Source organism: Ammodytes marinus (genome assembly GCF_949987685.1).
Source record: "Ammodytes marinus genome assembly, chromosome: 1".
Classification (NCBI taxonomy): domain Eukaryota; kingdom Metazoa; phylum Chordata; class Actinopteri; order Uranoscopiformes; family Ammodytidae; genus Ammodytes; species Ammodytes marinus.
The window spans coordinates 12,848,969-12,964,296 of NC_137230.1; the positions used below are offsets into that span (position 1 = coordinate 12,848,969).

At 40.2% G+C, this 115,328-nt stretch overlaps 9 protein-coding genes across 10 annotated transcripts; 7 read left to right on the top strand and 2 right to left on the bottom strand.

Annotated features, from left to right (window-relative positions):
* Positions 1–210: 210 nt before the first annotated feature.
* Positions 211–7,906, bottom strand: ddx21 (DEAD (Asp-Glu-Ala-Asp) box helicase 21). The gene is made up of 16 exons (XM_080030217.1): positions 7,773–7,906; positions 6,604–6,834; positions 6,273–6,425; positions 5,923–5,995; positions 5,556–5,734; positions 5,313–5,430; positions 4,889–5,074; positions 4,557–4,702; positions 4,207–4,356; positions 3,829–3,990; positions 3,429–3,548; positions 2,982–3,055; positions 2,548–2,707; positions 2,260–2,394; positions 1,425–1,469; positions 211–1,281 (listed from the first exon to the last, which is right to left on the bottom strand). The coding sequence occupies exons 1-16, from the start codon at positions 7,845–7,847 to the stop codon at positions 1,033–1,035; spliced, it is 2,256 nt and encodes a 751-aa protein (XP_079886343.1). The 5' UTR covers positions 7,848–7,906; the 3' UTR covers positions 211–1,032.
* Positions 7,907–9,482: 1,576 nt separating this feature from the next.
* Positions 9,483–14,258, top strand: mpc1 (mitochondrial pyruvate carrier 1). The gene is made up of 4 exons (XM_080024889.1): positions 9,483–9,653; positions 10,717–10,813; positions 13,127–13,259; positions 13,540–14,258. The coding sequence occupies exons 1-4, from the start codon at positions 9,579–9,581 to the stop codon at positions 13,562–13,564; spliced, it is 330 nt and encodes a 109-aa protein (XP_079881015.1). The 5' UTR covers positions 9,483–9,578; the 3' UTR covers positions 13,565–14,258.
* A 4,195-nt stretch (positions 14,259–18,453) lies between these two features.
* Positions 18,454–24,485, top strand: kifbp (kinesin family binding protein). The gene is made up of 13 exons (XM_080031024.1): positions 18,454–18,912; positions 19,373–19,471; positions 19,865–19,944; positions 20,112–20,170; positions 20,372–20,496; positions 21,152–21,245; positions 21,360–21,472; positions 21,717–21,866; positions 22,059–22,133; positions 22,436–22,598; positions 22,802–22,976; positions 23,077–23,262; positions 23,549–24,485. The coding sequence occupies exons 1-13, from the start codon at positions 18,457–18,459 to the stop codon at positions 23,685–23,687; spliced, it is 1,914 nt and encodes a 637-aa protein (XP_079887150.1). The 5' UTR covers positions 18,454–18,456; the 3' UTR covers positions 23,688–24,485.
* An 8,143-nt stretch (positions 24,486–32,628) lies between these two features.
* srgn (serglycin) lies at positions 32,629–38,180 on the top strand. The gene is made up of 4 exons (XM_080053577.1): positions 32,629–32,873; positions 34,530–34,671; positions 37,085–37,260; positions 37,375–38,180. The coding sequence occupies exons 1-4, from the start codon at positions 32,816–32,818 to the stop codon at positions 37,476–37,478; spliced, it is 480 nt and encodes a 159-aa protein (XP_079909703.1). The 5' UTR covers positions 32,629–32,815; the 3' UTR covers positions 37,479–38,180.
* A 2,085-nt stretch (positions 38,181–40,265) lies between these two features.
* vps26a (VPS26, retromer complex component A) lies at positions 40,266–47,997 on the top strand. The gene is made up of 9 exons (XM_080026300.1): positions 40,266–40,334; positions 41,729–41,878; positions 42,162–42,237; positions 42,931–43,087; positions 44,248–44,412; positions 44,533–44,639; positions 44,928–45,029; positions 45,219–45,328; positions 45,873–47,997. The coding sequence occupies exons 1-9, from the start codon at positions 40,332–40,334 to the stop codon at positions 45,987–45,989; spliced, it is 987 nt and encodes a 328-aa protein (XP_079882426.1). The 5' UTR covers positions 40,266–40,331; the 3' UTR covers positions 45,990–47,997.
* A 736-nt stretch (positions 47,998–48,733) lies between these two features.
* supv3l1 (SUV3-like helicase) lies at positions 48,734–56,664 on the top strand. 2 transcript variants are annotated; one of them, XM_080032297.1, is made up of 16 exons: positions 48,734–49,154; positions 49,284–49,361; positions 49,759–49,866; positions 49,980–50,094; positions 50,293–50,461; positions 50,773–50,884; positions 51,021–51,098; positions 51,256–51,347; positions 51,492–51,672; positions 51,823–51,916; positions 52,281–52,400; positions 52,517–52,616; positions 52,955–53,035; positions 53,231–53,407; positions 54,834–54,982; positions 55,473–56,664. In XM_080032297.1, the coding sequence occupies exons 1-16, from the start codon at positions 48,875–48,877 to the stop codon at positions 55,870–55,872; spliced, it is 2,334 nt and encodes a 777-aa protein (XP_079888423.1). In that variant the 5' UTR covers positions 48,734–48,874; the 3' UTR covers positions 55,873–56,664. The 2 variants fall into 2 exon arrangements, with proteins under 2 accessions (XP_079888423.1, XP_079888424.1); XM_080032298.1 differs by having other exon boundaries at positions 49,104–49,158; positions 49,289–49,361.
* A 602-nt stretch (positions 56,665–57,266) lies between these two features.
* LOC307250141 (hexokinase HKDC1-like) lies at positions 57,267–68,439 on the top strand (the record flags this gene model as incomplete). Its single annotated transcript, XM_080027113.1, has 21 exons — positions 57,267–57,386; positions 59,017–59,179; positions 59,611–59,768; positions 59,994–60,116; positions 60,229–60,324; positions 60,779–60,878; positions 61,547–61,730; positions 61,834–61,989; positions 62,234–62,467; positions 62,763–62,904; positions 63,028–63,184; positions 63,303–63,442; positions 63,737–63,856; positions 64,094–64,189; positions 64,464–64,563; positions 64,909–65,030; positions 65,484–65,644; positions 66,167–66,322; positions 66,821–66,908; positions 67,903–68,048; positions 68,310–68,439. Exons 1-21 carry the CDS (start codon positions 57,324–57,326, stop codon positions 68,437–68,439), a joined length of 2,835 nt encoding a protein of 944 aa, XP_079883239.1. The 5' UTR covers positions 57,267–57,323.
* A 5,506-nt stretch (positions 68,440–73,945) lies between these two features.
* LOC307250133 (hexokinase-1) lies at positions 73,946–93,882 on the top strand. The gene is made up of 21 exons (XM_080027103.1): positions 73,946–74,267; positions 81,331–81,493; positions 83,601–83,749; positions 83,910–84,029; positions 84,296–84,391; positions 84,564–84,663; positions 85,195–85,378; positions 85,945–86,100; positions 86,234–86,321; positions 86,652–86,797; positions 87,054–87,246; positions 87,389–87,500; positions 87,940–88,088; positions 88,725–88,844; positions 88,981–89,076; positions 89,178–89,277; positions 89,376–89,559; positions 89,768–89,923; positions 90,147–90,234; positions 91,295–91,440; positions 91,982–93,882. The coding sequence occupies exons 1-21, from the start codon at positions 74,205–74,207 to the stop codon at positions 92,127–92,129; spliced, it is 2,757 nt and encodes a 918-aa protein (XP_079883229.1). The 5' UTR covers positions 73,946–74,204; the 3' UTR covers positions 92,130–93,882.
* A 10,564-nt stretch (positions 93,883–104,446) lies between these two features.
* Positions 104,447–111,123, bottom strand: tacr2 (tachykinin receptor 2; the record flags this gene model as incomplete). The annotated part of the gene is made up of 7 exons (XM_080028240.1): positions 104,447–104,783; positions 104,872–104,948; positions 105,054–105,173; positions 105,328–105,478; positions 106,137–106,331; positions 110,504–110,799; positions 110,989–111,123. The coding sequence occupies 7 exons, from the start codon at positions 111,121–111,123 to the stop codon at positions 104,447–104,449; spliced, it is 1,311 nt and encodes a 436-aa protein (XP_079884366.1).
* Between the last annotated feature and the right edge of the window lie 4,205 nt (positions 111,124–115,328).

Sequence of the window (115,328 nt, forward strand, 5' to 3'; positions counted from 1 at the left end):
AGACATTTGACTGATGTGCCCAACAGTCCTGCACCCCTCCACCCTTCATTGATGGTGCTCCATCCATACATATATTACTGCATCTATTTAACAGCCAGAGGATATTAAAAGTTATATTTTAGTTTAACAAAGGCAGATTACAACTTAAACATTTTTACTTGCATATATGCTTATTTCACCCCCATTGGAGGTAGAAAAAAAAAACACAACCTTAGTTGACCTTTTTTTAATGAAGCAATTTCATTCAAATGAATGGAAGTAGACACAGTTAAATACAGGCAATTGCAAAGCAATCATCCAATATATTTTTGGGAGAGGTTTCAGCTGAGGGTAAGGCAGCAATCCGACACAGAGCATAACAGTAAAGGTTAACACCCGTTTCATCAATGCTCTCTGAGGGTGCAGAGCAGAAACAGAGCCTTGCACATGACAGTGTCTGCAGCACAGTGCACCTTACGGGTACTACTGACTCAAGGTATTTAGCTTAGTCAGGTAACAAGTATCATGTTAACACTTTGTCGGGTCACAATGATGTGCCTTTTATTCTGAATAATAGCTCGAGTCCGATTACTGCCAACATTCCCCAAACACAGTATGACAAGTGATACTTCACCAAAAACTCACTCAATGACACATTCCAATGTCATCACATTATGCTAAACTTTTACTGAATGTTGATTAGCCAATGTTTTAGATTCTGGCTGAATGATGTTATTCTTGAATTTCAATTAATGTGACACCAAAAAGGTGTGGTCAGGCAAAACGAAGTGGCTGCCAGTGCTTTTGTGTGAATATACTTGCACTGAAAATCTGATATCATACCATAGGAAATGGCCAGATGGAAATAAATCAAAGATCATGTGACCTGAGATATCATGTGATGTTCACTTTATTTTAAGAGGGCGGAAATCAGTCTTTTAATATACTGTTTATAAAACTTTCCCTCGATCCCTCTCACTGACAGCCAATAAGAAAATCAGAGCCCAGCCCAGATGGGTGACAGTCAGTCTCATCAGTCCACAGGTTGGCACTTCAATAATCAAAAGTTTGGTGGAAGTTGCGCTTTTGTCCTCTGTCGCCGCCGCCAAAGCCACCGCCGCCTCCGCTGCTTCTAAAGCCACGGCCGCCACCACCGCCCCCGAAACCACGCCCCCTTCCACCTCTGAAGCCTCCACCTCTGGAGTTGCCAAAGCCACCACGGTTATTGTTCGGCTTCTCCTCCAGCTCTGGGAGCTCTGTGGCTTGAGTCAGTTGCCAACGTCGGCCATCCTTCCAGTTGTCCTGTTGAAGGATCAAGTGGGATGAAGAGGATGTTAGCAGGACAACTTCAAAAAGAAACAATGTTATATTTGTATTTCACTTTGGATAACTAATTTCCTTTAATTCAATATTGTAGATAGAGGGGAGTTTGCTGTTGTTCTCACCTGCATCTCCTTGATTTTGTCTGCTGGCGCATCAAAACAAACTCCCTGTTAGAAACACAATAAGGGAGAGAGGGTGAGTCTTTCTGTGCCACTCGGTTTAGTCATTCTATGTTACCTGATGTGCTATCAGAATAAGAGGGCATGATGGCACCTACAGAAAAGGGTTAACATGTACTTTTTGTAAACAGATGTTCTGCTCTCCACTTGCTGTGGATACTTGGTTGTGTACTAGGTGTATTGTGGCTGAATCCACTTATAAACCTAACAATACTAAACCATAATTTCTTAATTGTTTTAATTCATTTATTTCAATCTGCCCTGTGGTTGACCACAAGTTATCCCAAAGTTTTCAGTGGAATTATACACTACTAATCCAAGTTGGACACCAAGAGCATTCACTTGCTATTATCGGAAAATAATTAATTTGAGCATACATCTACACTCAAATATAGAACTGTATAAACAAATTCAAAAATACTTTTGATATACAAAAATTAGTCAAAACTGTGTTCTTAAATTTAAAGTGACATTTAGTTTTGGTTGATTCTAGAGGAATCTTTGGACAAAAGCGGTAGTGTTTTTACGACAACAGCAACTGTCCTGAAGATCTTAACTTGCACATGCTGGCAGCATACATACACCCACATCCCACCTTTCTAGTCTCCTTAAGTAGGCTGACAAGCTGAACCGCAAAGGTAAATCCACAGTGGAGTACCATACTAAAATACAATGCCATGTGAAATTGATAAAACAGGGAATGCCACAAATATAATTTATTTGGAGGGATATATAAACACCAGAATCATGCCGCATATGTACGTGTGTGTGTACATACCGCTTTGCCTTTGAGGAAGCACATTCCTCGGATGTGGCTCTCAAACTCTTCTCCAAGCTGTTCTTTGATGGCTCTCCAGGCGTAACCCAGATTATTAACCTCCTGAGAACACACCAACGTCATAGTGGCATAACCCTGCAAAAACAAACAGCAACAATAAGTTAGGGGTCAAATAGGGCGACAACAAATTTATGACAGGATCTAAACGTTGCTTCTATGTCTTGTGGACAGATTTGTATTTTATGTGTGTGTAGGTTGTTAAGGAGAATAGAACAAAACCAAACTCACAGAATCAGAGTTGAGCAGTGACCTCTGCTCTAGATTTGTGGCTCCAGAAATATGGGCCAAGGCGGCAGCGAGTGCATCGACTGCACCCCTTTCCTCGATCAGCTTCTGAGCGGAATCTCTGAAGTATGCGATAGCTGTGGCTGGAACAGAGTCCAGATACCTGAAAACAACAAGGAAGTCAAATCAGAACAATCTGACACTTGTTTGCGTTCTCTCTGGAAATATGTTTCCCAATGAGCGGAATGGTCACTAATGTTTGCGCAACTGCTGTTTAACATTTATGTAAGCTCTGCTGTCCAAGTAACAAGTAAAAATATTGATTGCATGAACAGTCCAATGATTCTCATAATAATAAAGTAGAGTAGTTTCATACTATAAAAAAGTTAAAAAGAATAAATGGTGCCACTTGGTTCTCACTCTCCAGATTTACCCACCTAACAGCATCCTTGCTTGATGATTTGATGATGTCGTTAGCAGAGGGAACGCCCACTCGTCTGAATGTGATGCCCTGGAATAATTCAAAATAAAATTGAATTGGTTGGATACTTATATGGAAACATCTGAAATAGAGTTGCATATTGAATAGGATGTCCAAAGCCATTTCCTCCATGTTGAATTTTACAAACTATTTCAGATTACAGGGAGTTAATGACTTCCAGGCAGCACTAATGAAACAGTCTCATTTCTGTACTTTTCTGTCTTCACTACTATTCCTTTTTCCTTCTGTACCTTCATGTCCCTCCTCATCCCATGTGTAGCATAGATGTGATTTTAAGCATTTTTATTATTGTCATATGGCTGCTCAAGCAACCTAACGTGTTGCTCTTCTTGGCCCCTCTGTTTTCTTCTATTTTTGACTGAATTTAAAAAAGGACACGTACTGCTTTCTGTTCTACGTAGCGCAGCTGATCCTCTTCTTTCCTCTGGTAGAAACAGATGCAGACTCCGGTCCTGCCTGCTCGGCCCGTACGTCCTGAACGATGGATGTATGACTCCACGTCCTGACACAAAACAGACAGAAGTGTTCAGTAAATGTTCATCCACTAACAGTTATCTCTCCTTTTTCGGTGCACAAAAGTGTACTGTAGACAGTATTCCCCTCAGTCGGAAGAAACATTTTGAAAGGTATAGTCTTCAAGCTAATTTAATTTGCACCTTAAGATCAGACTATATTAATGAATATACTATTTACATAGCAAAAACATGACACCTTAGATAAATGAAGAGGTATTTTTTTGTATTGCATTACAATTCCTATTGATCTCTGGCAAAATATCACACCTTGGGTGGAGAACACTGCACCACCAGGTCGACTTCAGGGATGTCTAATCCTCGCGATGCAACGTTGGTGGCAACCAGAACCTCAAAAGTCCCATTCCTGAAACCCTTCAGCGTGATCTCTCTCTGTTTCTGAGGAATATCCCCATGGAGAGACTGGGCACTCTGAAAATATGCACACAAAAGAAAATGAGAGATAATCTTTCCACTTCTTATGGTGTTGTTCAGAGGGAAACAGACACATGAAACGTGTACAGAAAACCTACATTTTAAGAGGTTAAGTCAAAATCCTTGTTATTAATTAACATGATGAGTGATATAAGAAATGTTGGTTGATCATTTTACAAAGTGCTAAGTGGGCCTGCATTCCTGTATGTCTACCTGTTTGATGGATTCATTCATGGACAGTTCGTTGGCATCCTTCTTTGTCTCACAGAACACAATGGTTTTGCCATGGCTGCCGCTGTAAACCTGGACCACATCACCTATCACGGCTGCTCGCTGCGACCAGTGGCATGCTATGGCCAGATGCTAGAGAGGAAAGGATGGACAGAGAGAGCGAGAGAGAAAAACCCAGGGAGTGAGAATACAGACAGACTTAAACTTGCAGTTAGAGAGAAGTGCAAGGAAATTGTAATCCTTCTTTATAATTGCACAGGTGTTTAAAGATGATAATTTACAGTATTTGATTGCTGTTGCACTTGTTTAAACACACAGCCAAACACACTTACTTCGACGGTTGTTGCCGCCCTCTGTGTTCTCTTGCCAATCAGGTCAACATGTTTGCAGTCCGTTCTCATGTACTTCTTTGCCACCTCGTAGACCCAGGGCGGGCATGTGGCCGAAAACAGAAGAGTCTGCGGGTTGGAGGGGCAGTCTGTAGGGGAGCACACACACACATTTCAGATTTTCCCTACATGACTTCACTGCACCGATCACTCACGCCTGCCTTACATACATGATACACAAACCAAAATCACGTCACCCCAACTTATACACAAACACAGAAGATACACACACACGTGTACACACTATGCAAAAACATTGTCAGGGAACACTTTACCTTTCTGGTATGATGTAGACAAAATCTCTTCAACCTGTTCTGAAAATCCCATGTCCAACATTTGGTCTACTTCGTCCAGAACAACATGCTTGAGTTGAGAGAGGTCCAGTTTATTGTTCTGGAGGTGGTCTTTGATTCTACCAGGGGTTCCAACCAAAATATCGATTCCATTACGGATAGCATCGACTAGACAGGGGGAGAGGATTTTTATTAATATTAATTTTGTTGAAACAGCAGACAGAAACCAAATCATAAACCAAAGAAAAACCAAGAGTATGCTGGTATTTACAAAGCCCCCCTTATGCTTGAACTAGTACACTTCACGTGTGCATACAACATCATTAAACAAGGAAGCCACCAATCTTTTAACTATTTCAGGATGACTTCTATTCACAAGATATGTATGTTTTTGCATTGGACTTACGCTGTGGGTGGTATGAGCTGCCGCCATAGAAACAAGCGAGAGCCAGTTTCTTAGTGATGTCTTTGAAGTCCTTAGCGACCTGGATGGCTAGCTCTCTGGTTGGAGTCAACACCAGGACCTACAATCAAACAAGAAAAACAAATAGCCCTGGTCATACACTAACATACTCAACTACAACTGACACAAGGACCCTGACTGATTCTGGTTTTTCAAAGAAGGCAAAGACAGTGTACGGGTATGCACCTTGGGAGCCCGGCCTCTGACAAACGGCACTTGATCTTTCTGGAGCTTCTCCACCAGAGGGATGGCGAAGGAGAACGTTTTTCCCGTTCCTGTCCGAGCTTGGGCAATAACATCCTCTCCGTCATATACTGGATGGAATGTCTTCACCTGGATGTCAAACAGGTAAGAGACTCCGCGAGCTGAGAAAATGATGGGGAGAGTGACAGGAGGGGGGAGAAAAGGACAGGGAGAGACACAGAGGATTGTAATAATTTGTTATTTAGCACGCCTTAAACCACCTCAGCAGGTCCAAAGCCCAGTGCATTCCCTCCAAACTACAGTTACAGCTGCTACTACGGTGTGGGAAAAAAGCATATATTAGGTCTACCTTTTAGTTTATCAACGGTGACTTGGGAGATCCCGAAGTTGGAAAACGCTCCTTCCTTCTGCTCTGGTGTCTCCTGCTGAAAAAATAAACAGCGTCAGTCTGTATATCCCAGGTGACGGTTTTATAACCAAAATGAAAAAAATAAAAAGGTAAAAAAAAGGAAACTTTGATAACAGTGGTCACCTTGAACCACCCAACAGAACTTTTAAGTTTAAAAATAAATGCCAGTACCAATTTTGGAAGAGAACTGGAATAGAAACTGTGAAAAGGGGCACCAGCACAAAGTATCAACACAAACATTAAAGCTTCTCTGAGCAAACACAGTACACAATTGGTCTGCCAAGTCGTACCGTGTCTTTCTCGCTGTCGCTGGCAGATTCTTCACTGGACTGGGCCGGTGTCGGGATGGGCGTCTGAATGGGGGTCTGAGCGGGGGTGTCTGGGGTGGAATGTCCATTGGTTGCTTCCTCTGCAATTGCTTTCTTTTGCTTCTTCTTTTTTTTCTAAAGCCCGGGATAAAAATGAGGAGACAGTGTATCATGACCTTGCCTACCAGGGCATCGGAAGAGAATACGCATTTACATGTCACCCCTATGGCCTTTTCAATGTATGCCGGGACACATCATCCAATAACCCACAAAACAGCTCGATGGAAAAGCCCATGCACAGCCCAGCACTGACCTCTGTGTCTCCATCAGCTTTCTTCTTTATCTTCTGCTTTGGTGTTTCAACTCCATTGGTGTTGCCATTCATGTCCATGGTCTCATCTGCGTCGTCGTCTCTCACTTGGTCCACTGTCAGCTTGTCTTTTTTCTTTTTCTTCTTTGGAGGTTCACTGTCTGGCTCCGCCTGCTCTTCCGTGTCCTCTGCCTGCTTCTTCTTCTTCAGTTTCTTGCCCTCTTTGGTCTTCATCTATATTTGTTTTTTTTTATTAAAAGGAAACAATAAAAGGCAAAAAGGTTTCAGATTTACCAATAGCTGAGCAGCGACTCCCATGTTTTTAAACTAGGGATTGCATTTTTTTTACATTACTTTGATCAAGTTAAATTATGTATATGCAAGATGTTTAATGATGCTTATGATGTCTGTCTCATGATGCTTATGATGTCTGTCTCATGTTCTATTTTTAAATGTTTCGAATCTACTTTAAACATTTCATACTTTAACTTATTTAAACGTTTCAGATACTATTTTAAAAGTTTCTTTTTTGTTTTTAACGTTTCACATTCTGTTTCAGGCATGCAGTGTGAGCACTCCAGTCATGGTTATCAGATGTTTTGGACCGTACAGTATGAGCACATAAATCGTGAGCTTTGGCTTATTCGTCGCAAACGATTTACTCGTCTGATGGTATTAACACAATACACATAACAAAAAAAAATTAGGATTTGTGCGCAGAACATCAAGTTGTTTTGAATTTACAGCTGACGACCCCAGCTGCGTAACACGTCATCGGGTAACATTCCAGACACGCACAGATGTAGGCAGTATTCCAAAGGGCTCCACGTGACGACCCGTCGTCGAATCCGTGTGCTGTACGGAGCAGCTAACTTGCACGTGGCCAGGCCATATGATCTTCTCGCTAGGCTAAGTTGCTATATTAACAGTGAAACACTTCCTTAGCAGCAAATACCATTCCCAATAAATTCCACTGTACACAGTTTTAATAATATGTATACTAGAGTCCCGACAGAAACCGTACGCCTGTTTCCTAGTAGTTACTCGAGGTTTTGGGGTTAGCATGTTTCGCCACATGTTGTCAAACAGGGAGCAGCCGGTGAGGAGGACTTTTCGCGAGCTACAAGGGGGATTTAAATCTGTTTAACAACGACATCACGTAATCTACTCACCTTTAGGGTCTGAGACTCCTCGACGGTGTCCATTATGTCCACAATTTCACTCTCAAAGATGATTTTTGAAGGCATTTCTCTGCCCTGTTGGAACCCCTCAACGTAGACACAAGCTACAGGACACGGGCACGCGGATGGAAAGGAACGTGGAAGGGTGCGCGCAGAGTGCTGTTCACGAGCGACACATAGAAATAGAAGGGACAGATAGTGTAGACGAGACATGGCAGAGCAGACAGTAATTTCAATGGCTCAAAACGATACTTTTGAGATAGTTTTACTGCAAATGAATTGCAGATAGATTACTGCAAATTGTAAGGTCTATAGATGGTTATTTAAAGCCTATTGATGATCGATTGCATAAAGTGCAATAACTCTACTGTCTCCATCTGTGGTCAAGGTGTCTGCAAGAATATTGCATGAGAGGGTCTCACAAAGACAATGCGGCATACATGCAGGGCTATCTGTAAGGGGTATAAACATAGATAGTATATAAAAGTGTATAAAGTGGGAAAGCTTTCTAGGGCCCAGTCACTTGGGGGCCCCTGGTCTTTGGAGTCCAAGAACCTTAATAAGCTAAACTTTATGTTGAACCAAACTATTAACTAGGCTATCAGTTATAACATACCGTTATAAAAAAACACACATTTTATTCATTATTGCTTGAGTAATATATATCCTATTTCATCTTGTGAACCTAGAAATAGTATGAGTATTGTTTTCCATTCACATGCAGCCTTTGGGTGCAACATGAAAACGCTTCAACCAATGAAGCGCTTTATCACTGTGTATGGGGCCACACATACTGTATAAGTTAAGTTAGTGAGAAAGTGCAATTTGACATTGAATGTATGCTGGAAAGGATGTGATAGGCTAGATTTGTTATTCATTATTATTTTTCTCTGCTTACACTTGGGAATTTTGGGTAGATATTGGAAAGAATTTGATCAATAGAAAGACAGGTTGTAATGTAGCCTAAAGATTGGTGTATTTATGTTATTTTATTTTATTTGATGTTGTTTCCTGTGGTATGTGGGTTGCAGGTTAATGCTTCAGTACTTGCCCATAATCCAGTTTCTCATAGTGTTTACACTTGCATAGATCTCCTTCCTTTTTCTATATAGGCCTATTTATATTCTACATTGGAGCAACGTAAATGAAAGTAGGCTATTTCTGGTTTTGATTCTGACTTTGGATAAAATTCCTAATCCACAAATCTGACTTCACAGTTTGCATACACCATGTCAGTGTCCATTCAAACATGTATGTTGTTTGCTATGACTTTTGGACCATGAGTTTCTTCAATAAAGCTAATATGATATAGCCTAGACCTTGTATGTTTTATTTTAGCGCCTCCATTGCAGATGTAAAGAAAGAACAAAGGAGCTGATTGTATCATGTTAAATATACATTTGATTTTACATAAAGTCCATTTAAAGTATTTCAATGGACCTCATGGTCTTGTTTGGCCTGTACAAACTGTGTGTTCTGTTGTATTTCTATGTGCCTAAAGTTGAATTGCTTCAGGAAGGAATAAGGTTTTTCTATTAGCAACAAGGTAACTTGCCTCTTATTCTTATTCATTATGTTTTACAGAGGCAATAAGCTCCATACAACAATGGACCTATTATAAAATAACCTGACCCATGTGATCTGTTTATGATTGAGCTGCGTTTTCGCGACAGTGTCGTAAAGTGCCAATGTTGTCGGAAATGTGAGCAGTCGTCCTCTGAGCTAAGCTTTCAGTCGCCCTTCAACACAGAGTGCTCTCCTCATTAACTTATACAGACACCGTCCCAGCGTTTAACCATGGCAGGGACAATTGTACGAAAAGCTGTCGACCACCTGAAGAGCAAGGACTTCAGGGACTATTTAATGAGGTACGTAACGGGAGCTGCTATTTGTATATATTTCTAATAGCGTGCATGCTAACGTAGCTAGCTGCCGGTTGATCAGGTTGAAAGCCAGTAACTCAGTCTAGCTGATGTTTAACAACTGCCCCGATCTGTACAATTAGCGTTTTAGTCAATACATTCCCACGATCATTTTTTTCAACAGTTTGGCGTTGTTTTTCCATACCAGTTGTTAAGGTTCACTCCCTGCAATGTTTCTGTTTAGTTAGCGCTCACTTGACTTGTTTATCCAGTTCGACGTTTGCTACCATATGTCTATGTTTGCTACGACTAACTTACATCTACTGCAGACCCTTCAAAGGTTAGTTCTTTGTAGCCCGTGTCAAATCTGACTTTAGGGACAAAGGCAAGCAGAGAGAACTACTGTTTTGTGTTTGTTTACTTACTTTACACGCTGGTTAGCACAGATGAAGAGGGGCCATGTCTGTATTATTCATTGGCAAGCTGTGTCTGTATACTCTTGCTAATCCAGCAGAGTAAAACAAAAACTATGTGGATGCTTTGGCCCCGTCTCAGGTGTTACTTTGGTTGTTTTGTGTTGTCATTGTGTAATAAAAAATGCAATAAGTGAAAGGTTGATCTGCTTAAGTAATGTGGGAAAAAAGTTGAAGAGTTTTCTCCCTGCAAGACATAAGTCTTTCAAGATTGTATTAGCTCTTTTGTCGTATGTGAACTGCCTGAAATAGACCCATGACTTATTTTGGGTGGCAGTAGTAGCTCTAATGTGACCTCGCTCATATCAGTACAATTTATCTGTGTTTGCATTCTTTTCTCTTCTATGTCGCCTTGGAAATAAATATACAAAAAAACTCAACAGCACGGTAAGAACTCATTCTTTCTGTTTTTCCGTCAGTGCATCTTCTTATTCTGTATGTGTCTTTTCTCATTTGTGGGACTGCCCGCTGGTTTATCCATCTACCTTGGTCATAATGCTGTTTACCGTACCATATAGCCATACCTTTTAAATCGTCCCCAAAGTGTTGTGTGTCCCCTTTTTCTAAACTTTACTTTCATGTTTTTCATCTACTTCACAGCATTTCTGGGGACCTGTAGCAAACTGGGGTCTTCCAATTGCTGCCCTCTCAGATATGAAGAAGAGCCCTGAGATTATCAGTGGCAGGATGACCTTCGGTAAGGCCCTGTTTCCACCTGGGATTATTGATGTGGTTTTAGTGATCTGATCAGAGGTGGACAGCTCAGTCTGTGTGTTCCCTCCTAGCAGTAACACGTGCGACTTCTTTGTCCAGCTGTGATCCAATTCCATTTACCCGCTCTGTATGTAAATCAACACCTACATCATTTCCGTTTGCATTGCTGTTTTTAACCGGTGGGGTTCAAATATGGAAATATGAAGAAAGGTTCAAACAAGTAAACATACAGGGCTGTACAGTGCCACAGTTTTAATCGCATTTGCTAATAAAATGTATTACGTGCGAAGATAATTACAATGCTAGGTTAACGAGATAGGCTACTGTCTCATTTAGACAAGGAGGAGCGATGCACAACACTGCTTAGAGGGCTCCACATTAACACTCGCCAAATGCGGGTAAATAGTCTAGACGAGTAAGTTATCAAGCCACTTTGGCCTTTCTTTATATGTCCATGACTATGGCTGGTGAAAGATGTGTGCTCGCCGTGCGGCTATTCTAACGTCTGCCTCTGACAAACTCTTGTCACTGACAGCGACTCTTGTCAGCCATTGACTGGCTTTCTATATTAATGCAGTTAAGTTATTCCTTGTGCAAACAGAACATTTCCTGTACACCTTCACATTAAAAGCCTGTTACTAGCCAAGCGCGAGTTGACCTTTATTTAGAAGCAGATAAGAACAGGAAGTTAGCGCTTCACATGCCTGCAGCTTGCAGGGCACCAGAAAAAAATCAGCGACTTCTGTGTAATCACCAGTTTTACTCAGTGAAATGAAAACAGAGGACAGATAGCTTGTCATTTGCAATACTTTTAACTGGGCTCACACTAAAACCTTTAGTTGCAGCCGCCAGTCATGCATTTTCTACGTATTTCCGCTCAGGCAGTTGAGTAGGAGGTCCCTAATGTGGACAAGAGTCACATTGCTGTTTCCACCATTATTTGAATGCGGACACATCGGACACAAGCGACGTAAACCACCTCCGAATGTTGTTTTTGTGATCCGATCTCAAAACGTCTTCAATGCGTCTTGAGAGTGTTTCCACCTGCAGTTTGAGCTATCCACATGTGATCCGATGACAAAAATCAGATGTTAATCCCAGGTGGAAACAGGGTCTAAGACGCACTAACACGCATACTGATAAATCCAGAATAAAGCCTGTCCTTTGTTTTGTTACTAAATCTTGTTAGGGTAAGGGTTGTAATTTGTGCCTTATCTCGATGTTATTGTAGCTCTAGTCACAACACAAAGACACTGGTTGAGTCGTTTGAACGGGCGTTCTTCGATGGGCACGTCAATACGCTTTGTAGCATCCACACAATGATCATGCCGTCAGTCTGTGTAAACCATCACATCTCACTTTTACGCCATGAGAACTATTTGTAAATAAACAAAATAAGAAATGGCACATCAGCAAATGATACCGTATTTACATTAACACCAAATTAAACACAAACATGACACTGTAGCACATTAAATTAGATACATTATAAGAAATAAAGTGCATTATAAGGGATAAATAAAATACCTCACTAGCTGGTTGTTGTGAAAAGAAGTCTGCTGTGTTCTTGTTTCTTGGTCGTCTGCTTTGGCTTCAGACGCAAACTTAATGCAATATCACTGAACTGTGTGAGCGACCTGCATCCACGCTTGATCATACTTAACACACCTACTGAATCGACAATACTGTCGTAGTGAAACCAGGGACAAAACATTAGTTCCGGACGCTTGCAGCACATTAACACATTCTAGTACATTACAAATCAGTTTGATTATGTTACATTCACATTTTAATTTTAAATTGATTATTTTCGTATTTATTCATTACGTGAAATTAAAAGATCAATTATGAAGTATGCATCATGAAATACAGTTCATTTATGCAACGTCGCTTACAGTTATTCAGAAATAAGACATTCTTAAAAAGTAAACTACACCTGCAATTCTTGTTAGCCTCTTCTAATATTTCCTTTTTGTGTTATATTCTATTTGAGAGAGCTTTCACTTTGGCTTCAAAAGGGTCTGGTAGGAGATGAAGAGTTTTTACCACCAGACCATTAGGGTCTGTACTGTAGTATCAGGTGTGTGCAGCTTTGGAGAGGTGGGTTCATGTCTCTAAAGATCTCATCTGTTGACTTCCCCATGTTTTGATGCTCAATATCCATGAAATCTGTGATGTAAATGACTATAATTTTTTTTTGTGGGCTGTAAAGATGGGTGACACACTTGTGTTGTATGTTTGCGCTGTAGTATGAAGTGTGTACTCCGGCAGTAAGTGTTTTTCTCTCTCCTCTCAGCTCTGTCCTGCTATTCACTGCTCTTCATGAGGTTCGCCTACAAGGTGCAGCCACGCAACTGGCTGCTGTTTGCTTGCCATTTGACCAATGAGGGGGCTCAGCTAGTCCAGGGCAGTCGTCTCATCAAATACAAGTAAGCAATATTCTATACTGTGTCATACGGTTTTCTATGTGAACAGATCATGTATCAAATAAACTCTGTTGGACATCATTTTCTGAATTTCTGAATGATCTGTGAAGTAACTGGAGATTTATGATAAAGGATAATGTTCAAAAAGTGAAAGGTATAGTGACATGCAGTTAGTGCTTGCTATGACTGTGAGATATAGGATGATAAGATATAGGTTAAAAGTAGCTGAAATTATATATTTTTTAAACTAAGTCCATGGAGTAAAGTTGTTTTATGTTTTCAGCTTGGAGAAGAAGAAGTCATCTTAGTGACTGAAGCAGAGGCATAGCGTTCACTGCAGAGTGGCACCACACTGCTTCATCAGCCCCTCAAAGCCTGGCCATCAAAATCCATTCATCTAAACATCTCCTCTAATCGTCGAAACCACTGCACTTTTAAACCCTATGTTACCATCATTAATCACCCTCGTGAAGTTTTGGTCACTGTAAGGTCAAATGCTGTGATATATTTTTGAGTAAGTGAAACACAAAAATAAAAATACTGATGAATGTTAACCAGCCTGACAGTTTAGACGCCTTGCACACTGGATCCACTTGCTGTTACAGACTTTGAAACCAGGCTAAAGCAATACTTTTTTGTTTGTTAGGCCCTGCAGCAAGATGTTATTCTGTACAATAAAAACAAATTGTGTAAGAACAGGGTAATAACTAATAATGTTTAAACATGTTTAAACCCTAATAAATACATATATGTATTTTATGCTGTAAAGCTGCCCAGACTGTAAAGCTGTATAGTTAGAAAGAGACTGTCTATATTAATTCTCCATGACTGGGCAAGATGAGCTGCTTCGTCAAGTGCCGACCAAACATGTACCGTGTGTTGTTGTCATATGTAATTCACATTAATTTATTCTAATTGTGTTTCTCAAAAAAAAAGTCCCTGATTTATGATTTGATTCTCTGGGTCTTTACAATAAACTGGCAATAACCAACTTAAACACAATTCAGCGATTGAGTGATTTTTGTTTTGTAAAGATTGTTTTTCATGAAGTTTGGCGTTGCAATTTTAATTTTGTCTTTGTTTTATATCCAAGTCCTGTTCCATGGTCATTGATAAGAGTTCAGGAAACCTTTTACAATGTCAGATATTTCTATTTCATTGAGGTCACTGCTCCTTATTTACACATAACACTTGCGTTGAAACACCAAACATATCGTTTCAACAATGTAATATAAAGTTAGTCCTGCAATAACACTTTTTTTTGTAAATGGACAGAATTTTATATTATATTATTGATTCACTATACTGAAAATGTTTTTTTAATGTGTTGAATGGGGGCTCATTTTGACCATTGACTTATTAGATATACTGCTGGGGTTAGTATAGGGGTCATTCTACGAAAACGTGCCATTTTGTGTCCCTGACACAAAATCTACCCCAATAAACTGTATTAACAACACAATTTAAAAAAAAATCATTGGTATGATATGGTAAACAAACAATCTTCATTTTAAATCTTCATTAAATACTCATACATTGATATTTTTTTGCATTTTAAAGATTTTAACATTGTATATCTGTTAAATATGGTAAAAATGGCTTGTCCCTCGGTAAAAAATGTTCTATTACAAGCAGCTTTTAGAGAGGATAAAATCAAATTATCTGAAAACAACTTTGATTTCTGAAAAGCCTTAATTGTTAGTTAACAGATAATGCTTTTATTTTATTCTTGACCTTTTTGGAATATTGAAAAAAATTACATTTAAGTAGTGTCCCTATGTGTTACGTCAAATGCGTTACTTTGGATAAACACGCCCCCAGGGACAATGCACTATCCCATAAGTGACATCATTTTCAGGAAGTGTCATCATCTGCCTTTTATCAGGATGCTGCCAAAGAGACAAGAAAGTGCTCCTCTATTTTAATGAATTTTCATTGAGTTGTTTTTAATTTGACTGAAGGGGACGGTCATAGTGTGTCAAACTGCGTTACCATTATATCATGTATTAAAAAGTTAAAAATTTTAAATTAAAATGTACATATAAAAACACATTTTAGCATCTTTAGAATGCACACCATGTGGTGTCATGGTGTCAACCACATGGCTAGTAATGGCTGCCAAAAGGATATTTTGTCAAACCTGTTACTGTCAAACCTGTTACTATTAACCCTTTCCCCGCCATGACCCCAATTTATTGTGTGTCCAAACCAGAATAATTTATACAATACATGATTATAAATGTTATTTATATTAAGAATAGCATGTTTTGTCCCTAAATATAGTGTCACTTCATTACTTATTTAATACAAGTTGGTGTTGGTAACGCGATTGACCAAGCACATGTCCATGTTGATTATTTTAGGGAAATAAAAAATAAATGAAAATAGCCTGAGATGGCACCACATATTTTTCTTACAGGTAAGGGTCTACTTAAACAAAATGAGTCCTTAAACACAATAAAAACTAGAACTGCAAGCAGTTTTTACCGGGGGCCAAGCCTCCGACGCAACTCGTCGTCAACCGCCGCGCCGGCCGCTCACTCCGCAGAATCTGCGGATGTAAAGTTTTTGACCGTGGGATGTTCGGTGCGGGAGTTGTATAGGTATCGCTGTTTACGGATGAATTTCGCGAAAGTGCCACGGTGGAACGATGCAGCTCAATTCACAGAACAAGTGGATGTCAAGTTTTTTAATGTGCGATGTGTGGTTGGCGAGTTATGAGCAAAAGCAGATTGTCAGCCTTGACAAAATGGCCGCCGGAGCTAATTGCACAATGTAATGTCAATGGACATGCTAACATTCCCGCCTTTTTTCTTTGACGGAAAAAAAAAAATCTAATTTTATTAAAAAGTCCCTTAAACATTAATATTTCTTGGCCATATTTTTTCTATAGACTCGTGTATGCCCCTTGATGGTTTACCGTGAGTTTTAAGAAAATTCCTCTGGCCAATTAGGAGATATAAAATTTCCTAATTTATGGCGCCCCCTTGTGGCGAAATTCTCCAAATATTTTATTGAACGCAATTAAGGGTAGCCCCAACATATGTCTAAAGTTTGGACTTGATCCGACTTATGATTTTGGATTTATGAATATTAACGTAAAACGTAGCTAATCAACAAATATTCAAAGCGCTACCGTTTCGTTATCGATGGTCGTATCCAAATTCTTTCGAAAAATTTGTTTCCGTATGGGTCGGTAGATGTTCTGTGCAAACTTTGGTGTCAATTGTCCAAAAATTGTGGGAGGAGTAGCGAAAAATATGTTTTTCAGTTTTCGCGATTTTGCGAAAAATCTATAATATCGCAAATGGGCGTGGCCTATGCCAAATGATGCAACTGACTCCAGTGCATCTGTGGGTATAAAGTTTTTGACTGTGGGACGTTCGGTTTGGGAGTTATGACCCCAAACGCGTTTTCCTTCGTTGTAGCGCCACCTAGTGGCCGGCATGTCTGAATTTTTTTGTAGGCCGAGAGGCCGGGGGTCTGAACTAGTCATACAAGTGGCATGTCCCAACCCTTTACGGTTTGGGCTGCAGCACCACTTTTACTCGGAGAAAAATAAAAATAATAATAATAATAATAATCGCCACAAAAACAATAGGGTTCCCTGCCCCGCAGGGCTTGGGAACCGCGTTGCTGTGCAAAACGCGGTCCCAGCTCCTGCTCGGGCTTGGCCCCCTAATAATAATAATCGCCACAAAAACAATAGGGTTCCCTGCCCCGCAGGGCTTGGGAACCGCGTTGCTGTGCAAAACGCGGTCCCAGCTCCTGCTCGGGCTTGGCCCCCTAACTAGAACTGCAAGCAGTTTTTACCGGGGGCCAAGCCTACGACGCAACTCGTCGTCAACCGCCGCGCCGGCCGCTCACTTCACAGAATCTGTGGATGTAAAGTTTTTGACTGTGGGATGTTCGGTTGGCGAGTTATGAGCAAAAGCAGATTAAAATGGCGACCCGAGCTAATTGCACAATGTAATGTCAATGGACATGCTATCTGAGATTAGCAATTGCGCCAAATCTCTTTGACGGAAAAAAAAAATCTAATTTTATTAAAAAGTCCCTTAAACATTACTATTTCTTGGCCATATTTTTTATATCGACTCGGGTATGCCCCTTGATGGTTTCCCTGGAGTTTTAAAAAAATTCCTTGGGCCAATTAGGAGATATCAAATTTCCTCATTTTATGGCGCCCCCTTATGGCGAAATTCTCCAATTTTTTTATTGAACGCAATTAAGGGTAGCACCAACATATGTCTAAAATTTTGACTTGATCCGACTTATACTTTTGGATTTATGAATATTTACGTACAAGGAAGTAACTGTGAGCTAATTTTCAAATATTCAAAGCGCTACCGTTTCGTCATCGAAGGTCGTATCAAAATTCTTTCGGATAACTTTTTTCCGTGTGGGTCGGTAGATGTTCTGTGCAAAGTCTGGTGTCAATTGTGCAAAAATTGTGGGAGGAGTAGCAAAAAATAAGTTTTGCAGTTTCCGCGATTTTGCGAAAAATCTATAATATCGCAAATGGGCGTGGCCTATGCCAAATGATGCAGATGACTCCAGTGCATATGTGGATATAAAGTTTTTGACGGTGGGACGTTCGGTGTGGGAGTTATAGCCCCAAACGCGTTTTCTTTGGTGTAGCGCCACCTAGTGGCCGGCATGTCTGAATTTTTTTGTAGGCCGAGAGGCCGGGGGTCTGAACTAGTCATGCAAGTGGCATGTCCCAACCCTTTACGGTTTGGGCTGTGGACACAGTTTTATGCGGCGAAGTATAATAATAATAATCCTTACAAAAACAATAGGGTTCCCTGCCCCGCAGGGCTTGGGAACCGCGTTGCTTTGCATACAGCGGTCCCAGCCTGCTCGGGCTTGGCCCCCTAATAATACTTTGAAAATCTGATTTTCAGAGAGGGAAATGGCACGTTTTCGTAGAATGACCCATAGTCTAGGCTACAACAATGCAAACATATTTTCATGTGTTATATTATACAAAGTAACAACTGAATATCACTGTAGCTGTCAGATGACAATGGAATGCAGTGGACAAGGGGTATAAAGTACGAAAAAATGGAAATACTAAAGTTGTAGACTAAATTAGTTCAATAATGGGATAAACAAACTCAATCCGGCAGGGGGCAGTAGTACAATAACAACGAACCCGTTGCAGAGAGTCGAGCGACGGAGAAGAAGCAGACTGAACATGGCGTCCCTCAGCATCAGCAATGATGAGTGGAAAGCTATCTGCGACAAATTCACCAACGCCCAGAACCTCACTGATGTGGAATCACGAACTGACCCAGAGAATGACCCCTTCCGCTCTAAATACAAGGCCAGGGAGCTTCTCCGAGAGATATACTGCTCGCTGAAGAGTTTCGAGGCTGGTGAAGAGGAGAGCGGCGGAGAGGGCGGCGACCAGCGGCCCGCAGAGCCGCCGGTGGACGGGCAGAGGGTGGACTTCTTCGAGCAGGGCTTGAGCGGCGACTCGCCAGCCGGGCTGCGGGCCGCTAAACTCGGGGCGGTGGAGTATTACCTGGGCGTCAACCACGTCGACACAGAGGAGCTGTCAGCCGGGCAGGAGCATCTGATGAACTGCATGAAACTGTTGGACAGATGCAGAGTGTCCTCCGAGAACGTGTCGTTGTTTATCCATGCCAGGGTGACGTTGACTTTAGCTTTCCTTCAATTAAAAACAGCCGAATGATTGACAAGACATGCATGCAAACGTGCCAGGACTAACAGCTAACTTTAAGCTCAATCACCATTTCTAAATAGGCCTATAATATGACATAATGTTGAAAGCTATGGTATACTGCAAAAAGGATGCTGCTGCAAATCATCGGTAACTTAATTCCCACAGTAGACCTATATCAGGCTAAATGAACCCTAATACATTGGCATAGCCTTATCAATAACGCTATTCTTTTAGTTGAGGGCGCGTGGTAGGCCTGTGGCAAAGAAGTTTTGTAACACCATCAACATAACACACATCATCACTGATTTTTTAAAGGCGCCATTATCAACAAAATTCAAAACAGAACCACCAACATCCTACTGATGTGGGAGATTAGATGATTCTGATCGTGTGCTCATCTGTTGGTTGTTTGTGTTATAATCAGAACCAGTTGGGAATCCTTTGGGCAGGCCGGGATGAGACTGAGACGGCTCAGGGATTCCTCGAAACATCAGAATCCATCTACCAACGTTATATGAAGGAGGTAAGGTCTAAGAACGCTCTCCTGTCTGTGTGACCGTTATCTTTGAGCTGCTTGTACAATGACTGATCAATGACAGGAGAGACTAGCATAGGAACACCTATCACTACTTCAGGAATAGGGATACAGATACGGTTTGCACATGGTGATGTGTGGTACATTAGAGATTGTTCACACTTGTGAATCGCCATCATGTATGTATCATGTCCACTCGCCATCATGTATTTATATATAACTGTAATTAACCTTCAGTCAAGCCAAGGCAGATCATTGCATTGTTGTATTTTACCTATACAGTGTGTCACTTGCTGTAACGGTGTGTTACATGTTGACAAACATGGCAGTGATTTAAAATTATGGATTACTGTTTGTGTTTTTGTTTGTTTTTGCAATCAGGATGGAAGTCCTCCCACTGATATGACAGATTACTTTGCTACTGAGGAGAACCTGCTGACACATCAGGAAAGGACCAAAAGGTACACGTGAACTTGTGCTCAAATCAACACACATGCACTTTTACAGACGTTCTACTTGTTTGTATGAGTGTTATTGTCCCAAAGTCTGCGTGGTAGTGGTCGTTCATGCAGCAAAACATGTGTTTAGTTTTATCATCCTAACATTATCTCCAACTGTCCCTTCTCAGGTTTGAGTTGGCCTACACCCATTCCATGTACTACCTTGCTCAAGTCTATAAAAACCTTGGTGAGTCTGAACTTTTATCTAATTATTAAGCCTTTTAAAGTTGTCATATTTTTGAAGCATTTAATAAGTCTTCTTCTGAAATGAATACATATTTATCTATGGGAATATAACACAATCTGTGCCTTGTTGTTGTGCAAATATATTTTGCTTTATGTTATTATAGTTATACTTTCTATAATAATGTATTGTTGCTTTTCTAAGGTGAAACTGAGCGTGCGGCCACCTACTGCCACAGCACCCTGCAGAGACAGTTAAAGTTAAATCAGTTCAGTCCAATGGAGTGGGCTCTGAATGCTGCAACACTATCACAGTATTACATCACTAAGGTAGAAGGGCATTGTTTGATTTCATTGGTTGAAAACAACGCATCTGAAAGGATTTTGCTTGTTACCATTGTGGAAGAAGTGTTTGTGTTGAAGAAAACTTCACTATAGTCCAATATGAAAACAAATCTTTACTTAGTTTCAAAATACAATACAGATGATTATGGTCAGCATTCATGCATGGAGAGAAGAGCAGAGCATCCTACAACGAGTAATGCCAGGTTCTTGTCTGAGTTGTACACACAAAATCAGCTGCTTTATACAGAATGGTTGACATGGTCAGATAGGTAGAATAACAATGGAACAATCAAGTTTGGTTCTTGATGACATCAATGCTAATCTGAATCTGGGAGCTTCCAGGATGGCCACCACATAGGGTGTCAGCCCAATCAGACTGATTTAATCACAATAGAAACTACAGACAAGATACATCAGTAGTTAAGATGAGAGGAAATAATGACTGTAGAGACAAGAGTAGGATTAAACTAATCAATATAAAATTGGCTTCCACACGATCCAATATTGTTTCATCAAGGGGGGAAAAGGTTTTACCTTCTTTACACACCAATCTTTAAATTATTCCTTGTAGTAAACTATTTTTGATTACATTGCAAGAATTTTGTTTGAAATAATGTGTGCGTATGTGTGTGATGTGTAGGGCCGGTACATGGAGGGCAGACATTGCCTCTCAGCTGCTACTGTCATATCAGGCTTGGCAGGAGAGGTTCCTTCTGAGGCAGCAGCACAGGAGAGTACGTATCTGTCTAAATCTCTTAAAAGAAAATACAAATACAGTGAGTTAAACAGGAGAGAGCACAACTGTGTAGGCACGGCTTATCATCTCTTTCTCCCTCTGCTTGATCCAGGTGAGACGGAGAGTGAGCGCAGGGAGCAGCTCAGACAGAAGAGAGCAGAGATTGCCAGATGTTGGATCAAATACTGTCTGAATCTCTTGCAGGACTCTAAGAAGCTGCTTGAGGTACTGTGTGTGTGTGTGGGTGGGTGGCTGGACACCTATGTGTGGCTGCGGCTCTTTCTTTATAATGTCTTTATACGCCTTCAAGTATAAGACTGAAACTGAAATTCACACCCCATATGAACAGTGATTGCTACCATTGCTTTTTAGCTGCCTACGTTTATGTTTTTACATGAATATCTGAGTTTTAGATCTACGTCCATTTTTTGTTGTTGCTGTCTTGAACATTTTTCTTGTTTGTGTGCAGGATAACATTGGGGAGCTGGATACTGATCGTCAAGAGGAGTTGAAGAGGGCGAGAAGACGTGAGGAGGAGGAAGAAGAGAAGGGCAGGAAGAGTGCAATGCTGTTTGGCTCCGAGGACACCTTCGACTCCATTGCTAGCCTGGAAGAGAAGGTCTGTGTACTGGGTCTAATATACTGCCGCTGGTGCAACTAGAACGCTACTGTAATGTCATGTTTTAGTAATACAAGATTTTGTGGTGGTGGTATCACTCCCATTTATAAAAAAAACACATCACCAATGGAGGACACATCTGACGATACAGATTAGTAGGTGAGCTCCAACTGTCTGATGTCTGTTTTCCAGGTACGCTGTTTGTTCCTACTGGACTTTACTGAGGCCAGAGCTGTATTTCTGGTGGGCCAGGATTATGTCACACAGGTATGCATAACACAGACACACAATCACTCACATTGACTCTTAAATATTCAACTCAAGAAGCAAATGTACACAGGGATGTCAATAATATAATGTCATTGCGCTACATGATGCTAAGCAGGTATTAACGGAACAGTTGCTCTGAAGAATTTTGTGTTGAAGGCTAATGAGTTTTTGGAGCATGTGCAATCATCATTCAGACAGTTTTACATTTGAAAAATCTCCCCAAGCAGTTAACCCTACTATATACAGTATATATTTAAACTGCTCAACATGGTGAGCTAAGCTTTCCCCATCTGCTGCAGGCCAAGGACTACTTTGAGATGGACGGCTATGTGACAGACCACATAGAGATCTTGCAGGATCACAGTGCTCTGTTCCGGGGCCTGGCTTTCTTTGAGGAGGATCTGGAGCGGCGCTGCAAGATGCACAAACGACGAGTGGACATGCTAGAGCCAATCTGCAGCGGTACTGCGCTAAATGTCTTCTCATGTTGCACTTTTTGTTTAGTTTCTTTCTTCTGTTCAAAAAAAGAAGTCCATTTGAGTATGTGATAGAAAATATCTGAGTAGAAAGTATATGAAACTAATCAATTCATACATTTTCAACCTAAACGTCCATGGAAGGTGACCATGGTTTCATTAAATCGGACTCTCTCTGTTTCCCTACAGACTTGAACTCCCAGTATTACCTAATGATCCGCAGGCAGTTGATGTTTGAGTTGGCTGAGACCTACAATGAAATGATGGACCTGAAACTGGCGCTGGCCAACCGACAAGAAGATACACCCTCTCTAGATAACCACACTGTTAAGAAATTCAACCATCTCTGCTCTGCCTCTGCCAAGTGAGTGTGTGTGTATGTGAGGAAGCCACATATGTGCCCCCTTGAGTCTATATAGCTATTCAGTCTTAACCCATTTGAAATGCTCTGCTCTCTTCTCCAGGTACTTCCAGATGTTCCTGGACTCTCTATGTTCTCCAGAGGGGAAGGTTCCGGAGCACCTGGAGGAGGAGGTGCTCAGACCGGCTCTGGTGGCCCGCTTCAGAGTGGCCCGACTCTACAGCCGGCTCATCTGCTCTGCACAGTCCGATCAGCTGGAGAACCTCAACAAGTCTGTGGAACACTACAAGTATGGAGATCTATGTGTTCATTTATGTTGATCGAAGCCATCCATCAGAACATTGTCCTTAGGTCCATAGCGACGGTGAATTATCCTTAACGTTATCAGGAAATAATGGACCGTAGAATGCCTTGATTGAACCAATCAGAACACAGTATTTATCAGTGCTGTGTACTTATATAATATATAAGAAATGTTGAATGCAGTTGAAATATTCTAACCCTGCTTCCAGCTGCCATGTGGTTTATCTGGATAATGTGTTGACCATGGATTTCTTCCTCCACCTGTTGTCTAGATACGTGGTCCAGTATTGTGAAGCCCACCCTGAGGCAGCGAGCGCTGTGGAGTCTGAGCTTGAGTTGAGTAAGGAGATGGCCGGCCTGCTCCCTCTCAAAATCAACCGCCTCAAAGCAAGGATGGTTGTGAACAACTGAAGACTGAGCCACTGTCCACTGACTTATTGGTTGACTAATTATGTTAAACCCACCCAAATTGGCCTTTCAATCTAAAATGTAGATGTGGAACATTCACATTCTAAATGTTCCACATGGCCTTCAATGGACACTCCCAACAATTGGATAAACCCAAATGCTTATTTGTGCAGTGGGCATGCTGCTTTTCCGGGACAATATTATACGCTGTACATATGTGCACTCTTCTGTGTGTAGTCTAATGTTTGGTAAATTTAACTTTAATTCAGATAGCAAAGAAAATGTATACACTCTTTACAATTAATATAAAAACTGTCTTGTGCGATTCATGCTTGTTTACTATTGTTAATAACATTGTTTTTTTGTTTATCGCGGCCTTATCTTCTGTAAAGGATTTAGCAAGCTAAACTTCTGTAACTTCAGCTACTTTTATGTTTCTGATGGTAAAACAAGTGTGAAAGCTTAGCCTACTGTAACCAGGGATAGTGTGTAACCATGGTATAAACAATGGGCAGCCAGAGGTACAGATAGTAGAGCTGATCCAGTTTGCACTACTGACAGGATGCTACTGCTCCTTAAAACTGAAATGCTTTTCCTGCAAATCATCAGAATCAAACATCCCAGTAACAGCCATTAAGTGGACTTGTTGTTTGTATAATCTTCATCATCATCATCATCTGCACAATGCAAGCTTTATCTAATTGAATCTGTGAATCTTCTATGTGTCTCTAATGAATCACAATAGCATCCAGTTGTATGTACTGTAGATACTGTATGTAATAATAAACCGATGAAGTAATACACACTTCTTTCGCAATACCAGTATGTATGTATTGTATGTAGGTATTCCTTCTTTCCTTTTTATCAATAGGCTTAAAGCTAGTGTGTAACGTCTGTCGCCCCCTTGAGGAATTCTGAATAGTTACAACAACACTGGCGGCACATCTACCCCCTTGCTATGCCGTTTTTCTGGGAACTGTGAATGAACAATACATCATGGACTCTTCAGAAGAGGTAATATCTTTTAATTTTAACGCAGTAACGCAGTCATCATTTCCAAAGTGGAGAGTGTGCTGTTGTTTTGTTTTTGTTTTCTGCTGTTGTCCTTAATCATTAGTGAGGTAAAGTGCATCACTTCCTGTGCCCCCGAGCTCCTGCGAACCAATGTTGTCATATCACAAAATGTGTGGAGCTGATTCAACTTTTTGTCAGCTCACTTGGCAATGCCATAAATGTAATGGACATCTAATGATATGAAAATATCAAAAAAGTACCAAATTGATTTAATGACTGTGGCTCCCTCAGTAAAATGCTGAAATAGGCTGAGGTTGTGTGGCCCTGATCAGTTTAAGAACGCCCCTCCCCCCTGACTACTGAAATAGCTGAATGCAGAGAAATGCTTAAAAAAATTGGTCTCTGAAACTGACTGTGACGATGTAATGATGTTCTACATCAGTTACATCTCATCTTACATCTTTTTGTCAATGATAAGTCTTTATAGTGTTTGTTTACCACAGTTTTATCCTACATATTTCCCATATTGCCACTGTGTTGAGTAGATAAAACGTTTATTTTTATTTTTAATGGCATACACGTGTTACAGATGGTGGAGCTATGGGGAAACTTGAGAATAATAGCTTACAAATTGAATAGATAACTGGGGTATTCTTCCTTGCCCTACACTATGCTGCTTCATTTTTGAAAGCATTGTGCAATCCTAATCCATGTTTTCTGACTGAGCTTTATAGAACAATCTTTCGCCTTCGGGTTACTTCAGTATGGATATAAAGAAAAACATCAATGCACATTGAAAACTGTAACAAATGGAAACTAGCTAATGCCTAGCTTTCATACACTTATTACAGTCAAACACACATTAATCGTTTTCCTTTCTTTTTTTCAACCATCTTGTATAGGCTTTTTAAAGGTTTTAACCTTTATTGAACAGTTTGAAGTAGATAGTGACACGGGTCGAACACGCGACCACTGCGACAAGGACTGAGCCTATATGATACGTGCTCTTCCCACTACGCCATCGGTGCGCCAACTATGGGCTTTTTAATCCAATATATAAAACAGGTCACATTATTCCCTTGGCCTGTTAAGTCTTAAATTACAATAACGTAATTAGTAATGTGCAACAAAAGTTCAAGAGAACTAACATCAGTTTTATAAATTAATTTTACACACACACACACTTCAATATGATAACGTTTGTCATAACACATTACTCCATACTATAGAAACAAATACAAAGTATCAAATCTGCAATTCTGACTTTCATTTATGCTCCCTCTAATATGTTCAATGCTTGTCATAACACGTAGGCCTATTGATGTACTTCAGTTAATTGTGACTGAATCTGGACCAAGAGAACTTACTGGAAACCCCACCTCTCTACAGAATACACATACAAATTTACAGTAAAGACTGCTCTACTAACTTTCTCAGTTGTTGGAGATAGTTTCTCATGCTTGCCTAGTGTGCTTGTTCGTTTGTTGTGCGTAAGATTTTCCTACTAGAGAGATAATGGTCTCAGTGTGTCTACCTTATTAGATAAAGGTAATAATAATTATATATACAGGTGATACTCATATTATTAGAATATCATGGAAAATGAATTGGAGTTGAGGCAAGAATTCATGCAAAAGGGGCCCAATACAAATACTGAGTACATATCGATGATTATACTTTATATAGGGCCGACATTTCTGTATTTAAAATCCCTTTTTTATTGATTTTTATGTAATATTAAAATGTTCAGAGATTTTGAATGTGGGGTTTTCATAAGCTGTAAGCCATAATAAATGCAATTATAACAAATGAAGGCTTGAAATATCTCACTTTGCATGTAATGAGTCTATATAATATTTTAGTTTCACCTTTTAAGTTGAATTACTGAAATAAATGAACTTTTGCACGATATTCTAATTTTTCGAGTTTCACCTGTAGATGAAAAAGGCTGACCCACAATCCAGTCTTTTATATATAGTCTATGATTCTTGTTCAAGATTCCCAACAGAAACAAAAGAGGCATAGCATTAGGGTTGCTACCATTAGCAGAATTGTCTTGTCTTTTCCTACGCACCTGTAATGCTTTACTCGGCCCTCAATTTCTTCACCCTAGTGCTGCCATACAGCCATGTACATATGACCAAATACATCTTGTCTTATGTTTGCTGTGTTTTTTGAAAGAAGGAATGATTACTTTAACTTTTGGTTATCAGTCACTGCTCCACTGCCCTCACACAACCGTCTCTGTAGTATCTAGTCATTGTCACTTTGGCCTGCTGTGGTTTGGTCAATGATCCTGTTGAGTTTGCATTTACTTTAAAGATTGTTTGTGTGTTAGCAGTTTTTTTTTGTATGTGTGACAAAAAATAGCTGCGTCCGCTTCCATAAACCCCCGTCACTCACAATAGACTGTGTGATGAGGGAGGGGATGGAAAACAAGCTGACTATAAAGGCTGACTTCATGGACCCAGTAGTCTACCATGGCGACTGCAGGGAAGCATATCAAACATAAGCTATATCAGGTATCACTATGGTACAGAAACATTGTGTGTGTGTGTGTGTGTGTGTGTGTGTGTGTGTGTGTGTGTGTGTGTGTGTGTGTGTGTGTGTGTGTGTGTGTGTGTGTGTGTGTGTGTGTGTGTGTGTGTGTGTGTGTGTGTGTGTGTGTGTGTGTGTGTGTGTGTGTGTGTGTGTGTGTGTGTGTGTGTGTGTGTGTGTGTGTGTGTGTGTGTGTGTGTGTGTGTGTGTGTGTGTGTGTGTGTGTGTGTGTGTGTGTGTGTGTGTGTGTGTGTGTGTGTGTGTGTGTGTGTGTGTGTGTGTGTGGGGCGGGGCTGGGCTGGGCTGGGCTGGGCTGGGCAGGCAAGTGTGTCATTTCTGAGGGAAAATGATAGCAACTGATGTTACCGCTTCCTGCAGCATCATACGCATGTGTCAGCTGAAGCATGAAGTCAGAGAGACACAGAAGGAGAAGCACAACAACAGTCAAAGAGAGGTTATTCAGCCCACACACGCACTTCTGTCTTTGTTGTACAAGAAGTGCAAACAAGCATTTAGACAGGAGATTTGATCATGAGAATCTGTTTCGACAGACTCCCATTTGAATGCTTTTTTCTAGAACATAGTGTTTTCTGAGTGTTAGTTTGTTTAAGCTATAGGCTGTGCAGCATAGGGGTGAGATGATGAGACGTGAGATAAGACTGCTGATTTTCACAAAATGTGACGATCACAAAACCACAGAAGTTATCAGCCTCATTCCCCCCATCATTAGAGTCCAGAGCACCTCTTGTACCAGATCAACAACAAAAGCACCAACAGTCTCAAGTGTTGATGGACCCTTCAGACCTCTCAGCAGGGGTTGGTACAATACAAAAGGCATGTTGTGCAGGAAAAACTGCTGAAACAACAGAACTGTTCAATGTTTTACTGTATTATTTAAATCTATTAGACAAAATGTTTCATTAACGATGAGTGACAGTGTTAATCCAATTACACTATTTAAAAATATAGACTACCGGTATCTAATTCAATATAAATGTGATTTTCAATTAAGAATGATAGATATATAACTGAATTGTTGTTGTTGATTGCCAGTCCCTTATCTGTTTTGTTGTTCATCCTTTTTTCATAGTGATCTCGCCACCTAAAAACACAACTCAGCCCATTGTTTATGCAATAAACTAAACAAGCCACAAGCTATTGGGGATATTGTTTACTCTACAGAAAAACAGTTTTACTTGACACATTTTTTTTTAAATGGTTTTTCAGTGCTCCCTGTTAAATCTTATTGGATAGAATAAAGGGAGAAGATTGTTTAAATTAAATGTGTTCTATAGATGCCCGTGTTTATACACTATATTATGCATTTCCAACATGCTTTACGTCACCATTCCATTTCTCTCATGTCTTTCCCTCTCTGCTCCTGACGGCCAAGGATCCTCCTCCTGAGTTACATCTGAGTCATCATCATTAACGGAGGAAATGTCATAAATACACTATCTGCCAGAGGCAATGGGACATACTGGCTGTTGGACTGTCTTATTAACTTGTTTACCAGCATGGTCTTACATCACAGAAAGAAAGACAAACACACACACCAACACACAAGTAGTGGAGGAATGTCCTGTTGAAGTGCCTAACAAGTAAGTCCTGCACTGATTGATTGATTGATTGATTAATTTACATTTATTTCGTCCATGGATGTCTTCCAACAAAACTCATTTCAACATTCTCACATGTACAATCCATAAAACCATGACGAAAAGGAGGCAGGGTGAAGAATATCTTATATTTCCTGCCCCCTCAGAACAAAACAAACAAAAAAAAAACACTCTACATGTCAACTCATGTCAGTGCATGACGATAATAAATGAAACAAAATAGAAACCAAAACATCAATCTGAAACTGATTCCAAAACAAAGCAAACCATGATCACAACCATCAATATAGAAATCATAAATTTTTTTTTTCTATATTATATATAATAATATATAATATTTTAATTTCTATAAGTGCTCATACAAATTCATTGTTTTCTCTTTAAATCGTTTTTTAAACTGAAATATATTTGTACATTGCTGTAGTTCACGCTGCAGAGAATTCCATACTTTCACTCCTACCACTGAAGTACACATTTGTTTTGCTGTTGTCCTTGCAACTTGATGCTTAAAGTGTCCTTTTCTTCTTCCTTCATTTTCTATAAGGATAAACAGATTTTGAAGATTTGCTGGCAGTACTTAATTTTTTGCTTAAACATAACAATAAGTGTCTGTAATTCGACCAATTCTTTAAATTTTAAAAGTTTATAGTGAAAAAATAAGATAGTTGTGTGCTCTCTATAACCAGTTTTAAATATAATTCTTATTATTCTCTTTTATAGCAGATAGAGTGACTTTGTGTTGCTTTGGTATGTGTTTCCCCACACCTCCACACAGTAGCTGATGATTGTTCCTGCTATAGATAGTACAGTACTTTCATCTTTTTTTCTATTACCGAAAAGCATGAACTTCGTTTTCTTTAAATTTAAAGATAGTCTATTAATATCAAACCATTCCTTCAGTTTGACCATTTCTTGTTCCATACTTTTTACTAATTCATTTAAATCATTTCCAGAAAGGTAAAAGTTTGTATCATCTGCGAATAGAACAAAATTCAGTAACTTAGATACATCACAGATGTCATTAAAGCGGCAACGAGTAACATTTAAATATCGTTTAAACAGCCTCATGTTTCCTCTCATAATCATAAATTACCTTTAACAGCTAACGAGACCATCAGTGCAAAGAAAGACGTTTTTATATAGTTTTTATTACTGCATTTGATCTGGTCGTACACCCAGTCCGATTTTCGGTTCACGCTTGCATGCTCTATGGTCACATATCCGTATTGGTCGCAGATTTCAGTGTGGCGCAGGAACGTGATTTGAGAAGCCTATCACTCCAGGTGAGGGAAGGGGATAGGGAGACCAGATCCCAATTCACCAGATGTGGGACAAAGACTACGTTTGTGCGGGACAATGCGGGACAAAGTGCCGTTTTTTTAGCAAAAAAACTCGTGTCACCACTGGTAATGCCAGAGACACGGCTTTCTATATTAAAAAAACACTATCTTTAGATCAGCGCGCAGCAGTTAAGTTAGCTACTGTTAAACAAATAGAGCATTAAGGCTTCGGCTTCACATTAAAAACATTTCACTGGCTTCACATTAGCATTTCACTTGACAAACGTGAGTTGGCTTTTATTTTGAAGTAACAGGAAGACAAACGTTGAAGCACTGCAGGCAGCACCTTCACAGAGCCACTGAGCCCAGCAGCCCGATACACACACACACACACACAGACCAATACACACACAGACAAACGGAGACTGCTGTCTCCTCACAGCTATCGGATAAATGCCAGATTATAAAACACGCATTTAAAAAGGGGGGCTCACTTTCAATAACAATGCTTCTAACTTCTAGGGTGACCAGATCGCATTTCCATTACTTTTCACACGTCCCGCAAATTGAGACGTTGTCCCGCGGGAGCCTTGTTTGAGACAGTTATTTGTCGTCATAATGACTAACGGGGCTGAACCATCAAAGAAAAAAAAGAAAATGCAATGTAGAAAAGCTAAAAGGGAGAGTGATAGGCGGGCGGGAGGGCGTTGCCAAGCAACCTATACACAATTTCACGGAGTGAACCTAGACTGCAGTGTTTACTCCTAAATGAATGAGCGGTAGCCTACTAAAACAAAGTTTACTTTGCCTCACCAGCATCATCAGATGACCATTATTCATCTGAAATAGTCATTATTTACAACAACATAAACACATTACCTCATCGTGATCCATAACTAACTGCCGTCTCTCGTTCATTCGCTTTGTGTGGGGACACATACTCGTTCAGCTCCGTGAGAGGTGACAATGGATCAACTCATTGCAATCAGGTGTAGTTGATGCTGTGTCACTAACCACTCTCACCGAGCCGAAAAGAGTCCGGTGCCCTCACACTTTCAACACACGGACACGGCACGCACTATATTGCTTCCTGATTATTTGAATCTTGCACCCCCTGCACGAGCTTCACGACAGCTGGCGTCGTAAAAATACTACCGCTTTTGTTCAAAGGTGTCGCCAACGTGCCGACTTACTCGTTGTAGCTTTAATGTAAAGTATAAATAATATCGGTCCTAAAACTGAACCTTGCGGTATCCCAATTTGCATATTATTGGATTTGTTATCGTTATACTGAACATACTGTTGTCTTTTGTTTAAATAACTACTTAACCAATCCAATAATATTCCTCTCACGCCATATGATTGTAGTTTTGATAGCAACATTGAATGATCTATTGTATCGAATGCTTTCTTTAAGTCGATAAATATGATCTGAACATGTTACTACAGTAGCAACATGGTACCAAAAGTCAATTAGTCAATTATTGGCATACAATACTTTTTGAAGAGGAAGCAGAATTGAAATAAGGTCAAGGGATTGGCTCATCTTAACGTCTTTATCAACTTTTTGGGTAGCTTAAATGCAGTTTAGCAGAGTAATGTATTGTACAGTATTGCTCTCTCCAAATGTAATGTAGTATAATCTAAGGTGTAGCAGAAATAGGTAGCCTATCTAAAGAGATATGTAGTGAGTTTAACGCTGTTGAATGATTGTATTCTCTGTCTATACCTCCTTTGATTCTTTTTAGCCTTTTAAGAAGATAACAAAAGTTATGAAACCACAAACGATACGCAACTGAATCTAATAAGTGCGCACACCCCATCCTTGTACTTCTTTGTGAGGTGTTGTTTCCTCAAAAAAAGGAAGTAGATTTAAGGGTGGCCTATAGGTGTTATAAAATGTAACGAACGATCTAAAAAGTTTCTTAATCCTCAATATCCAAATTATTAATGAAGTATGAAGGCATGTATGCCCTTGTAAATTAGGATGAAAACAAATATGAAATTATACATTTTCAATATGCATTCCATTGCATTATTTTATTGACCTTTGTGTCACAAAGTGTGCACATTCTCACAGACACATTATATCTCTCACACACACAGAGAGAGCGAGAGAGAGATAATCGAATTGCTGTTCATTTGTTTGAACTGAAAATATCTTAAAAATGACAAATTCAATAGAACTGAATTGAAGTCATGTAAAAGCAGTAGCTTTCAAATCTACCATCATGTCCTCTCAACAGCCGACCAAACGAGCCCGCCGCCAATTAAACCAAATTGTCGCTTCCTCACGCTCTTATCAGGGAACACTGATTGAATCTTTTCTAAGATATCTTCTGGTATTTCCTCAGTCCAAGTGAGAGTTGCGCAAACTCCGACTTGATATTTGAGGCAGCTAATGCAACCACAAAAAAAGAAAGAAAGAAAGAAAAAAAGTTTCCACTGAGGATGTTCAGCCACTTTCTTCACGAGAAGACTTCAGGAAACCATGACGCACACACGCTCAGAGGGCTGTGCTCTTTTAAGGGGAGTTTTGCCTGTCTGAGTCAGTTTACACATATTCTTCACCAAGCCAAGAAGCGTCGTTTTGTTCTTTTGGAAAGGAGTGCCTGTTTTGTTTCATTTGTGTTTTCGTTAAAAGAACATTCTAAAAGAATAAAGCAAAAAGACACAGCTGATGATGAAACTGATCCTGTTCCTCGTTGCCTCCTGCCTCGCCTTACGTAACGGGACGGGTAAGTCGACTGTTTATTATCCTGAAATCTACTTTGCGACTTTTGTTACGGAGGAATAGGCTACAGGTCGCAGTAGGCTTTACAGTTGTTGAGGAAACAAGTCAGATCATATGCATCCTGACAGCTCAAGTGCTCTCTTTGAACATTAGTGACATCCTCACAGTAGGCCTAACTGTCTCTAGAGCGGTGAGTGAGCCAGACCATAGACATATGTAGCCTATATTATCTATGGAGCCAGACAAGGTCTTTGATTGTGAAACTGCGCTCCTCTGGTATTTGACTCCACCGGTGTCAGCATGTTGTTGTGAGTATTACCGTAAATGATAGGCTATATGACCAGACTCATCGCTGATAGCGTGTATAGGCCACTTGTAAACTCCACAGAAAACTCACAACTCTCAAAGACTGAAATTAAAACAACTATTCCTGTTCTGTGGGCTACCATACACCATAGCACGGTGTGATGATAGAACAGCTGGTCAATGTGAAGTTCGTCAGGGGGGGAAATGCGTAGGAACCCCTGCCTGTTCAATCGGAAAGAGAAAAGGCGTTTCGGTTTCCGAATTGATCTGCGATGTGGCTTGTTGAATGCTGTGAAAACGGGGACTTTTTGGCCTCTCACCATGACACAATGCGCTGTGTCGTTTCTTTAAAGACTAGGCCTAAGGAAGCGGACCCTACTCAAAGTATTATGAAATGTAGACCTACCATACATTTTTATACTAAATATTCAAATTATTTTTGTAGGGAAATGCATTTATTGATGAGGTATGGACATAGTTAATGTCAGTGAATATAGGCTACTAATGCAGATTATGTCTTAATTGGAATGAGTGTATTTTGACAATTAGGCCTACAAGATTTTATTCCGTGGAATAAGGGTGGAGAAAAATTAAATGATTAGGTGACACCTTATTTTATTGTGTGTCACATTAAACGTTTGCAGCTAAAATATGTACAGAAATAGTAACAGATTGTCATCAGTTCATATTAGGGCCTTAAGCCTTTATAGCGAAACTCTTAAAGGAAGTCACCCATCTAAATAACGCCCATAATTGAAGTTGGATACAACTGTCAGATATTGAACGCCTATGTGGTAGATGGTAGTAGATTGCCGCTGATAGGAATAACAGTGTGAACCAGCAATGTCTTTCAGGAGGTAACCAAATGTTGTTTTTTTAAAAAGGTTTTCCAAGAAACATTAAGCTTTAAAAAATAACAATTATGGTTAAGCTGGTTTGTAAACAATGCAAAGAGCACAACAGTGAGGACAAAACAGGAAATTTGGACTTTGGCAGAGCACTTTAATTATGCAAATGTCCTTAGCATTCATGACAACATCTCCTAGATGATTACTATAAATCTGATTTGTGTTTTTATATAATCCGTGTCCTACATATGTGACAGCAAATGCAGAAATGTTTTCTTTAGCTTGTTGCAATGAAAAGCCTGATAACTGCGGAGTGTTCATTTGCAGTGAATATTAGTATAGTCAACTCGGACTGTCACACTGAATGGATCCATATATGGATCCATTACTCATATATGAGTAACCAGATGTTGCCCAAGAACACACTCATTTTCCGGAAAATGTTGCATAAATTACATGGGACAAAAGCACAAACGAAACTTCAGTGAACTCTCTTCTACCCCTAGGTGCTCCTAGAACTGCTTCGTATAAGTTTGTGACATGTAACCCTGAGGGCGGCCGGGCCAACTGTGTGACTCAACAAGGTCCAGAAATGGAATGGAGTCCAGACCTGCCAACTAAACTGCCTGCTTCAGCTGCACAGTATCTGTAAGTATTCAGGTGATCTCTGTGTGTTAGAGTGTACATAAAAATGCAGACCTTAAATATGGAACTGCTGATGCTGCATTGGAGATCTGTTGTTACTTTTGTTAACACAACTCCACAACGTTGTGTGCCAGGCATGTGTGTGTGTGTGTGTGTGTGTGTGTGTGTGTGTGTGTGTGTGTGTGTGTGTGTGTGTGTGTGCGCGTGTTTAAAGAGTATATAAGTGTGAGGTAGGTGGCCAAGAAAAGCCAAAATAGAAGACAACGTGGAGGGATAAAGAAAGGCAGAGGAACCATGAGAGAGAATGCAAAGAGGTTGGAGCTGGAGTAAGAAAGAACTAAATAGTCTATGACTATCATATTGTCAGAGTACAGAAGCAGTTGTTGATGTTGATCTAAAGCCAGATTTGTGTCAGTGCCCCACAGTTTAGAGTAAAGGTGAGAAATGTTGGACTGTCCTATGTACTCAGATAATTTCAACTTTATGTTACTGTAGATTTTAAAACAGTCCACGTCACTCATAATGTTGCTATGCTCTTTTTCCCATTCTACACTTTGCATATTACGGCATGAATGCAGATCTACTTTTTCGAAAAAGATAAATGTCATCACTTTAAATTTCCTATTGTGCCACGCAGGGTGTTTAATGATGGCTTTAATGTGACCAAAGTCATACGGTACTGTATGTCACTTCAGAAATGCAAAACTAAACAAAATAAGTCATTATATTTTAGATTAATCTTTATTGGTCTGTGATCTACTTTTTGTGCAAGCTGTCCGTTCACTTAATGTCCCCTTGTTCTACACATAAGTATCAGCTAAAACAAGAGGAATAGGTGAGTGAATTAACATATTTTCTCATATATTTTATTGAAACCCAAAGGGAGCATTCTTGAGCAATTGTTTTGAGCATTAAACAAATGAAACCTCATCCAACTGTTGGAGTACATGTGATTCAAGTACTGAATCATATGTCTAGTTCCATCTTAAAAGGAACCGAAACCATCCTTTTGATTTAGACTTTCTGTCCAGATTGTTTCACTTAGTTTAACTTGAACTTCAAAACGGTTTCCTCGTGGAATGAATGAGCCAGTGGAGAATGGCATTTGTGTGTGTGTGTGTGTGTGTGTGTGTGTTTGTGTGTGTGTGTGTTAACCGGTGAAATAATTTCATGTTTTAATGTGTGTGACTTCTGAGAAAGTCACAGTCTTGGTCCCAGCCCTCAGTTTCCTCTTTTCGAGTTCCTCCTAATCGATGTATCTGTTAATGAGCCTACGCATATTTAAAAAAAAAGGAAGCTTGTGAAAAAATAAATACCACAAAAGATATCTTATCCAGCTGAAGTCCATCTACAATGTTGAAATCACACAAACACAAACACACACACACACACACACACACACACACACACACACACACACACACACACACACACACACACACACACACACACACAAAACTCTGACATTTCGTCACAAGACAATTGCTTCATTGCATCTTCTAAAGCCTTTTTTCTGTATCAGATATCAAAGGGGAAGAATATAATAGGATAACTCATATTTGCCTTAATGAGCCAATGTACGTGGTATCCTGTATAATAATTATCCACTGAGCCACGTCATGTGCTTTTAACCTGGTAAGGAAGGTTTCAGACCAGGCAAAGAAAAGAAGAGAGAAGGAGTGTAGAACACAGAAGGCAGCAAGTGGAAATGATGGTGGGAGAAAAAATAAACAAAAGTGAATAACTTTGCAAAATGACATGTATCCTTATTAAATCTTATGGAGAGGTCTTTGGCCTCCTACATCCTTCGTGCTTGTCTACAAACACCAGGGCCCCAGCTCTTTTCTCTTGCAGCTCGCCTTGAACAGGAAGCAAAAGGGAAGTGTTGAGAGGAAGTGGGCTGTGACGTTTGGCAGGCTGCTGCTTCTGGTCTATTGTTCTGTTTCTGCCTCCTGTGTGCCACGCTGGAAAGATACTCATGTTTGAGAAATATCAGTTATGTAAAAAGGTTACGCTAACCTATATTATAAGATTGTACGCTTTCATTTCCTAATTTGTCTGATTTATCTAAAAAATAAATTAAAAAAGAAAGTCTGTCTGTCAGGTCAAGTCAGGTTTAGTTGATGGTTGCTTCTACGTCTTGTATGTTTAACAAAAAAACACACACACACACACACAACATCCCATATTAAGTAAGTATAGATTAAATTTTAGAGTTACTCTTAAAAGGTACAGACATAATGTTTTGAGCTTAAAGTTGAACTTTAAAACCATCATCAGCAGTTGGCAATATGTGTTGACGTTTTGGGCGCTCTAACCACTACACCATGAGCGGCCCCCTGACTACATCAGTATTATCTACTGTCAGACAGACACAAACAATCTTTCAATAACTGACTCTCCTTCTGTTTTCCAGAGAGGCAGAGCCTGAGGAGGAAGAAGAGGAGGAAACACAGTCGAGCGAAGAGTACCCCGTGTTTGACCTGCCTGAGTATGGTTCTGGAGGTTTTGATGGCTCTGCAGACCGGGACTTTGTGACTGCTGAAAGTGACTCATTCTCTGGGGAATCCTGGACAGAGAAGCTAGACAAAGGTAATTTTAATGGTGGGAAAATTGTCTTGATTTGCATTGATTCAATAGTTTTCAAGGTCCTCCTTTTTTCTCTGGTCCATGTAGTCTGATCCGTCCTTGTTTTTTTTCATGCAGGCGGGGACACGAGGGCCATGAGGCGGTTGTTCCCTAGCAGGTCTGTTGGTCAAGCCAAAGCAGAAGAGCAGGAGCTGAGGGAAGACCACCTTTTGCAGCTGTAAACCGTACACCCACGCGCATTCACACGGCTAGCATCTATGTTATTTCCACCCTGTGTAATGGTAGCACAAATACTGCATCACCAACTATTGGTGGAAGAAGTTTTGCTCAGATATCGACAAAGGCTAAATATATACTTCGGGTTCTCAGTGTTATTGATGGGAACAATGAAAACGTGCCTGCCACTGTAAAATGCCTGCAAAAATTACACGTATACACTTTCATTTAGTTTAGGTTGGCAGTGGCCTGTATTTGTGTTTTCTTGTGGAAAAGATTAATTGTGTTTTTTTTATTTGCCTGTAAAAAATTGTTTAAATGCTTTCAAAATAATAACAGTGCAATATGATGCTGCCTTTGTCCTGTAGCTATAGTTCCAACCTTCTTTTTTGAGGCATGTTTTTCTTTTAAAACACAGAAAAAGAAAATATTTTTTTTATATTAATTGATCCCTTTGTCTCAAATATTTTGACACTTTACATTTACCCAGGAGTGCTATGCAAATTATTTTTTAATTTCTGGTGTGCAAGGATGAACACGATAATCTTGTTAAACCCAAATCCCTCAGGGCTGGATTGACGCAATCTTGACTGCTGTGAGCTGGAACGTGTTCAAAATATGTGTACATGGATGCATCCCAACATGCTCTACATTGTCTAATTTGCATTTGAAATACTCCCATCAATAAAGGATTGATAACAACAGTATTCAATTGTGTTTTCACTATATACTATCATAGTTGTTCTGTTATTTGCTCGTGTGCTTGATGATTATTATATCTCCTCAGTCAGTTGTGCAGCTTGTGAGTCTTAATTTAGATTAACAGGGTTTTACCGAGTTTATTCTCTCCTGCCCTGGCCTTCACTTCTATACTTGCTCAGGATATGAGAAATGATCAGCAGTTGATTAATTTCCTATAAAAAAATGCTTGGACATCAGTGTGTGCAATATACACTTCTGATAAAAAAATTAATAAGACATGGGAAATTTAAGACAAACATACATATTAAGTCAATACATACAATTGATGTCCAAAAGACATTGTCCAAGCTCCCAATTTAATTATTAACTCAAAATATTCCAGTCCTTACAGAAAGTTATGTGTAATAAAGTGTAGTGACACAAGCAAAATGTATTGAGAAAAGCACTAAACCAGCACTATGGGTTAGTGCATTACACCTCCACTCTTGAAAAGAAGTGCGACCCACTTCTAAATGCAATTAAACAAATCAATGGTGACAAAGCAGTCACACAAGAAACATCTCATGATGCATAGAGGCAAAAAACTCTCCCAAGACCTTCGCAACAACATTGTTGAGAAACGACATGGCACTGGTTACAGTTGGATTTCTCAACTCTTCTGCAAAGGGGAAGGAACATAATTTAACCATCAACTGACCACTACAGGAGCTCCTCGCAAGATTCCTGACCAGGCAGCCAGACAATTAGTCAGAAGAGTAGCCAAACAGCCAAGGGTCACTCGAAAACAGTTTCAGACAGACCTAGAAGCAGCCGGTACAGTCATCATTGAGAAAACAATAGACAATGCACTGCACCTCCGAGGTCTCTAATGCATAATCACTTTGGAAGATGCCAAGAAATTACATACATGTTGAAGCTCATTTGAAGTTTGCTACATCATTTGGAGAAGCCTGTGGATTGCTGGGAGAATGTAGTGTGGTCAGTCGAGAAAATGTTTTAAGGTTTTGGAAGCGATACTATGCGCCATGGGGCGGCAAATTATAACCCTAAAAAATACAGTTTAGTTTGGAGTTGGAAGCATCATGGAATGGGGCTGTTTCTTTTCTCATGGTACCAGCATCCTCCACATTATTACAAGATGAATGGAGACATGGAGACTATCAATTGGTTTCAGAGGAATAGAATAAAATTGTTGGAATGGCCCAGTGAATCACAAGACCTAATAGATTAGGCCTACATTAGGCTATTTGTGGAGGGAACCAAAGATCAAGATTCACTAGCAGGCTTCCCCAAATCTTCAAGATTTAAAGATTGTCTGCATGGAAGACTGGGCCAAAATCCTAACTGAATACTAGGAAGCGTCTTGAAGTGTCTCAACCAGGTAGCATATTCAATAGGCTACATTTCAGCGAGTAGCCTATGTTGAAAACTATTTTCATTTGACATTCCACTTTTTCGCATATGCATTTTTAATGGATAAATGTTACAACTGAACTTCTTAACCTGTGAAGTGTGTTGAATAGCCTACTTTAGCCTATCCCCCACTGTATAGCCTAGTGCAGCATTTATGTTGGCTGATAAGCAGGCCTAGGCATTACAAAAACTGACCCAGCCTACATTGATAGCCTATGTCTGAGGAAATTTAAGAAGCAGAGTCATGAGTTTGTCCACCAGAGAGCGGTGATGGGCTTCTTTGTAAACCATAGGCTAATTCAGATACATTTTTGGATAGCCTAATTTAATTAAAGGGATCCCTACTAGCAAAAAGACAAAAACAAACATTTGGTAATAGCCCTACATGCTTGAAAGTAGTCAGGTCTATGAACATATCCTGTCAATTGCCTAATAATAAAATAATAATGTAAGTTGATGTCTCCTGCCAAAATAAATGTTGTGTTACTGTTCTTATCAACCAGCACTTTTACTCTCCTTTATGTGTGTGTGTCTCCCATGGTGTCTCCACAAAAAGTCCCAAACTGAGCATGGGTCCAGTTGGTCCAGTTTCAGCCCCCTGCTCCTGCGCGCACGGCAAACGCACACGCACACATGACCCGGGTCACATCACATGACGGTGATCCCCAGTAGTACCTCCTGGTTCAGACGGACTGGCTGCACGGAGCGGGGCTAGCTGTTAGCTTCAACTGTCTACGGCCGAGATGGTGAGTGTTAAAACGAGCAGCAACTGTTCAGACCGCACTGAAACGAACCGGGTGATAATGAACCAAAAGCCCGGCGTTAACACGAACCCTCGGCTTCACATGACAGCAGCTTATTAATATTTAAAGAGGACAGGAACGATAGCTGGGCTGGTCGTGTTAGCATTGGTACGAGGCCGTCTCTGCTAGCTCTATGATGTTTGGGCTAGCCAAACGTAGCAGCTGTGCTTATAGATTGATGGGAACTACGAGTGTTTAATAATTATTGGGAGGTAGGCTTCTAGCTTGTTTATTTTTTCCGGTTATTGGAGCTACAAAGAGGGATGAAGAGAAATGTGGGTGTTAGCGCGATCTACTATTCTAAGCTATGTCACATGCATGATGAACAACACTTGAAAAACTACCATGATTTTGATGTTAAAAACATTTGCTCGATTGAAACGAATTGATCACGTATCGCTTTAAATAGTTATGGACTACATTGCATGACATGCAAGTTGATATCCTCTGACTTGGTTGCTGTATTTACGACGTTATTTGCTCAAGTGTAGGTAGCTCAATAGGTTGATTTAGATTGTCCACCCATATACCCATATCCCTTTTAAATGATACAACAAATTAAAGCGCCCAACTCGTGTCCAGACAGTGATATTGTCTCTCCTGACATCTTGACGAGTGTGCTGATTCCTCCAGATTTGCTGCTCCCAGCATTGTGAAAACATGTGGTTGTGCCAGCTCATAGGAAAACAATGTGGCTGTGCAGCTGGTGATGATAAGGGATTGCATTAGTGTGGAAATACCAGATGTTATCCTTCTACCTGACCTGAGTATGGATTGGGAGTAGCTGTGGTGGGCATTTACAAGGTTACAGCCCTAGACTTTGATCGTGTCCAGAATGCACCCATCAGTCTTGTTGTTGTTGTTGTGCACACCACACACACTTACAGACGTTGACTTAGCAGCTGTGGTGGTGTTTGGGAAATTGGGATCACTAGAGTGCAGACAGATACATCCCATTGAATGTCTGCCATAAGAGTACCTGCAGATGGGTTTTAACAAGGCCACGAGCAGTGTGACCACGGGCCAGTGGGGGGACTGGGAAGGGGGGGGGGAATCGTGCTGAATCTTCCTGCAGCTCGGAACAGACAAACGGCCCTAGTGTGAGTGCGCCTTAAGGCATTTCTTAAGGGTTAACTATGAACCTTGGAGATTAAAAACAGATCTCAAAATGTGATGTTCATGCTGTTCAGGATTAGTATAGCAAAGGACGTGTTCTTCTGTGAATGGAGGCTGGGTCAATCTCATACTCTGACAAACTAGCAAAGTTCAAAGAAGTCGTCTTTATCCCTGTGTGTGATGCACTGACTGCTTTCTAATGATGCCCTTTGTGCTTTCAGAGTTTCCTAGGAGGTTTGTTTGCGCCGGTATGTGAGATAGACGTGCTGCTGAACGACGCAGAGAGCAGGAAGACGGCCGAGCTGAAGACAGAGGATGGGAAAGTGGAGAAACACTACCTGTTCTACGACGGAGAGTCTGTGTCTGGCAAGGTCGGCTGACTTTATATCATTCATAAAGTGGGATACAGAGGTCCACAGGGTTCAGCATATAGAGCATGATTTAAAATGTGTTGTCATTTCATTTGATATTAAATTGTACACACACACATATACACCAGCAGGTATGTACTAACAAGGCCGGGATAGCTGTAGTCAGATATGTGTATGTGCTCTATAAATAGAGGACTCTCTCCTTTCTAGTGAAATACATATTTGTCCGTTGTATTTTGGTTCACGTGATACTTGATCTCTTGATCAAATGTTTCCTCTCCAGGTGGATCTCAATGTGAAGGCGGGAGGAAAGCGACTGGAGCACCAGGGCATCCGCATAGAGTTTGTTGGACAGATAGGTGAGCATGAGTCAAGTGATGCATTAGTGCATTATTATAGCTATAATTATCCTTCTCTATAATGTATAAGGTCAATGGACACTTGACTCTTTTAATGATTATGACAAATTCAGTTGCTGCTTCGATGTTATTAGGATGGTGCTGATGGATTTGGTTCAACATCAAAACCTAAAAATCGCCCTCTGCTACTGGGTCCATGAGACGTTTGAAATGCTAATTAGGCGCATTGGGCTACATGCCAACAGTAGGTTCTTGGCTTTATTGTTTGGTTTAAAAGGAGGTTTAAGAAAGCATGTGGTCGTCATGTGCAGCCTGCCGCAGTGGAGCTAAACTCTCCTCGGACTGTACTTGAAGTAGGAGGATGGTAACAAAAGCAGTGTTTGGAAAAAGTGAGGAAAGCTTGAAATAAAACTAAAAATGTGAGTCAGACTGTGTTGAATTATACAAGCCCCAGACCACTAATCACTGTATATCCACTCTCATTTCATTTAATTTTTTATTTTATTTCAGACATATCAAAAACAATACAAAACTAAATGAAAAGCACAAAAATACAACAAACAAAATTTATGTTTAAAAGACTTCACAAAAAGAAAAGAACAAAGAAAACTAATTATCTGTATTGATGTGACATGCCCGAAAAGGAGCAGGAAGAAGTATACACTTATTTAATCCTACTCTGCTGTATTTCAGAGCTGTTCTCTGATAAGAGCAACACCCATGAGTTTGTGGACTTGGTTAAAGAGTTGGCTCTACCCGGAGAACTGGCACAGAACAGGAGCTACGACTTTGAGTTCATGCAGGTGGAGAAGCCGTATGAGTCCTATACCGGAGCCAATGTCAGGCTAAGGTAATTGTGTTACACAAATAGGTCCATTGAATACTGAATTTCAATCAGCAAAATATGACAAGTCTTACAACTCTTTGTCTGTCTGTCTGTCCATCTGTTCAGGTCATCCCTTGTTAGCGTGATATCTCATGAGGCTTTTTCTTCAAACACAAATGTCCAGTCTAATTCAAGGATTAACTGATTAGATTTTTGGAGGTCAAATGTCAAGGGCACTGTGACGTCATGCCTCATGAATGCAATCTCTGTGTTCTAATACCCATACTTTCTGCTATTTAGTATGGCAGAAAAAAGATTTATGATGTCCCAATTCTTTTGGTCAGATTTAGTATGCTTCAAAAAACCCGAATGTTTACTACATCCGTCCGAGATTTTTTGTGTTGAAAACAGCATGCTATTTGGGGGATTCTGACCCACAATCCAGTGCGCACTGGAAGTTACGTCACATCGACGGAGCTAACGTATGGAAAACAACCGGGGATGCGACGGATATAAAAATCGAGAGGCAAGATCAAGATGCAATGTTATGATGAAATCAATAAGTAAAAGTCCCAATTGTATGCCTACTGCATGCTAACTGGATTATTTGTATGGTCAAATTTAGTATGTAGAATAGAAAATAGAAAGAGTATGCGATTTGGAACGCAGGAAATAACTCCAGAACGCTTTGAGGGATTTTCATAAAATTTTGCAGAAATTACCACTCTCATTCAAGGATGGACTGATTAGCCTATAGTCATAGTTCAAAGGTCAAGGGCACTGTGATCTCATTCCTTAATGAATGCAATAGCTCAAACTTTGATAAGAGGATAGACTGATTTAAATGATGTGGCCAAGGTCACTCAGACCTTGCATATTGTGAGCGCAATATCTCAAGATTGCTGTGGGCGATTTTCACAAATGTCAACTCTGACTCAAAGATGAACTGAATAGATTTAGGAGGTTGCAGTGTCCATATTGTAGCTTATAAGAAGTTTTACCTTCTTTAAAGCATTGCCTACCCCCACTGTAGTTTACTGTTTGGCAATTATATGTCTTGTTGAGGCATATAACCGCCAGGCAGTATTTCTAGTTTAATACTGTTTATATGTTGGTCACGTTGATGGATACAACATGTGCGTCCAGTCTGACTCTAAATGCTTACATTTGTGTTCTTGGTGCAGGTATTTTCTCAGGGTGACAGTGGTTCGTCGTTTGTCTGACTTAGTGAAGGAATACGAGCTGATTGTCCACCAGTTAGCCACTTACCCAGATGTCAACAACTCCATCAAGATGGAGGTCGGCATAGAGGACTGTCTGCACATTGAGTTTGAATATAATAAATCGAAGTAAGATCAGTATCACTTTGACTTTTTCTGTTGAAGTCTTTATTTTTTCCTTTAGACAAAAAACAATTGAGACTTTAGGTCAGTTTGAGCAGCTGCTCTTGATGTCTGTCCCTTCGTTAGATACCACCTCAAGGACGTTATAGTTGGGAAGATCTACTTCCTGCTGGTCAGGATCAAGATCCAACACATGGAGCTACAGCTCATCAAGAAAGAGATAACAGGCATTGGTAAGAGTCCGGGCTAGACACATGTGAAATGAAACTAACATAGATAATGGTCAATATATAGACACATGGATCAGTGTGACTGGACCATCAGCATGACTCTGTGTTAAGCACCTTTTGAGCTTTCTCTAGCTGTGAAATACTGTAGTTTGTTTACTCGTCTGTTAACTGTTGACTGATTTAGTTCCCAATAAGAGCATAGCAACTTCTGGCAGCTCTGTTCTACTTTAATCATTCTGACCTACTCACTTAGTGTAATATGAACTATAGAATAATCATCCTCCTTTTCAGGGCCCAGTAATACCACAGAGACTGAGACGGTTGCAAAGTATGAAATCATGGATGGCGCCCCAGTTAAAGGAGAATCAATCCCTATCAGACTGTTCCTGGCAGGTAAGGTCTCCTCTCTTCCAATTTAAGAATTTAGTTGACAATGAGCAGTTAGTTATATTTTAAGTGCTGCTCTTTGACAGTTGACATTATATGACTTTATATCATCAATGTTTCAGTTTCCCACTTTTTTCATATTTCTTTACTTAAAGTTTGAGTGGACATCATATCACAGCCTCTGCTCCCTTACAGGATATGACATGACACCCACCATGAGAGATGTCAACAAAAAGTTCTCTGTACGTTACTTCCTTAATCTGGTGCTGGTGGATGACGAGGACAGAAGATACTTTAAACAACAGGTAACACACTTCATAGTTCTCTGCCTCACTGCGCTGATTTTAAAAACTTGACACAATGTGTTTGGAAATGATATTTAGTTACCTGGCATCTCTCACCTACCAATTTGTACATGGTATCAAATGGCTACTTTGATAATTCTATCATTTATAACATTAATATATGTGTGCCTTGTTCCAAACTAGTCTGTCACACGTGCAGGCCTACTGCCGAACGACCATGTGTTTTACCTAGAATACAGTTGGTTTCTGTCCGTCAAGCTGATTTACAATATTGCTTCCTTTTTTTAATAGTAAACATGGTTTACTTTAAAGGTACCCTGGACTGGAAGCATATTGTCATCAGACAATGTGCTTCCAGTCTGACTTATCCTTCTGTCCTCCCTCCTTAACAGTATTGCAGTATAAATATTCATTTCTGCATTCTTTTAGTTCTTGTTTTTACATGACATTTTCTCTCTACTTTTGTACGTGTCTATTTGTATGCCACTAGATGTTGAAATAGTACTACTGTCAGTGTCTTCATTCCTCTGCCTTCTGTCTGTAGGAGATCGTTTTGTGGAGAAAAGCGCCAGAGAAGATTAGGAAAAGAAACTTCCATCAGCGCTACGAATCGCCCGAGCCCAGAACCATGCCCGCTACTGCAGAGCAGCCAGAGATGTGAACGCAGCGCTATTATATGAACTGATACTACACACAGACACACCCCAACTCTTCACTGCTGAACAGCCAGATGTGTGAGGGCTGCTCCCCCCCCCCCCACCCCACCCCCCACTGTCTCCCTGGACTGGGAAAATGTCTGTACACATAACTTAGCTTCAGACATACCCCTCACCCCTTTTCGCAGCTTAAGACGTGAGCTGTCAGACCACCATCACTCTCTCCCCCAGGACTGAAAAAACACTTGCAAACGGACGCACAAGCAAAACTATCCAAGTAGGCTGAATACTAAATGTCAAAGGCAAGAGTGCACATCAAACCGACCCCAAGTGAGGAACAGTGAGGCAGCCTATTTTACTTTGGTGTCGCACAATGGCACACAAGTGAAGCCATGCAGTCTCAGTTTGAAGAATGCATGAACAGGAGCGAAGATGGGGAAATAAGAGATGGCTACATGCGAGCACCACATCGTTCACCCCCTTCTTCTGCAATAGGAGCTTCTTGCGTTTGCACATTTGGACAGCATTTATCCTGGACTCTTCTCCGACACCCATTTATTCCCATCCAAACATTCATATTCTCTGCCCATTGAAGACTCTCGAGGTCAATTTGACATGTCGGCCTCTCGTCAAGATGAATACTTGTTTTATTCCTCTGTGGTTTTTCTAAAGTCAGGATGTTTCTCTGGCACGAGGCATTTAGTTTGATCTTTAAAGTGTTGTTTATTTATGACTCATGTTGCAGGATAGAAAACTTTTATTGTTTGTCTTCCAAAGTTATTTTAAGAGTCTGTTCACCAAAATTACAAAATCCCTGTTCCATGACAGGTATGTGGATTTTCTAGATTATAGGGCAGTACAATTTCAGTGCTTTGAGCACAAAAGGAGTGTCGCTATGACTCGATCTAAAAATATTTTTGGTGAACAGAACTTTAGGTTCCCATGTCAGGGCTGGTATTGGCTCACTCTCACTTTTGTTGACTTCAGAAATCGATTTTCTTCAATTTCTAAAACTCAGCATAAAGCAATAAAAAAATGGTTTAACGCTGAGGATGTTACCCGGCTACGTAGCTTCAATTGAAAATGTTCTGTTATCACTACACGAGAAGCAGTTTCTATTGACACTTAAAATGATTCAATAGAAGATTGCAATGATGCTAGCCATGATCAGCACACTTTCTTGTCTGCCTCACCTTTTATTTTTATTTTTAGGGTGCAGGGTATTTTGAGCCTGTTTGTTTGGTATAGGTAAAATGCAAATGTTAGTAAATGCTTTGTATCTGTTAAGCACTGGAAGGGGATGCAGTATCAATACACTGTAAAGCCCGATAATGTTCCACTGTGATGCTCAGGCCGGTAATTTTCGGTCCTGCTTTAAAGACACACCTACAAGCGCACACACTGTTACAGTTTGGTGATGTTACAGCTCTTTTGTGTGTAGGCTGAATTTGCCTGCTGAACTGTGGCCAGTTTTGCACTTAACCCTCTGATGCTTAACTCTGTTCTTTAGGGGGCATGGATGCTGAAACTAAAGCTCCCTTAAGGACAATATCACCTCCGAGACCTCCTGTGTCCGTGGAGGAAATTATACTGTTATTTACAGATCACTGTACTTATTAATTACAACATTTTGTTTGGGATGTCCAGGCTGTATTTCATTAACTGCTGAACACACATCTACAGTTACATATGAAATGTTACATTCACTATAGTGTTCTTGCATTCTGTATTTTATTTTGTTTGTTTGGGAACTGCAAGTTACTTCCTGGCAAGTAACTATTTATTTCTGTCTGTCAGGCATATTTTCTGTTTTTCTGAATGCTGTACAGGTAGAGTATGTTTGGTGTAGGCTTACGTTTAAAACCTTCACAAGTAATGAAGTAAACACTCAAAAGCCAAAACACTCTGCCCCTGTCTTAGCTACTGCATGTTGATCTTTACACAATGTCGAAATCATGATGCCATCAACTTGTGTGTATGATATGTGTATATACACCAAACCCAAATATATAGAACGGTGAATAATGAATAAAGCAAATTTATACTGAAAATAATTTGTGCTGGAGTTTTTTCTACAATGATAATTATAAAACATCTAGTAAGACGAGTTCAGTTCAACTCTTTACCGTTAAAGGGCACATCTCAACATGTTTTGCACAAAGAATACATAAGTTATCCAACTTGGGAAATACCAACAGCTGTCAGGTGCTGCAGCCAAGTGGCCAAGTCACAGGCTTTCAATAAGGTGGTTGGTTTATGTTTATTTTGATATAGGCTATCTCTAATTATGGCCGCTTATTGAACAAGGAATTTTAGCTATATTTTAAACAGAAATGGGCTTTTTTATTAACAGACTATTTTTAACTAACACAAAAATAACCACAAGTCTCCATCACTCCAAGTTCGTTTTTACGCGGAAGACAATGTGCAAGAGCCGCTGATAGCTGGACCAGTTTTTCATACGGCGAGGCAATCATCAGCGTATCAGAAACGATCTTCGGGTTCAGCCATAGAGGAAACCTTATTTTTTGCCTGTCCATATTTTACTTTAATACTTGTATTTCTTACTATTTGATTCACAGTGCTCAAACATTTATAAATGTAGTCTTAATTTCAAACAGTCGTCTTCTTTATTGAGAATGTATCAGTCGTAGTACTTGAATACACATCATTTTTAGGACAGGCACATTTGTCGGCCGCTACAGAATGACTGGTCCTGTCCCACGTTGTGTCAGCAGGAAGAGGACAGTGTTGACCGTCCTCTGTGGAAGCGTTATGCACATATTTAGACCGACTTAGACATGTTTAGCAGCATGGAGGGACTGTAGCGACATTGTATACGCAGCCCACGGAAGGAGCTCACACTTGGGCTGTAAAACCGCTCGCTGCGATGTCAGTGAACCGGTGCATGTACTTGTTTTCTCGGCTTCACCGCCACATAAGCCCCCGCACCCGCATCACCGCCGCGGCTGGCAGCTGTCATGTGCCTTCCTCTGGGTCTGGCTTGTTTCACAAAGAGACTGGTTCAGTGGTTCGGAGCAGAAATGTCTCATCCAACAGCTCTTCCTCCAAACCGGTGGACACCTCTCTGTTCGTGCCCGTTTCCCTGAAGACCGACACCTCGGCGGATGGCTGCGTGGGAGCAGAGCTCACCCAGCCGCTCGATAAAAGTCAGTGAACTACTAACTCACCCAAGCTACTCTATTTGCATTTAATGTGTACATGTTAAAGCCATTCCATGTGTGTCTTCTCTCTGTTTCACTACTCACTCACTCTCTCTCTCTTTCCCTGTGACACAGATGAGCTGCTCAAAGTCATGAACCGCTTTTATAAGAAGAAGGAGATGCAGAAGCTGGCGGCAGAACACGGCCTGGATGGTGAGAAACAGCTACAGATCTGTTTACAGTTGGCAAGGCTTTGTTCTCAAAACACACCTCATTCTCTTTAATGCAGTCATATCAATAACTGATAAATCACTCACTGTCCCATTATAGTGATCATATTGACAGTATTTGTATTCTTTAACTCTCATATTATTACCTGGGGTGGTTGTTAACTTAGTCTGGATCAGGGTGAAGGTTGGGGGTTTGGTCCCCAACTCCTTTTTTCCTCCGTTTGAAGTTTCCTTGAGTGTGACACTGACTGACACACACTAAGGGCGCTACCTTGCATGTTCGCTTTCTGTCGTTTATGTTCCCTTGTGTTTGTGAATCGTACCAGCGTGCTTTCGTAAAGCAAGCCTTGTGTGTCTGTTCTTTGTGTTTGTACACACAGCTCGTCTGTTCCACCAGGCCTTCATTAGCTTCAGGAAGTATGTCCTGGAGGTGACATCACTCCCTGCAGATGTGCACATCATCTTTAGTGACATCTCGTTCGGAGCAGGTGTGTGTTGTTTTTTTAATCACATTTGAAAATGCACTTGTTCTGACTAGATAATATGGCTTAATTCTAGTGAAATCAAATCAAATATACTTTAAATGTCTCTTGTACCCCAGGTCATGTAGATGACATCTACCCGTACTTCATGCGTCATGCAAGACAAATCTTTCCAATGCTGGACTGTATGGATGACCTGAGAAAGATCTCAGATCTTAGAGTCCCCGCTAACTGGTATGTGTTATAGAGGCAGGCCTGCTTGTGCTGTTTATACATATGATGTTAACAATGTTGCACTGACAGTGGTTCACAACTTTACTTCCGCTGTGATGGTCCAATACGTCACCATGTGTATGCATGAATGGGTCAGAGATCGCTCACAGTATTACTTTGTGGTCACAGTTTTCTTTTGTGCATGTCCGTGTTCATTAGGTACCCTGAGGCTCGTGCCATCCAGAGGAAGGTGGTCTTCCATGCTGGCCCCACTAACAGTGGTAAGACCTACCATGCCATCCAGCGCTACCTGGCTGCTAAGTCTGGAGTCTACTGTGGACCCCTGAAGCTACTGGCCCACGAGATCTTTGAGAAGAGCAACAAGGCCGTACGTATCTGACTTTTTCTGTCAACAACTGTTAGCAGGTCTTAGGGAGCTCTGTTGTGTATTGGTAAACGGGAGCTGTGTAAAATCTGATAAATTGCCTCAAGTGACACAATCCCAGACCCAACTATTGCTGGTTGAATTGTGTGTAAACAACAGGGAATAGACATGTATGTAAGCGTTGTAGTTTTTTTCTTGTCTTTATCTTACTGCGTATATCCTGTCTGTATTTGTAACACTTCATCCTTTATCTCTTCCTCACCATACCTGGTTGCTGACGGTTGGCCTGTGTGTGTGTTTGTGTGTATTGGCAGGGTGTGCCCTGTGACTTGGTCACTGGAGAGGAGAGGACCTTCATGGATGAGGAGGGTCGTCCAGCTGGACATGTGGCATGTACCATTGAGATGTGCAGCGTCACCACGCCTTGTAAGAACTATGAACGCATGCAAACATTTCTGTTGTCATATAAATAAATATGACAACAACCAATTACATGTGTTTGATGTATGATACTGTAGAAATGTAGGCACTGATTCAAATGAAGTTATTTTGTTGTCTTTAGATGAAGTGGCTGTAATCGATGAAATTCAAATGATAAGAGATCTTTCCAGAGGCTGGGCCTGGACCAGAGCACTGCTGGGTTTGTAACTCACACTCAAAGACATCAAGTCAAATACACACACAAGACCTTTTGCACAGTGTCTTAGACCTCATGGTTTGTATTTCAGTTATTTTTGTTCTTTGTGCCTTTGATTCTGCCATTACTCTTGAATGATGAACACCTTGTATCTGTGCAGGTCTCTGTGCAGAGGAGATCCACGTGTGTGGGGAACCTGCAGCCATAGACTTCATCAGAGAGCTGATGTACACCACTGGAGAGGAGGTGGAGGTGAGGCTAGAATGGAAGCAGGAAGAGAGGAGTGTCTCTGTTGCTGTTATTCAATGTAATTAAAATCATTGTCCTTTGGGTAAACTCTCTCTCTCTCTCTCTCCACCCACTCTTTTGTCTCCACACTCCTTTCCCTCTCTTTAGGTCCACACCTACAAGCGTTTAACTCCATTCTCAATCTTAGACCGTGCTGTGGAGTCGTTAGACAACTTGAGTCAAGGAGATTGTATTGTCTGCTTCAGTAAAAATGACATCTACTCCATTAGCAGACAGATTGAGGCCAGAGGGCTGGAATGTGCCGTCATTTACGGGAGCTTACCGCCGGGTGAGTTTGAGTGTTTTTATTACATACTGTAGATGTATGACTGTGTGCAGAGGAAATGGCCCAATGTGCCTTTTTGTGTGATGGGAACGTCTGTGGTTAAGCTCCATACTGTGTGACGGACACAAAGCTCAGTTGTTCTGTCATTTACAGGCACCAAACTGTCACAGGCCAAGAAGTTCAACGACCCTGATGACCCCTGCAAGATACTGGTTGCTACAGATGCTATTGGAATGGGCCTCAACCTGTAAGTAACGTTTTACCTTCAAGGTATACCCCCCCCCCAAGCAGTAATAATTTAAAAACATAATAAATAAGCATTTATATTACCCCAATGAAATATGTACATTTCTAAAATAAGTAGCGTGTGTGCTGTCAGTATTTTAAAATATATTATATAGTTATTAATTTTGAAATATTTCTGTAAACCAATAAGAGTTGCCAGGAATGATTTAATCCTACATATCAGAGGGCTTTTAACAAGACTCTCATCTTCAAGCTGTAGCTTCAGTGGCAATGTAATTGTCCAATTTCTATCAAGAAATTGTGTCGATTGCATCAACTCAACTCCAATCTATTTGTCTGCCTTTCTTCCCCCTCTCTCTCTCCAGGAGTATCAAACGTATCATCTTCAACAGTCTGATAAAGCCTAATATTAATGAGAAAGGGGAGAAACAAATGGAGACCATCAGCACATCACAAGCTCTGCAGATCTCTGGCCGTGCAGGGAGGTCAGTCGCAGTTTAACTTATTTGATCTCAATTCAGAGTAAATCCAGGTATGATCAAGCTGTTGTTAGTTTCTGTCAAGTCAATGTTAAACCTGCCTCCTACGCTACCTCTCACAGGTTCTCCTCCAAGTTTTCAGAGGGACAAGTTACCACCATGCACAGAGATGATCTGCCAGTTCTGAAGGACATACTCAGCCACTCCGTAGAACCCATAGAGGTGATCATACACACACACACGATCACACGCTTGCACGCACTCAAACACACACTCTTGGGGGTGCCCTTAGCTCAGTTGGTGTCGGGCCGGGCCCAGCAGCAGACCCGGGTTCGATTCCCGCCCGCGGTCGTTCTCTGCATGTCACTCCCCTCTCTGCCCCATTTCACCTCTGTCTCTTCTCACTATCAATAACGCATAAAAAATGCCAAAAAATATATACAAAAAAAAAACACGCTCTAAGTTTACCGCAAAACCCCCAGCTTCACTGTGTATCTCCTCAGTAGAATATGACACATATCTTGTGTTCCTGATGCTCATCCCTCTACTCTGTGTCTCAGACTGCAGGTCTCCATCCTACAGCAGAGCAGATTGAGATGTTTGCTTATCATCTACCTGATGCCACACTGTCAAACCTTGTTGTGAGTATATAGAACCATGTCAACTTTTTCATGCTGTCTAAACCTACTCGGACTCATCCATGTGTATTGTACAAGTTGCTCTATTTGGTTGAGATCAAAGACTGCAAGGGAAGGGCATAACTGAAGTAATTGCATCTTCCCCAAAGCCATTGGGCCACTTGGTTACTCCTTTCTCTTTCTGGCTCTTTCTCATAGGACATATTTGTCAGCCTTTCTCAGGTGGAAGGTATGTATTTTGTCTGCAACATCGACGACTTCAAGTTCCTGGCGGATATGATTCAGCATATCCCACTCAACCTGAGGTCACGCTACGTCTTCTGTACTGCTCCCATCAACAAGAAGCAACCTTTTGTATGCACCTCCTTCCTAAAGGTAAGGGTGAGAATGAATGAGCTGTCAAACGAATGAATGAGCTGTCAAACGATTACAATTTTTAATCAGATTAATCACAGGATTCTGTGGATTAATCACGATTAATTTTACCAAATATGCCAGAAAAATTCATATTTTCTCTGTATATTGTTGTATGAACGGAAAGATAAATGACAGAAGGTGGATATGTTTAAAATTAGTATTTTTATTAATTGAAAATCCAAATGATGGTTTTAATACTGAAAATAAATTTAAATCAAACTAAAATATATACCTACCACACCATAATTAAATTGGTCTGTCTCTTTACTATGTCTTTGGGCAAATATAGGCTATATAATGGCATTTATTTGGTGAATCTATAGGTGGTGCATTCTTGAATTCAACTTGATTACAGTCCACGGTGTGTGTGTGTTTGAACGCGTGAATACGTCCTAGGGGACTGTTCATTTGTGCAAGGAAGCCGACGTTATGTTGATGTCTACTCACACACACCTCTGAAAACTGCAGACGTTTGAGTCCTTGCGGGCTCTGCACAGAGCGGACAATGTTTCTCCTCCTGTTGCTCCCGACATCAACTGTCACCCGCGACAGTTGATTTTATATACTATCTATGCCCCCGGCACAGACGTGACCGTTAGCAGATTTAAACACGGCATGGGCTAGCGTGCTGTTATGTTTGGCTGCGCGCAGCTACTGATCCTGGGTCAGACATAACGTTAGAGTGACTGTAGTACAGAGCCGGTGGGATGCACGGGGCGGATCATTCTGCACATGCGTTAATTCCAGAAATTAATCACCCTGCGTTAACGCGTTAATTTTAACAGCCCTAGTTAGAACAAAAACAAATAATTAAGAATAACAGCAACGACTGCAGATTGAGATGTTTGCCTATCATCTACCTGATATTTATTTGGGTCGGACATGCGCGACACAATGCAAGATTGGATCTGTTATCATCAATCAGACACACTGACTTTTGCTTTATCTTTTTTTCATTCAATTGATAAATTTAGACATTTGTTTTTACTTTAATTTAAATTTTTCTGTTCCGATCTGACAACAGATTTCAATTATGTAAAAAAAAAAGTTGTTATCAAGTTCTATAAAGTACTATAATACTTTTTTATAAGCAATGCACCTTTGCTCGCTCACTTTATGGATATGTCACACCGATAAAGAAATAAAATATTAATCCTGAATTAAATGATTGTCCTTATCAAGTAACCTTTGAGATTAGGGTCAAGTTGTAGTTTCTAATGTTGGTGTTGATGATCATTGTTGGATTAATTTGGCAACACTATTGCACTCCTCCCTAGAATAACTTCTTCATATTTGCCGTCCATTCTCTTGTCACTGAAGCTTTGCATAAAGTTCTGTACTTAGAGCCTTGTTGCACATGATTTGACTCTCGTCTCTCTTTCAGTTTGCCCGTCAGTTCAGTCGGGACGAACCTCTGACATTTGACTGGGTCTGTCGCCACGTCAGCTGGCCACTGGCGGCACCCAAGAACATCAAAGACTTGGTTCATTTGGAAGCTGTTCACGATGTGTTAGATCTGTACCTATGGTTGAGGTAACTTCATATTTCCACTTCCTCTCTACCTGTCGCTTAAATGGGATTATTCAGGGCAGTTGTTGTTTGATTCAGTGATCTTTTGGTTTGATTTGACTTTGATTGATGAAACAGGGTTTATAATGATCAACATATTAATTCCTTTAAACACTTGCTTACAGTATAACATTACAGGTGCATCTAAATAAAAATAGAAGATGAATTGAAAGTTTAAAAAAAATACTAATTTAATATTTAATATTCTAGATTCATTACACATAAAGTAAAATAAATTAAATTTTTTTAAAGTTTTATGTTGTCTTCTAATTTTGAGCCGTAATCATAAAAATAAAAATAAAAAATAAAGGGCTGACGCATTTCACTTTGAGTAATGAATCTAAAATACATAAAAGTTTCACTTTTTGAATGGAGTTTTCCATAATATTCAAATGTTCAACCTGTATATTTCTTCATGAAATGTCATTGCATTGCTACTGTTCTGTCTCTGTAGCTACCGTTTCATGGACATGTTTCCGGACACGGCCTACGTTCGTGAAATCCAGCGGGATCTCGATGACATCATCCAACAGGGCGTCCGAAACATCACCCGGCTCATCAAAGCCACTGACCCAGCCATCACTGACCCGCTGCAGACACAGAGCGCCAGGCGGGGAAAGACAGCCGCTAACAGTGGAGCTGCCGGCAGTAACTATGTAACCGGTGGCAAAAGTCAGATGGACATCTCTCTGGCCAGTCGCCTGGTGAGAGACGGCCTGTTGACTCCTGATTTGCTCAGGCAGCTGCAGAGGGAGTGGTCCAAAGATCAAAAGCAGGACTTCACCAATCAGAGCGCACTAGATACAGACCATCAAAATAACAACAAAGGGAAACGGAAAAAGAAGAAGAAATGAGGACACAAAAAAACAATAGTTTTGTTGTACATCAATCGATCAATGCTGTTCCCATGGGGATCAAAAACTCAGACTTGTAACAACAGATCCAAACCTTGGCAAACTGTTATTTAAAGGTTGTCAGGTCATTTTCCCCTTTTCACTGTGCGTATGTTTTTCTTCCAACATACAAATGTACAAACTTTAACTAGTGCTGGGATCCCACTCTTGTTATTGTAGGTAACTAAACCACTGGCTGTTCTCTCCGCTCTGCTGAAGGATCGGGTTCCTAATGAAGGATTTTCCCATTTCAGTGTGAGCAGAAAATATTGCACAGTTAGAAGAATCACATTGCAACCTGTCTGGTATTTAATGTAAAACTAACCTCACTGACTCCCTTGAATTTGGCTTACAAGGAAGAGATTCATGATGGGCTAATGGGCTCCTGTTTTAGCCATGTCCTGCCAGGATCCACCCATGAGCTACCAGTTCTAAGCTCCAGACTGACAAGAAACATGCTTACCACAATGTCAGTGTGGTAAACGCTGTATTAGAAGCATTATGATGAGTAAACAGGTTTAAATGCAGTGTTTCTGTCTAATGCCGGTCTGGAGCCAGTTTGCTTTCATTTGTTTAACTATACTCAAATTTAAAACTTTACAACAGCAGAAGCCTGATGCATATGCAGTGAAACTAATCTTAAATGATTTGCAGTTCCTGTAAACATTTTGAATAGATTGAACTGAGTGAAGCCCTTTTACTGTAAATGAGATGCCATATTTTTGTCTGGTTTATACATTTAATGTAATTACATTGGTCTATTAAATATGTATGTTTTAAATTACTTGGTTTCATGTTTATATTGTGATGTGCCAGCTAGCAAGGGAGTAACATTTTTGAATGGCAATTACCATGATTTTCACATGTGACTTTTAAATGGAAGATTTAATCATATGTTAAAAAAAGAAAAAAAAAACTACCTACTTGTAAAGTATGTCACTGACAAGAATGCCACTTCTTTATCTCCATGCCCTTTGCCAAATACCTAATATTTTGATGATCTAAGTTTCTGAAGAACCTCAGTAAAGGTCTGGAGTATCATGTCACCATAGACATTAAATGAACCAAAGAAGCAGTGTGGGTGGAGCGGTAAAACAGAGAGATTGGAGGAAATGATGGGAGAGAGAGGGGTTTGGCTTGTTAATCATTGAGTTGGAGTGGAGGTTGGTCTCTGCTAGGTGGACTTTCATCAGTGGGAACCAAACAAGACGATCGGGGCAGTACAGGAGGGAAGATACACACATCCTGCACTTTAGTAAGTGTACACACTGAATGTGTTTTTGATTTATTTAACATTATCCAAATTTCATTGGAGTGTTACAGGTGTTTCTGTGAACATACCAGAGGAACGCCAACTCATCAACAAACCAACAGGGAAAGTTTCCATACACGTGTGTGTGTTATACATCAAGATGTTGGCTGTGCATCTTGTGGCCTTCTATTTCTCCAAACTACAGGAGGACCCCACAAAGAAGGTAAGAGCTACTCCACTGTGTTACATCACACACACACACACACACACACACATTTGAATTCACTTTTGCTCCAGCGGCAGTAGTTCCCTGTATCAAACAGACTTTGTTCTATACAGATGAGGTATTATGAGATGGAAACATTTGCTGTAATATAAACATCATCTGAATGATGAATTGTGAAACTACATTTTAAATCAAGCTGGTTACATGTTTAACAAGATGATTTGTCACTATTCTTTGATTTATGAAAGGGGAAAGATGCAGATTCATCTTACAGTATTCTAAATGTGGCTTACTTTACCACTCCCGTCCTCTTGGAACACAATTTGCAATATACAAAATTGGTTTAATGTGCATGAAAAATCTACACAGATGTTGCCTCGCTTTTGTATAAAACATCCATGGGCTTACATTGGATGCAGCAATAAGTTAGTGCTATTACGTTACTGTAAAACATTGCATATGCAAACAAAAATATTTTTTAGGTTGAAGTTTTGTGATTGCCTATGGAATAGCTGGAAAATGTACTCATCTACAATAACTTGACCTCCCAAGGTTTTGCAGACGTGCCCACAACTATCTTTAGTAAATCCAAAAGATAAAGCAGTGCCCAGTGCTGTATTAAAATGGCAGAAGAGTCATATACATTAGTTACTGTTGTGTCAGCAGCATTTGTCTTTTTCTGGGCAATGATTAACATGATTCTCTGGCAGTGCCACTGCTCATCTCTTAGTGAAGATTGAATCAACACAATCAAACAGGCACAAACTATATTGACACACCCATCAGTAACATCACTCACACTGAAACACACCAGACAGGTAGACAGCCAGAAGGACCTTGTCCCTTAAGCAATTCACCACAGAAGAAAAATAATGGTTTGGCTTAGTACATGGCTGGACTGAGCGTGGGAAGGCTTTTGATAGAAGTTTTGCCTCTTACTAATTTATAGAAAAGTTTATATTGTCCTGCTCTTAAAAATAATTATTTCCTCAACATGTTGAATTCATTGTTTCCATCTCTCTCTCTCAAACTTCCTAGTTTCAGTCCCTTAATTAAACCTCTCTCCCTTGATTACACTAGTGTTACTCCCAAATGGCTTTTGATACTTGGTGCTGAATGTACATTTAGGGCATGCTTTTGCAAATTGTGTGTCAATTTAAATGTTTGGGACACAAAATAAATACTTAATAAATAGCATTAGGTTATATATCTATTATCAAATGTAATATTAAATATTTTAGATTATGGAATGTTACAATATGGATAGGCCTATTATTCCTCCACATACAAACACAGATATTGTTTTTAATTAATGGATGAAAATGGAAAATTGGAAATTGTCCAAAAATGCTGTAGATCCTTTTTTTCAATTTGTTTTGTAAAAAATACAATATTTTTTTAGGATATAAATGTCAGATGAAATGTCTTGAGAGAAGGAGAGAAGGAGAGGAGACATCTCACCTCTCCTTCTTACCTCTCTTTTGTGCCTTCCTCCTTTCGTTTAAGTCCAGTCAGTTGGAAGTAAATGGCCACGGCTCATTTATCTTTGCCCTCTTGTTTACTCTCTCTGTTCTGTGTCTCTCCTCTCCTCTCCTCTCCTTCCCTTTTTTTATTTATCTATCCTTAGGTGGATAGGTTTTTGCACGCCATGCGTCTCCATGACAGCCAGCTGACGGACATCTCGGCTCGTCTCCAGGCTGAGATGAAGAAGGGCCTTTTATCGGATAGTTACGCCGCGGCAACGGTGAAGATGCTGCCGACGCACATCCACTCCACTCCTGATGGAACAGGTGACTCACATCAATGACTTTCAGACTTCTTAGAGCTTGTGTGGGTCAATGTATTTCTGAAGACATACATCATACGCATACTGCATATGCACCGGTATTAGGTACACCTGTTCGATTTCTTGTTAAACATATAATCTGCCAATCACATGGTAGCAACTCATTGCATTTAGGCATGTAGGCCTGGACAGGACAACTTGTTGAAGTTCAAACCGAGCATCAGAATGGTGAAGAAAGGGGATTTAAGTGACTCTGAACATGGCATGGTTGTTGGTGGTCTGAGTATTACAGAAACTGCTGATCTACTGGGATTTTCACTCACAACCATCTCTAGGGGTTTACAGAGAATGGTCCTAAAAAGAGAAAATATCCAGTGAGTGGCAGTTCTGTGGACGAAGAAAAATATGTTTTGTCTCTCTCCTCCACTCCTGCAGAGAAAGGACAGTTCCTGGTGTTGGATCTGGGAGGCTCTCAGTTTAAGGTGCTCCAAGTCAAAGTGAGAGAGGGCATGGGGGTCAGGAGAGGAGGAGTGCAGATGGAGGAAAAGACCTACCCAATGCCTAAGGAGCTGCTCATTGGGAAAGGAACAGAGGTAAGGAGATGAGGAGACGATTGAGAAGACACAGGAAAAGTTAACATAAATAGACATGCTGGAGCAACATGCATTCGAGGAGTTTTTTGAGGGCAGCAGAAGTAGGGGAGTTTGAGGAGGGTGGAAAAACCGAGCGGGGGTTAAATCTAAGGGAACCAACCTTCAACGTTATCCACCTTCTCCTTGACTGTCATTCTCTCTCCTCTCCCTGCTATCTGTCTGCAGCTATTTGATCATGTAGCAGAGTCTCTGAAGGGCTTCATGCATGAGAAGAACATCAGTTTGGAGAAGAGACATCCTCTGGCCTTCACTTTCTCTTTCCCTTGTGAACAGTCCGCCTTGGATAAGGTAAGGACGCCTCATCCATACATCAATCCATCTAACCATCCATGTGGTTTTCATGGCCTACAGCATGAATCACTCTGCACATTTCATTATTGTTTTCCATATTTCTCTGTAGGGATCTTTGTTAAGCTGGAGTAAGAACTACCGGGCTCGAGGCATCCAGGGTAAAGATGTGGTCCAGTCCCTCAGGGAGGCTATCGACAGATCTGGGGTAGGATACCCATATTCACTACAGTTCATGTTACTTACCTGTATGACCCACAATCTATTTTCTATAATGTTAAGGGACTAAGACGTTAAGGTTTTGATGAGGAGCTTTTGTCGAAAGAAACTCACAGTCAATTGTACGCCCACAGTAGCCAAAACATGGATGAAATGATTATCTGATGTTACTAGGATGACATTTGATATGAATTCCGATTTGAGAAATGTGTGTGTTTTTCTTCAATGTTCGACAAGAAGTGATGTATGTGCTTACCTAGGAACTGTACACTGGGACTGAAAATACATTTTTTAAAGATTATTGTCGTACAGACACTGACAATTATCTTTTAACACAAGTACTTATAATCTTACCCGCTTACCCACGCTCAGCACACAAACTGTACCGTAGCTGATGTTGCTTTAACCTCATAACCTGGTGTACTCTGTCACTCACTCTGCAGGGTGTGGATGTAGAGGTGTTAGCCATGGTTAACGACACTGCAGCGACCATGATGACCTGCGGCTTTGACGACAAGTACTGTGAAGTAGGACTCATCATAGGTGAGTACATCATTGCTTAGAGTAGATATTTTATCAGATTCGTACAGTTAACTCCATTGTGCCTGTTTGAGGCAGCAGACATCTGAAGCTGTTTAAACTCCCTGGGATGCTGCTTTGTAGCTAATACTGTGTTCTGACACGTGTGTGCATTTGTGACAGATATCCGTCCGTTGTTATCAGATCATAAATATACTGTACAGGAGGTGGATAGAATGCCTGAGCAAACACTTCAGATTCAAAAGATTATAGTAAAATATAATAGAACATTTCCTAAACCTGATGCAAGTTCGAATGCATTTGAGTTTGAAATAATCAATAAGCTTGGTGTACCATGATGGCAAGATCAAATACTGTTCTAAGAAGCTGTTGTGCACTTTAATTCATTTGCTGTTCCCTTCTAGTTGTTCACCATTCTAATGCATGTGTGTGAGGAAGTGTGTGTTTTGTGTGCATGGTTGTATGCTTGAACGTATTCACAAACAATTTTATGTTAGATGTGTTTAGATAAAAAATCACTGAAAGGGTTTAATTATATGGTTAGTTTTAAGTTTTACTTGTCCCTGTTATCATTAATTGAAGATAGATAAATGTAACCAGTCCTATTTCATTGTCTAAAATTAATATAAATACAAATGATTAATTATCCTGCATGTCTGTGTGTTGTTCAGGCACTGGCACCAATGCGTGTTACATGGAGGAGCTGAGTCACGTTGACCTGGTGGAGGGGGACGAGGGCAGGATGTGTGTGAACACTGAGTGGGGAGGGTTCGGAGACGACGGGGCACTGAAGGAGTTCATCACTGAGTTTGACGAGTATGTCGACGCAGCCTCCCACAACCCTGGAAAACAAATGTGAGCAGAGCACCTTTTTCTCATGATATATGGTACGGCATGTGCTGTATGACACAATATCAACCCTTAAAACCCCTCTGTTTCTGTGTTCCCACAATTGTAGCTTTGAAAAGATGGTGAGTGGGATGTATCTGGGTGAGTTGGTGAGGCTGGTGGTATTAAAGATGGCCAAACTTGGACTGCTGTTTGATGGACATGTGTCGGATGCTCTGAGGGCTAAAGGGGGGATAACTACTGCACACGTAGCAGCAATGGAGGAGTAAGTTATCTATCTGTCCGTCTACCTCACTACCTGTCTGCCTGTCTGTCTGTGTGTCTGCCTGCCTGTCTGTGTCTGCCCAACTGTCTGTCTGTCTGTCTGTCTGTCTGTCTGTCTGTCTGTCTGTCTGTCTGTCTGTCTGTCTGTCTGTCTGTCTGTCTGTCTGTCGCTCTTGTCTGTCTGCCTGTCTGTGTTACACTCCCTTGTGTGCAACAACAAGTGACAACGTACATGTCTATTTCAGGTACTACCATGGTCTGAAGAACACCAGAAACATCCTCATGCAGCTTGATTTGAGCCCATCATCCGACGACTGTGTTGCTGTTCAACATGTCAGCACCATCGTGTCCTTCAGGTCCTCCAATCTGGTGGCGGCCGGACTGGCGGCCATCTTGACCCGAATCAAGCAAAACCGGAATTTGAGGACATTCAGGATCACCGTGGGAGTGGATGGAACAGTGTACAAGACGCACCCTCAGTAGGCTATTTTGGAAATATTCACCACAAAATACATATTCATATTCAAAACATATTTGAAGATACAGTATTTTGTATTATCATTACCATTAATATGGTATTTCTACAGATGCCTTGAAGTATCATTCTGACTGGTCGTATTGTTTTGACTTTTTTAAATATATTTGTAGGTATCTCAATTAAAAAAAGATTATCCATTTATTTAGTTATTTGTTTAATGAACTTGCCACACTGTACCGGACCTGTACATAGAGATTACCAGTAGAGATTAAACATCAGACTCTTTTCCATTTCAGGTATCCTAAACGTCTCCATAAAGTGGTGCGCAGATTGCATCCTGATTGCAGTGTCAGATTTGTCCAATCGGAGAGCGGCAGCAGCAAAGGAGCCGCCTTGGTAGCAGCAGTCGCCCAACGGCTTGCGTCACGAAGGCGACAGGTAAAGATGCTGTGTGCTGTGTTGTGCTGTATGTAGCAATGTGACTTCACAAGCGCAGCCATTTCAACTTCATTAATGCTGTTATACTGTATCTTACATCGTACAGTCTCTCTTGTATTGTAGGTGGATGCGACACTGTCTCCCTTCAGACTTAGCCCAGAGCAGCTGCAGTTGGTCAAAACCAGGATGAGGGCGGGGCTGGAAGCAGGGCTGAAGACTAAAGGCCCCTCTGCTGTCAAGATGCTTCCTTCTTATGTGTACCGCACACCTGATGGCACAGGTCAGTGAGACTCAAATAAAAAATAAATAAACAGATTTATTGCTATAATTTTTCCTCTCTGAAACCCGTTTTCATCTGTAACTGTAAGAAAAAAACAATATTTGTATTTTTTTTTCAGAGCAGGGAAAGTACATTGCCTTGGATCTGGGAGGAACAAACTTCAGGGCGTTGCTGGTGAAGTTTAGAAAACAGAGACCACGGCTTTACCATAAGATCTACACCATACCTCTGGAGATAATGCAGGGCACTGGAGAAGAGGTAGGACGTTTTGTTAGTACGAGTGTTAGTACTAAACGATGCAGACAGAAAAGATAAGCAGTGGTAGGGAGACAGAGGATGTGAAACTTGGACTTGGTTTAGTGAAAGGGAAAGAACTGATAAGTTAGTTAAGTATTTTTGATGACTGAGAAAATAAGTACATTACATGCAGGGTTGTCTAAAAGCCCGTCAGAAGTGGAATTTTCTTGAAAACATTAGAGATAGTCAAGTATATTCTTTTTTTAACAAAAGCTTGAATTTCTCTGCATCTCTCTCTATCTTGTCTGTCTGTAGTTGTTTGATCATCTAGCGCAGTGTGTCGGTGACTTCCTAGACAACATGGGGATGAAAAACGCTCGTCTTCCTGCCGGCTTCACCTTCTCATTCCCCTGTGAACAGACAGCCATTGACACGGTACGTATGGACATCATAATGTGGGTCTTTACTTTGTTATGTTTTTTAAGTTGTGTTAGCTTCAACAAAGGCAAACTCTTTCTGAGAGGAATAGCAACCAATGGATCAATCAGTGCTTTTAAATGTAGTTGGTTCAGAAGATACATGTAAAATACAAAGGTAAACAGACATAAAAAAAGAGGAACATCAATTTTGGAACCATTTGCGACCTGGTATCAACTTTTGTATTTTCTGTAGGGCATATTGATGAACTGGACCAAAAGCTACAAGGCCACAGACTGTGAGGGACATGATGTTGCTAACATGCTGAGGGAGGCCATCAAGAGACACAACGTGAGTCAAAATACAGCAAAATAGAGTTTTATATTGATGACCTGCTGAAACTATAATGCTCTGATTTCTGATTTGTATGGATGGATGGATGGATGGATTTTACAAGAGACCCCAAACCATCCACAACCTTGAGACAAGGCTTGGAGGGACATAAATAAGATTTTTTTTTTTTTTTCAGTGTTCAACTGTAAGAAATGATCAGCCATCCCATTTGTAATGGCACTCACGCAATTGGTGTGTGTTTGTTTACACATGTGTATGTTTGTAACCATAGGAGTTTGACTTGGACATAGTGGCAGTTGTCAATGACACAGTTGGGACCATGATGAGCTGTGCATATGAAGACCCTCAGTGTGAGGTTGGACTGATTGCTGGTATGTTACTTTCAGAGACTTTTACATTGGTTTGTATCAATATATTTTGGCTAGTTATCTTTCTTATCGCGTTCTTTTTTAAGGCTAAGGTCTTTGTGTTGGAATTAAGGCTGTAATATTGTTTGAGGTTTTGTTCAGACTTGTAGTTATTACATATGCTTTGGGGTTAGAACAAGTGATCGCCATAGACCTCACAAAGTCTGTTATAATAATGCACATTTGTTTGTGTTGTGCAAGTTCACCTCAAACTTTTTGCTAAGTATTCTATATTTTGTGTCTGAAAACACACCACTGAGTTTGAATTGAAATGTTTTCAGGAACCAACAGTGTCATTGTATTTCACAGGAACTGGGTCTAACGTTTGTTACATGGAGGAAGTGAAGAACATTGAGAAGATAGTCCAAAAGAAAGATAGAACAGAAAGAGAGGAGGGGAGACCTGAAGGAGAGGAGGAGGAGGAGAAGGAGGTAAAAGAAAATGTTCACAGTGTTCCCTTTGTTAGTGAGCTGTGGCTATGTAGGCGGAGTCAGCGATTCTGGAGAATGCTTATTGGCAAACCTTTTTTCTTTTGTCAAAATCAGTGAATATCTCCTCACGATACTGTGTGTGCGCTATAAAAAATAAAATCCAGTGTTTATACATAGCCTTGCCTCTTTAAACTGGTATGTTGCTAGCTACGGTGGGCCCCCTTTGTTTACATACCAGATTACAGAGCCTAGGCTGTGTATTAACACTGGCATTTCTTTAAGTGCACACAGACGGGTAGCGAATCAAGAGGAGATATTGACTAATTTTGACAAAAAGTGGTTTTGTAAACAAGTGTTCTTCAGAATCACTGACTCTCATCTTTAAGTGAAATATCTTTTTTTTTGTCAATAATCCATATATATAACCTTCCCCTCTTTATTTTCTAATCCCAGCAGGGTGATAGGACAGAAGGAAAGAAAATGGATGGAGGTGATGAGAAGATGTGTATAAACACAGAGTGGGGAGGTCTGGGTGATGATGGCTCTCTGGATGACATCATCACACCTTATGACATCGAGGTGAACCAGAGCTCAGTCCACCCTGGAGAACAAAGGTTAGAAACACACTCACGTTACGGTAATTGAACACAAATAACCTTCAAAACGACACACACCTTGGGCAAGAAAGAACGTCATTATACAGTATATATTTAACTAACTAGGTAGAGATTATATAAAATCAAATTAAAAATATAATAATAATTAAAGTTGAACTTCAAATGTTAAGGCAAGAAATAACGAAAAATTTGTCATTTTTAAAAGTAATAAAATAAAATATAAAGTAGAACTTAAAGAAAAAAAATACCTATGAGAATATGTCCTTCTACACTTGAAGTATATAGTTGCACTGATTCATCAAAGTGTGTTACTTCAAAGTGTGTATTAATCATCTGGTTGTGTGCTCATGTGTTTAGGATACATATGATTTTAACTAATAAATCATAATTTAATGCACATGTGTGTGTCTCACGCTTTAGTGTTTTGTGTTTTTCTCGATGTATTAGGCTGTTTGTTAACCTGATGGGATGGTCACACAGTGGTCTAACAATGTGCCATGTGTCCTTGTGAGTGTGCAGGTTTGAAAAGCTGACCAGTGGGATGTATTTAGGAGAAATCGTCCGTCAGGTATTATTGGATTTAACCAGAGGAGGTTTGCTGTTCAGAGGACGCGTCACGGAGGCTTTAAAAACACCTGACATATTCCAAACCAAATTCCTGTCACAAATAGAGAGGTAGGAGACACTGTGTATGTGTGTTTGTATGTGTAATTTATGCATCTCGTCTCTTTCAGACACAGTATAAGAACTTCATCCACTATTTGATCATATGACTATGTACAGTCATGCCCGAAATTATTCATACCCCTGGCAAATTTTGATTTAAACTTACTTTTATTCAACCAGCGAGTGTTTTCTTGATTGGAAATGACACAGGCTTCTCCCAGAAGATAATAAGACGATGTTCAAGAGGCATCATTGCGGAAAAAAATATTTTTCAGCTTTTATTTACATTTGAACAAAAAGTGGCATGTCCAAAATTATTCATACCCTTCTCAATAACCGAATAATTTTGGGCATGACTGTATATATATGACTATTTATATTCATATCTATAGTTTATATAACTCTACAAAAAGTCATGTATAGCTACTTTGTATAACTGTAAATGCCTGGCTGTATTTTATTTAATAATTGTACTGTAATGTGTGTATTTGTGTTGTCTCCCCCTAGTGACCGCCTGGCGCTACTGCAGGTCAGATCTATTCTCCAACAGCTGGGGCTCGAGAGCACCTGTGATGACAGCATCATTGTCAAAGAGGTAGGAGAAAATTATGAGCAGGATAGGTGTTTTTTTAGTTTTTTTTAAATGCAATTTTAGGGACATAATCTACTCCGGTAAAATGTAATGTTTTGTCATAATGTGCATGGCGACACTACCTGTCTTTTTCTTTTCTTTCTCACTTTAGTTTTTTATCATGTTTTCGATAAGATATAGACAAGTCAACACATCTACATCAATACAATACTCATGCAAAAGGAATTCAATGAGGTATACATTTGGTCGGTGTCGGTTTGCATTATATATATGTTCCATTTCTTCCAGTTCTTATTAAATGCATTCTCTTTGACTCTCAAAAGATAAGTCAAGTTTTCCATAACAAATATGTCTTGAACAATTACCAGCCACTGTTCCTCTGGCAGTTACATTAGGACAGTTTCTTGTAACAGCTTTCTTACTTGCTGCACATAACATTTTAGTAAAGTACATATCTTCTCTCATCTAGAATATTCCCAAAATACATCACTGGACAGGTATTTGGGATTTTCGGATCCCAAAATATATTTAACGCCTGCATTAACATTTTCCCAATATAACCTTATCTTTGTACAGTTCCAGAATATATGAGTGTGGTCGGCCTCTTTGGTCCCACATTGCCTCCAACATTATTGCGGTGCTGTAATTTGCCTGCTTTTTATTTTGGGTGTTGTGAAAAAGCTATAGGTTCTTCCAAAAGAATACCCTCCATACTAGCAAGTTTGTGGACGTTCATTGCGTCTCACACATTTGATGAGCACACTTCTGCAACCCTGTGGCCTATTTCTCAAATGCAAGAGAGAGGTTAAGAGTTTCAACTTTGACACACTACAGTGTACCAGATGTTCTATGTTGCAACCTGACTTTGGGATTCAGTAAGATCTGTGTCCACTAGCTAAAGAGTGATATGATGGTGTTTGGCGCAGCAAACTGTTGCACTGTGACCAACAGTCAGTCAAGTGTTGCAATAATAATAATGGTTTTCATTGTTACGCAGGTATGCGGAGCAGTGTCACATCGTGCAGCTCAGCTGTGTGGGGCAGGAATGGCGGCCGTGGTCGATAAGATCAGAGAGAACAGAGGACTGGACCATCTGAACATCACTGTAGGGGTGGACGGGGCACTGTATAAACTACATCCACAGTGAGTTAACTATTTCAAGTTCAAGGTTTCAGTTCAATTAAAGGTTGAGTGAGCGATTCTGGAGTATGCTTGTTGTCAAAATCCCTTGTCAAAATCTGTTAATATCTCCTCACAATCCGCTACCTTTATGTACTGTGTCCCTTTTAACTTGTTGGGGACTGGAGCCAAACGCTTCTTTCACTGTCTACTCTTCATTTTTGCTTTAACAAGTTACTTATACAAAACTAAAAATGTCTTCTCTTGTGCTGCTGCTGTTTGTAGTTTTTCTGGAGTCCTCCAAGAGACTACCAGAGATTTGGCCCCTCAGTGTAACGTGACCTTCCTTCCATCAGAAGAGGGCAGCGGGAAGGGTGCCGCCCTCATCGCGGCTGTGGCCCTTCAGAAGCAGTAGATGACTGCAAAAACAAATATTCACCTTGCTTATAAAAAAAATGGATACGCCAACGGCTTCTTTAAACCTGACCTGATCCCTTAAAACCTGACTTGACCTGAAGGACATAACACATGCAGAGGTTTTCACTGCTTGATGCCTCACTGTCTTCCCTCCCATGAAGACACCTATTTGTGCTACACCACCACGGATTCAAATTCCAGTCCCCAATCATATGCGAAGAACATGATTCCAATTAATGGATGTTTTACTAAATGACAAGCTACAACAAAGCTTGTCAACCACAGAAAAAGTCTGTCTTTAACGGTTGGCTCTTTATTGGGATTTACAACTATAGTGCATATCTTCTGTTGCCCCAATGAGGAATTCTGAGTAACAACACTGTCGGCGCATCTACAGTACATGAGGTAAACCTTTGGTGATCGCTCATGGATTTTATACCTTCTGCTGTCATAGAGATGTCAGTCTATGCAAGGGAATCACCAACTGAAACATTTCTTGGGGCACTTCTTGGGATTTTTCTGAGCTCCAGTGTCGGGGGGGGGGGGGGTGGGGGGAGGCGACACCAGTTTGTAAACGCTGCCATGCTGAGAAATAAAGAGAGAGTTTTGTGGAGCTGATATGCTTAATCAACTTTGTGTCAACACGTTTGGCGAGGGCTTGAATTGAACCAACATATGAAACGTACACACTGTAGCTTTACAACTTTCTTATATTGTAATGTGTATGGCAGTGAAAGGGTGACTTGCCTGGCAAACATGGCTTTAAACCAAAGCCTTTCACTCTCACAGTCCCTGAGTCTGCTATGGGGAAAGAAACACACCTACAGCTGCTCAGTAATGGTTCCAGTGTTAGCCACACACTGATTAGGCTCTCTGCCTTTGATAGCAGGGCTGAGCACTCTTGGTTTTGGAAAACACTCGTATCAAAAATCACTACCCGGAAACTACTCAAGGTTGAAACTTTGTGCAAGACCAAACACAAAGCAGAAAAATGCAGATGCCTTAACCACGGCAACTGCAATGTTAGAAATGTAAGACTGATAGCTTTGTCAAATTGTGATTAAACTGTATATACTGTATGATGTGATTCCTTGAAAGTAAGAACTGAACAGTATCTGTACTTCTGCTCCAATGTTTCACCCACACTGCCTCCTTTAAGCGTGTTCCAGTTTGCTGATTGTGTTGGTTATTAATTTATGTTTGAAGTCTTTTTTTATACAGCTTTTACCCTGCAGTGTATCAGTAATATGGTTAAAATGTTCCTCAGTTCATAATAACAATCATCAAATAAAAAATGTTGTATGATACAATGTCATCTGTTTATGAAGGATAGTTTATTTTGGAGGGGACAAAGATAAGGTGTGTGTGTGTGTGTGTGTGCGTGTGTGTTGGTCAGCAGTCTTTCGGTATTGATGAAGGGCAGGAGGAGGATTGGAATGCCGCTGACCACGTTTCCCAACAATAAAAAAAACAAGCGGCGCTCTGTTGGGGTTCTGGACTGACTTTCTGTCCTTGTGATCGCTTGTCTGTCTGTCTTCTCTCTGTGTGCACATCTGTTTCATCCGTCTGTCTGCATCGTCTGTCTAGCTGGATCCTTGCCTATTTGCCTGTGTCCTTCATCTGTCCGTCTGCACAGTACATGCTGACATAACACTAAAGGAAATGAGGATGTTTTGGAGATTTGGGGTGAGCAAGTGGACTGAAAATTGAGTGTTTTCCTAACCTTTAAGACCTGAAATAATAGGGAAGGAATAGCCTACAGTATGCCTTTGTGAATGTAATGTTGCACACAAACAAAACAACTTATTTTTCCAACAGGGAATGAGCAGCGCAATCAATGAGCAGTTGACAGTTTGCTTATCTGTTTATGACAGATTGGATGACATGTTGAAGGTAAGGGCAGGCAGCAGCAGAGTAGTAGTAAGGAATATGGGAAAGGATGCAAAGGTAAAACCAAAGCATTAAGGAAGGAAAAAATTAAATTTGGAGTTTAAAAAGGAAGGAGCAATATGTGCTTACAAAAGATGTGGGCCATGCAGGACTGAAACAGTAGTTAATCTGTCAGGGATTAACATGTGAGACCTGTACAGGCTACCAGCTGACAGCTACTTTACACACATAGACACACACACACACACACGCAAACAGCACATTAATCCCACACTGTCCTAGTAGTGACCTAGTATCTGCACAGTTAAACCACACATTCACTGACTCTGCACACCAACACAGCTGTGCTGCTGTGTCTGCAGCTCATGCATTACGACATGGTGAAGTGACTGATACAGAAGGTGGCGAGGGCTTTCTGTTCCTCTCACGTTCTGTCACTCTTGTCCTCATCCTCTTTCTCCTTTAATATCTCTCTCTATTTCTTTTCATCCTATGTCAATGTCCCCCTCTCTCATACAATGTATTCGCCTTAAAGGTACATCTCTTTTTGACCTCAAACATCCAACACATGTTTCAGAGTCCTCCTGAATGGGCATTCCTCAGGGGGAGCAAGGTGTGTGCGGCTTTTCATACATTACATTTATTTGTGTGTGTGTGTGTGTTCAAGGCTCCTTTGTGAGCATGTGGGTTTGTGTCTTTGTCTCCCCTGTTGACCAACAATAAGCGCTTTGACACACACACACACAGAAATGCTCACCATTACACGGACAGAGTGGAGACGCTGGTTCCTAAAGACCCACAAAAGGACTTTGGCCCTTCCCTGGTATCATTGTGCTCTGGCACCAATTTGCTTTCTCCAAAAATACAATGAATCGAAGCTTGAAGCCAGGATTTGAACCTCCTCATGGAGTGGACGGTAGAAAAATGAGACGCTACAATGCCAAACAACATCATTGGGGTGTCAGCTGCAGGATGCCAGCTCCACTTGACCATGGGAAAACTTTATCAATTACGGTAATATAATTATCCAGAGAGCATCATATTCTGAGGGAGCTAACACTCCTGGGATAATCTGCAATTGTTCTGGTTCAGTGGTGAAGATGTTTTTAAATGTTTATACAATTAAAATAGTGTATGTATGTAGCCTATACTGGTACATCTGTCTGTCTGTCTGCAACATATTGTTGTTAGGCTTTATTGTCTCAAACAGGTCTCTCTTTAGAATGATACCCTGTTTCTCAATGAGATTAACTGTATAAATAAAGGTAAAAAAAATCAAACCTGTTGTTTTTAAATTAGAAATTCAAAGAAACAGATGAGGTGAAAAAGAAGGAGGCAAACCATAGGCATGTGCTTATGGAAGAATAGCTTGAAAAATACTGTTGACTGCAAAGATCCCTCATACATACTTCTGTTATGGGTTGTGCTTGTAGTTAACTTACTGTGATAAGTCTCAGCCTGCAGCAGGAGCAGGCTGGCTAATGATAGCTTCAGTCTGTGGTGTACTGTACACAGATTACATGTTGCAGGATATCTTTGAACAAATGGTGATGAACCTTATGGTGAGACTTTTCTCATTGCTGTGTAAATGTAGATGCCACAATTTTTCATCAATTCATTTCAGTTCAGATCATGTTTCACAAGAGGAACTGTTTTAATGCCGTGAAACATCAGCTTCAATAGCCCCACTTTAATATGCAGCCAGCCATGGCAATGTGTGTTTGGTGTAGGCAGCCCAACTCCCACAGCAGCTCACAGCACGTGTCCAGGCAGGTTGGCGGGGAGGATGTCGAATGGCATTCATGGAAAAAGATGAAATCACAAGCACTTGAGGCATTATACAAAAAAAAAAAAAAAAAAATCTGAATAGTTATATATATAATTGAATAAAATGTCACATATGTTGTGGTGGAAAAAAGGGTCTGAGCATGTGTTTCCTATGGACAACTCATGGTTCTGTGCTGTATTCGGTCTACCAAAAGTAGTTTTTTTTACTGTGTACTGTCTACACTGAAAGCGGTGACATAAATAATTGTAATATGATACATTTTAAGCACAAAGAAAGTTAAATTCATTCCACTTATTGGTTTCCGTGTGCTTGCATATCGAGTGTATAAAGGATTTCAGTTCCTCTGGGTCTATAGAAGTGAAGTGAAGTCCAGACAACACACAGCTCTTGTTGTTGTTCTTGTTGTTGTGATGATGATGTTGCGTCTGTCTGAAAGGACAGCTACAGAGGAACTGGTTGTCCGATGGGTTGACTCTCTGGATGGTGGAGTGACTGAGTGGCTTTCTTTCTAGAGGCGAGTGGAATGCACTGCTTTAGGATTACTCTACTTTTAGGAGGTAGAATAGAAAGACAGATTTATAGTCAAGAATAAGTATAAGTAAGTCAAAGCATCTTCACACTGATTTCTGTTGTAAACACCTAACTTTGAATCGATGTTTCGAGTCACAGAGACAAACAAAAGTACAATAGTCTTAATTGCAAGGGGGGTGGGGGGGGGGTCAAACATTTTCAGTTAGCACGCCTGAGGTCATTAAAGACAGTAGCTGGTTGAGTCAGTGTCAATAAGCAACACACTTACGATTATTACTTAACATTATATGACATTAAGGCTGAGGTGGTGTGGCATAGGACTGACACACACACACACACACACACACACACACACACACACACACACACACACACACACACACACACACACACACACACACACACACACACACACACACACACACACACACACACACACACACACACACACACACACACACACACACACACACACACACACACACCATTAATCATTCTAAATAAGATCTTCATGTTTCAGGACCCAAACACATAGAACTTTCAGGTGTGGAAAACCCTCCCCATACATTCAGGTACTGTTTGAGTAACAACAACAAAAAGCTACGCCATGCTGCCTCCACTGAAGGTCGTCCCTGCCCTGACCTCTTATAGGAGAGGAAGCTTGTACAGCACTTTCTACCTGAACCCTTACAAACTGGCTCTGATGCTCTCTGACCTCCCCACATATTCCTGAACAATATCAACATGTAAAACCTGTCCTTCCACCTCTCTCACCCGGGCTTAAAGTAGCAAAGGCCTGCAGCTTTCCCTCCCCTTTTAAGTCAAATGACCATTGAATTATAGGCCGTACAGTGTTTGACTTAGCCTATATTATGACTGTGCGAGTCATCCTCTTACCGACACATGCCGAAGGGTATGTAACTTTATAACTTCCTTGAAGCAGTAAAACCCGAATCCCTTCCACACATGACTTCCCTGTGTCTCTCTCTCCCAGTCTCCCTTCCTCCTGCCTGGCCTCCACCCTAATTAGGCACACCCCTCCCCCCACCCCCCTCTCTTTCTTTTTTATACCTCCTTCACTCCCTTCAGTTTGCCTCCAAGGCGTAGCCAGAGTATCCAATGGCAGCAAAGAGGATGTGGAACTCAGCTGCCCCCCATGGCCACTCACACTCTCTAACCAATAAGCTCAGAGACAGTAGGCAGGGCATATGTTCTTGGCCCTCCCTGCTTCTCTCTCTCTTTCTCTCTTCCTCCTGCAGCTAAACTTGCTGCCTCACTCATGCTTCCTGGCTTCCCTCACATGCTCAGAGAGAGAAGAGCTGTAGGGTCTTAGCAGCATAAAGCAGCTCTGTCTATTTTGAACCACCAGATCAGACTCAGGAATACTTTCATATCTCTTGCAGCGTGTGACATATACAAAGTAGAGCAAGAGCAGAGTTTGAGTTACCTTTTTTTTGTACCTTGATATTTGGGAGTTTTCTCCATTTGACTGAACGTGTGTGTGTTTCATTGAGTCTACATGTGTGTGTGAGAGAGAAAGAAAGAGGACCAGGATGATTGCGGCCCAGCTACTAGCCTATTACTTCACTGAACTCAAGGATGACCAGGTTAAAAAGGTGAGTGCTTCCTGATTCTTCTGCCTCCATTTTTTTGACATTGTGTTTGCCCCGCGTGAGTGCTAAGACAGACGGATGTGAGGTATAGAAGCAAGGGGTTGAGAAGAGAGGAGAGCCTGTGTTGGTAGAGGTCATTGGGTTGGCTCACACTGCCATCATAGTAACTTTGCTGTACAGCTGCCGGCACAGTTCATGTCCGGAAACTTTTGTGAAGTGAAACATGCCTTTTTAAGGAAGTGAATAAAACTTAAGAGCATGATGGGAGAAAAGTGAAAAACACAATTGTAACCCCCCCCCCCCTCCCCCCTACACACCCCCTGATCTGATTCAACCTGGCTCAGTGAGACGTGACCAACTGCACAGGCGTGTATTGGAGTTGTAAGATGTGTAAAATGAGATGGCACGCTGGTGTTTGATTGGGGCCATGATGTGAGTTTTGAGAGGTGTGGCGTCAGAGGAGGAAGTCAGAGGCAGTGATGCAAGGACACATGGGCACTGCAGGGATGAGAAGGTAGAACTGCATGTCAAGAAATAAGAAGTAAAGTAATGTTGGCGGTCACCAAGTTGCTTTTGTGGCCTTGTTAAAATGATACTTTCATTTGTCTCGGTGGAGCTCAACAGCATTTAGGAAGAGAAGAAGAAAGATTACAGCAATTGTTGAAGTACTGATTCTTAGACATGATCATTATCACTGTGGAAAATCCCTTGAATATATATTTTACTTTGTTTTTTTTTGTTTTTTTTCGAGCAACAGACAAACAATAGCATTAATGTGTGTTCAAGCTAAAACAAATGAATAAATAGGTCCCTAAATCTGATTCTTGTAGCTTATTTTAGAACGTTTCAAAACACTATTGAAAATGTAAAAGTTAAAAGGTGAAACAGGACACGAGGTGACCACCATGAATGAGAGTCTTTCATGACTTCTCAGCTGAGCAGCCCTTACTGTGAGACTTTTGGTTTACAACTGACTGGACCAGTTTTACGTGCCCTTAGAACAATGTGTGTGTTTTGTGTGTGTGTTTTGTGTGTGTGTTTACATGTGTGGATCTAAGGTACTGAGCTTTTCCATTCACTCAGACAACAAATGTTTCCACTGAATTTGCCTGAAGTTGCGTAGAATAATGAATAATGTTACCAAGAAACAAACACAGCTCCATCCTGTAAACTTGTAACATAAAGTGAGTCAGACGAAGTTGAAAACTCTCAGAGACTTCCTGTGTCGTCATATTTGTCATTGCTGAATAACTTACTTTACTACCCCTGTGGCAATGTCCTTATCAAATATTTAAAAGTTTTTTTTTAAATTCCAAAGCCATGACACAACATGTTCACATATGGTGCTGGTTCTCTTTAAGGTCGCATCATGATGATGTCATACACACCAACTGGAGATTCTTGTAGTCCCGCTGGTATTTTTCCCGTATAAATACTTTACAGCTATCAGGTTTCCTTTCTTAATTTTCCACACTGTCTGCTTCCTCAGTTCAGTAGAGCTGAGTAATCTGTATTTGCATAATTTGATAGACTAAACTCCCATTACCAGGTGTACCTGGTTCTCCAAAATCAAATCATAGTCTGTGAAGGTAAAACATTTTTTTATTGCCAGACAGTATCTGATGTAATACAACACACCTCCCTCCCTCTTTACTCATGCTCTCTTCCTGTCCCTGCCTCCCTAAAATAGGCCAGCTTTGAACCATGTGACCATAGGTGACAGGAGGAGAAGGCTTACACACAAATACACCCACACACACTCCCACTGAGCCAGGTGTGTAGTTATTGTGTAGCTTCACAAAGAGCAGAGTTTGTCTGTGACATTTAGAAACTGCACAGCCCAGGATTCAAGCAACTATAAGTCAAAGTATACCTGTAATCTCACAGCTTTAATGCGTGTTCATAGAAACTGTGTGTATCTGCCTCTGTCAAAGGCCCTCAATCAGCTGAGTGTGACTCGCCTTCACTCAATCCACTGCAGTGTCCTTGACTGTAACTTTGGGCGTTTAGTGGACATCCAAAGGGGGGGGGTGTGTGTGCGCGTGTGTGTGTGCGTGCACACGAGTGCACGAGCTGGAGGAAGGGAAGGTACAGAAGAGAGGGCAGTGTAGAGGACAGTATTTTTCCACATGGCAAAGCGGAGTGCGCACAACGTTGAGCCCATGCAAATACACAATGGAGTCAGGTTTCAGTGCTTTCAAGAAAGCAGCTAATAGAAATGACGTGGAGGACAGGGCATTGTAGAGAGAAGAAAGGAAAGAGAGAAGGAGAAATGGGGGATGGTGTGTAATCTCTTCCTGAAACTTAAGAATTCAGAGAAAGTTGTGTGTTGAAGGCAAAACACGACATTTGCAGACTCGTGCGTACAGACAACCTCAGGCCCCATTTCACCTCACCAGGGAATGTGTGGGAGTTTGGAACAAACCTGGAAAAACTCCTATTTTGGTTTAAAAAAAAATGTCATGATAAAACTGAGGCAATGAAGTTACAAATGAAAGATTATGATAAATCATAGTCATTCATTGTGCACAGTTTATTCTCCACAGCCCACAGAAGTGATATGTATCTGAGCAGCAGCATGTGAGGTCAGATGATCCCCTGCTGTAGGCTTATGAAGTGCTTAGGCATGGTTTCTCGCTGCAGAACGCTGAGTCAAACATGCTCACTTCTTTTCTGCGGCATAAACTGACCTCCTGTGGATTTCTCTTGAGCAGTTGGCATGAGCAGAATGGGTTGGCTGCTTAAATAGATCGCCGTGTAGAAGTGCCAAACCCGAATGGATCTGTGTACATCAGCTGACTACTAGAATAGTGCACATGACCTGCAGTAGACAAATATACATTTTGTTTGTTAATTCATCAGTTTATCATTACATCAGTTTCAAGAGGGTTAAACAGATGTACTGTATGTACTTAGTCACTATAAATCATTCAAGTGTCAATTAAATAGCTCATCATCAATTCATATGCTTTATCTGCTGTCTGCATTTTGTGGCTAACATGTAAGCAACCACTTGGCAAATGTTACTTAGAAGAATGCTCCACTGATTTTAGCATTCCCAATACATTCCACTATGGTGTCAGACTCACCATAGACAGTTCAATGAAGAAGAAATGGAAATGGAAACATTTGATTTTATACATTTGTCTTACTTGTGACATCCTGCCTTGGGGGCTTGTTTAACAGCAGAGCTCTGGGGAGGGCCAGGAAGATCATGGCTGACCCCGCACACCCCCACAGTCTCTTCGCCCCCACTCCCTTCAGGCAGGAGTTTGCGGTCAATAAAGACTCTAAAAACTAGACACTTGCACAGCATTGTCCCCATGGCCATCCGACTCCTGAATGCCACTGCCCCCCCCCCCCCCCCACACACACACACACCTGTCTCCCCACTCAGTGACCTATGGTCTGTAGTACCCAATCACTTGATCTCTTGGCACTTTGGCACTTCTTTATTTATTTTATTATTTACTATGTACTTATTTTGCACCTTGTCTTGTCCTATCTTGCACCTGTCCTCTTGTAAACTCCACTGTACCAAAACAAATTCCAAACATGTTTGACATGTCAAGGCAAATAAAGACTTCTGATTCTGATTCTTCTGCCTGCATTTCCCACAGTGCCATTCACCGATAGTTCAGCCTGAAATTCTGCTATGTTATGCTTACGCAGGTAATTTAACCTTTGGGCCTCTATACCTTCCAGCAGAGATGGGCTGTGGGCTGTGTGTGGATTTGGAAGAAGTGAGCATGTTAGACTTGTAGCCCAACATGCTCACTTCTTCCAAATCCACACCCCCAAGAGTTTTTAAATTCCAAAGTTCGAAGTCTTCAATTGAGGTCACCGAAGACGATTTATCCTCCACAAAAGGCTTCAAACACAACTTTATTCACATGTACAGTAATATTTCTCAACACCTGTAAACAGACTTCGATATAGCTGAATTTCCTTTACAGCTTTGTTTACCTCAACCTCGATGAAGGAAAAAAAAGGCAGGGAAGATTTCTAAGCTAGACTCGCAAGCAGCTTTTAAACGCATTAATTAAAAGTGCAAATCTCAATTTTTATTCATATAATAAATTACATGTGATATGCAGTGCTTTAAGGAAGTTTTAGGAGTTTTCTGTATCACAAATATTGATAAATGGAACTCTTTCTTGTATGTTTCAGTACAAGAATATGAAGGTTTGGGGACTCCTTACATTTACACTCTACATGAGTTATTAGTGGCAGGAAACTGCAGCTGTCTGTTGTGCATTGACCTTTTTAAGGCGGCAGTAGCTTAGTCTGTGAGGACTTGGGTTGGGAAACAGAGGGTTCGAGTTTGGATCCCTTTCAAAGGATCACAGAGTCAAATCAGGAAAAATCAGAAAGATGTCTTAGAGTACCAAGTTCACTGTCAAATTACTTTATGTAGCCTAATCGTTGTGAGTTTGTCATTCTATCGTATATACCAACCAATCTATACCAGTTTCAAAAAATAATTTTGTAATGCTGCTTGCTTAACATGCATATCTGTGCAACAACAGGCCTTTAATTCATGTGCCTTTGAGTACCCATTCCTGTATCCATGCATGTATTTGGACTTGAGAGTGTACTATGTGTGTGTTAGAGACTTACTTACTTACTACTCTTCATCCCCTATGGAACAAAAGGCTTTAATGAGCACTGTCCATTGCATTCAGTCCCTGGCGGCATGTTGGGCCTCTCCCCATGACACGTTCATCTGTTCCAGCTCTTGTGTCACAGTTCTGCCCCAGGTGGTTTTTGGCCTCCCAGGGTTTCTTTTGCCTGGTGGTGTCCCATCTTAAGGCGAATTTTGTGATGCGGTCCTGCTCCATCCTCAACACATGTCCTAGCCATCTCAGGTGTCTGTGCGTGATCTCCTTGGTGATGCTCCGGCTTCCTGTTTTTTATTTGTAAAGGTCATTGTTGGAGAGTTTCGTCAGAGGCATCCATTATGGAACACTTCCATTCTCCTCATGTCTGCTTTGACAACTCGCCAGCTCTTTGACCCGTACAGAAGAACAGACTTTACATTGCTTTTGTATAGGAGCATCTTTCTTTTAAGGCTGTATCGTTTTGATCTCCAGATGGAATGGAGTTGGGAGAAGGAACCCTGAGCCTTTCCTAGCGTTGCTTAGATGTCTTTTGATGCCCTGCTGTCCTTACTGATGAGGCTGCCCAGATAGGTGAAATCTTCCACCAACTCACACGTGGTTCCTCGTTAACAAGGATGGGTGCTGTGTGGATGGAATTGACTCGCATCACTTGTGTTTATATTGAGTGTGTGTGAGAGAGACATGCTATTTGCTGGTGTCTGACTCTATGGTGTAATTGGAACAACAGATTTGGGCAAGTTGTAGAGGAATTGGGGTTGGGCCTAGTCAAGCACCAACATGTCTGTGCAGTCAATATATGTCTTTAATGACCAACTACACCTCAGCAAGTTAATAGAGCCAAAGCAGTCAACTGAGCTCATGAAGTTGAGAGTTTACATTTACTCAGCTGTTGGGCACCTCTCCAGCTACCAGTTCTACAACAGCAGGTTCTAATGAGCTTCCATCCAAGAGGGGCACCTCCATTTTTAGACAGAACATAAGGAATGTAACACCTACATTAACAGCTGGAACATCATGTATGTGACTCTCTATCCATGTGGACGCTGCGGCACAACTTGTTTTATTTTGCGTGGTTAAACAGCATGCCGCCAATGTTTGTCAAAAACTTACTTGTCAGCCACTGACGGGATCAGACAATCCTCATCACACTCTCTGCTAACATGATTGCAGTTGTCATATTGCATCAACATATTTGGTGGTTATATGTACAATACATGTCTACTGATTGTAGCCTTCATATGAGAAACACTGTATTTTTACTTAAGTGTCAGCACACATATTTCTCTACAATACAATTAATTTCTGTGGCCAGCCATGTAAATGTGTTTGTGTAAGTATGCCCACGCCCAAACTGGCAGTAGGCTATCCTGAATCTATTACCAAGGAACAGAACTGTATAGGAAGTACAGTTAATGTTTGACTCAAAAAACGGGAAGTGACAACATTCCTATGTGATGTCTTTTACAATGAGTAATATTAGTAAATTGTCACATGTGTACGTGTTGGTGTGTGGATATTGTATCAGTGGGCTGACCCTCTATGAGTACTTATTAATTGCACATAGTGTGGTGGCAATTGTTATGAAGCAGACCGATGATAATTCAGTATATTCAAGTCACACTGACTGAGTTAATCCTACAGCACTCACCTCACTGTCACTTTAAGGAGCAGGTCATAATGAACATGCCATTTAATAGCCACAGTCAAGTGTCTGTTATATTCTGCTCTTGGTGGTTCACACTCATGAACATGGTATGCCATTGCTTTATCATAGAGACTGATGCAACAATGGATTTCACCAGGATTGTTCAACATCGTGTTCCTGAAAGGCTGTGGTGCGCTGTGCCTGCGACAGTTTACACAGTGAGCAATTTCAACAGGCAGCCAGTCTGACCCGTCCAGATATACAGTATGTCAATACTGGCTTAAAGTTACTTTAAGGCAAACCTAGCTGTGTTTGACTTCTCTCCCGCTGTTATTTATGTGTCACAGACTCTCCTACTTAGCATCATTACTGTCATATCCATAATAAATTCACAGGGAACACCCCTCTGTGCATATTGCCCTGATAACAGCACTGAGGGAGTGGCCTGTACTTCCTGGCCCTGCTCTGTCACACTGATGATGCTATGCTTTCATTAGAACAAGACAATATAAAAACCGTTATCTTGTGAAGTAGCTCTGATTCATCTTTGGGTCATGCAGGGCTAGGAATTATTGTAGTTTTATTTCAATCTGTTCAGGAAGTGGATAATCTTCATGGATGACAATATAAACAGTCATACATTCTGTGCACCGTCCGCCATACATAAAATAAAGGCTATGTCATTAGCAAATCCAGTAAATCTCTCACCTCAAGTGTGTGTGTGTGTGAGTTGAAGATTTATGGTCAAGATTAAGAAGATTAACCCTTCCATACTTTTTTTTCTGACATTCATTTTCAGATCGATAAGTATCTGTACTCCATGCGTTTCTCTGATGAGACGTTATTGGACATCAAGCAGCGGTTTCGGATGGAGCTGGGTCAAGGACTGGGTCGGGACACTAACCCCACGGCTTCACTGAAGATGCTGCCAACGTTTGTGCGCTCGATCCCAGATGGCTCGGGTTAGTAACTCTAACCTTTTATTGTGACCCTGCATAGTTGTTGCCTGAACCTGATATGTTACATACTCACAATATTCATGTCTTGTGGTCACCAGGACAGTAAGTTACAATAGAGAAAGAATAAATAAAAAAGAAAGAAAAGGTCACTTCATTAACTTTTCATAGTTGCCAAGCCCTGCCCCCATTTTCAGAGGAAAGAAAAAACACATTGATGATGAAAAATTGTGTTATACAGAGACATTTCTTTTTATCTTGAATTCAATGTTTAACAAAAAGGTACCATACAATACCCTTCCCTCCCTCCCTCCCTATCTGGCACCCCATATCTCTTGCTAATATCAATTCAACCAGAAAGGAAAAGGCAAAACAACCATTTCCTTTTGTTAGTGACATATTATGTGTACTCAAATGGTGCCATCCCAGACCCCTCTACCTTCCTGTCATTATGTCATTGTCTGCTGCATGCTGTCAGTGCCTAGTCTGTATTTATTGCATCCATCTTCCCTCACATTTGTGTGTGTCGGAATTGTTCACATGTTGTTCGCTGGGGAGGAGAGTGTCTGTCCACTCAAGTTGAGTTTGGATTGTATTACCTTTAGTAGGCAGAATATTGTTGAAAGTGAAGCTCTCACTCTCCCCTTGCATGCAAACACAGGTCGGCACAAAAATAAATCTTAAATAGTCGAACAAACACGCACAGACACACATCAGAGATTAGCACTAATCCTCCTTCTATTGTTAGATCACAGGTTACTAATGGTTGATGGTCTACACTCTGTATTTCTATGAATTGGATGGGTGAATCTTATTATTTTTCATCTTTATTATCAATATTCCTTTAAATGAATACTTCTAAATGTATTATATTTACATAGTATCCTACAGTATTTAAAAAAAACACCTACCTGCTATCTACTGGCCAGCAGCCTACTCTAGATTGTAAACTGATCTTTTTTAGTATCACTCTTTTAATGCAGCGGATGTTTGAAAATGTCCTTACTGACTCACTGGCTGAGTGACACACATTAGAATCACTGTTGTTCAATATAATTCATTATCTTTTGTCAAATGTGCACAGTCAAGACTGAACAATACAAAAAGGACTGTAAGTTTCCCATTATTTCAAGGTATTACAAGGTCACAATATTGTATAATTGAAATAGAAATGGAATAGATATAAACAGAGATAGAATGGTATAATAGGAAAACTGAATGGAAAATTAAAAAAAAGCTGATAGAGGACGCACACATAAGAATAAATACAATTCTAAAAATATATTGGTAATATCGCTAAAAATAGAATAAAATAAAGGCAAGGCAATGCGAGGCAAGTGTATTTATATAGCACAATTCAGACACAAGGCCATTCAAAGTGCTTTACAGGGGCAATATTAAAATACACAATACACATTAGAACAGTGCATGAATAAACATTTTAAAAGGGAATGAATAGAAATAGAACATTTAAATAAAATAGATATTACAGGTTCAAATGGCTGAAGTAAGAATGCATCCACACTTTGTTTAACTTTAGTGGCTACAGTAGGGACATCTTGTTTGTACTTTCTATATGGGTACTTTAGATGAAGAGCTACAGTTTGATTTGTTGGTACCAAATCACTAAGTATAAAAGGAAGTGGAAGTTACACAATAGTGAGAAACTAACTATCTTTGGTCACAGACACCTTCAACAGAAACAAAACACAGTCATTACACATGGGGTCCAATTATCAAATGTTTGTGTGCGAGTATTCTAGAGGGTTAAGAGCCAGGTTTACATTGTAGAGGTTTCTTTCTGCCAACTCATTAAAAAACTAAATGTTTGAACACATAACTGCTTACAATGTTTAGGACATATAATAATAATAATGTTTAAAAACGAAGAAGATTTTTTTTTTTATGTTAGTCATGTTTTTTGTACATGAAGTTCATTTTTGCAGAAATTATTCAAGGAAATGTTAAACACATAATGCACACACACTGCAAACTTTTGTTATGCACTTATTGACTGCTGTTTTGCAGTATTTCTAGACAACAGCTTTAGCCCAAAGACAAGCATCACTTCTACCATAAGCCTTATATCTTCCTATTCTTTCTGTCTGGACAGAGAAGGGAGACTTCATTGCGTTGGATTTGGGAGGCAGTAACTTCAGGATCCTCCGCGTCAGAGTGAGCCATGAGAAGAAACAGACCGTTCATATGGAGAGTCAGAACTATGACACACCAGAGGACATCATTCATGGAACTGGAACAGGAGTAGGTGTTAACACTGAACTACTAGAACACACACGCACACACACATGCACACACCCACACACACACACACACACGCATGCACACACGCATACACACTCACAGACACTCACAGGCACACACAGCTCATCCTGAGATGACATCCCCCTCTTCTCTGTTCCAGCTGTTCGACCATGTGGCAGAGTGCCTTGGTGACTTCATGGAAAAACACAACATCAAAGACAAGAGACTTCCAGTTGGGTTTACTTTCTCCTTCCCCTGCCAGCAGACCAAACTAGACGAGGTAAAAAACCAAAATCAAAAGTTCTTCGCCTGATCGAGGTTCACAAGCAGTAGTTTGGGAAGTAAATGTCTTGCTTGTACACTTTGCTATGTAATCCCTTACTTTATGACACGTGTTCATTTATAAGCTTGTATTCAAATAGTTGAAGATTACCATGCAGTACATTTACATTATGAGCGGCAACAGTTGTAATCGAGACCTCTCCATTAAGCATCACGTTTATTTTGTCTCACTCCCTTCTGGTTCTCTCTATCTATTCCTCTCAGGGCTTTCTGATAACATGGACGAAGCGTTTCAAGGCCAGCGGAGTGGAGGGAATGGACGTCGTCCAGCTGCTCAACAAAGCTATTAAGAAACGAGGAGTGAGTCTGATCTTTTGTCTCATTAGCACTCGTTTGATGCCACACCACTTTGATTCTGTAGTGTGTACAGCAGTCAGTAACGTGTTTATCGTAATGCTGGTGCAAAATGGCTCCGCAAAACATACCTATCCTGAAAAACATACTTACACGTGCCTCCTTTAATTTGTTTCAGGACTATGATGCTGACATCATGGCAGTAGTGAATGATACAGTGGGAACCATGATGACCTGTGGTTTTGATGACCAGCGCTGTGAAGTTGGCATTATCATCGGTACTATAACAATGTGCATTTGAATAATCAAGGGACCAATCAAAATAAAGAGTGAATTTGGCATTGTGCCAACATCTATGTGTTAGAACAGTTTAAAGCTAGTGTATGACTTATGTTGCCCCCATGAGGAATTCTTAGTAATTACAACAACACTGCTGGCGTATCTGAGGTAAGCCCTCAGTGATCGAGCATGGATTTTATGACTTCTGCTTTACATCCAAGTTTTTTCTTACAGTAGCAGTTGAATCAACAAGCGAAACATTTTTGGGGCGCTTCTTAGGATTTTTCTGAGCTCTTGGGCCAGTGACAGGGGCTGACAGCAGTTTGTAAACGCTGCCATAATGATAAATACAGAGATAGTTTTGTGGAGCATACAGGCTTAATCAACACTGTTAACTCGTTTGGAGATGGCTTGAATGTAACCAGCATTAATTTGTATGAAAAAGTTACGCACTATAGCTTTAATGGACAAATCTAATCAGTAGAATTAAAAATGAGATGAAACTGTGAGGATATGTTCTCTGTGTTTAGGCACTGGCACCAACGCGTGTTACATGGAGGAGCTGCGTCACATTGACCAGGTGGAGGGGGACGAGGGCAGGATGTGTGTGAACACTGAGTGGGGAGCGTTTGGAGACGACGGCAGGCTGGAAGACATCCGGACTGAGTTTGACAGAGAGATAGACCGAGGCTCTATAAACCCCGGCAAACAGCTGTATGTCACAGCCGTGTTCATCACTGCGATAATCTAAATGAGCCACTTTTAACGATGCAAGGGAACCATAAAATTAGCTGATAAGCTGTCAGTCACCCAACCAGTTATTGTTTATATAGATAAGATTGACAAGTAGTTACAAGAAACCTAAAGCAGTTTTGTTCCACCAATGCTTTAAAAAAAATATCTAGCAGAATTTAGCTGGTTATTGACACTGTGCTTTAAGATCCAAGTTATGTGCTGTTAACAGAAGTTGTCACAGAGGCATTCTGTTAATATGAATAGCATACCCAATGCTCTTTGTTGGCTCTGTGCTCTTGGTTTTTCCACATAGAAGGCAAAGTCTATTGATACAAAAATGTGAGGGGATGCCAACAGCATCCAAATCAGCACATTCATTTTCCCTATTGAATACCATTAGAAAAAGTTCACCTGCTCAAAATTCAAGTATTGACGCCCTTCAATTGTTACAGCAGAAAAGTATGGCTTAGACAGACATTAATCAAAAGTAGGTTTATGGGTTTTTGTATTGCTCACCTCTTATTTTCTCTTTCCCTGTGCCATAGATTTGAGAAGATGGTCAGTGGCATGTACCTAGGGGAGCTGGTTCGTATCATCCTAGTGAAGATGGCCAGAGAGGGCATGTTGTTTGAGGGAAGGATCACCCCTGAACTGCTCACCAAGGGCAAGTTTGATACCAAACACATGTCAGCCATAGAGAAGTAAGTTGAAAGGTATTTTAATGTCAATGCATTTTCTTAAATGAGTAGTTAAACCTAACTTAACTTGAATAATATATATATATACATATGTCTAGTAAATCACCGCTTCTGTGTCTCTGTCTTGCCTGTTTAGGAGTAAAGAGGGGCTGACCAGGGCCAAGGAGCTTTTAATCAGACTTGGATTGGAGCCCTCGCATGACGACTGCATTGGTGTGCAACATGTGTGTAAATCTTGTGAATCCATCTTTTCAGAGATGCCACTCATATTAGGGAAACAGTTCAAGTATATTCAAGAATTTAGTTTTATACATTCAACCATACGATTTTAAAGTATAGGGGAAGAAATACAAAATGTTAACAGTATTGGTGTGTCTTGGCATTTCTATAGATGTTTTAAATTTGCCAACATAATCATGAAAATGTTCACTGCCCACATATGTGAGTTAAGGGGAGTTAATACAGGCTCTGCTGTCGCATCTGAATAAGTCAAATAAAATGTGCTTTGTTAATCTAGCTTGATGCATTTCTCTCCTCCTCTCGTCCTCCCTCAGGTTTGTGCCGTTGTGTCTTTCCGCTCTGCCAACCTGATAGCTGCCACGCTGGCAGGCATCCTAAATAGGCTAAAGGAGAACAAAGGTGTGGCAAGACTCCGAACCACTGTAGGCATCGATGGATCTCTATACAAGATGCACCCACAGTGAGTAACACCGATTTCAAATAAGATAAATGTGTCTGCATTTGCGTCTATTTTACGTGCTTTATCAGCCTTTACGTCATTTTTATTTTGCATCTCATTGCTACATACCTTTCCACCAATTGAGCTGCTGTCAGGTGTTTGGAGGTGCATTACCGTATAGCCCACATGATGTTGTCCCTTCTTTATCGGTATGTAGTATATACTGTCCAAAGAAGACCACATTCCTATTCAAAGTTCTGCACACTCTCCATTTTAGATATTCCCGTCGTCTTCATAAGACAGTCCGTCGTTTGGTCCCGGACGCTGATATTCGGTTCCTCCTATCAGAGAGTGGCAGTGGGAAAGGAGCAGCCATGGTGACGGCTGTGGCCTACAGACTTGCCGACCAATCACACCAAATTGCCGAAACAATGGCCCAATTCCGCCTGACGACTAAACAACTGCTGGAGGTGAGGACGGGGAGATACTGCGGTGTGTGTGTGTGTGTGTGTGTGTGTGTGTGTGTGTGTGTGTGTATTAACAGTATGTGTTTGTGTGTCATTCACTGTGTGTTAGGTCACTTTTTAAGATATATTTATTTAATTTCTTCAGGTAAAAAAGCGAATGAGAGAGGAGATCCAAAATGGCCTTTCAAAGAGCACCCAGGACTCTGCAACTGTCAAAATGCTGCCAACCTTTGTACAAAGCACTCCTGATGGCTCAGGTGAAAAACGCATGCACGCACACACACACACGCAAACTCACAAGTATAAACATACATTTTCAAGCTGTCAACTTGTGTGTTTTTTGATGGGAGAGCCAGCAGCTGAGATCATTACTCAGCAGCTTAGCATCTCATTGCACCATGTCACACCTCTCTGTTACCGTCTTTCCACTATGCATGGAGAGAGCCACATCATTACGTCACTGTAGATGTGTGTACAATCCAACTTCAAGAACAACAATGCCGGACAAAAATGTATCTTAACACACTGACAGATCCCCCCGGCCCCCTATTAAAAACCTGTGCTCCTCTTTTTTTCATCTTCAAAGAGTTCCATTAAGCCACACAGACCTGTTTGTGTGTGTGTGTGTGTCATGGCTGCAGTTTTATATTATTCATCAATATCTGTGTTTGTTTGTCCATCTGCCTTGTTCTTCAGAGCATGGGGATTTCCTGGCGTTGGATTTAGGAGGAACCAACTTCAGAGTTCTATTGGTCAAGATTCGTTCAGGCAAGAGGAGAACAGTGGAGATGCAAAACAAGATCTACGCTATTCCTCTAGAAGTGATGCAGGGCACTGGAGAGGAGGTGAGATCCATTGGCATTGCAGCCCATTCATTTGTGTCAAACTGACGGTTAAGTGATGCAGGCAATGCATATACAGTGTGTGTCCACTATACTCTATCCAGTGGCATCAAATGAGTTCCCATCACATCATTGAAAAGTGTTTTCAAGAATTGACATAGAATGGGTGATTGATTTCAGACGCAACCAAAGTTAACCTATTGCGAGTCAGGGTAAATTAGCCCTCTTATTGGTCAACATGAAAGGAATATGCTTGTCATTCAGCACTACGTCCGCGTTATTAAAACTACTCCTCCAGACCATTGCTGGAAATATGATGAATGAACTTGCCTGGTTAAGTAAGTGACGCACACACACATACAAACTGAAGGTACAGTATTATGTACTGCCTGCAGAACAGTCAGATTATATAACAGTACTCTATAATCACGTGATTTGGCACTTCATTTATGTGTTCCGTAAAATCCAATGTAAAAATGTATAACACCTACTAATTCAGATTGTATAAGTAAAAAAAAAAATAATGACTGACACACACACACACACACACACACACACACACACACACACACACACACACACACACACACACACTTACACACTGTGGGGTAACACTTTGCTATGTCTTTCTTTTTCCAGTTGTTTGATCACATTGTGCAGTGCATCAGTGACTTCCTGGACTACATGGGGATGAAGAGTGCTCGTCTTCCTCTGGGCTTCACCTTCTCATTCCCCTGCAAACAGACTAGCCTGGATGCTGTGAGAACACAACTCTTACTTCATCTATCATAATACTGTTCTGTCTCTTACTTCCTTGAGATTTCAAAGAACAGATCACGAAATTCGCACATTCAAGAATATTTCCATTTGTGTGTATGTGTGTGTTTCTGTGCAGGGCATCCTGTTGACATGGACCAAGGGCTTTAAGGCGACAGACTGTGAAGGAGAAAATGTGGTGGGACTGTTGAGGGAGGCCATTAAGAGGAGAGAAGTAAGTAGCATATTAGTTGCAGCATCACTTGGTTAAAGATGGTACTGTGTTTCACAATGTATACTGTGACGTGAATTCATATAATGTGTTCCTTTTTTAAGGAATTTGACTTGGACGTGGTGGCCATAGTGAACGATACGGTAGGAACAATGATGACCTGTGCCTACGAGGAACCCACCTGTGAGATTGGACTGATTGCTGGTTAGTTTCCCTTAAATGTATACTTTACTTTTATTTGATTTGATATATTTTTCAGTTTTCTGTGCTCTTTTCAACTAATTGTGTCCGTCTGATTATAGGCACTGGCAGTAATGCATGTTATATGGAGGAGATGAGGAACATAGAGATGGTAGAGGGAGATGAGGGACAGATGTGTGTAAACATGGAGTGGGGGGCTTTCGGAGACAACGGATGTCTTGACGACTTTAGGACAGAGCATGACCGTTCTGTGGACGACGTCTCCCTTAATCCAGGAAAACAAAGGTTAAAATTGGACACACACACTCTCACTCTCACTCACACACACTCTCACTCTCACACACTCACTCACACACACTCACACTGTTTTTGTTCTTTAAGTCTGAAACACGTGCTGGCATGATATCCCTTTATTTCCTGGACTTCAAATATATGTGGATGCACGTTCTTGGCTAATTGTGTGTATATTTTCTGTTTGCATATGTTTTTATAGATATGAAAAAATGTGCAGTGGCATGTATCTTGGTGAGATTGTGCGCAACATCCTGATAGATATGACCAGGAAAGGATTCCTGTTCAGAGGACAGATTTCTGAAACACTGAAGACCAGAGGCATCTTCGAGACAAAGTTCCTCTCACAGATAGAGAGGTAAAAGGAAAGCGCACTGTGTTTGTGTTTACAGAGTGATAATGTTTTATCTTATCTTGCCCAGCTGTGAAAGTGATAATAACTTGCCAGTAGTACTCCTTGTAGAACTTCTTTGCTTTTTTCACTTTAGCCACTAATATTCTTGTCCTTTTAAAATTGTACTTACATTTTGTGGATGAGTTGATTTACATCCTACTAATGTATCAAGATTTTTTTTCTCCAGTGACAGATTGGCTTTGCTGCAGGTGAGATCCATCCTGCAACACTTAGGGCTGGACAGCACCTGTGATGACAGTATCATTGTCAAAGAGGTAAAGTGTGGCAGGATACGTATGTGTGTGTGTGTGTATAACAAATTGTATTATACCAACATAGTAATTTTAGTTTGTAGTTATTCAGAACAGTCATGTTTAGTGCAGTCTAATGCAGTAACACCCCCTATTGGCCACTTTACGTAGCAGCGAGCCATAAAGAATATCTCCCACTCTAATCAATGTGAACTGTTAACCGGGCTCGTCCGCACAGCAGCAGACATATATGACATATACTACATATTTCAATTTCAGCCTGCCAACACATTTTCTTTGTGTGTTTGTGTGTCTTGTCACAAATTGATCACAAACAACTCTGTACATTGGGGAAGGTTGTGTCCTCCCTTGCCCTTAACTAAGCAGACATTGCTCCTGTTGCTCCTGACAAGTAACTGCAGCGACTTGAATTTGGCCAGTGTTGCAACATGACACACTGTTACATGCGGCTATGTGCCATTCCGGGCTCAGTGTAGCTCCAGGGTCACACTCAACCCCTTGGCAATACTTCCCTGGCACTTTCCAACAACAACTCTCGACACTTTATTGCATGTCACTTGGTGCTAGCAGGGAATTAACTGTACACTTGGTTGCCAGTTTATTCATTCTTCCGAGATAAAACTAAACTGTTCCACTCCAATACAACTTGCCTGCAATAAATTCTACTTTCATTAAGACAAAAATCTTAAAGTTTTTTTAAGAGTTGCTTGTGTAACATTCTTAAAGGATGTAGTATGCCGTGTTGTTGTTGAGCTGTAGGCCTATTGCATTATGCAGAGAAGTGGTTCTGTAAGTCTGCCCATGGATCAAATATTAGAAACACTTTTCCGAATATGTCGTTCAACAGATCCACAAACTGCATCCTTTACACTAGAACTAAGAATCATTAGAGGACTGTTGCACTAAACTGCATTCGTTATAGGAGTGTAGGCTTATATGGGCATTTTAAGTTATATTTATTTTCAGTGTCTGTAGAGTGATACAATTTTGTTTAGTTGAGCTAACTGGTAGCAACATTCTGTTAAGTGTTGCAATAATGATAATGGTTTTCATTGTTACGCAGGTATGCGGAGCAGTGTCACATCGTGCAGCTCAGCTGTGTGGGGCAGGAATGGCGGCCGTGGTCGATAAGATCAGAGAAAACAGAGGACTGGACCATCTGAACATCACTGTAGGGGTGGACGGGACACTGTATAAACTACATCCACAGTGAGTTGAATTCCTCAAATTATATACCTAAGAAACAAAGATGAAAAAATGTTAACCAGGCATATCTGTTATATGATAAGCTAAAGTCTAAACTAAAGGTTAGCTAATGACATTCACTGTACTCACTTGACAACTTTGTTCCACTAAAGTAATTTGTCAGGTTAAACTAGTTTGGGGCAAGGATGTTGTAAAGAACTGTAGGCTATTGCAGGAAGTGTCTTTGTTGGCCATGATAATATTCTACCTAGATTTAACTCTGCGTTGTTGATGTTGAGCCTTCCCAAAGTCCCCCCCCCCACACTCCCATCTCATATTTCCTTTACTGATTTAATGTCTTTTCAATTACAGTAATAACATAATTTTTAGAAACTAATAAAGAGGTGCTATATCATCACAGAAACTGATTGTATTAAACATCCCTATCACCGTTGTTGTAGTTCCCGGTCCTAACACTCTGAGTTACACTTAAATAAGCTATTTTTTTTTTCAATTTGATCACCTCACCACCTCACAAATGCCAAATGTTTTGTCTCTTGTTTAGTTTCTCCGGGATCATGCACCAGACCGTCAATGAACTGGCTCCTAAATGTAATGTTAACTTCCTGCTGTCAGAGGATGGCAGCGGCAAAGGAGCTGCACTCATCACAGCTGTGGGCTGCCGGCTAAGACAGGAGCTAAACAATAAATAGAAAAATATCTCTTCTGCCTTGCTGTCATCTCCCCACTACTGTAGGTCCTCCCCTCTCTCCACCTGCTCCCCCTCTCCCTCCCTCCTCCCGAATCAAACCAGTCCACTCAATGTATCCTATTACGCTTCAGTAGCTTTAGCTTGTCTACATGACGCAGACAGTAAGAGATAGCTTTCTCTGCTGTGTTGAGTAACAGAGAGGCAGGCACTATGTTGCAGGTAGATTATGTCTGATAAACCATTGTAACAATACTCAGACTCTCAAGGTTTTTGGAGTTTTGTGAATTTTGAGGTTAAACTTATCATAGAGATAAAGACATGTAGGCCTAGCTCCTGTTTAAATGTACAGGGCCCTCAACACACTCCGCCCATGAGCTTTTATCTCGTTGCCATCTCGAGGAGTCCTCTGTTGACTGCTGTCTGTTACAATATACCGATACGAACAGTTGCAAGGCAATTTTAAAGCTTCGTACCAAAGCTACCAAAGTGTGTCCTCTGTAAGTGTGTCTGTTCAACATAAAACGAGACATAAGAGGGATAGCAATATATAAATGTGCAATATATAAATGTGTAATGGGATGAAAGGGAATATTTTTGCTTCAAAGTTTTTAATATCTTACCCATAGATAATACAATATCTTATACACAAATTGTTGCTATTTATTTTATTTTTATATTGGGAGTTGTTGAAAAATGTTACTGTTGCAGTAATGAGGCAAAGTCCTCAGTCAGTACTTGTCCTTTGGTGGATTCACTAAAACCACACAAAGGCAGAGTTGTGACAAAAGAGGGAATTCTACCGTGATTGATCTATTGGGGAATGACATGCCACATGCTTGTGGAATGTGCAGATGTAGTCTAATTTATGACAACAATCCTATTCTACTGTACTATCAAATGTACACTGAGGACTTGTATTTTACTCAGTAGAAACTCTGTTGTTGGTACTAATCACAGCTGTCGACAAGTTGTTAATGTCTCAAGAAGTGCTGGCTACCCTCCTCCTTATAGTGAGACATACCAGCTCCCGAGCAAGAGTCATAAAACAGAAATGTGGTGCTAACTTGGATGCCAGTTAATGGAAGAACAATGGCCAAACTATATCAGAAGATTATTACTGCAGGCCTATCTGAAGCTGTTTTAGAAGTAAAGCTTATCCCTATAGTTACTCACACTGCTCTTAAAGGCTGAGGAAGGTGCTTAAGTGAACAACTGTATGGTGTGGCTCATTCACGCAAAGTCATAAACATATATTTGTCTTTAATAAAATCAAATAATCAATTAAAAGATTGATTGGTTTGTTCACTGGCATTCTTCTGGGATATTTTCATTGTAGAGATAGAAAATCATATACTACAAAAAGATAAGAGCTTTTTAAATCACAGTCGGGATGCAAACGGGTCATCTGAAGTTGTGGTGATACTGCAGCACATTTTACTGCCATCCTTGTTGACGACATTAAAAACTCTGGTGGGGACAGATTAGCACCAACTCAACTTGTAGCTAATATGACATCCCACCAATGTCATTGCAATGCAAGCAAGTTGAGTTTTTATTCTTAATTTGTACTCAAAATGCCAGAACTTTAGGCTACTCCTAAACTATCCTGGCTTCAAATGTCCTCCCCAAGAAGACTTGTCGGAAAGCAAGCCCAACATCACACAGATATTTTACCACCTTTGCTTTTTTCACAAAACCCAGACTGTATCTGTCCAACATTGTCAATAAATAAGTCACTAAATAAAGACGTTTCAATCTAATGTTGTAGTGTGTTGCACTTGTGAATGTGTATATACAGTATATGGTTTGGTGGTGTCATTTGTGTGTCAGAGGTCACTTTCCCGTTTTTCAGCAAGACACCCAAAATCTGCACCAGCTCCAAGACTGCTCACTTCCCTCCAGCACCACCAATGACACCTCTTTAGCATTCATACAATGTTTAGTATACAACTGAAGGACCATTGCACACATGTACATATACGTCACATGTATTCAACATATAATATGCTTTTATTTAGGCAACAAATAACTTGCCATTTTCTTAAGACAAAAAATACAGATTGTTTCATTACGTCCCTGTGTAATCTGAATGTCAAAAAGTTGTGACAAAATAACTCCATGGTAAAAATGTCTTTTTTCTTATCAGGTTAGCCCATTCATCTTCACCACCTAGACACATCACAGAGAAGAGAAATTGACCCAATAATTATGTCACATTATTCCAGTCTAATGTCACTTCAGTCATTCTGTCTCCGCAAAGGCTCATAATTATCTTTAGACCATGTAATAATAAAATTAAAGTTTTATCTTTTTAAAACGCCATCTCAAGAGTTGTATCAGCTGTTTTATTAGCAGTTTTTGGCAGGAGAAGGGGTGGGCAGCTGAAAGCAGTCGTAGTGAAACAAACTTATACTTCCATGGTCGGTATAAAATGTGACTGTGCAGACCTCTCGCTTACAATGCTCAAGATTGAGAATATTTCTACATCCGGTACGTCATGAAATGTCATAAGGGCTAGGCGGGGCTATAGGCTCCCATAATGCGGAAGAAATTATATCCACGATGTTTCCCTGCGCCAATGAGCAGCTTTCATAGGAATGAATGGGTGCCATGTTTTAATACTCCATACTTTTTATAGTAGGTCCATGACACACACACACACACACACACACACACATCGTGGGAGGAGCCTAACTTACATCAAATACATGATAGAGTTGTGTGTGGGCGGAGCCTAACCTACATCAAAGAGTGGAATGTTCATGCCACATGTAGCACTGACATGTGGAACTTTCAGTACTTTCAGAGACTGAATTTGCAGAAAGACAGTATCTGTTTTAGTTTAACTGATTACCTGATTTAAGATTAATTTAAGTCAATTTGAACAATGGATAAAAATTCAAAGCAACAACTTAAGAGGAAGATATCCATATTGGTTGAGAAATATAAGAAGCAACGGCAATTCTGGTCACAGGACTGTGAACAGAAGGGTCTGAAACTAAAAAAAATTGAAAATGAAAACCTTGCTCTCAAAGCAGAGTTGAAAGCTGCCAAGGAGAGGGACAGTGAACTACTGGACAAATTTAAGATGTGTCAGAGTAAAGTTAAGGACCATGCAAATGATGTGGGTGTCTTGGAAAATTCCCTGAAGAGAAAGGCTAAACAGTATGAAAAAACACTGGGTAACCTTAAACAAGAATTATTTCATACTCAGGAAGACAAAGAGAAAATGCTCACCAAACAGAAACAGAAGTATGATGAAATTATATTAAACATGCAAGCGGACTTTCAGAATAGGCTTGCTCACAATTGCGAAAATGCAGACAGTCGATTGACAGAGCTGAGACATAAACATCAAAGCAAGGTAGAAAAACTGAAAACAGAGCTCTGCGAGATGGAGGAAAAGCTCAAAGGGGAAGTGAAGAAACTACAAAAACAGCTCAATGACGAAAAAGAAGCAAGCAAAGCCCAAGGAGAAGCAGAAATACAAACAAAGGAGGAAGCTAGAGTACGAATTGTCTACTTACGACAAGAATTTCAAATAAGGATTGAAGAGTTAGGTAAGACGATTACAGAGCTGAAGAATAGGGAGGACCTCTCTATTAAGGTGGCTGCATTAACAAGAAAAATCGCAGAAAGAGATGCAAATATTAAAAACGAAAAGGCTGAAAAGGCTAAAATAATGGAGGACAAGGCAGAAATGCAAAATAACTGGAAAATGGAAAAGGATGCCAACGCTCTGTTAATGGCTAAACTGAATTTAAAGTCTGAAGAACTTGATGATGTTGAGGAAACATTAGGTGAGGCCATGTCCGATGTAAAAGCAAAAACACAAGAGCTAAATAAAACCAAAAGGTTAAATAGGGACCTCACCGATAACAATTCCCTTCTTAGGGACAAAGTCAAAGGCACTGCGCCTACCTTAAATTGTGTGAGAGGGAGGAACTTAAACTTGGACCTCACTCTCAGAAGATTTAAGGAGGACCTACAGGCATGTATGCGGTTTATTGATGATCCCAACACATTCAAAAGAAGAATCATCAACCTCAAACGACACTATGTAGATGATGAACAGAGCGTGCAGATGGACGAAAACACCAAGGCTGGATATCAACATCAGGCTAGCTGTTTCAGAAAAAAGATTACCTGTCTTCAAAGGACCGGGCAGATTCACTCGAGGACAATTGATAATTTGCAGAAGCAGGTTGAGAACCGTGATAAAGTCCTGGACAAGACTAGAAATTTCTACATCAAGTTACACAACGACAAGGTTAGAGAAGAGCACAAGATGAAAAAAGACCTCCAAAAAATGACTGTGCCACTTAAGAAGAATAAGTCATTAGGGACGACCAAGGTTCCCACAGAGAAAACAGCAGTTGACGAAGATGACTGGCAGCAATTATGCAGCCCAGATGACAAAAGGTCATCTATGCAGCCATGCATAGATGAGAGGATTTCATCATGAACACCATGTATGGATTACAGTATCACACATGTGAGGCCATTAGTGGATGGTGGTCTCCCACCAGGTGACATCTAAACTCTAATAAACTTGTAAACCAACTCATATAGAGACATTCTTCATTTTACCTTGCAAGGAATCATATTTGTATCAAATCTATTAAGCAAAACAATAGTAGGCCTATTAGGCAACATAGCGTAATATGGCTGCAATAAAAGGTAGAATAAGTAGTACACCGCAATGATCATCATTGCGGTGTACCCTGCAGAATTTACTCTCTCTTACATTCACTTCCTAAACAAATGCTTAGCTCTTATCCACTGGTGTCATAAAAACACTACAGTTTTTGTCCAAAGGTACCGCTAGAATCAACAATAACTGAATGCTCCTCGTAGCTACTTTACATAGCACTGTAATTTGCTATGAGAAACAGTGGAGGCTGGGTGAGGCCATACCCAATAGAGCTTTCACATTGTTATCTTAACTTATCTTCTTCTCTTTGTAAAAAAATAGAAAATTGGAGGATTTGAGCAGGACCCGTGAAAAAACCGACCACATGCATTCCTGTATTAGGATGCAGAATGCAGATGATACTTCACAATGTCACTAATGCCACATGCTTACATTTTAATTTTACTCTTGAGTATGCTTTATCTGACATACAAATGTTGAGCTTCGACTTATCTTGTCTGCATTAAAACATACAAATACTTGTATTTAGTATCAGATTTGAGCTTTCTTCCTGTTCAATTCTTATTCCATTCTAAAAATTGTTGTATTAATGTGGCAATTAATGTTCTTTTTCCTACTGAAATAGCCTACAATACATCTATTGTTGTCTCATGGCTCGTTTTGATCAAAGTGCAATCCATGTTAGAATTAGCGTTTTAGGATAAGGTAATGAAATGTGTTCAGCTGTGTAGACATCATGATTACTTAGTGCTGACTTGGCTTCAACCAGATTCAAGGTACATCAACACTACACACACTGGCCTCTGGATATATACCAGACCCAATTTTGGCATTTAGTCCTCCAAGGTGTTCCAGAATGTCTTCCAGTAGGTGATCTGTGGTATAGCTGCTTTGTCTGCCTGGATTTGTTCTCATCCACACCTTAAAGGCTAACCTGAAAAATACCTTTCCATGTTTCTCTCCCAGTCCCTACAGACTCAGGGCACTTTGCTTCTTTGGATACAATAAAAAGACATGTTTCTGACATAAACAGTATTAAAAACAGCCTGAAGTGGAAGTTGATTTTTACCCCATATGTGAGAAACACATACTTACTTTCTTCTCAGAAGAGAGTACCTCAGGGCATTAGTGGTGTAGTGGTTAGAGGGTCTCCCCCAAGGCTCAGTTCTCGCAGCAGACCCGATTCAAATCCAATCTGTGGTCGTTCTCTGCATGTCATTATCCTCTATACCCCATTTCAATTATTTCTCTCTGCACTATCAATAAAGCCTTGAAAAAGGAGAGAGTATCTTAGTTATCTAAAAATAGACAAGTAAGTTACATTTTGAATAAGTTAGTAGTTATCGATCTTCTGGGGCATTAGTTGTTTAACATAGAGCACTACAAGCTGCAAAGGCACAACTTTTAAGCAATTCTTGCATCCAGCCTTAGGCATTAGTGAAACTCCTGGGCATCAGGGAAGAGGTGCTAGATCAAATTCTTTCTGTGAAGGAAAAATGTAAAGCATAGTCTTCCCCTATCCAGAGGCACCTCTGATCATGCTTTCCGTATATCCCTCTGATTCAGGGGGTACTACAGATAAATGTTGCCTTCCATTTCCGCCTGTTGAACAAATTACAAAAGTTATCAGAAAGGTTTTGCAGCAGGTTCAAACTAAAATTCCACTTAGACTATTCATTTTTCTATACCCTCTGCTTTGTAGAAACCATCCTCCAGTGATTGTTGTCATCTTTTGACGTGCACTGTTGAACCAATCCAGTGAGAGCTGAGGGTCACAGACCGATGATGTTATCAGGACCACATCATACACAAACAGCAGGGATGAGATCACAGTGAGGATCACATTCCTGAAAATTCAGAGTCTGAGACCGACTTTGAAGAATAGTTATGAATAACCTTGCTTGATATGTAAATTTGGTGAATTCTTTCCACTTATATCTTGATTATAATTTTTTTCATTTTTTATTACATTTATTAAAGAACGAACAAAAAACAAGCAGCACTTTAATTCATAACTGTGATCCAACAAAGGAAAAAGGCAAATATTAACCATGTATGCTGTTTATATTGCGTGTAACTGGGATGAAGTAAATATCTGTTGAGTATTTTAACGTAAAATTGTGTTGAATTAAAAGCACAAACATGCAAGGGTCCACCAGACCCACGAACACTGGCTGAGTAACAAAAATATGAACACAACACAAGGGTTAAGATAGGTTGAACATTTTTAATGGTGTCATGGGTCAAGGGAGAATGATGAATTTCTTGACTGGAGGTGGTTTACAAGTTTAGGGGAGTTTAAATGTCAACTGGTGGGAGACCTTCATCCACTGATGGCTTCCCATGCATGATACTGGAATCCATACAAAGAGGTGATTTCATCTCACATGGGCGAGTAGATGACTTTGGGCTGCCTAGCTGCTGCCAGTCATCTTTGTAAACTGGTGTTTTCTCTTTTTTCCTTTTGTGCTCCTCCCTAATCTTGTCGTTGTGTATATTGATGAAGAAATTTCTAGTCTTGTCCAGGATCTTCTCACGGCCCTCAACCTGCTTCTTCAAATTATCAATTGTCCTTGAATTAACCTGCTGGGTCCTTTCAAGACAAGTAATCTTTTTTCTGAAACATGTAGCCTGATGTTGATATCCAGCCTTGGTGGTTTTGTCCATCTGCACACTCTGTTGGTTATCTACATAGTGGTGCTTGAGGTTAATGATTCTTCTTTTGAGTTTGTTCTGATCATCAATAAACGGCATACATGACTGTAGGTCCTCCTTAAATCTTCTCAGAGTAATTTCCAAGTAAAAGTTCTTCTCTTTTATACGATTTAAGTTAGGCTCAGTGCCCTTGACTTTGTACCTGAGCGAGGTATTGTTTTCGGTGAGGTCCTTATTTATTCTTTTGGTTTTATGTAGCTCTTTTGTTTTTTCTTTTACATCAGATAGGGCCTCATTTAATGTTTCCTCAACATCATTAAGTTCTTCAGACTTTAAATTCAGTTTAGCCATTAACAGAGCGTTGGCATCCTTTTCCATTTTCCAGTTATTTTGCATTTCTGCCTTGCCCTCAATTACTTTAGCTTTTTCCGTTTTTTCGTTTTTAAGATTTGTATCTTTTTCTGCGATTTTTCTTGTTAATGCAGCCACCTTATAAGTTAGGTCCTCCCTATTCTTCAGCTCTGTAATCGTCTTACCTAACTCTTCTATCTTAATTTCAAATTCTTGTCGTAAGTAGACATTTCGTACTCTAGCTTCCTCCTTTGTTTGTATTTCTGCTTCTCCTTGGGCTTTGCTTGCTTCTTTTTCATCTTTGAGCTGTTTTTGTAGGTTCTTCACTTCCCCTTTGAGCTTTTCCTCCATCTCGCAGAGCTCTGTTTTCAGTTTTTCTACCTCGCTTTGATGTTTATGTCTCAGCTCTGTCAATCGACTGTCTGCAATTTCGTAGCTGTGCGCAAGCCTATTCTGAAAGTCCGCTTGTATGTTTAATAACATTTCATCATACTTCTGTTTCTGTTCAGTGCGCATTTTCTCTTTCTCTTCCTGAGTATGAAATAATTCCTGTTTGAGGTTACCCAGTATATTTTCGTACTGTTTAGCCTTTATCTTAAGGTTATTTTCCAAGACACCCCTGCCATGTACATGGTCCTTAATTTTACTCTGAAAAATCTTACATTTTTCCAGTAGTTCATTCTCCCTTTCTATGGCAATATTCAACTCTGCTTTGAGAGCACTGTTTCCATTTTTCAGTTTTTGTATTACCAGACCTTTCCTTTCACAATCCTGTGACCAGAACTGCCGTTGCTTCTTATATTTCTGAACAAGTTTGGATATATTCCACTTAAGTCGTTCCTTTGAATTTTTGTCCATCGTTCAAATTGACTTAAATTAATCTTAAATCAGGTCATCAGGAAACTAAAACAGATACTGTACTGTTTCTGTGTATTAAGTTCAGTCTCTGGAAGTAGTGAGAGTTCCAGTCTCAATCAGTTCTACACGTGGCATGAACATTCCACTCTTTGATGTAAGTTAGACTCCGCCCACACGCAACTCTCTTTGATATAAGTTAGGCTCCGCCCATAAGAACTACAAAAATAAACAAGTGTGTGTGATTGTATCTAATGTGTCAGCCATTAATAAAAACAACTTTCATGTTGCCAAGTTGTGAAAAATATTAATTGAAATGTAAGTTTCTGGAAGTCATTAATAAATGCTCAAGTCTGCATAGTGCTGCCCTTACTCATGAGGTTTTCCCACAGCCCCAAATTTCAAAATAATTCCCATTGGACTGAAAACCCATTGTTCCGATGGTCAATTATTCAGAAAACAAAAACCCATAGTTTCGTAGTGCCGTTATTCTAATTAGTTAAAGGAATACGTCACCCATACGGAACCGGCGTTCTATCATTATAAAATCACTATTATGATATAATGAATCAGGTTTTTCTTCCCTCAGTCTTCCCTAAGTCTTCCCTTGGCCCAGTTGTCCTGCTAATCCTAACCCTTACTGTGATGTCACAAGAAGGAAACTGTAGGGTTAGACAGTGAGACCATAAAACACTCTTTAAGCCTTTTCTCAGGCTAGGATGATCCGATTTAATTTTTTTGTTTGTTTCACATTTACACTAAATAGGATCTCCCAGTTCAATACACTTTCATATTCCAACTGGTGAAGTCGGTCTTTTTTTTATGATTTATATTTTTATTGAGTTTTCAACATCCATTTTGCACAAACATACACAAAAAACAAACAAAACAACTGGATAGCATGTAACTAGACAACCTAATTATAGCCGTGGCCAATGAGAATACATGAAAAAGTTATACAAGAAGTAAAGGAAGAAACATACACACAAATACGGTTGTATTAAGAAAACAGTAATACAAAATAAAAATAAAACAACAAAAAACAACAAGACAAACAGTAATGGTCATGTTAAATCAAATTAAAAAGCACCAAAAAGCACAGCACAAGAAAGGCAGCAATACACATTTAGAAACACTATGATGCTCTATCCTCCATGTAGGCATGATAAAGCCCCCACTTCTGATGGTACTTGTCCACCCTATTAATCAGCCTAAATGACAACATTTCCAATGCAGCTAATTTCCCCAATTGGAGGAACCACAGGGACGATGCAGGTAAAGTAGAGGCTTTCCAATTTGTTATAATGAGTTTTCGTCCTAGCATAAGTGCTGTTTGCACCCATTCAGCGTTAGATGCCGTTAAACCCTGTAATACCATAGGATCCCCCAAGATATACAAATTTGGGGTGAAAGGGATATCATGGCCATTAATTGTTTTAATATAATCGTGGACACTGGACCAGAATGACTGTACCGTGAAGTCGGTCTTTAAAAAGGTGGCCAATTAGTCCGACAGTCCTTTATCCCGAAAAAAAAACATCCGTGGAGTTTTTTACCATTAATATTAGATGTCAATTACTTTACTATTTGATCGACTTTTAAACCGTTTTTAAGTTTGGAAAGTTACATATTGTTGCTTTAAGTGATATGACTTTGCAATTACTCTGTACCCAGCATAAAAGACTCAAAGATACCTGTTTCTAACATTACTCCACCACAGATTTTCTGTAAGTATTTTTGATTTTCTGAAGTCTGAGGCAGTAATGAGCATAAAACACACAACAACATTATTAAGGCTATGTGCTTGAAAACAAGATACCCCGGATAAAAACTTCTCCTCTACACAAAAATAATCACAGTTCACAGCTTTTCTCAAAAGACGAGGAAGAAAAAGTGTCAGTGAGGGAAGAAAGGATGGAGTAGATGGAGGGACAAAAGACTCAAGTAAAGAAATAAATTAATCTTCAGTGTTGTGTGTGTACTGTATGTGTGTAGGGGAGAGTGGCCTAAGTTGTGCCACTTTTTACTCAAAGTGACTTTAAAGTGAGGCCTTGACAGTAAAGTCTCCAACTCAAATATGTACATATATTTCAGGGTGTTGTGCCTCCCTGGCAATAAAAACTTTGGATCTGGAATAAACTGTTGAAGAAATATAGCTTTCGGAAAAAAAGTTGTCTTGTGGCACAACTTGCCCCCGGTGTGGTGTAAGTTGTGCCGTTGGAGAGAATACCATGGGGTGGATTGTGCCATTGATATATATCTCATAAAATGTAATGCAAGACAAATCCATAAGACAAGTACTTATTTAAGGTTTATTTGAAGTAAATAAAGTAAATATTTTACAAAGATGGAAGGACAATTTTCTTAAACAAGGCCTAGCAGATCTAATGGTTTTACCTGCAAAGCTCACAATGACAAAGTCACCATCATCCTCTTTCTGGCCATCTGAACTCTCATCAGTGGTGTCGTTAAGTGGAATGGAGATGTCAGTCTCTTCTGAGCTACTGTAGACAATAACTTTCTGTTGGTGACCAGCGTAAACAGCCATGCCAATGGCACAACTCAGAAATGTACTTTGCACTAGCTGCTCCGCCCTTGTTGAACCAACTGCCACCTGTCATATGCGATTCCCCCTACATTTCTGCCTTTAAATCAAGGCTCAAAACCCATCTGAACACCCTGGTTTTTCCTCCCCATTAACTATCTTACCTCTGCACTACTATCTTAGTTTATATGTGGATGTATGGGCTTTATGTCTTTTATTTTTGTTATTGTTATTTGTTTACCTACTGAATGCACTATGTACAGCACTTTGGACAGTGCAAACTGTTATACATGTGCTTTTATAAATACATTTTTCTTACTTACTTACTTACTTACTTATAACTCACCTAGGCCCTCTGGCACAAATCACCCCAACCCCGGAATTTTGGATAATAAGCATGATGCAGCAGTTTAGGGCTGACATCGTGCTAACTATATAGACACAAAGTGTAGCATACTGAAGAACTAAAACGTGTCAAATGTTTTCAAACGTGTCTATAATTGTTCAGACACAATAATCAAAAAACCTTGATCATGGAAATTTTACTTTTAGAGGCAAAAAACAGTTTTTTGAGCTTAAATGTGCTTATATCTTATTCCATGTTTCTTCCTTCTTTACATGATGAGTTAAATGGATGGCTCTTCTTAAATATGTGGTCACATTTCCAATTTCTTCTATGGTTTTCTAGAAACAAGGGGTGGCACAACTTCCCCACCGGCACAATTTAGGCCACTCTCCCCTACTTATTGTTTCTTTTTTGTCTTTATAAAAAATTAAAACCCCATTAAAATATAAGTTTAAAAAAAAAATAATAATAATTACAGAAAACACATAATGCAAGAGCGAGCCTCTCTTGCTGTGTAGTATACACATGTAGTTTCTTCTATTTCTATAACTATATTTCACATACTCATAAGACTTTTTTCGGCATTAACAGCAACATATCCATCAGCATGATGTTCACATGTACAGTATACATACAAAAGTTCAGTGGTACAAAGACAGCTCCATTGAACAACTTTTATCTTTTTTTGACAGTGGGCATGCTCCCCTCTGGCTTTATTGGCTACTGTCTTTTTTATTCAAACAAAGTCTGCACCTTTTATTTCTTATGGCAATTATGTTACACCAGCCATATATCGATGTGCATAACATCACCTTTTTGATGCTATAGTTTTATTACCAGCACTGTTGTAATTATGAAGAAACCCTGTTCCCTTTCCATGGAGAATGTCCTCTTCATGAGTTGTTTCAGTACTCAGTGGGTGTGCTGCAGAAGTTTGGCATCTGGGGATTTGGTATCGTCCGTCCTCTTTACCACATATGTGTTGTGCGTGCTGAACGTTTTTGATGATGGCTGTTTTTGAAGTTGCATGCAGGAGTCTCTCTCCGTGTTGAGCTCAGTGCTGAGAGCCCTTTTGGTGATGAGTGTGTGGTTTGTTCTGATAGAGGCGTGTGTGTATGTGCTATCACTGCGGTGGTTGCGCGTCATGGTGGCTCTGAAGGTGTTTGTCTGCTGCAGTTCCATCTTGTCCTCCTCCGACACTTTGATGAAGGGACACCAAGCAAATGCGTGACGGAAACCAGAACGAAACCTGCGGCAAAAGAGCAAAATTGGTTTTCTGCCTTGAGTTTAGGAACAGAGATACTTTGGGAGTTCCTGGGTGTCAATATGCCTTTTACCTTTGGTTTAGACAGCAGTAAATGATGGGATTATACATAGTCGAACTCATCGCCAACCAGAATATGGCCAGATACACCTGACGGGAGAAGGAAACATGATGCCCAATGAATAAGTAAGAATCATAAAAATATGCAAGCATGATAACAGTAAAAATAATGAATAAACAAGGGCAGCTGCTGACTTGTTGAATGTAATGTTGTTTATAAATGTCTCTGTTAAAAGATCCCAGTATGAAGTAGATGTGGTAGGGCAACCAGCACAGGGCAAAGGTCACCACCACAACAACCATCATCTTCACCACCTATGACACAGAGAGAAGGGAAAGTGAGCTAATACACACACCACCACACATTGTAGTGGAAGTGATCATTGAGAGGGATTATTTTTGTATGACTTTTTAGGAAAATCCTACTAAGTATACCTTTAATGACAGTAGAAAAATAAAAGCTTGTGACCTTTCTCTTGGCTGTTATCTGGCTGTGGTAATTGTCTGTTGCCTCTCCAGGGATGTGCCCGCCCCACAGTGATCGGCCAACTAAGCTGTAGGTCACCAGCATTACCAGCAGAGGGAGCAAGTAGATAAGCAGTATGACTGCAAACTGGTAACTGCAGAGGGACAGAGATTGAAACTGGTTGAAGAAAATAAAAAGATTCAATCTTGTCCTGCTGTGTCATCATCATTAGTGATATCACTCTTCACACCTTTGAGTCTAGACATTTTTCATTGCATGTCATTTCTAGAGGGATTGACTGTGTATGTGTCTCTTTCTTGCAAAAAATTGTGTTGCTTCACTTTGACCATTTGGCAGTACTTACAAATAAAGCATAATTAGAAAGGGTTTATCAGCTAGAATGATTGAGAAATAACTGCATACTTAATTACGATGATATTATTTCAGTTGAGTGAATTGATAGAATAGAAGAATTGACAAATGTTGTTGTATTGTGATTTTTGGTTTTAAAACGTCAATGGATTATACATTAAACCTTAGTACACTGACCCAACACACTAGCTCATAAAATGGGGGAAAAAAACATAACCCTTTATAAAAGTAATCAAACCTGCAAAATACATGTCAGTAAGTCATTAGTTATTAGATTTTGGTCTGGTGTTTCACATACACAACAGGGCTTGGGAGCTAAAAAGACAAACCAGAGAACACACACTCCATCTATAGATTCTGACTGTTCCATCACATAAAGGTAAGTTATATTAAGGATCTGCCTTGTCGTAAGGCTTTTATGTTTTTTTATGAGTCTTTACCTTAGTTGATGTTTTCCTCCATATTCGTCAGGCCAGTCAACCATGCACACAGTTCTAGGGTAGTAAAATCTTGTCACGCTGTAGTAGCACTGAGGGAAAGCCAGTAAGATTGCTACAATCCAAATCAAGGCAATCACAACCTTTGTAGAGGTTGAAGAGAGGCGGGGCTTCAGAGGGTGGATGATGGCCATGTACCTGAAAGGATTAAAAGGGCTTATTTAGGAATCTGGTGTCGAAATCACAGGAACAGACGTAGAGAAACCAGAGACCTGACTCTATCAATGCTTTTTCATCGTGAGTATGTATGTATCTTTGCCACAGATGGTTTAAAGTCAAGGTCTAATTGCTCATCAATCAAACCATGGAACGTACTTTGAAAATAGTGCCTTTACTGGTGCACAGTGTAATATCGGAATATTTAGTGCCGTCAAGTGGTGAAAGTTATAGATTGCAACGCTCAATTCGTAACCCCTCCCTTTCAAATAATTACAGAAGCACCCAAGGTCGCTCTACAAAGCCAGACATAACAATAAACACATTAGGCAAATAAAGAAGAAGCTACTTGCTAAAGATGGCATCATTCAACACTGCTTTTTTTTTTACTATGTGTTCTGAAATAACTACAGTATACTAGCAGGCCCATTCAATCAAAAACTTGCATTGGAGCAAAGATGAAGAGCTATTTTCTTGATTTATTTACTGCTCATTCTGCCTGCGTCAACAAATGTGGAATAATGATAATGAATAATCGTGGTGGCAACAGAAAGCCATCATGCATCTTGCGCAATGTACTTATGTAAATTTGCTTTACAAGATTACTCAATGGTGTCATTATAATGCCATTAAAACCACATGATTTAACAATGACTATGATTCATTCATTTGAATTATCCAGGGATGACAGTGTGAATGTATTTCAATGGCTATGACAGTGGACCTGTTTAAGATTTTTTTTAATTGTTTTTCTTCTGCACCCCAGAAATTCCTGAATAATGTCTCATTAAGAGAAGAGTCAGCAAATTGGAAAATTATTAAGAGGAATTATCAAGTTATAGGCAGACATTACACCATGGTCTGATCCAGAACTACATTGCAGAATACATATACAGTACATATGAGTTTATTGAGCGCACCTTTTCTATGAAGTGCAATCTATTATAACAGTTATGCAGTACATTGAGTTTATATTCTTCAGTCTCTGTTGACACAGGGTTTAACTCTGTGGTTCTTCATGAAGTCATGTATGTACATTGGTGTACACAAAAGATTACAAACACCTATGCAATGCAATAAACATTTGCTTCATTTATAAACATATGTTGCAGGTTTGCAGTAACTCAGTACATGTATCATGTTATGCACATTTTCAGACTAGGAACAGACTGACCATTCATGCTCCAGTAAGCCTTAATGACATCTGTATCTCCGCTGCTTGTTGACCCAAACCTCCTTCAGGCTGCACTTTCCTCAGTTACAGTCAGTACTGCAGATATCAAGTGAAGCTCAGGTAACTCAATAAATGCTAACTCAACCCTCAATATAACAAAACCCTTACTATCAAAGAAAATGGGGAATGAAATTACATTTATACACCATAATTAAAATCAACAATAAACTTTAATGTATCACATAGTATAGTAATGTATCAGTTAAATTGATCATTTGCTAATACAATTTGGTTACTCACTTCTGAGTTGCCTGTTTTAGTAAGAAGTAATCCATCCCCTTTTGACTTTTTGCATAATGCAGCTCCTAAACGGTAGTCACACCAACACTAACGCAGGGTGTATTTCACCCGATATAATATACCCAATAAAAAATGCTTCTCCTCAAAATATATTCAAGTACAACAATACATGGCAACTAGAGATAATTTACTTTTATTTCCCCCTATACAACGTCTCCGAAAACGGAAAAAATGTATCATGGGCGGACCCTATATAAAGTATCTAAAATTAGTGAAAAATTAGCGAATCGTTAACAAATAATTCCTAAAAAAATTAAAAATAATCGAGCATGGAACTTGTTCTTCGGTCCACCTATTCCTGGGACATGTGAGCCTTGTCTGGTGAAGGCACATTTTGCCTTCATCACTGACTTCAGTGAAAAAGAAATAAAAATGCAAAAAATTTCATTTTTTGAAAGGGGAAATATGTACAGTGCTGTGTGAAAGTTTGTGAACCCCTTGAGCCTTTTGGAATTTTATTTATTTTAACCATTATTAATACATTTTTTTATCAATACCAGCATTTTTTTATGAAATAACAGATGTTTGTTTATCAATTCAACATTTTTCTTTTCCAGAAATCAGTTGTTAAAACAGATAAAACAAATTATTTGACAAATGTTGTATCTGCAAAAGTTTGTGAACCCTGAGCTGCATTGCTTAAATGGAGCAGGTAAACACAATCTGATGGGCCGAATTGAGTGATGAAATGGACCAATGTAGTGAGAGATCTTTAGGAAAGAAATTTGGCGGCACTAGATAAAACAAAGATAAAACCAGGTCAGTTTAGGCTCACCAAAGTGAACCCATACAGGTCAGACATGCTAAAAGGGAAAACAATCTCAGAGGATCTCAGGAATAGAGTTGTGATGCTGCACATTTGTCTGGGGACAGCTATAAATTAATTCAAAAAAAGTTTGAGCTCCATCGGTCCACCATGAGGCAAATCATCTACAAATGGAGAGCTTTACGAGTGACAGAACATCTGCCTAGAAGTAGACTTCCTTCAAAAATATCCATAAGCACCACAATAAAAGTTTTTTTTAAGTTAAAAGCCAACCCAAACATTACATCTAGTGATTTGCAGACCTCTCTTGCAGCATCTGGGACAGATGTGCATGGTTCCACAATAAGGAGAAAACTCAGTCAACATGGCTTTCATGGGAGGGTTGCTGAAGAAGCCTCTGCTCTCAAAAAAGAACAAAACTGCTTGTCACAACTTTGCCAGAGAGCACCTGGAGATACCTGAAGTCTTATTCTGTGGACAGATTAGTCCAAAATTTAACTGTTTGGTCATAACCAAAACCGCCATGTTTGGGCAAAAACGCAACTCTGCCTACCACCAGGAGAACCTTCTCCCAAGTGAAGAATGGTGGTGGCAAATGGTCTGCAAATCTCCAGATGTAATGTTTGGGTTGGCTTTTACCTGAAAAATCCCTTTTCTTGTGGCACTTGAGGATATTGTTGAAGGAAGTCCACTTCTAGGCAGATGTTAAGTCACTCTTAAAGCTCTCCATTTGTAGATGATTTTCCTCACGGTGGACCGATGGAGCTCAAACTTTTTTATATGAATTTATAGCTGTCCCCAGACAAATGTGCAACATGAAACCTCTATTCCTGAGATCCTCTGAGATTTTTCCCCCTTTGTTTGAGCATGTCTGACCTGTATGGGTTCAGTTTTGTGGGCCTAAACTGACCTGGTTTTATCTTTGTTTTATCTAGTGCCGCCCAATTTCTTCCCTAAAGATCTCTCATTACAGTGGTCTATTTCATCACTCAATTTGGCCCACCTGATTGTGTTTACCTTGCTCGATTTAAGCAATGCAGCTCAGGGTTCACAAACTTTTGCACTTACAACATTTGTCAAATAATTTGTTTTATCTGTTTTAATAATTTATTTCTGGAAAAGAAAAATGTTGAATTGATAAACAAACATCTGTTATTTCAAATAAAAAATACTGGTATTGATAAAAATGAATTAATAATGGTTAAAATAAATAAAATTCCAAAAGGCTCAAGGGGTTCACAAACTTCCACACATCACTGTATATAGCCTATGTATTTATTAAATATTATCAATAAATACAAATCTTTGGTCATATAAATTCCCTTTGACATTACCACTAAGTTATATGTACTCATAAAAATTACACCAAATAAGTATTACATGCAAATTCCAGGATTTACCTTAGCGTACATACAGTCTCCATACGGTTGCATTGGAAAACACACTACAGTATATTTAGCTATACACCATCACTAACCCCGGGTGAAATTCACCCGAACACCTGTAGAAAAAAAACAGGGATGGGAGCATGGAACCAATTCTACTTTCTAAGACGTCATTGAGCAGCTTGAAGGCACTGAAGGACCCAGGCAACTCAAACACCAGCAGCACAATGGAAATCATGAAAACACAATTCGACGGGTGAAATTCACCTGGGGTTAGTGTTCTAGGAGGAGGTGAGGGTCATCCCAGGATCAAATGTGTGGCACAAAACAGTTTCATATACTTTTAAACAGCAGTTTGAATGAGAATATTGGCTTCACGTACTGTAATACATTCTACTTTGAGATACACAACACAGTTCCAATTAGACTTAACATATAGTCTGCACAGTTTGTAAGAGAGCTTTCCTACCTGTCCACGGCGATGGCAGCCATGGAGTATATTGATGAAAACATGGCCGTGATGGGGAAGAAGTTCTGAAAGCGGCAGTAGCCCAGACCAAAGTACCAGTCATTGTGAAGGGCGTAGACAAAGTTAAACAGGGTGTTGAAGGTTGCCATGGAAACATCAGAGAAGGCCAGGTTGACGATGAAGTAGTTGGTGACAGTCCTCATGCGCCTGTGAGCCAGAATGATCCAGATGACTGTGACGTTCCCAGTGACGGACACCAGGATGATGAGGGAGTAGGCTATAGCCCACAGAGCCACCTGGGAGAGGGGAAGGTACCATTTGTTTTTGTTTTTACTAGTGGTTTAAGAAAACAATTCTAATAGGCCTACTACTAGTGCACTCTCTCATTAATGGTGTCCAACTTTATTCAGTTTTTCATCAGTTACTCCATAACACCCCACTAAGTGATTTCAACCAGTATCATTTCCCACTGCTTTCTCCTATACCTGCCAGTCAGGCTGCTGGAACTGATTCCCAATGGTCTCGTTTCCGTCCTCCAGCCAGTCGTCGGTCACTGATGACGGCAATGAAGTGGCCTCCATGTCTCGTTCTATGTGTTGAATAGGACTATTCATGTCCATATTCACTCTCCCTGTTCACCTGGTGACAAAACGTTATTTGTAAATGTACGTGCAATATGCATTCTGAGACATAATGAGGGATAGACTGTTAAGTATCGACATATCCTTAGGAAGTGTTTTTCAAAATTGTGTTAGTCTCGATTCTGCAAACATTTTTTTTTAAATACGGATTTATGTACAGAAGGTTATAAAGGCTACCCTCTATGATCTTCAATCTTTTCATGTTCTTCTTAAAAGCTTCAGCCAAGATATTTCATTTTGAAAATGTCTGGCATACAGTTTTAGGTGAGGCATGTATTTTCCCTTAGGTTTGCAGAGATTATTTTTTCATAGGCAGGCAGAAAAATCTATTGTAACATTTTTGTATGGTTGATCATTCATTTCTACTTTTATCTCCTGGAATCTGCCACCATGTTATTTATGAATTTATGAGTTATATGTTCCTGTATCTTATAACAAAAATATCCATGCCATGTACCAAACCTGTGAAAATGTATAATGTAATTTTTATTTTTTTTAAGATTTTTGGCTAATTTCTACCATAACATGTCTTCTTTAATAAAAAGATAAACATTGTCTTTGCGTCTGTACATTTCTCATATACAATCTTTTGACATTATGTTAAAATGTGTTTTTTTCAGTACTTCTAAATCACTTACATTATTCTTAGCACTATTCTGAATTGTATAACAGAGGGATTTATACATTGTTAATTGTCTGAGTTGTGATAGGCCTACAGTTTAAAAAAAGCTTTAAATTCTGGCTCTATATCCAACAACTTGATTCGTGATCATTAAAGAGATGCAAATGTATGCATAATTGATTAGATGTTGCCATATTTGCACAAGTTAAATATGTTTACCCTATTGACCTGCATCCCCTCACCTTAGACGTATTTGAACCCTAAAACAATGCATTTCAGAGCACACAGTCCACAACACAAATCCTGTTTGAAATTACACCGTGAAAGCATTTGGCTCGATGAGCATCAGCAGAGTCGCCTGAGTTAATACTTAAACTCCATATCACTATTATGCATGGTTCTACAGTCTGCTGATAGCCTAATCTTACAGTAGCACATATAAGGTTTAACAAACCAGTTCCTGGCGCCTTAAATAAAGGTAGATGCACTTCGTTTTAGTGTAGGTCGGAAATAGGAATACATATGAATGAATATACACAGACAGCATTTCGTAGACAAACACAAACACAAGTTTTTTTATGGATCCAGTAAGAGCAAAGTGATGGAATAATATCAACTGACTTACCTCTTTGATTATGTAGTTGAGTTTGCAGATTTAACATAAGTTCGTTCAATCAACGGCTAATAATGTCCAAATATCAGACTCCTTCTGCGCAATAGACAACCACGTTAATTCAAAATCCATCAAGACATCCCTACACTCTCTCTGCCTCGCAATTAAAACCAACTCCGTGTCCCTCTCCTGGAATGTATAACTAGCTGATAATGACACACGCCGCTGAGTGTGACGAAAACTCACTGATAGAAAGGCACGCGACTATGCGCATGGAGCTGCGCCAACTCCATGCAGAGAGAGAGAGAGAGAGAGAGAGAGAGAGAGAGAGAGAGAGAGAGAGAGAGAGAGAGAGAGAGAGAGAGAGAGAGAGAGAGATGAAATTCAGTTAAAAAAAGAACAGCTCTGGTTTGCACTCTCATTTTCTGGACCTGTTGCAAAACGTTGCAAAAATAGCTGTTCATATTTTCTCATAAAAGAGAGAATGTGAGAAAAGTGTAGGCTAATAAATTAAAGATGTGTGGAGGCTGTTCATGTTTGCAACACTAAATCAGCATAATGATCAGAGGACGTAAATGACTGACAGCTTGGAAGAGGAATAAAAATTCTCCAAATGGCAATAAGGAAAGGGAAAACTAGGCCAACATACCCTGATGCTACATTTCTGCAGCCATTTTTGCCCTTTGTCGTTTTAACCTCTGTGTTGTTGTTGTTTTTATTTTCTTATTTGTTTCTTTTTAATTGTGTTAAATCCTGTTTTTACTGCACTAATTGTTCTTTATGTGAAGCACTTTGGTGGGGCTTAGCCGTCTGTAAATGTGCTATATAAATAAACTTGACTTGACTTGACTTTCAACTGCATTTTACCGACCTTCATCTATGTCTTTGTGACATTCATGTTATGTCTAGGTTTCCCCTATGGGACGTAACATACAGCGTGAATGTTACCACCGTGGACCACTCCTATGTCTCCTGAGAACATCTTAGCTGAGCTTTGACCTTGTTGAATTGCTTTGACGCAAAAGGAATCTTTTCAAACTGCTTCATTCTTGTTGAGGACGTGTTCAACCTACATGACTCTAGCATATACACAGCCATCATCATCATCATCAGGTGCACTTACTGCTGTGACCACCTCTTTATGGGTTTTGACATTGCTGCTGAAGAGGTCGATATCAAAAGCATGCTGCTTGGAGGAGAGTGCCACCGTTCTTTTCTTTTACATTATATATAAGATCTCTGTGCTGCTAGGTTTTAATACAATGTTATCCCAGTTGATGGTGTTGCCGCAGTGTCTTTTGGAGGTGCTGCTTGATGTTTTTGTGCCTCTTATTTACAATTGGCATAATGTTAATACAATACCATAAACTGTAATTGAACTGCAGTGTTTAACGGTTGAAAAGGGAAAGCTTTATCTTAGGTTCTGGCAGAGTTAAAAAAAATGGGTTTGATCATAAACCTGTTTTCAAGTATTGGCAAAACACTTCAATGTCCACCCAGAGATTGTACGAGTCAGTATTTGTTACTGGTTTAAAAATGTGAGTGTATGTAAAAGGGCATACGGATGTATGAGCAGGGCAGTTGGTCAGTGTTTTGGCATTTCTTCAAACAAATGTACTGCATCCATGTGTATGTTAAGAGAGATCTAGAGTCTAGACACCCATAGTAGTCTTACTATAATGTTTAAAACGTTGTTTAGATGATTTTTTTGGCATTGTCAAGCTTTATTTGATAGTACATAGTTGAAATGGGGAGACAGAGAGAGGGGGATGACATGCAGTAAAGGTCTACAAGTCGGATTTGAACTCACGACCACTGCAACGAGGCTTCAGCCAATATGGTACGCTCTATCCACTATGTCACCAGAGCACCCTGATGATGTTAACATTTCTTAAACCTGCTGTTTGATCGTTGCAGTAACGTTTGTCTTTCTCTTTGTGAAAAATGACACAGAGCTCGACAACAAGTCCAACAGTTGTATGTTATAATATGTAATGGCTTCCTTTATTACTTTTTTATTTGTGCTTTCTGTTGCTGTTATTCTCTCCTTTTTTGTCTGTTTTACTTCACATCTGTGCTTTTTGTTTGACCTCCTTCTCGGGGGAAATCTACTGTAGGTGTTTGCACAGACTAGTACAGACAGAGTTAGAGCCTGTCGACTTCAGCCCAGCTCAATATCTTTTCTCTGTGTAGTGTGCACAGTTTGACTGCATGTGTGTACTTTTACACAATCTAGTCACTAATCACAAATCCTTATTGGCCTGCATGACCTGGTGAAGGGTGTGTTGAAGGGTACAGACAGGGGAATGCAAACTTCCTACAAAGCTGGTAATATGATTGGTTCCCTGATCCCTGAGTCAATCTGAGCCTGAGGCATATTGATAGTAACAGTAATATTGGCCACTTATCCACATGTATTTCAATGACTACCCCTAACTTGCATGGACATACTAACTTGTCCTGCTACCTTACGACTGTGTTCGTAGCCCAGAAACGCATCACTGAAAAAAAGTAAAAAAAACATGTTCCAGCCAAAGTAAATCTCATCAAACAAATCTTGTTATATTCTCAGAAAACAATTGAAGAGTATGTCTGTTGAAAACTGAAAGCGTTCAGGTGTCCTTTCCTTTCCTTTGCACCAGAGTGGTTTGCCTTTTGCTTGCATGAGAAGATATGAACGATAAGACAAGGCTGAGCTGATAAATAAGGAATAACCAAGCTAAGTGGTAACATAAAGATCTGCTTTACTGAACATCTTCGTCTTACTGCCTCAACATGCTTCTCCGGCTGAATGTCTGCGGATAAGGAGCTACAATAGCCGATGACGTCACTGAGATTAGGCCTATGGTTGGACACGGACAGCCCAAATGGCTGCCTGTCATTTTGGTGCGTTGGGACAATAAATATCTAAATATCTATCGTGGTCCACTGCTGCAAATTCAAAAGTGG

What these genes read in the sequence shown, in the direction of transcription:
- vps26a (XM_080026300.1), top strand. An exon ending in GAGAGTCTGTGTCTGGCAAG is followed by an intron (nt 41,879 to 42,161) that starts GTCGGCTGACTT and finishes TTTCCTCTCCAG; the next exon opens with GTGGATCTCAATGTGAAGGC. An exon ending in GGAGCCAATGTCAGGCTAAG is followed by an intron (nt 43,088 to 44,247) that starts GTAATTGTGTTA and finishes TTCTTGGTGCAG; the next exon opens with GTATTTTCTCAGGGTGACAG.
- supv3l1 (XM_080032297.1), top strand. Translation starts at nt 48,875, where the DNA reads ATGTCAGTGAACCGGTGCATGTACTTGTTTTCTCGGCTTCACCGCCAC. An exon ending in CACCCAGCCGCTCGATAAAA is followed by an intron (nt 49,155 to 49,283) that starts GTCAGTGAACTA and finishes CCTGTGACACAG; the next exon opens with ATGAGCTGCTCAAAGTCATG. An exon ending in ATCTCTGGCCGTGCAGGGAG is followed by an intron (nt 52,401 to 52,516) that starts GTCAGTCGCAGT and finishes TACCTCTCACAG; the next exon opens with GTTCTCCTCCAAGTTTTCAG.
- srgn (XM_080053577.1), top strand. Translation starts at nt 32,816, where the DNA reads ATGATGAAACTGATCCTGTTCCTCGTTGCCTCCTGCCTCGCCTTACGT. An exon ending in CGCCTTACGTAACGGGACGG is followed by an intron (nt 32,874 to 34,529) that starts GTAAGTCGACTG and finishes TTCTACCCCTAG; the next exon opens with GTGCTCCTAGAACTGCTTCG. An exon ending in GACAGAGAAGCTAGACAAAG is followed by an intron (nt 37,261 to 37,374) that starts GTAATTTTAATG and finishes TTTTTCATGCAG; the next exon opens with GCGGGGACACGAGGGCCATG.
- ddx21 (XM_080030217.1), bottom strand. Translation starts at nt 7,847, where the DNA reads ATGCCTTCAAAAATCATCTTTGAGAGTGAAATTGTGGACATAATGGAC. An exon ending in TCAAGCAAGGATGCTGTTAG is followed by an intron (nt 2,708 to 2,981) that starts GTGGGTAAATCT and finishes TGTTGTTTTCAG; the next exon opens with GTATCTGGACTCTGTTCCAG. An exon ending in ACAAAATCAAGGAGATGCAG is followed by an intron (nt 1,282 to 1,424) that starts GTGAGAACAACA and finishes ATCCTTCAACAG; the next exon opens with GACAACTGGAAGGATGGCCG.
- mpc1 (XM_080024889.1), top strand. Translation starts at nt 9,579, where the DNA reads ATGGCAGGGACAATTGTACGAAAAGCTGTCGACCACCTGAAGAGCAAG. An exon ending in CAGTGGCAGGATGACCTTCG is followed by an intron (nt 10,814 to 13,126) that starts GTAAGGCCCTGT and finishes CTCTCCTCTCAG; the next exon opens with CTCTGTCCTGCTATTCACTG. An exon ending in AGTCGTCTCATCAAATACAA is followed by an intron (nt 13,260 to 13,539) that starts GTAAGCAATATT and finishes TTATGTTTTCAG; the next exon opens with CTTGGAGAAGAAGAAGTCAT.
- kifbp (XM_080031024.1), top strand. Translation starts at nt 18,457, where the DNA reads ATGGCGTCCCTCAGCATCAGCAATGATGAGTGGAAAGCTATCTGCGAC. An exon ending in CACAGTATTACATCACTAAG is followed by an intron (nt 20,497 to 21,151) that starts GTAGAAGGGCAT and finishes TGTGATGTGTAG; the next exon opens with GGCCGGTACATGGAGGGCAG. An exon ending in GCCAGGATTATGTCACACAG is followed by an intron (nt 22,134 to 22,435) that starts GTATGCATAACA and finishes CATCTGCTGCAG; the next exon opens with GCCAAGGACTACTTTGAGAT.
- LOC307250133 (XM_080027103.1), top strand. Translation starts at nt 74,205, where the DNA reads ATGATTGCGGCCCAGCTACTAGCCTATTACTTCACTGAACTCAAGGAT. An exon ending in ACTGCATTGGTGTGCAACAT is followed by an intron (nt 86,322 to 86,651) that starts GTGTGTAAATCT and finishes GTCCTCCCTCAG; the next exon opens with GTTTGTGCCGTTGTGTCTTT. An exon ending in TGAGATTGGACTGATTGCTG is followed by an intron (nt 89,278 to 89,375) that starts GTTAGTTTCCCT and finishes GTCTGATTATAG; the next exon opens with GCACTGGCAGTAATGCATGT.